This window comes from Eumetopias jubatus, unplaced genomic scaffold, assembly GCF_037043125.1.
Source record: "Eumetopias jubatus isolate StellerSeaLion01/CBP00866 unplaced genomic scaffold, mEumJub1_p1.0 scaffold_9, whole genome shotgun sequence".
Lineage (NCBI taxonomy): Eukaryota > Metazoa > Chordata > Mammalia > Carnivora > Otariidae > Eumetopias > Eumetopias jubatus.
This window is the reverse complement of record NW_028274815.1, coordinates 31,324,196-31,468,374: the sequence shown is the minus strand read 5'-3', so window position 1 is coordinate 31,468,374 and position 144,179 is coordinate 31,324,196. Positions and strand designations below refer to the sequence as shown.

Below are 144,179 nucleotides of genomic sequence, written 5' to 3'. Positions count from 1 at the left end.
AAGAGGCCCTTTTTTTTTTTTAAAGATTTTATTTCTTTATTTGACAGAGAGAGACACAGCGAGAGAGGGAACACAAGCAGGGGGAGTGGGAGAGGGAGAAGCAGGCTCCTGGCTGAGCAGGGAGCCCGACGCGGGGCTCGATCCCAGGACCCCGGGATCATGACCTGAGCCAAAGGCAGACACTCAACCAGCTGAGCCACCCAGGAATCCACTTTGGAAAAAAAACTTGGGTACTTTCTGTCTTTGTGAGGTAAACTACCTCCCCTGCCCCCTTCCTTCTCTAGAACCTAAGAGCCATTCTTTGAAATGCAAACTTCAGGGAGGAGTTTTTCACGGGGTGAGGGAAATATTTGGAAACTGGGCCTATAATGTCCTCTCCACAAATATTAGTAAAAAAGCAAAAGCTGTAAAAGATTTTGTTTGCATCTTGTCCTTGTATTTTTGTGTGTTGTATATTGTAAATGTGAAATATTTTCTCTATCTCCGGATGGTACTGCTAAAATTAATTTGTAAAAGAGGTCTATTTTAGTTGGTTTGAAGGCAAACACTTGTAAGGATTGGGCATTCTAAAACTCAGAAAGCTAGAAACTAACCCAAGTGTTTTCCAAGTTCATGTGATTTTGGGAAAATGTCTGAAATGAAAGTTAATTTAAGGTTGCTGGTTTAATTAAAATAGACATATCTTTAGAGTTATTAGCATTAAATATAAAACTTTCATTCTGCTTGTGTTTACTAAAAGTCAGAGAAGTACATGTTAACTCTCTTGCTATATTTGTCAGGAAAAAAAAAACCCTTAGAATAATGGCTGACTTTGTCTAATGCCTCATGAAGTTTTGTGGGTAGTCTAAGCATAATTGTTAGGAGCCAGTGAATTAAGTAGGTGTCAGTAAGATAAAAAAGTTTGTAGGCAAACTCTTAAATAGTTCTGAAATCTTTGGTAACCTAGAACTTTAAAGTGTTGCTAAGTTAAATGGAGAGTAAATTTAAATTCATTGATTATCCTGATCATTTCAAATGAGATCAAATAATGAACATTAAATACTGAAAATAACTTATCTACTTTTGTCTTATTACAGAGAAACTCGAGATAAATTTGGGTCTGTTTGTAAACATGTTTTATGCTTTATCAACAGATTATATTATGAAAAAGTGCATGTTCTTGAAAATTATGAAATATATTCATAAATTTGCCAATCTGAAAAATTCTGGTAGAGGAGACAATGCACAATTTCTTACTATTTAGTTTTCACTAAAAATTAAGGTTTCTAAGCATGAAGAATTCTGATAAATGTAATTAAGACTACTGGAGTTAAGGGAGATAATTCTGTATGCAAAGAAGGTAAGATATGTGTTTTTGGTAAGAAAAGAAAAATCTTTGTTGAAGGAAAAGAAAATAATTTTGTCCTAAAGTGAGACTAGTTATTTAAAGAGGGAAAACATAGGACAAAATCTGACTGTAAAAAAGAAAGTTGCAGAAAGTTTATGGAAAAAGAATCTTTGGAAAAAAATTTTGTGCATGGTCAGTACTGGCTAAGATTAAGATAAATTGAAGTAAATAAACACTGAGGCAAAATTAAAATTTTGTTTTCTCTCTGTGAAAAGGACAGAATTTCCTTAAACTATGGGTCTGCACTTAAAGAGAAACTGTAAACAAAAGTTTTCTTTATCTTTTAAGTTATCTGCCTAAAAAAACAATGATCTGTATTGTCAAACTAATCTCCTAAATTTATCAGGTCTTTGATTACTTTAGAAAACCGAGTCTTAGTATTTATTAAAAGAGCTAAATTTTGTTCACAGCTATGTTACCTGTTTGAAATCTCTTACTGTCATTTTGTTTACATGGATCATTTGATATCGTTTCATAGGGATTTGTGATCGTATTTAATCAATTTTGATTGATATTTTTTGCCATATTTCCAAAAATCAAATTCTAAAAGGAAGTTTTTGACCACAATCTAACTGAACCTTTCCAGGGGGCCCCTGGAACTCTTCAAAAACAAGTTTTTGAGAAATTAAAATAATTAGGTTTATTTGGTGTATTAAATTACATGGGAAGCATTGTCTAATAAGTGATAGTAAAGCCACTTAGGTGACATTTATGTAGATATATTATTAAAATCAGTCTGTGTGTGTGTTTTAAATCAGTGTTCTAAAAAGTATGTGAAATGCCTAGAAATCTGATGTCCTGGTATGTTATTATCTTGACCTGTTGTAGGTCATAGAACTAACCAAATTTCCTTGTCAATTGCATTGTGAACTCTAATCAGATCTTTAACTGTGGCCATTTTTAAGACTTTTATTATTTCCCGACAGTTATACTTTTACTCAGATGCTTTTTATAAAAGCTTCCTGCAAATGTGCTTTATCTTCAGGGAGGTGCATGGAAAGAACTCTGAGTACAGGTTTCTGATAACCTCAAGACCATAAAACTGAACTAGGTTAAAAAAAAAAAAATCCAGAACTAGTGAAAAAATTGGATTCAAGCAGAACAAGAATTAATAATCACATGGGACCTGAATAAACTGAGGAGGATAATTATAATTTTTATGACTTTTTGTTGGAAACATTGCTGACTTTAAAAAAAATACTGTTTTTTTTCCCAGATTGAAGAAAACTTTTTCTCTTAGGCTAACTGACAGCAGTTTGATAAAATATACCTTCGTGAATAAATTGAAACGTTTATCTTTTCTCCCTACCCGCCAGAATTCAGAAATTCTCAGTGAGTAGTCTTATATTTTTATGTCAATATATTTATTTGCCTAAGTTCAATAAGAATTTGTTCTCTTTATGACAGGACACAATTGGAAATCTTAGTTATGTCACCAAGGGTTTGGCAGCAATGTCATGTTTGAGAGAGACACGCATAGTCTCAGATATAAACAGACAGCTTTAAGGAACTAAGGTTGACTTTATGGAGCCAATAAGGCCCCTTGGAAATATCAGCATGGTGCCTTGCTTACAGAGTTCCCAGCAGGCTTACCAGGTGAGTAAAGAAGGTCACTTCCTGATAGGTGCAGGGAGTTCAGGATATTTTGGAACCTTGAGAAGAGAGGAATTCACCCAAATCTGTAAGTATTGCAGATGAAATCAGATGGCAGGTATTTGGCTTGGCTTCTGACCTCAAGAGGTTATTAAAAGTTCATTCTAGGGATTCCTTATGAAAAGTTCCAGCAAAGCAGAGTTTAAAAAGCCTATATGGGGCGCCTGGGTGGCTCAGTTGGTTAAGCGACTGCCTTCGGCTCAGGTCATGATCCTGGAGTCCCGGGATCGAGTCCCACATCGGGCTCCCTGCTCAGCAGGGAGTCTGCTTCTCCCTCTGACCCTCTTCCCTCTCGTGCTCTCTATCTCTCATTCTCTCTCTCAAATAAATAAATAAAATCTTTAAAAAAAAAAAAAGCCTATATGGTCAACCACTATTGCTGCATTTATGTAAATAATCAGGCCAAGTTTGGGGGGGGTTGTTTTTGTTTTGTTTTGAAATGAGACTTATTTTGCAAATAAATTAGTGTTAATTTGGCTATCTTTGGTAAAAATGAGGGTGATTATAGAGAGAATGTGTTTCCATAACACACCTTTGTAAATACTAGATTTTAACAACTATTCATCATACGCTGGACTAGATCCTCATTTCTTCCAGTGTCCTCCAAAGCCTGGCTCCAACTCTCCAAATTAACATTTTTGATTGTTCTCCGATCTTTCGGAGTTGGAATCATTTGAGAACTAAAACTTCCCTTTTTCCTAAGGCTTGCAAACTTAATATAAACGATGTGATGTAAATTTCAGAGAAATCGCCACAGTAGCTCATGTGTAGATGATCTTTGTGCCTCTTGCTCTGGGGCCACTCAAAGGATCACCAGAGACATTTAGCGACAAACCAAGAAAATCCGATTGCCACAGCCTGCCCTCACTCTATGTGACGATGCTTCCAGCCTGACATCTAGAAGTCTTCTCAACTGGCTACCTTCAGAACTCGGAGACTGGTGTATAATTTGATCTAATCATTAGCCACTGCTTTTCTTTTGTTTCCGTAGATATGCCTCTTATTTAATACCTGATTACTCGGACCACAGGCAAACTTGGAGAGCATACCTGCATCACCACCTCCTGAAATGAGTTTAACTAAACTGACCTATTGTCAAGACCAAGGAGAGTGGTTCAGTGAGACAAAACAGTCTACCAGCTCAAGTTTTAACGTGTGAAACTTCAGGAAGTTTCAGAGGATGGAGCTGTAGGGGCCAAAGACAGGCCTCCCCAAGATGGGCCACTTTGGCCTGAAGATTATCTTGAGCTGAAAGCAATTGAGACCCTGCGGGTTGAGAGAAACTCTTTGCCCTTCCTTTAACTACACAGAAGAATCTAAATTGGAAATCTTTCTCAGAAGAATGGTTATTACCAGAGATAAATTTTATCTGAGTGACCCATCTGTAGAGCAGGGCAAACATCTAATCACCAAACATCTGCTCTTTTTCTTACTGCCCTGTGAATTGCATTTCTTCCCTTCAAAGTCCCAGACTCTTACCCCTTCTTCTTAGTTCAGGAGGACATAGATATCTCATTATGCCTGCCTGTCTTTGAAATTTCCACGTCTGTGTGGATTCCCCATCAGTACACTATGAAATTTAATTTTCTCCTATAAATCTGTCTCATGTAAACCTGATTCTTGGTCCAGCTAGAAGAACCTTGGAGGGGACAGGAATTCTTGCTCCTTGACATTACTCTAAGGTAAACACTCTCTCCCATTTCACTATTCTCAAAATCTCCAAGAAAAGGTTTGAAACCCAAAGAATTGCCTCCAGGGCCCTGGGGCCTCAGAAAAAGGCCTGCTTCTCCTTGGGTCACATATGCAAGTTATCTAGCAGAATTCCACAAATAAAGCCAATTTCACATAGTGTTAATAAAACAGACATTCAGCTAATGGCACTTTTAGGGCAGAGGTGAAGGGACACAGGCTTGTGGTGTCACCATCTTTGCAGAAATTGTTGCTGGAGGTCAGGTCTGATACCACACGCCTTCCTGGCATTGCTGGTGGCTTTCCCAGCCCTCCTGTACGGCTCTCCTCAGCGTGAAGTCCCCTCCTCAGATTCAGAAAGGAGAACCCCCTCCCCACCCTGCTGCCTCCCCCCCCCCCCCCCCCGGCCACAAAGTCGTTCCTGTTGCCCTTCCATTTCTCCACTCGGTCTATGGACCTCAAGGCTGCCAGTCCTTCCACCCAAGCTGCCAGATGCTGTTCAGGAGCCCTCTTTCCTCCCCCAGGACCCCCTGCCCATCCGCCACAGGCCGCAGCTACCTGTCTCACCCCTCTCCTCATCTTGAAAGCCACCTGCGCCACGTTCACTCTCACTGCTGAGACATCTTAAAAAATAAAACCCCCGACCCTTCCTTTTCTTCTGAGCCGGCATTCCAGGCCTTGCTTCTCCCCTCTGGGACCTGAGATTTCATTCATTTCCCCTCCATTTCTGGAATGTTGCTCCCCCATCTGCCCTTTGCTAGCAAACAGGTTTTAGCTGCTTTGCTTCCCAAGCATTCATGTAAATTGTCTCAGCCTTCCCTGGCTCTCTCACTCTCTGGGAATGTTTTGTAAAGTTGCATCTGTCATGTTTACCCCAATTATTAAAGCAAAAGACGCTAACCTACCATCCATTGAATTCCCAACCCAGTGCTCTCCCCATCACCAGAAATGACCTCTATTCCTCTGGCTTTTCTTCAGCCTGGGTGAAATGAAATCCCCAGTTTCCTTTGCCCTTAGTGACCTGCATGCAACAACCACACAGATTCTTCTTCAGATGTCTTCGGTGGGATAATTCACATATTTTAAGGAAAAGGTACCTCCAAGGACACAATTATTTTAGCTCTTAATTCTTTCAATACTTATTTTTACCGAGATACTCAGCTTTTCAATTAAACGGATCCTTTTCTGAAGAAATTGTTCGAAGTTTGCAGCACCCATGATTCCTTCTCCACGAGAAGGCATCAGGGCGGATTTCAGAACTTTCTGGGGGGTTCCCACTCTTCATTACAAAATTTTTCTGTTTGTTCATTTTCATTGTAAAAAACTTTACTGAATGTAAACTCACCTTTCCAATAGCACAGCTCTTCCTATCTCTCTACCATGGTGTTTAAAAGCACTTCGTCTAAGCTTTTCTTAATTAGATTAACTTCAAATCCTTGTTCATTTAGAAAAAAAAATTTTTAAGTCCCTCCTTATTTTAAAACAAGAAGCCCCCACAGGGCTTGAAGCCTCCAAACATGACTTTACACTAAAGGCAAGGAAGGTATCCATGCATGCAAGGGTCCACCTTGGACCCTTGGGGCAAATGGAAACATTCCTGAGAGTTACCATATGCTGGAAAAAAAGAAGAGCCTGGGGCAAGTAAAACTGAATAGCAGTTATTCTTTAAATTTCAGAAAAGCTCCCATGTAATCCAAGTTGGGTGCTATTTACAAAACATTCTGACAGGAGGGTCGACCAGCTGGTTCTAAAGCTGGCTAAAGAGAAGGGAATATGCAGCCCCTCTTATCAAGTGAGGCCAGACCAACTTTTGCCCACCACTAAAAAGCCAGCTTTCCCCTGGGCCCCACAACACATGCTCCTGGGATCCCAACCAGCCCCCCAAGCCCACAGCCTCCTTCAGTTCACCAGCTAATCAGTGATCCTTCCGGGGCGGGGGTGGGGGTGGGGGGGTGAGGGTGTGGGGAATCAGTGCTGCTCAGCCCAGGCTTGTGAACTTCTAACCCTTGGAGCATTCTTACCCCATTGTGATAAAATCCACAGGGCTCAACAGTTTAATTCTTCTACCATCACGGAATATATACCAGGTGCTGGGGGAGGGAGGGGGAAGGAGGGGAGCAGCGAGGCTGAGCTGTACAGACGACCTGGTCCCTGCTCCCCAGGTCCTGAGGGTCTAGTTAAGCAGAGATAGATTGGATATGAAACCAAAAATAACATGATAGAATGAAGTCAATGGAATAATAGTGCAAAGTGCTCAAGGGATTCAGAGGAGAAAACAATTCCTTCCATAATGGGGAGGAGAGCAAAAGGGGAATGAGGCTTTTCACAGCAGAGAAAGGGAGGGGGCATTTTTAGCTGAGGGAACAGCCTTGAAATGTAGGCTGTGTTTAGAGACCATTTTTAGCAGTCTGGCAAGCTCACAGGGGAAATTCAATAATTTGACAGGAAGGAGTCAGACTAGAACTTTCACATCAGATCTCGCCATGGAGGGGTCTGGGGCTAGTATCCTTGTTTCGTGGAAGGAAGGCATATAAAAGTAGTTTTTGAAAACTTTAAAAGAAGATTTGCCTGGCTAGTGAATTCTTTGGAATTATAGAAGGGACTTGCAGATAATAATAATGTTATAGTAATAATAGCTACTATTATTATTTTGTAAAACTGGAAGCGACTTAGGGCATACGTAATCTTTTAGAGCTGAAAGAAATTTTATTTTTTTATTTTTATTTTTTAAGATTTTTATTTATTTATTTATGAGAGACAGAGAGAGAGAGAGAGAGGCAGAAGGAGAAGCAGGCTCCCAAGGAGCAGGGAGCCCAACGCGGGACTCGATCCCAGGACTCCAGGATCATGACCCAAGCCCAAGGCAGATGCTTAACCATCTGAGCCACCCAGGAGCCCTAGAGCTGAAAGAACTTTAAAGACCACCTCATCCAAGTCGCTTACCTTACAGATAAGGAAATTGATGCCCAGAGAAAATTTCTTGTCTCAAAGCCCTGGCAGGTTAGGGGAAAAGCCAGGTTTGGGGCACAGATTTCTTCCCCCCTAAACAAGTAAACCAGGTTACTTGCCACTAGAATGTCTCATCTGCACCGCTCCCGGCTATGTTCCAGGGAAGAAAAATGGTGGCTGGAGTTTAAGAGGTTTGCCTGGAGTCCCACAGCCACTGGTGGCTCACGTGGAACTCTAACCCAGACACAGGGCACAATGAGCCCGCGCTCTCCTAGAAACATTCTTACTAAAATTAAACCCATTCACGAGGGATGAAGCATGAGAAGGCCGAGCGAGTGTGGTGATGAGAGCCCAAGAATGCCTGTTTCACCAGTCACGACCTGGGTGAGAAATCCAGGGGCTGTAGGGAGCCTGCTTCGCCTCAGCTGCCATGCAGCCTAACCACACGCTCCAAGCTGCAGGGAGCTCTCTTTACCAAGGCTTAGCTGCAATATGGTTTAAATTAGACATTTCTTGCCTGAGTAGAACAAATCACTTAGGTTATAGGCTGACAAAAAAGGAACAGTCTGCATGCTTGGAAAGCTTAGGGGGAATTAAATTATGTGCTGTCACTTCAGTGCCGCTCCTCTGTCCTCTCCACCGCCACCTCTTAGTTGCCTGCAGGAGTCCTGGAGCCTTGCGTGCAAGCTGAGCTGTAACCCAAGGCTTAACATAAACTTCGGACTCTCAGGTCATTGGGAAATAACAGGTATATCCGGTTGGGCCTTTTGTGCTTGTCTGCACGCAAATTAAAGTTCGTGCAAAGCTGAACTCCCTGGAGCCTCTGGTTAGGGAGAGGGGAGGATGCCTTGGAAAAGAATTCTCACACCATCTCCCTGTTTATTTTTTCAGGGAATGGCAGCTAGCGCTTGTTTATGAGAAGTTTGCACCTCTGGGAGCCTGAGCTCAGAAGGGGCGGGCTGTGGAGGTGGCTTTGTGCCAGGCGGTCTGCTGGGGAATGGGGCTCTGAAGGACCCCAAGGCAAGGCTTTGAAGGGGTGTAGTTCTTATAGACCTTCAGGGAGGAGGCTTGGGGGGGTGTGCCAATTCCCACACTTACCCTGCTGGGGGGCACACAATGGTAAGGGGGGGAGAGTCGGGTGGGGAGGGTCATCGGGGGGCTCCTGAAAGCCAGGGGCCATACACCCAGAGCTGTCACCTTGGCTCCTCACTGTCCTTAATCTCTGATGACCCCCATACAATTCAGCTCTGAAGCCCCCAAGAGGGTGGTTGGAGCTGCCAAGGGGGTCGACTCTGTCCCCATGCTTCAAGCCATGGGAAGCAGTAACATGCAGGCTTCCTGCCCTCAAACTTGGGTTTTTCTCCATCAGGAGTTTGCCCACTTGGTATGGCTGGGAGCTGGCAGAGAGTTTTTGGTCTGGTAGACCTGAATTCAAATTTTGGCTCAGTGACCACAGGGAACCTTTCTTGATAACTCTAACTGCTCCCGCCTTGCTTTGCTTGTCCATAGAAAAGGGATTATGGTTAATAGTTACCTCAAAGGGTTGGTTGTGAGAGATTAATGAAAGGATTTCTGTCAAGTGCTTGGCACACTGCCTGGCCCCAAGTGCTCAGTAAATGGTAGTTCTATGTTATTGGCTGTATATTCTTTTTGTTGTCATTGTCAGGATTGGCAGAGCTGCTATCTGAAGATTTCAGGCTGTGGTTCAGATTTCAGGCTGTGGCTCAGATGCTGTCCTGGCCCCACACCTAAGCAGGACCCCCCACCCCCCACCTCTTCCCCTGTACTCTCCCAGCCACCTGATTCAGACATCGCCTGGGCTCTGGCAGCAGAGCTCGGGCTACCAGTCTGCCTCTTCTTCCTGGCCCTACTTGGGACTTGTGATGCATCGTCCCAGCCACCCCTGTGGATGGTCCTTCTGGGTAGCCCAGCTGGGCTGCCACACGGTTCGAATGTGTCCACACGTGTCTCCAAGGTTCTCCTCCTCAAACCAATAGCTATTGGTTTGGGAGCTATCACTCCCCTGAAATTGACCCCCATTCCCACCAACTTCCTGTATCAAGACTACAGCCCCTTAGATATTGCTTGGATGGAGAGACAGTCCAAAGAAAAAAAAAAATCACACTTTTAAGCTTAGACAGCGGTTCCCAAAGTGTGGTCCAGGGACTCCTTGGGAGGGTGGGTGGACCCCAAGACCCTGCCAGGGGATCCCCAAGTTTCAAACTGGTCATAGGCTCTTATTCGCCTTTCTCCCTCTCCTTCTCTCACCTTCCCAGGGGCCTTTCGGGAGCCGCATGACGTTTGCGATCAGGACAGACTGAATGCAGAATCAGATAGGAGTATTCATCTGTCTTCTGTTAAGTCAGAAATTAAGGTGATTTGTAAGAATGTAAAACGATGCCACTCTTGCTAATATTTTTGATTTTGGAAAATATAGTTATTTTCCCTAAAAACATGTTATTTAGGTTAACATAAATGTATTAGGTTTATTCTTTTCCAATGAATAAATATTTTGAATTTTGTTGCATTTTCCTTTCTAAAACTGTAAATATTGGTAGATGTAACTTAGATTGAACAATAGCTCTTTGGCTTCAACAGTAATCTTTTGGAGTATAAAGAGGTCCTGAAAACAAAACATTTGAGAAGCACTGAGCTAATATTTTGGCATTGGGGTCTATGAAATCATCCCTTTGCTCACTTATTCTAAATAAAACCATCATTTCTGGAGATTTGGAATTGTGTGAATTTTATAGTAATTTCAATGTAATGGATTTGAGTGTAGCAGATCTAGTCATGAAGCCCATGTGGAATTCTCATTCCAGCTCTTGGCATGTTCCAGCCACTGTTTTAAAGGAAAAATTTCTAAGCTCTCCCAAGACCAGACTGTAAATTACAGAGATTAAATTGTGCAAGGTAGATACCAGGGAGAGGCTCTGCTGGGAGGGGAGGGACAGGGTTTGAATCGCACCCCTCACTGGAACCAAGATGGTTTTGTCTGCTGGGGTCCTGGCCCACTGGAGGGAGTCAGCTCTCCCTGGCAGGATGGGGTTGGGTGGAGAGGCTTGGGGTTGCCCAGGTCCTTAGCAGCCATAATCGTGCCAGAGAAGTCTAAACTCAGCATAGAGTTGGGAGGGAGGAGCTGCTGTAAGATTCAAGATCCTAGGCAAATTTAATGTATCTTTCCTGCTGGGGTATGGATCAGTTTTGCAGCCTGCAGACCTGAGTTCAAATCTTGGCCCCCCTGTCTTGCAATCTGTGTGACTTAGGGCAAATAGTTCACTGTCTCTGAACCTTAATCACCTTATATGTAAAGTAGGCTAAAATTAGCAATACTTTTAGGATGATTAGGAGAGGTCAATGAAATAGTAGTAGATGTGAAGTCCAGAAAACAGCTCCTGGCACTGGGGAGGAATATTAGCTCCTTGTCTTTCTCTGTCTCAACTTGCTTTGTGATGTTAGGCACCCTAAGATCACAGAGGGCCATAAAGCACAGGCCCTGACCTTATGACTGTTACATCAGAGTGGAGGATCGTCCTCCCAAGCTGGGCACAGTGCTCTCGCACGTGGCCCTCACAGTTGGTGTGTTTACCCCTTGTTGAATTCAATGATATGTATAATTGGGTTTTTACCTCTCTGGTCTGCCTCAGGTGTGGTGCTGAGAGCCCAGCAGTAAAAGAGAACAGAAATGAGGGCTTCTGGGAGTCAGATCCCTCCCGAGTCTTTGCTGGGGAGGTAGATTTCTATTTTACCCCGTAGCCCCAGGTACGCCTCTGGGGCGTGGCGCTAGAACCTGGGAGCTCAGGGCTCAGTCACATTCTTAGGGCATCAAGAAGTCCCTGAAATAGTGAACAGAGAGCAAGGGGCCTGAGAGCACAGCTGGTGGTGAGGGGCCTCACCCACACCTGAACAAACTAGGGTGCCATGCTTTCAAGGCCCAGAAACTGCCAGAGCCCTCCTTCCTTCTGCATACAAACCTTAAAATGAATGGGCCACCAGGGACTGACTCAGCGCAATGGGGAAAGGAAAAACAGAGATTAGTCACCGCTGAAGTCCAGACTATTAAATTTAACTTTCCATTTTGGATGGGGGAGCACTCTGGCCAATTTCCTCCCTGGCATTTAAGAAGGGGGAGCTGAGAGCCGCCCCGCCCTGCCTTCTGGTTCTGGCTCCTGGGCATGGCCTCAGCCCCTCCAGCGTGATTGTTAGATGTGCTTTCAGCCCCACCTGTAATTTCGGAAAAGAAGGCCGGAGCTTCTGGGAAGCTGGATAGCACCCTCTCATTTGTACAAATCACCGGGAGGTCCCTTGAGTTCTCTCCCATTTGCACCACGTGGAGTGGTGCTTTCTCAACTGTCCTTGGCAGGGAATCGCATGAGTGTTGTCCCGGAGCCTCATTACTTAGGGCTGCAAAGCATTCACGAAAGCCACGGTGCGACTGGCCCCAAGCCTAGCTGAGGGGAAGGAACCTGGCACGGCCTTGGCCAGAATCCTTCGGGAACATGGCATCCTCCCACCTAAAAAACCGCCTCTGTACTAGGGCCCTGAGGTGAAGCACGTCCAAGGTGAGCTGACACGAGGTGCGGAAGGGTACGGCATGGCTGCCATCTGCGAGGTGGCGGAAAATGCAGCTTGGCTATTGTTGCTGAGCCCTTCTGCCAAGAGCAGCCTCCTACAGGCGTCAGCAAACGGCTCTGATAAGGAAAATCTGTGTCCTAAGACGGCACACAAAGCCAACAAGAGAGTCCCAGTCCTTGCCCCGGGGCTCTTCCGGGTTCTTCTCCCTGTTCTGCTTCCCGGGCAAACCAATCCGGGTTCTTCTCCCTGCCCCGCTTCGCGCACGCGCCAAAGGTGCCAAGTATGCGGAAGTAGAAGTGTATAAACTGCCCCCTTTGTGCGCGGGTCTCAGAACTTTGGAGACCACTCTCCTCTGAGCCCACTGGCGTTAAATAAACCTCCCATCCTCCAAGATTTCCGGGTGCCGCTTGGTTCTTCTGTCAGGCCATCCAGTCCAGGTTCCGTAACAGCTCCCACAGAAAAAGGACCGTAGCTGACACCGTCGGGAGCCCCTGCCGGGTGCCAGGCACCTCTAAAGCTTACACGTGTTGGCTCAGTGAGTCCCCTGGTATGAACTCTGTGAACTAGGTCCTGGTATCACCTCCGTGTTACCGAAGCGGAACCCGGGCCCCGGAACTGATTGGATTTGCAGCAACTGGAGCCACGCAGCTGCGGGCGGTCGAGCCAGATTCGGACCCTGGCTGGCTCTGCAGGGGTGCCGTTAGCCGCTCACCACGCTGCCTCAGGAATACGAGGAGCGGGTGACTGGTGTCACCTTAGGCTTTCAGAAGCTTGCAGGTGCGTAAGGGCGTGTGTCCTTATCCCTGTGAGCACCGCGTACAGCGCTCGGACTCTGACTTTATTGGAAAAGAGCAAGAATTTATATCTGAGTTCAGAGCAGAGTTCAATAACCTGGTTGAGGTCACTGCTGATAAATAAGCATGCTGGGCCTCACACCCAAGAGTGCCTGGTCCCCGGAGACAAACTCCTGATAAGGGGATGTGCTGGCTTTACTGTTTTTAATCTCTTTGGGAGGATGAAACAAGCCTGGAAGGCACTTGGGCCTGAGCCCAGGAGCCTGTAAAGAATTGCCATTATCCCAGAGGGGATATCAAGGCACAGCGAGGTCACTCTCCCACCCTGGCATCTGTGATGTCTTCCACAGGGATGTGGAGATCCTGAATGTTCCCCCTCTGACGCTTCACAGGCTTTAATCTGGGGATTTCCCTCATCTGTGAAGAAGAGGAGACATCCAAACACAAGCACACATATTCTTTAAAATAAGAGGTCTGAAAGACAAGTAAGCTTTTTGTTTTGTTTGTTCTCTTTCTACATTTGCAAAGCTAAATGAAAGCAATCGTTCTTTATAAAGGAAGAGGAGTTTGACATACAGTCCTCAGTATAAAACCCCAGGTTCCTGAGGATGCAAACCTGGTGCACCTTTCCAGAAGACAAATGGGGGGTAACAAGACCCTTTAAAATGCATATGCCCATGGTTTGAACATCTCTGCTGGAGACACACTTGCAAGTGTATATAGAATTGCACAGAAAAGTGAAGCATCTCCGGTGAAGTCTATAACGAGACACAGCACGAATGGCCATCTAAGAGTTGGTGGAATAAATTATGCTATAGTCATACCATACAATAGTTCAAAAGCGTGAGGTAGGTCTATACCTTCTATTGTGGTCACCAAGTGGAAAAAAAAAAAAAGTTACCGAACAGTAATTTACAACCTCATTTGTATTAAAAATACATACATACGTACAAACATATGCATGTACGTAAACAGAAGGTACATGGTTCCCGGGGTTACATCTGAGAAGGGGTGGGAGTATGGGCTTTCCCATTTTCCTGCATATTCTTATATTCTGATTAAGTCATTGCAGCGAGAATCTATGTGCTACTTGTGTGTTTTAAAAATTTCTATCTGACCAAAACAGAAAATATACTTTATATATATACATACATACATATATAAAAAATAAATACATGTTGTAAATATAAAATAAATATTTATATAAAATAAATATTTATCCCCATGTTGTTTTCCCACTCCTGGTGTCTGGCCCTGAGGGTCAGCAAGAGTAACAGCTTCCATGGACCGGAACGCCGTCTTAAAGCCCCAAGATGCATTTAATAGGAATTAATGCAAACCTCATTTTTAGTTTTTTTAAAAATTGATTGCCTAAGAGCACTTAAAGGCTCAGAATGGTATCAAGTCTTACGATGAAAGCTGAAGCCTTTGGTTGATCACCAGCTTAGTATGGGCACAATAGTGGAATGCAGATTTTTAAAACAGTACAAAAACCTTAGTTTGCATTAAAAGGAACACTGAGTCTTCTGGGAAGTAACTGCGTCCCTCTGGGCTGGACAGGATGTCACCCACACCTTTGGGGGTATGGTGTTCGGTTTCAGGTATGCACTTAGGCATACTGAAAGACTACATTGTCTAGAAGGCACAGACAAGCTGGATAAAGCTCTAGAAACCCAGAATGACTTGAGGAGCTGGAGCCTTTCTTGGCTGATGGAAGGATGGCTCCGTGGCAGTGCAACAGCCATCTTCAAACATGTGAAGGACTGTTACGTGAAAGGACATTAGTCTTGCTTCACGTCTCTCCGAAGGTAGCTCTAAGTTCAGCAGAAGACAAGAACGTTCACTCCAGATTCTTTCGTAACGTTGGAAAGAACCTCCTAACATCTAGAGCTTTCTAACCCGAGCAGTCCACCAACAGGCCAGGCGACGGTTGAGAAATGAACACTCCCCTTGGAGAACAGAAAAATCCGCTGGGGGTTGATGGTCAAAAAGCCAATGTATAATTATCCAGCCCTCGCGTTCCCTTTTGGGAATGGGCAGGGGAGGGATAACCATGTAAGTTATTTAACTGCCCAGTATTTTCTTAAGCCCTGCATATGACTACAGCTTTCGACCTGAAGTTTTGTCCCTTTGAGGAAAGAGAAGAAAACCTGTTAAGGAAAACAGATCTAACCCTAAAAGCTAAGAGGTTCATGGAGTAAAAGAAGACTGGAATCTGGATCCTCAACCAAGAATCCATCCCAGATATGGAAGCTGTACCAGTCAGGAGCCCACAGCTAGACACTGTAATTTCGCTGAGCCCAAATGTAGATTTTTGTTTGGTGGTTGCACTTATTTTTGCTTTATGCATTTTCTTGGTAACCCGGTAAATATTCATTTTTAGGAAACAAAATGAAAAACAATGTCCTTCATCTGCCTAAAGGTTTTCTCTGCTTGACCGAAGTTAGGACATTTAAGCTGCATAAAAGCCACCAATGGCTCAGTTCTCAGATGGCATCTTCCTGCTTCTGTCAGTTTCCTTCCTCCTCTGCCTTCTTCCTTCCCTTTGCTCTGCATTTTTCCTTCTTTCCTGCCTCCGCTTCTCTCCCCTTCCCCGTTTCCCCAGCGCCCACGGCCTTGCCTCACGTCACCTGCATTCTGTTGACCAAAGTAGTGGACAGCAGGCTTAGTTCCACTGTGAGAATGGTGAATTTCAGGAACTGGGTGGCTGGTAGTAAAAACTCAGGGAACAAAGGTACAGAAGCAACCTCAGACCTTGGCATCCCTTCCCTTCCTTTGGATCATCACCGTCCTGAGTTAGTGATTGCTTCCCCGCACAAACACGGAACAGGAGAGTTCCCTTGAATGGGAGACTACCCTAACGATCATTGGGTTCTCTGCTAGCCCCAGCCTTTGATATTTTGCCCCTTTTTCTTTTCTTAGTTGTTCTATCTCCCTGATCCCTTTTCTTACTGTCTTCACTCCTCTTCTCTGTTCTCCTCTACCCCTAACTCTTTACTGTCCCGGGAGAGAGAAAAGGTGGGCAGGAGGATAGAGAGAGAGAGAGGAGACAAAGGAGAGCAGAGACGGTGGTCACTCCAGAAAGAACAGAGGTCTCAGAGGGAATGCAAGTGACGTGAGGCAAGGAAGGACCCAAGGAAAGGGGGAAGGGGAGGTAAGGGGAGGCAGGAAAGAAGGAAAAATGCAGAGCAGGGGGAAGAAAGAAGGCAGAGGAGGAAGGAAACTGACAGAAGCAGGAAGATGCCATCTGAGAACTGAGCCATTGGCGGCTTTTATGCAGCTTAAGATGCCGTCTGAGAATCGAGCCATTGACGGCTTTTATGCAGTGCAGGGAAATGGTTAAGTGGCTTATCTCCTGGAAACGAGACACAGTGGGACCAGGAGCAGAGGCTGTTTACATACTATATTCCTTTCACTTTCAAAAGGAATTGAAGGAGATCAAAAACCCAGATACACTTAGAGCATTCAAAGAGCAAGGACAGCAAAGAAGGGAAGGGGCAAATCAGAGAGGAAACTGGGGAAAACCATCCCCGTGAGCACGTCCATACGTTCTCCTAGCCCAAAACTCCAGGAGCCAGATCAGATGAAGGAGCCCCATGGACACGCCAATCCCCAGTTCTTGTCACTGTCCTTTCTCATCAGAGATTCTCAATCAAAACTGAGGAGACAATGTAAGATCATAATGTCAGGAAGGTAATTCTTTCTCATGCTCCTAGTTTCTAATCTTAGTAACTTTTAATTTTTTTTTTGAGTAACTTTTAATTTTGCTACAATTTCAAACTTACAGACATGTCGCAAGAACATCACAAGGAACTCTCCTTTACCCAAATTCTCCAATTATGGACATTTTACCATGTTTGTTTTATCATTTTCATCTCTCTCTCTCTCTGTCTTCTCTCCCCCTCCTTCCCTCCCTCCCTCTCTATTTTCTTAAACTATTTGAGAATATGTTGCAAACACAGATGCCCATTCACTTCTAAATACACATGAAAGTATTCTGGTGGGAAACTGGAATAATCCAGTGTAGCTTTGTGGCTTTTACGGATACCAGACTAGATGGAAAGAGCTTAGTGGGGCACTCAGGTCGGAAGGGGAGGATGGCTAAGAAAATGGTCTTAAGCTGCACTGATTTAGAAGTGACCATTTTCTTGGGTTTATTAAGGTCAATAAAATTAGCAAAATCTTCCAAAGCAAAACTGTTCCCTACGCTTTACATGGAATTGAAAAAACATCAATTGTTCACATCAAGTAAAAAAAAAAAAAAAAAAATGGAAGGGGTTATGGCTTTGGTAGGTAACACTCCTGGCTCCACCGTCCTCATCTAAGGGCTCTCAGGACCACTACTACTGAATATAAAGGCAGAGAACCCAGAGGATCACCGCCAGCGCCCACAGTGCTTTGTCGATTCTAAAACACACTGAAAATGTTTTTAACCTCTGGGAAATTAGACTATGTCTTATTAATCGGTGGCATAATTAGAAATGGCAGCCCCCTGTGTTTACATTAATGCATAAAACAACAGTGCATCTGCAAATGATAACTTCTTATATTAGATGAAATAAGAAAGATTTGTTAGCTCTGTGCTTCTTAGCCCGTATGGTACCAGGAGGAAGGAAGCAGAAGCAAGTCAGGTGGGGCACAGGGTTTTGGTGTTACCTGCTAAGAATCCTCTCAATTCCCAGCACATGATCTGTAGCTTCCTACTACTCCTCTCTCTGCCATACTCTCAGTCGCCTGGGACACTTGCTATATCCCCTGATTGCTATTTCTCTGCCTGCTAGCATGGATCTGATGACGGATGCTTGCGCATCCCATATGTCGAAGACTTGCGAGAGACTGTTGCTTCTATTCCTCTCTCCGCTCAGTGCACGTGCATATGTGTGTTTGGAGAGGGTGGAAGAGCATGGTGTGCAACCGCAAGATTGACATTATGCTGGAGGATTATGCTAGAGGGAAAGCCCATCAAGAAAACCGACTTCTAGCCTGATGACATAAGGGCTGACTTTCCTGGCTATTAGCTCCAGGTGTAACGCGTCTATCTGATTTGCTGATTTAAAATGACGATGAAGGGGGAGGCTGGGTGGCTCAGTCCATTAAGCATCTGACTCTTGATTTCGGCTCAGGTCATGATCTCAGGATTGTGAGATGGAGCCCTGTGTTGGGCTCCACGCTAAGTGCAGAGTCTGCTTGTCCCTCTCCCTTGGGTCTGTCATAATTGATAAGGACTTGCCTTTTTGACAGCATGGACCCAATTGGTTACTCTGCTTTTTAGAGCATGTCCTAGAACAAGAGCTGAGCCCAAGGCACCATAGCTTGGAGGATATGCTTAACTTATTATCTTATTGCAAGAGGGCATGCATCTAGTTTATCTAAAAATTATACAGCATTATTCAGGAATTATTAACAAGAGGGCTTAGGAACAGCCTTGGGTTATACTTTTGAAAACAGTAATGTACTTGATTTAAAGGCAACCCCTATTTGCTCTGTTTCTGGTAGGGATGCTGGGATAGAGCTTTCAGGAATGTTTGATGGCTCAGAATTGGCATAAGCCCACAGACAATTCCTGTCTATTAAATTAATGCCTACTGAGAGACTGATGCATGCAGCCATCTTGAACTGAATTATTAGGCAAGGGTCTTGTTAAAGCTGGACATTGTAAGGTTATGAAACTCATTTCAAAGGATGTGTAGGCCAACACAGCTCTGGGAAACCAATGCTTATTTACCCAGTTGCTCAAAAATAATTTCATCATGGATCCGAGTGCTCCATTACAGTGTATGAAATCATTTTCAGAGAACCTCTCAAAAACTGCTGAATGGAAACTTTTACAAAAAGCATTTTCTTATCGGGTCAGATGTTTTATTGTTGGTTTCAGTCTCTCACTGAAGGTGTCTCTTTTCAGACACCTCTTTAGGCTTCTTTAAAATTTAACCACTTATTTCCAGGTCAGTTATGAGGCATAGTCCACAGGCCTCCCTCATCCAATTTTATTGCAAAAGGTGACCACACTATTTCTTCTTTGTGATCCTCAGAGTCCTCACTTCTGTAAACAAAAACAACTATTTTAAAAAAATTCTTCCAGCTGAATTTTTTTTTAAGATTTTATTTATTTATTTGAGAGAGAGAGAATGAGGGATGGAGAGCACAGGGGGGAGGAGGGTCAGAGGGAGAAGCAGGCTCCCTGCTGAGCAGGGAGCCCAATGTGGGACTCGATCCCGGGGCTCCAGGATCATGACCTGAGCCAAAGGCAGTCGCTTAACCAACTGAGCCACCCAGGCACCTCCCCCCCCCCTTTTAAAAGGCAGGCAGGAGAGATAGCGTTTGTGCTTTTTACATCTGAGGATTTCCTTCCACACAAACGGGTACGATGGATCTGGAATGGGACTCAAGGGGTTCAAATTCTGGCTTCACCTCTTGATAGCTGGTAAGAAGTGGGAAGGGGAAGAAAACCATCAAGCATTTCAATCACTTCCTTGAAAAGAGAAATCATTTAAGATTATATTGTATTTTTTTTCTAATTTTTACTTTTTAGAGAGGGAGAAAGAGGGGTGGAGAGGCAGAGGGAGAGAGAGAGAATTTTAAGCAGGCTCCACGCCCAGCGGGAGTGGACATGGGGCTCAATCTCACAAGCCGCAGATCATGACCTCAGCCGAAATCAAGAATATGAGGCTCAACAGACTGAGCCACCCAGGCGCCCCAAGATTATACTGTATGACTGTAATTGTATTATTGCAGTGTGTGTGATCTTGGTTAAGTCACATAACCTCTCCGAACACCAGTTTCCACATCTGTAAACTGAGAAGCAATAGAATAGAGATCTCCAGCATGGGTAATACTCAAAGCGCAGAGTTGTCACGTGGTAAATGCCCCACTTTTATATTGACGCTTGAGGATCCCAGAGGCCCGGAGATAAAATTCCAGCCTGGGCAACTACCATACATCCCACCCTTCCCCGGGCTCACCCTTTCTCCAGCCTTGCGGAGAAGGCCTTTGCTCCCCAGGGGCTTGCAAATGCTTTGTACCAGCCTGTAAGGAAGGGCGCAGCCGGCCGGGGAAGCTACCGGGCCGCGAGCACCTCCGGCTTCCCCCCTTCGAAGAAAGCGTCCCCATCTCGAGTTCACAGCGCCCAGATCCGCCCCCGATAGGGTGGTTAGGGCGTCCGCCTCGCTGGCCAGCCGGGGTGCGGCCGTGCGTGCGCCGCGGTGGGTGGTGGCGGCCGGCACGCTGCCCTGGGCCGCCGCCCCCGCCCCCGCCGCCTCGGCGTGGCAGGTGCCGTGAGAAGCGCCCAAGGATATGACCAGAGCCCAAGACTTTCCAGAAGCCGCGCACGCAAAGCCCTGCTCGGCACGCAAGGGGGAGGGACACCAGAGGAAACTTCAACCCGATAAAATTGGTAGGCGCGAGGAGAACGGCCTCCTGCTCCTCCTCCCCCTCGTCCCTCCCTCCGGGATCATCAGAGCATGGTCCCTCCGCTCCTCGCCGCGAGTTCGCCCCAGCTTGGCTCCCGGCCCTGTGCCGCCGAGGGTCCCGGACGCGGCCGGCGCGACCCCGCGCGGGGCAGTGGGCGGCGCCACCTGGGTGGCTGCGAAGCGGGAAACCTCGCGACCAGCTGCGCCCGGTCAGCGCCGGCCTTTGTGTGCCAAGCGCGGCCCGGGCCCTGGGTCTGGGAGCGGCGTCTTACGGGGATTCTTGATCTCGCTGCGCGAGGGGGAAGCAGAACTTTGCGCGGCAAAGAGCCTCATTTGTTTGCAAGAAAGTTCCAATAAAATAAAACAACTAGGGATGCTGTAAAAGGCAAGCGCCGCCACCACCCGGCATTCCGCGTTCCCAAACCGACAGGTTCCCTCTCTCGGCCCGCGCGCCCAACGAGCCCGAGCGGGTTTGTCTCGGGGAACGGAGCTCAGACACCGAGGGGGAAGGGGGGTCGTGAGCTCCGGGCGGGGGGCTTGCTCCCACGGAGAACGCCGCGGGACCCGCAGGTTCTGTTCCCAGCGCGCTTCCGGGAAGCTGCGGCTTCGATGGGGAGCGACTGATTAAGAGTGGTTTTCCGGCAAACGGGAAGTTCACACCGCAGCTTCTAGCAAAGCCGCCAGCCACTGAGCCCAGGCCGTCGGGAGAATCGCGGCCATTTGGCGTGACCGCTGGAGCCCAGCGACCGGGGTCGGGGTCTGAGCGGCTGGAAGGGAGCCGGCGCCCCGCCCCCCGCAAGCCCCGCCCCGCCAGGTTCCGCCGTCTCCTCCCCCCTCTCCCCTCCACAGACCTTAAAAGCCAGGCGGGATGGCGCGTTTTGACTCCAGCGTGACTGTGTGCAAACGGGCCACGCCTCGGCGACACCAGCTGTTAGAGACGCGCGGGGGTCCTGAGGGCTGGGAATTGGCTGCACTCGTTGACCCCCAGTCTCAGTCCGCACTCTGCGAGAAAACCCCGGCTTTGCCGAGGCCCCAGGTATAGCGGGGTTTGGCAAAGGAGGCACCTTTCTCGGCCCCCAGCCCAATCCCAGCGCCCCTAGCTCGGACGACGTCTAGAGGCCCCAGAGTGGGTGCTCAAGCTCCCAGAGCAGCAGGTGTCCAGGCGAGGTCTCCGATTTCCTGGAGACGTCTTGCCCTCCATAGAGGCCCCGGCCCGATTTCGGAGCCGTCCATCCCGCGCCGCTGGAAACCGCGCCACCTCGCAGGTCAGTCTATCCGCGGAGCCGCCTTCCCGCGGCCTTGCCGGGCCGGGGTGGTAGGCACTGAGAGGGAACTGAGCGCCTCCGTCTTGATGCCCTCCGGGTTGTCCCCGAATTGCTGGAACCGTTACGCAGGTGGGGGTTGAGGTGGGGACGGAGAGTCCGGGGCACAGAGAGGTGGAAACGCGCTCTTTCCCTTCTCCTTAGAGGAATGGGTTTGGGACGGGAAGAAGCGTCCTCTGCTGCTTCCCCGGTGAGCCCGCCCTGACCTACGCGCGACCTCCTCCCTTCCCAACAGCGCACCGTAGCCGGACGCCCGGGGTGGGGGCGTGGGGCGCCGGCTCCTTCCTCTGCACACCTGAGCGTCACGCCTTCGCGGTTCTCTCTCCAGCATGGCCACCACCCTCGGTGCCGACGCTCCCCTGCAGCCGAGTGCGCTGCCGTCCCAGCAGACCACGCTCCTGCTGCTCCTTTCGGTGCTGGCCGCCGTGCACGTGGGCCAGTGGCTGTTGCGGCAGCGGCGGCGGCAGCCGGGGTCCGCGCCGCCGGGCCCGTTTGCGTGGCCGCTGATCGGAAACGCGGCGGCGATGGGTCCGGCGCCGCACCTCTCGTTCGCGCGCCTGGCGCGGCGCTACGGCGACGTCTTCCAGATCCGCCTGGGCAACTGCCCGGTGGTGGTGCTGAACGGCGAGCGCGCCATCCGCCAGGCGCTGGTGCAGCAGGGCGCCGCCTTCGCCGATCGGCCGCGCTTCGCTTCCTTCCGCGTGGTGTCCGGCGGCCGCAGCCTGGCTTTCGGCCCGTACTCCCAGAGCTGGAAGGTGCAGCGGCGCGCGGCGCACAGCACCATGCGGGCCTTCTCCACGCGCCAGCCGCGCAGCCGGCGCGTCCTCGAGGGCCACGTGCTGGGCGAGGCGCGGGAGCTGGTGGCGCTGCTGGTGCGCGGCAGCGCGGGCGGCGCCTTCGTGGACCCGCGGCCCCTGACCGTGGTGGCCGTGGCGAACGTCATGAGCGCCGTGTGCTTCGGTTGCCGCTACAGCCACGACGACGCCGAGTTCCGCGAGCTGCTCAGCCACAACCAGAAGTTCGGGCGCACGGTGGGCGCGGGCAGCTTGGTGGACGTGCTGCCCTGGCTGCAGCGCTTCCCCAACCCCGTGCGCACCGCCTTCCGCGAGTTCGAGCAGCTCAACCGCAACTTCAGCAACTTCGTCCTCGACAAGTTCCTGAGGCACCGCGAAAGCCTGCAGCCCGGGGCCGGCCCGCGCGACATGATGGACGCCTTCATCATCTCCGCGGGAACCGAGGCGGCGGAGGGCTCGGAGGACGGCGGCGCGCGGCTGGACCTGGAGTACGTGCCGGCCACTGTCACCGACATCTTCGGCGCCAGCCAGGACACGCTCTCCACCGCGCTGCAGTGGCTGCTCATCCTTTTCACCAGGTAAAGCCTCCAGCAGGCGTGGGCCGGGCCTTCCTTTCCTCCCCTGTAAAAGGTGGAGTGGGGTGGGGGACTAGAATATGCTGAGGTCGCGACGAACGCCCAGGGTGTGGGGTTCTGCGCCGAAACCTCTCGAAGGTTCTGCACCTCTCGAAGCTGAGATCGCGGCGCGGAAGCGCAGCTCGGGAAGGAAGGCAGAGTGCCGGCCGAGCCCGCGCGCGCACCTTACCCAGCAGGGCCCCGACCGCCCGCATCTTTGATCTTGTGGCTCTCTACCTCTCCAACTGGGGACAAATTTGTGGGAGCCCCCTGAAAGGCAAGATCTTCTAAGTGTCCGCAGATCAGCCCCGATCTCTGCCTCCTTGGCACAGCAGAAGCAAAATTGGCACGGTTTCGAAAGAAAGGGTAACGGGCAATATGTTCAACGAACACAGCTGCGAATCGGCTCGGCCAGTCCCGGGCGCCGGTCAGAGGCCGCCTAGCCCCGGCGTTGCCAGCCAGCCGCGCGTCCGGGCTCTGTTCCCGGGCAGAGGGAGCGCTCGGAGGCCGGCCCCGCCCGCGCTTACCCGGCACGGAAGCTTTAGGAAGGCGGCCAGAAATTAGCAGGTTGTGCTGGGTTTACGAAACCGCCGCGCTAGTTGTCTTAGAAGCGTCCGGGTAAAAAACAAAAACAAAAACAAAAAAAACCCCAGAACCTGCAGAAGCAGTCACTTTTACCGAGCGCACAGCGGCGCCTCGAAAGGCAAACAGGGTATCCAGGGGGCGCCTGCGGACGGACTTTTCTGGTTCCCGGGCCCGGCTCGGTTGGCAAGCTGGTCGGCAGTGCCCACCTGGATCGTGGTCGCAGACCTCTGGGAAGCTCTACACGCAGGACGCAAACGGGTTGCTGGTATAGGGTGTTGCCAGACTTAGAAAATAGAAAAGAAAATTCACACAGGACATGCTTTTGCTGAACGATTAACCATCGTTTATCTGAAATTTAGATATAACAGAGCAGCCTGTTTTTGTCTGGGAACCCTGCTCCAGGGGCAGATGGCTCCTTCAAGGCACATCTTGGTTGCCTTGAGAGACCTGAAGCCCTGGTTGTACCATTTCTTGGCGCAGAAGGAAGCGGCGGGGGATGCTGAATTTGCTGGCAATCCAGACATTGGAAGGCAAAGACTGCTTCTTTTCTTATTAGAATCCTGCAACCTCTATGTCCTTAGATCCTGTGCAAATACTTTTATCAATGGAATTTTTTGTATATTTAACATTGTTTTCAGTATTAAGAGCACAGAAACACATATGGGCAATGAGCAGAAATCAAATACAAAGAAGTCAATAATCGGGAAAAGACATCCCAAAATGATATCAATGGGTCCTTTGCATCCCACCAGATGCATATCATCTTTTGAAACGCCCCTCCCTTTTTTATATCAGAAACTGAATTGGGCAGCAAAGGTAAACAATTTTGGAGTCACTTTCGATTCAATATAGCCGATGAATATGTTTTTCTTCTTTTTAGTGAAAAGACAGTATGACGGAAGTTGGCAAATTACACTACCCATTTTTGTATGTAAGTTTCTTAGCAAAATACTACCATGCCCATTCATTTATGTATTGTCAGTGGCTGCCTTCCTAGCACAAGGCAGAACTGAATAGTTGTGACAGGGGGTTTGGTCAGCAAAGCCTAAAATATTTACTATCTGGCCTTTCATGAAAAAGTTTGCAGACCCCTGAAGTATGATGTTCATGAAGCAGTTTTTTAAATCACCCATAATTTCATACCATACATGCTTAAGTTTTTTTCAGAGATGCAATAATTTTTTACCTTTTTTTTTAACTTCCGACATTTTCACTTATTGTAATGGACATTTCCCTGTCTTTTAAACTTGATTTTAGTGATTTTTTTGATGGCTCCCTATTATTTTTGTCATAATATCCCCATTATTTTTGATCACTTCTTTTAATAGTGTTGATTGCATTTTTAAAATTTCAGCTATTGTTGTAGTTACATATTTTTGTACCTGTTGTTTCCTGCACATACATTTCTAGGCATGGATGACTGGGTTTAAAAAGAGTGGGGAGGAGTTACCCTTCTGCATCTTGCTTTGTACTCAGATTTTGTTTTCCAAAAGGACAGTACTTTTGTATTGCCAAGAATCAATAACCATTACAGCTTGTACCATTGTCTCTCGAATATTGGGAATTTCCTTTTAAGTTTAGAAGATGTGTAGCTTTATCTATCAGAACACCAATTTGTGTGAAGTGAGAGCAGTGTATGTGCTAGAATTATCCTGGGAGATGAGAGGAAAAAAGGATCCACTTTTGGGGCTGCTTTTTTACCTTTGTGGGCCCTGGGTGCTCTTGCCTCTGTAGACAGGTTACCCCATAAGAGATTTTTAATGACATTTATTACTAATTGGAATAAAGATAAAGATATTAAAATTAGATATTAAAACATTTTCTTTGACCTAATAGTTCTTTTTCTTCTTCTTCTTCTTCTTCTTCTTCTCCTTCTTCTTCTTCTTCTCCTTCTTCTCCTTCTTCTTCTTCTTCTTCTTCTCCTTCTTCTTCTTCTTCTTCTTCTTCTTCTTCTTCTTCTTCTTCTTCTTCTTCTTCTTCTTTCTTCTTCTTCTTTCTTCTTCTTCTTTCTTCTTCTTCTTTCTTCTTCTTCTTCTTCTTCGTTTTGATTTTGAATGAAATGAAAACATTTCCATGGGCCCTTGGAAAGTTTTGTGGGTCCTTGTGCCTCACGGAGAAGTTGGCTTTGTCCGTTAGGAGCTTTTTCAGGCTAGAAAACTTAAGACTATTTTCGACTTAGGATAGGAAAGAGAACATTAGCCAGGTAAGGCTTATTACAGGAAATAGAACTATTAGTTTATCCATCCTGTAATTTAGTGAGAAATTAGGAAGCTGTTTGGGATTCTTTTCTTTTTTGGGGGGCTGGCAGTGTTAATTCAGCCACTGATTCAGATAAAGAAGGTGGAATTAAAATAAATGGTCATGTGCTTTCTAGACGAAAGAAGGATTCGTTTTCCTCACTTATTTTCTCCTTCTGTGTTAACAACCCAACAGGTATCCTGAAGTGCAGGCTCGGGTCCAGGCCGAACTGGATCAAGTCGTGGGGAGAGACCGGCTACCCTGCCTGGATGACCAGCCCAACCTGCCCTACGTCATGGCCTTTCTTTATGAAGCCATGCGCTTCTCCAGCTTCGTGCCCGTCACCATTCCTCACGCCACCACCACCAGCGCCTCTGTCTTGGGCTACCACATTCCCAAGGACACGGTGGTTTTTGTTAACCAGTGGTCTGTGAATCATGACCCAGTGAAGTGGTCTAATCCAGAGGACTTTGATCCGGGCCGGTTCTTGGACAAAGACGGCTTCATCGACAAGGACCTGGCCAGCAGTGTGATGATTTTTTCCGTGGGCAAACGGCGGTGCATTGGGGAAGAGCTTTCCAAGATGCAGCTGTTTCTCTTCATTTCCATCCTGGCTCATGAGTGCAATTTCAAGGCCAATCCAGATGAACCCTCGAAGATAGATTTTAATTACGGTCTGACCATTAAACCCAAGTCATTTCGAATCAACGTCACTCTCAGAGAGTCCATGGAGCTCCTCGATAGTGCTGTCCAAAAGTTTCAAGCCGAGGAGGACTGCCAGTGAGAAGCCACAAGGAAGCGAGCTCGAATTTTAGAAGTACTCAAGTGGGGGGGGATGGGGAGTAGACTTTGCTAACTCCTTGCGCCACTTTCTCAGTTAGCCTCTAGAGTGAGCATAAATCAACCGACCGGCAGATGATGTGCTTCACACATGTGCTCAGAGGAGCACTGGGCTATGAAGGAGCTCCTGGAAGGGTTTTGGAGCCAAAGAATTAAAGGGTCCAAAGAATTTTTACACAATGATGAGTGCTGGAAATAGTATCTTGGAGGGAGCATCCTTGGGAGTTGAAACCCACATGTGTGCACATGCAAATGAGTGAATGAAGAAGAGTTTCAGTGACCATGCCTCCGTGGGTGGGGTCCGAGATGGATGTTCCGCTGCTGAAATCTGCTCCGTAGGAAAATCGTAGTAAGCAAAGTTTCAGAATATATTGTTGAATATGCAAAGGCAAATAATTTCAGTGTAAGACATGGGATTGAGGGTGATAGGGGAAAAGGGTAAAGACCAGAAATTCCTTTCTCACCTCTTCAATAAAAAATAGTTTAGGGAGGCTGTAGTATCTACATGGATGGATTTGTCTTTTTGCCTAGTGATATGCTTTCTCTTTTTTTTGCATAAATCATAAAGTCATTTGCTTATAAAGAAATTAATAGTATGGTTGATTCAGTGATTATAGTAGGCTTCAATGATTTATCAGGAATTTTAAAGTGTAAGTTGTTAAATTGTAAAAAAATTCTAAGCCGAAGTCATACCTTTGTTGTTGCCAAAGTACAGAATTTCAATGATGAGAAAAAAAAAGATTTACTGGCCCAGCTAAGCTTTATAGTATATGATAATAATGCATTAATTTCAGGAAGTTTCATAGGTTAAAAAAGTCACCAAATACTAGTCAATATATTTATATTATAATTATCATAAGCAATATGTATTAGTTAGTAGATTATTAAATAGTATTAGCTGTTTTGGTTAAGAAAAGTTTGAATAATGTACATCTTTCCAAAAGAAAGACAAATGAAAAAGTATAATTCAACCAATTTGGGCTCAAATACGTGAAATGAGCCTATTTTAACATGATGGAAACCAAGGTAAAGCAAAGTCCATTCTCTCATCTGTAACTTGAATGAGAACTTAAAAGTCTCAAAATTGGATCTCTAAGATGTGTTCCTTATTACTTTATAAGATATTTTCTAAAATTATATTCATAATCTAGAATCTTCTTGTGAAATGAAGTTAATATGTTATAATTCCAAACTCTTGGCATGCTTAAATTTTAATTAGATTTTAGAGCCATTCTGATTGTTGAGTTCCAGTTGAAGTTACTGGAAATCTAACCATTAGCCTGGGCAAGGCAGAGAAATTTAACCTGTGTCTGCCTGATGAGTAGGGAAAAATGCAATGAATTATTTAGATGTTCTCTTTATTAGAGAACCAGGGGGGAGATTCCCATCATAATAGGCCTAGTTTCTTAAATGATTTTTTAAAAATAGTGTTCATGTCTGTGTTTTGGAAAGTCAGAATCAGAAGGTAGTGTTAGAAGGCTGTTTTGAAGATTGCATCATATTCCATTGGAGCCCATCAGATCGGGCATGCTGTTCAGGATGGCCGGCCTGGTGAGCAGTCACTTTGGTAACTGTGAAAACATGAAGCCTGAATGAAATACGTATGTTCCATTTATGTAAAGAGCCTGAAAACCTTAAAAAAACACACACACACACACACACAAAATGCATTATAGAAGATGGCGAAAGTTCAAAGTAAAGGTTGGAGCTTTAACTTCATTGCATGTGAACTTGCAGAGGAAGATATACCATGTCCTGAAAGCTTACTGCTTCTTACATTCTGTTAAGCTTTTTGGAATCTTTTAATCAAAATTACAAAGGGAAGAGTGACGGCTGTGCGTAGGGGTGGTGAGAAAAAAAGAGAGGAAAAGGAAGAAATATGGTTAAACTTTTCCCCACTCATTCCAAATTAATTCATCTGAAGCACAAAATTTGAAATATGAACATTTAGAAAAATGTTTCGTGGGCCAACGTTAAATCCTAAGTAGACTTAAAAAAAATCTACAACACAGACAATCTATTTTGTAATTTGGAATTCTTTTATTAATAAACATTTCGTATAATTTTAATCAATAGGATCTCATAGCTCTACCTCTTGAGTATGTAGAACTGTGCCAGTATTTTTAAAGGCACTAAAGCCAACTGTAGAAATCGGGCTTAGTCAGTACATTTAAATTTTTTTGTCACCAGCTATTCGAAAACGTGATTACCCTCCACCCCTAAGCAGGGCCGAGACAGGAATTAGGCTGCCCTAGCCCACTTACTCTGAGACATGTGTGGTACCAAGAGTAATCATGTACCAATCTGGATGCATCATTAAGTCATCCAAGTCCGGATGTGCTAGAATCTGTACGGATGTAGGCTCAGTTCGTCTGGGACTTCTGGCAATGGAAAAGCTGTGCTTATATAGGAAGTGAGGTGGGCTCTTGGAGGCTACCTGGCTTATTTAAATACAACTAGGTTATTCTATATTTTATAATCTAGTTAAAGAAAGAAAATCAAAACCCAAAACAGACAAATACAAATAACCAAACTTGGAGGCTACAATAATCCAGCTACTGGTTTAATCAGAAAACCTTATTTTATTTCTTCCAGAGAAAGAATGTATTTGCTGGTCACTATTGTAGTCAGAATATCTACTCCAGGTTATGATGATAGTTAAAGTATATTGTTTCTTAAATGCTTCCTTTATATACTGAAGCTTTGACTTTGCAAGAAGATTACTTTTTTCCAAACAAAAAGATGTCTCAGGTTTGTTTTGTGGGTTTATCTGAAAGCTTTTTTTTATTTTTCTCTGAAAGCTTTCATGTCTCAGAACTTAGCCTTCACCTGTGAAATGCTATTATGTCCTTAATATTTCCTTATTAGATCTATATTAGATCAAGTAGTTGCATAGCATTTATATTAATTTGTATGTTCTTAGCTATGACACACTGTGTGGTACTTTAGTAGATGTTTATAGCTCAACGATAACTTTTTATTTAACCTTTTCTTATTGTATTTTATGATGTTTGCTTTTAACATGTACAGAGCAACTATCATACATAGTTGTAACTGAAATACATTTTGGTGACACAGTGTTAACATGTATCTTTTTACTGTTCAATATACCAGATTAAAAACATTCTGTATCTGTAATTACCTATAACTGGACACCATTACCAAAATAATAAAAATCACTTTCATAATCTTGTTACAAAGTTTTACTTTATGTTGTAGCAAATATGCTACATTTTTTTCAACATGCCTCCATTCATTAGTGCATCCATTCATTTCAACTACTACTTATAAGTGCTTGAATTAAAATGTTGCATTTAAACATTTTACTTGGTCATTTGACATTTTAGGCTGCTTGCTTTTTTTTTTAAATATGCTTTCAGGATTCAGTTTCCTATCAAATTCCTGATCTCTATATTTTTGAGTTTATGAGAACCAACACAGAAGTTAAATTTCAGTGGCAAACACCTAGCAAAGTGGGAGTTGATTTTTAATTTTGAAAGATTGACTAGACTGAGACTTTTAAGACTCTGACCTTTTATTTTTGCTTCATCTAAAAAATGCAGGATGCACTCTCACCCCTCAGCAGCACGCCAGTCCTTTCCTTTAGTATTTCATTCATTCATTTTGTTTCCTTTTGTCACGAAAGCTTTTATATGTGCGCGTGTGCACACGCGTGTGTGTGTGTGTGTGTTTTGAAAGCTTTTGTTTTCAATTTGGTTGATACACATTCGTTCATTCATTTTTAAGGTACATGTGCCTTAACTAATAAATGTAATTCATGTCCAATAAAAATAGAATGGAGGAGAGCATTCTGTCACATACTCTGTGGAAATATTTCCTGCTGACCTTTCTACTGGGTGAAAGATGTGACTTCCCAGGGCCTCTGCTGGGACTCTCCAGGCTCTCTCCTCCCCACCCGCACAGATGACAGGGTGTGCAGTGCCAAGGGCTCTCATTTCTTCCAGACCGAAGCTCCCATTACCGTGAAAACAGAAAAAGAAATTGGGAAGTGAAAGTGCACACAGTGTTATTGATGCCTTGGCTTGACAACGTCATTGCAGCAACTAAAAGGTATGGCTATAAATTGGTTTAAGAGAAAACCCACTTGTTCTCCAAATGGGCTAACACAGGATCTTCGGAATGGTCATAAAGTTTTAGGACGAGTGAAATACATTTTTCCACAGGAGAAATTCTAACAAAATTCTAAGTGGCGTCAGGCGTTTGCAAAAATGTCAAGCAGAGTTGAATTCTCCCCAATCAATCCACTAAAATATAAGGCTGGAGTGCAGGGTGGGAAATGGATGGAGCTTTAGACAGAAGACAGGCACGATTGCTGCAAACGCATAGAGGTTATTTCTCTGACCTTGAAGCCAGTCCATTTTTCTGCAAAAGTTGGACTGTTGACACTCCCTCCCTTCGCCTCAGTGACTCACACGCTCCCTGCTCTCCAGTTCTGACCTACTAGCTATAATTCTCAGAGAAGGGAAGAAAAAGAAAAGAATACATTCAGAAGCAATTATTTTTAATGGGAAAGATTGGAGAAAATCTGGTTTTCAATAGGTTTGGGCAAGCTACAGGCAAACGACCACTGATGCCTGGAGCTGCTGATGCTCACACACAAGCTGTGTGGTCTACACTGACACTTCCCAACGCGAGGCAGGTATGAGTGGAAGACGCGCAACCAGAATACATGGAGCACGTATTCTTTGAATCACCACGCTAAGCATAACCGCGCAAGAAGTCTGTGTGCGGGGCAGTAATGAAGCGTGTCCTACGCTGAGTATTTGGCAGTGTCTGGATGGTCCCCAGACATAAGTCCAAAACCTGTTGTCCTCATGCTGTAGTGTCACCTTCCAACCCGGCTGTGTCTGGGGGACAGTCTAGTCTGTCTGTTTCAATCCCTCTGATCCTTGGGTTTCACAGCCATGCATCTCCTCTGTATAGGGCACATTCCACACGGAAGTCAGGGTGTGACTGACATTGTGAAGTGCCAGGTAGACTCACAACACTCCTCTCTTCTGAGAAAAGCATCCTTAAACTTCCTTATTAAAAAGAAAGAGAAGAAGGGAGGGAGGCAGGGAGGGAAGGAGAGGAAGAGAAAGAAGAAAGAAAGAAGAAGAAAAGAAAGAAAAGAAAGAAAAGAAAGGAAAAGGGAAGGAAGGAAGGAAGAAAAGGAAAGAAAAAAGAAAGAAAGAGAGAAAGGTCATGCTTTGTTTTATAATGCTAAAATTTCTACAATCTGTTTGGGCTAAGGATCCTTGCCTGAGCCAAAGGCCATTCATAGGTAGGACCAGTTGCCTGTGAAGTGGCCTAATTCAAGAATTCTCTCTGATAGGGGGACACCACCCTGGATATTGGCTCATGTGACCAGTCAGAACATTTCCTGCTCTCAGCGAACTTGAGTAGGGTAAACACACAACATCCACCAGAGAGAGTACAAAACCAAGGCATGAAGGAGACTGGCATGTTGACGGGAAGCCTGCCTTTGAAAACAGCTTCCTGGAGCTACTGGAACTAGTATCAGATGACTTGAGATCCCTCTAGGTGATAGGCTAAATCAACTAACTAGCTAAGTAAGTATTATACTAAATAAACAACACAATATTGTACAAATTGCACAATATAACAGCACAAACCCAGCAGCCACTAAGATCCCTTCAGGTCAGAGCTAAGAGTCACTCCACCAGCCTGGAAAATCTAGGCTCTCTTAAAAATGTTTAATTCTGTTTTTTATTCCTACCTGCCTATTTTTGTTTTTCTCGGTGCTTCATGGGTACTTTTTGTTTGCATGTGTTCCAGCAAAATTTGCATTATTGTTTTTTATACATGTGGTTTTAATTTATGCAAGTGCTTTCTATATCTCGTCCCGCCGCTTAGTCTTCTCCTCGTACGATACCTTCAGTACTGTCCGACCCCGTGGCTTCTGCCCACTGCCTCGTGCTTCCGGGCATTCATCCGCATTTTCTCTATCCAGGTCTTGGGAATGGGCACCCAAATGGCCTCCGATTTCATGTGTCCCCAAATAATGCTTCAAGGAACATTTTTGTACATGTTCCCTTGTGGACCTGTGAGAAGTTTGTAATAGACACCATACCCGCCATCAGAACTGTCAGGTCAGCAGGTTTGTGTCTACGTGATTTGGGGACTGTAAGCATGTTCTCCAGGATGCAACCAGACACACTCCTGTCAGCCGTGAGACGGTCCGTCTACACCTATGTCCCCAACAACACATGGAAATGACCTCATTATTTTATACATGCAGTATACCGTTTAGGGAGGTATAATGCATTAAATAGACTTTTTTTTTTTTTTAAGAGCTGTCTACCCTCATTTTTCAATACGTCCTGTAGATAAATCTGTAGATCTAGCACATCTCTCTTCGATGGTACAATCATTAAAACAGGCCCCAGGTGCCAACAACTTGTTACTGAATGATGGTTTGCATATACAGTTAAGAATGAACAAAGGAGTGAGTTCTGTTAAACCTGCTTCTCAGCGCTGATGACACCATCTTTCCCGACTGCATTCTCAATCCGTGCCCTTCAAGTCTGACCTCGGTTTCTTCTCCCTGCCATCATGTTGAGCTTAGTTAAGGTTTTGAGGTTCTAACTCACTCTGAAGCAAGCAGAAATGCCAATCCTGGGTCTTCCTTCTGTGGTATAACAGTGGCTTTCAAACATTTTTTACCATAATCTGCAGTATAAAATATATTTTGCATTATGACTTAGTATTACCTATGTGTGTGACTGTGTACTTACATACTTATATAAAAATAACATTTACCAGGGCACCTGGGTGGCTCTGTTGGTTAAGCGTCTGCTTTTGGCTCAGGTCAGGATCCCCGTGTCCTGGGATCCAGCCCCGCATCGGGCTCCCTGCTCGGCGGGGAGCCTGCTTCTCCCTCTGCCTCTGCCTGCCGCTCCCCCTGCTTGTGCGCTCTCTCTCTGTCTCCATGTCAAATAAATAAGTAAAATCTTTAAAAGCATTGTATTCACCATTGTTTTCTGTGATGTGATCTGTTTTCAAATCTACTTTATTTTTTTCATTAAAAATATACCGTAATGAGATACCACCACAAACCTTTGATAGAGGCTAAATTAAAAAACAAACACCTCATCATAATAAGTGCTAGAGATAAGGTGAAGATGCTAGAGCTTTCAAACATTGCTGGTGGGGAGTGCAAAATGGTCCAGTGTGATGCAGCAATCCCACTCCTAGATATTTATCCTAGGGAAATGAAAATTCACTCACATAAAAGCTTTATATTAATATTTATAGCAGCTTTATTCATAATCACCCCAAACTGGAAACAACCTAAGTGTGCTTCACAGGTGATTGGCTACACAAACCTTAGTACATCCATGCAGAGGGGTGACACCCAGCAATAAAAAAGCAATGAACTCAGCCGATTTATGCACCAGCGTAGAGGAATCTCGAGGAAACACCAGTGAGTCAAGAAGCCATCCTCCAAGGGTTATATACTGTATGAATCCAGTTTTGTGATTTTCTCAAAAAGACTAAAGTGATGGAGAGTGGATCCCTGGTTGCCAAGGGTTAGGGGTGGACGGAGGCTGTGACTACAGAACATGGTGGAGTTTTGGGGGGTTTCTGACTGTGGCAATATAGTTAAACAGATCTATACGTGTGTTAAAATTTATAAAACTATACATTAAAATAGGCTGAAAAATAGTTTTGAAGGAGAGTTGGTGCAAATGAGCTTCAGTGAAGCTGAATGGAGGTTGGTAGATAGGACAGAAGCTGCTGGAAGACAGAGAAGCACTGAACAAAGAAGGTCAAGTCCAGCTGTGTGAACCAGCGTCACCTGTGTTGAGTCCTTGTAGGCTGAGGGGAAAGGGTGGTAGCAGGCCCTCAGAGCAGAACCGGAAAGTAGGACACCAGCATTTGCAATGAACAACAGCAGCTAAAAGTCGTGAGTTGGAACCTGCCACTTGGTGCAATTTAAATGCAATGCTGTGAGTGTGAACTGAGCACCTACTGTGTGGCAGGCACTGTTCTGGGCACTGGTGATAGAACAGTGAGGAAGATACCTAGCTCTGAGCTCTTGGAGCTGATATTCTAGTGGAGTGGACATGGAGAGAGAAAAGAAAGAAGACTTCAGTTAGTAGTAAGTGCCCTGGTGCTGTAAAGACAATGAAACAGCGTGGAGTGTGTGTGTGTGCGTGTGTGCGCGTGTTGGGGGAGTCTAGAAGGAGTAGCCTTTTGGAAGGAGGTGGCAAGGAGTAGAATTAAGCACAAGCGCCCTCCCCCTCCCACCCTATGGGAAGGAAATAACCTGCACTGAGTTTTCAGACAATAAATTAGTTACAAAAAAAAAAAAAAGCTGGTTACAACTCTTAAATTGATTCTATGGTCACTAATGAGTCACAGGCCACAGTCTGAAATAAAATCACTTCAGCATGACCAATGACAGATGTTGTAGGCAAGCCCTTAATCAGCTTTGGCTTTTGGTTTTGCCGCATGGCATCGGAACGGTCCAGACCGTTTCCTGCCTCTGACTCCCAAACTCCTTCCCGATCCTGTTCCCCGGGGAGCACTGAAGCAACTCCTGGAGAATCACCAGCGAGTCGGCCCTCTGTGTACATAAGGATGTTGGCGCTAACGTACTTGACAACGGTGCTTTGAAAAGTACAAGTTAAAATGGCCTGCAGATTCTGCAACTTTACGAGCAGCAGAGGATTTCAAATCTTTGGAGCACTTAAGGGATCTTTTTCTGGAATATTTCACAGACTCTATCTCCGGCCGTTGAATGAAACTTTTATTGTGTCTGATTGAAAAGGATTTCCACCCTGATTTCCGTGGGCTTGCGGAGAAGAGCAAGCAGCCTGGGGTTACTGTGTCCCCGGTCTCACATCCCCGGTATCGTAGCGCGGGTCTGGCGAGGCTGTCTTTGTGGGCCTTGCTTTGCTGTTGTTATCACTCAGCTCTGGCTGTTGTTCAGGCGCTGGGACACCAGAGCGAGGGTCACACCCAGCTCTGAGAGTGTTACACAGTTCCCTTGGGGCTGGCAGGCTCTGTGCTGGGCCTTCTGACGCCTCCTCGGGTGCTCACCACCCCCGACCCCCACATTTCACTGCTGCCCCACTTCAGGGGGCCATGGGGCACTTCAGCTCTCCTACTCCCTTTCTCAGCAATCATCATTTTAGCTTCAGACTCTGCTTCTGCAGTTTCCATAGCCTCCGAGCAAATCCAGTTGGCACACTGCTTTCCCAGCACTTGGCATTGATATTGAGGGAAAAAGTGGGGAAACACAGGCTGGACAAAGAGGTGGAAGAATAAGGTTGGTTTTTTACTGTTGTGTTTTCCAGCGTGGTTTCCAGAAACTCATTGCGGTAAAAAGTGGAGCAAGCCTGCTTGCCACTTGGTTTTCTTTTTTAACTTCATGAGATGGTTCTGGAAATACCTATCAAGGCTTTGTTAACGAAACCCACCAAAAACCATCCTCCCTCCTCAGGGCCTCACCAAGCTCATTTTCTCTGTGACCATGTGGCAGGGGGTTCAGTCCATGATCCAGAGCTGCCACTGGGCTCTGTGGAGTTCAGCTCCTTTATCACTTTCTTTGCCCAACCTGCTCCTCCGGCCCCCCCGCTCTAGTCCAAGCTCAGACCTCACACTTTTTTTTTTTTTAAAGATTTTATTTATTTATCTGTCAGAGAGAGAGAGAGTGTGTGAGTGAGAACACAAGCAGGGGGAGCGGTGGGCAGAGGGAGAAGCAGGCTCCCCACCGAGCAGGGAGCGTGATGTGGGGCTCGATCGCAGGACCCCGGGATCATGACCTGAGCCGAAGGCAGACCCTTAACCGACTGAGCCACCAGGTGCCCCAGACCTCACCTTCTTGATGAAGCCTACCTCCTTTGACCACCGGCCAGACACTCTCAGTTCACCTTATCTTACTCTATGTCTTCTGTGTTTCTTTTTTTCTATTTCATAGCACATATTTCCTGCTAATATAACAAACCTAACCTTTCCATCTTGTTTACGGTTTATTGTCTGTCTCTAATGGACCTCACTCCACAAAATGTAAGAATGGACATCTTTATGTTGCTTGGGAAGTAGAATATCCAATCATCCTGCTAGGTTTTCTACACAACATCTGTGTGATCTGATCACTGCCTGAAATAATCCATTCACACACACACACACACACACAGTTAGTTAATTGTTGTCGTATAGACCTGTGCTGTCCAATAAGATAGCCATTAGTCACATGTGCCTATTTAAATCTAAAGTAACTAAGATTGAAAAAGTTACAGTTCAGCTCCTCAGATATATCAGCCATATTTCAGGTGCTCCGTGGCCACATGTGGCTAGTGGCTACCACTGCGGACAGCACAGATATAACACACTTCCAACATAGCAGAAAGTTCTATTGGACAGCACTGTCATAGATGAATCAGTTTGTCAATGTATTTGATTTTTTTTCTTTTATCCAAGTGGTAGCTATCTATTTAGTGTCTACTTGGAGTAAGGCACCATGATAAGAAATGCACACTGCATGGGTTGAATTCAGAGAACTTGCTTCTTTCAGCAAGTGGGTCTGAAGATAAATATAATATGAAAAGATATGTATCAAAAGCCTTGAGGTAGATACAGATAAAGGACTGCAGGAATTCAAAGGAAGGAGAGATTTATATTTTTCAATTCGGGTAAGAAATCAAGGACGACTTCTTGGAGGAGGTGGATCTGAAACAGAAAACTGCCCATTACTTCAGTGTGAAAGCACAGGACACTCAACACCTTGAGATAACTAGAGGAGAGGACCTGTATACAGTCATAACCTGATAGGAAAGTTAGCTCCGCACCAGGAGATTAACAGTGACAGTTCCCATGGCTTTGGGGTTCTGCTTTTACCTCTCCCTCACCTTTGCCCTGGGACAATGAGTCCCCCGGAAACAAAGACTTCCGGTGCTGACGTCCTTTGCTTGCACAGGGCTGGGACTGACAACGCTTGAATGGTTCCTTCTCTGATGCTTCCCCTCTGCCTGGGAGTGCCAATGCAGGGAGACTCTTCTCCTAATGCCGCTTCCCTTTGCGGGACGAAGCTTGAAGTCTTGACCTAAAGAGCTCTACTGCAGGTTGATGAGTGATTGAATGTGATTTTTCGGATATCTGAGATTCTCTGCCTGGGCTCATTTACCCTCTCCCCTGAGCCCGTAGGTGCTGACTCGTATTAGCCCGGACCTCACTCACAGGTGGAGGACCCCATACTCCCAGCGGGAAAATAAACTCAGGACAAAGGAAGAGGGCATGTGAGGAGCACAGTTATTTCCACAGAAATCAATTAAATTTGGAAGAGCTGCTCTAGCTCTCCGAGGCCGCTACTACGGTTTGAATACTTGCGGAGTGCTTCTTCTGACACTGCTGGGACCACCTCAGGGGCTCCGTGGACCACCAGCCATCTAGATAGATGCCACCTTCTGTGGTTTGCACCAGAGGTCAGCAAACCGCAGCCCACGGACCAAATCCGGCCCATGGCTTATTTTTTCCCAGCTTGTGAGCTATGACTGGTTTCTACATTTTTTAATGGCTGGCAAATATCAAAAGAAGAATAGTATTTCGGGACACATGAACATTTCATGAAACTCAAAATTCTGTATGCGTAAATTAAGTTATGCCGGGACCCAACGACATCCATTTATTTGCTTTTTGTCTATGATTGCTTTCCTTCCCCAGAGGCAGAGTTGGGAAGTTGTGACACGGGCCACAAGGCCCGAAAAGCTGACAATATTTACTCTCTGGCCCTAACAGAAGAAGGGTGCCTGCCAGTCCTGGTCTGTACCATCCCCTTCTGGAGGCACCAGCAAATATTGATAATAACGTCCTCATGGTCCTCAGGCACGTTATGGTTGACAGAACACTTTCCCGCACACCATTTTCCCCTCTGTCTTGAATTGTCCTGGGCTCCGGCTCGGCTCTGGGAGGCTGAGGTTGCTTCACAGGTAGACATGAGCCCACAAAGTCAACACCCCACATGAGGTCATTCGGGAGCAGAAATGGGTGACAGGTATTTTTTTACCAAGGCAATATTCCAGATTGTTTGAAAATGTAGGCATTGAATGACAGACTAGAGAACACAGCAGTTACGTTCAGGCATATTCAGACCCACGCAGTGTGGTAACATTACTGAAACAAAATAAAAAACAAAACAAAACAAAAAAAACGATCATGGCTTCAGGACTTGAAGTTCTTGCTTAATTATTTTCCTCTTCCCCGAACGATTTGGTTTCTGTAGGTTTATATCATCTGAAAGAGTGCCCTTCACAATTATTACGCATAGCCTGAGATAATTGAACCAATCAAATAAACGAAATTCTTCCTCATATATGGTCACAGGCGACACTCTGAAGCGTGTTTTTGAGCAACTCTCATAGGATCTTCCGTGCAGAGCGGAGTAAATCAAGTATAATTTTATGTCCATTCAGATCATTTATTCACATCCAACCTAAGCTTTTTCTTTAAGATCTTTTTTAAATTAAATTAAATTTATTTATTTGACAGAGAGACACAGCCGGAGAGGGAACACAAGCAGGGGGAGTGGGAGAGGGAGAAGCAGGCTTCCTGCGGAGCAGGGAGCTCAATGGGGGGCTCGATCCCAGGACCCTGGGATCACAACCTGAGCCGAAGGCAGATGCTCAACGACTGATCCACCCAGGCACCCCACAACTTATGCTTCTAAGAATTGTTAAGCACTGTTAGATTTTGTTATAAGAGAAAACTACTATAAAAACAAACACATTTCCTGATTCAGTGGTGTTTATTCTCTGTTCAAGGAGACACACTCGAGCACCCCGAACACAGTGGGATGGATGCAGCAACAGTTCTGGATGAAGTGCCGGGGGCGGGGGGGGGAGTAAAGATCAGAAAAGACCCAATTCCCCTAAGGAACGTGGGGAGATGAGGGTTGGGACTGGCTCTGCCGAGGAGGTTCCATGTGAGCTGGGCCTCGAAAGATGCTTAGGGTTGACCAGAGAGACAAGATCCTGGGAAAGGGGGCTGAAAAGATCCTGGATAGGCGCTGAAGTATGGAAGGGCCTGGTGGTCTGCCTGGTTCCCTGCTGGGTCTCCAGTGCTTGCAACTGTGTTGGCCCCTTGTACGCGCTCAGTAAATACCTGCTGGATGAATGAATCTGACGTACTTGGGGGTAGTGATAATCCAGAAAGAGTGGGGGCTCATTTGTATCCTTAGTAACATGCTATTTGGGAACCATTGCAGGGATGAGATGAGACTGACTTTTAATTTGATTTTTCATGCGTCTGTGGATAAATAAATAGCTCGTCTTGGGGCCCCTGGAAACAGCTTCTACTCTCTTCAACAGAGTTGCTGAAGCATTCTCCTGCTCTGGCACATGGGGTCAACATTGTGTATGCACTTGGCATTCCCATGAAACCTCCCACACGGCCCAGGACATTTTAGCTAATAGTGCTGAGATATCCAGCTGTTAACAATATGCCAGTAACAGCCACCTGTGGGCTGTTTGGTCTTAGGTAAGATGGACTGTTCATCTCTGGCAATTGTATTTGGAAAGCACTATTCATTCTCTCACTCAAAAAAGCATATCATGATTCAAGTGAGAAAGTTATATTATTATAGGAATAATTTTAAATCAACTGCTTTATTTATTTATTTGTTTGTTTGTTTATTTATTTAGAGCATGCCAGGGAGGAGCAGAGGGAGAGAGAGAATCCCAAGCAGGATCCACGCTCAGCTTGGAGCCCAATATGGGACTCGATCTCACGGCCTTGAGATCATGACTTGAGCCAAAAATCAAGAGTCAATTGCTTAACCGAGCCATTTATTTTTAAGAGACATTATTATTTGTACTTGTTGGACTTTATTTTTACGAACAAATGACTTTCAATCTCACAGTAATTAAAATACACAACTGGGATTGAGAACCAGTGCTTTGTACTACAAAGAGCCTTGACATTTATGGATTTGGCAGTCGTGGAGTTAGTGACTGAGGGTCCGTTCCATACAGTGATTTTTCGGAGGCACAGATTTGAATGCCATGGCCAGCAAGGCCAGAGGATGGGAGTGAATCCATTAGCTGGTGAACCTAGTCCACTGCCCACCTGCTCATGTCAAAATAGCATTAACATTTTCTACTTGACCTCAGGGTCCTGTAATTCTTGGGAACTGATTAAGAAAAAAAGTTTGTAGAACATGTCCCCAGGACAAACAACGACTGCTGGTGATGAAAATAAAAAGACAGAGAAGTCATCAAAGAAGAGTCCTTAGGCGGGTTCATCAATGCCTATGGAGAATCATTAAGAATATGAAGGTCACTCAGAATTTCCATTTCCACTTGACTGCATTGTACAGAGGGCATGTAAAACTCTGTTGCCATTCACAAACACCTCCAGACACATCCCACCTGACTGCCGGGGGTCGACTATATCTTCAACACTCCCCTGGCAATTTGGTTTTGCTATGACTCTGCATGACCTTGAAGAAAGGGGTTGGCAACTCAAAGATAAACATCAAACCAGACTTGGTCTAATTACATAAATTCCAGATTGGTGAAGCCTGAGCTAATGAGGTTTCATGCCCTGAAGGACATCTTAATCCTTGTCACCAGGCTTGGGGATGTCTTTCCTGAAGAGGCTCACTCCCCGGGGCACAACCAGCCCCACGAGGCCACGTTCTACCTTGCTCTCCCTCTCTCCATCTCCGATTCTGGCCCCTAAAAATAATGAGCCCTTTACGATATTTTCCAGGTAATTCTTCCAGGTGGAAGATTCACAAAAGCACAGGATTACCCATGAGCCTTGTTTGGGTGCTGCTCCCCCCCCTCATATGCCTCTGATACTTAGGCATCAGCCACAGTGGTGGGTGGGGTGGGGTGTCCAACTTGAGTTTTGAAGTTGGGCGAATCTCTCTCACAGCCAGGAAGCTAGACTCAGATTAAGAATTGCTATTTGACTTCATATTAAGATGCTTCTATTAAGCATGTTGGGGGAAACCATAAATAACAATCCTAGGCATAATCTTCCAAAATTAAATAAGAACTGATTTCAGTTTTTTAAACTCATGTCTTTCGAGGAGCAGCTTGCTCTCAGAGTGGTCCTTTTTTTTTTTTTTTAAGATTTTATTTATTTATTTGACAGAGAGAGACACAGCGAGAGAGGGAACACAAGCAGGGGGAGCAGGAGAGGGAGAAGCAGGCTTCCCGCGGAGCAGGGAGCCTGCCATGGGGCTTGATCCCAGGACCCTGGGATCACGACCTGAGTCGAAGGCAGACGCTTAACGACTGAGCCACCCAGGCGCCCCAGAGTGGTCCTAACTTTTTAAGGTCTTTTTATATTGACAGCCTGGTTTTTTTGGTCTACATAGATCTTACAGATAACAACACAAATCACAATAATTCAATAGAACAACATGTTATTATACCAATACAGTAGATGAGGAGGTTATGGTCATCACTCAGAGCCATGGAGTGAATGGTCCTCTGATCTTACTTTAAGAAATACACGTGGCCTTCATGCAGGGTCATGTTTTCTCTTGGTTCCAAGTTCATAATGAGGTGACCAGGAGCTCTCTTAGAAACTGAACCATGGTGGGATATCCAGGGCATCTGTTCTGCCCAGTTAAAGACTAGATTACATCCCAGTCAGCCAGGGCAGAGGCCTATGGGCTTTTAAAGACTCCACGAGAACCTCTGAGATCTGAAAACAATGTAATGGACTGGTCCTGTTGCTTGCCTTTTCACAAACATGAGAGGGGAATCAGAGAAATTGGGGCTTGTAAGTAGGGACGTGTGGAAGGAGATGTACGGTCAAGGGACATAGTTTGTTGAAGTAGGTAATGCTTAGGCAGGTGTGTATGCTGACCACAGCGGTCCTACAGGCAGAGGAGAGGATGAAGCAGGACAGAAAGGAGCCTGTTGTAGGGGTAAAGTCCCTGAGAAGACAGCAGAACATGGGATGCACATGGAGATGCTGGGCCAGGGACATGGAATCCACGTAAGGTGGGGCTAAGCGCTTTCATCAAACTTTGGGTTCAAATCTAGTCTCTGTCAGTTTGTAGAAATGCGTGAATTTGTGCAAGTTAACCTCTTTAAGTAGCTACCCCCTCCTGTGTAAAATGGAGGGATAAGATCTCAAATTTAAATTCCTCCCTCGGAGGCACACACAGACGCACACACGCTCACTCGAGTACAAACCACTCACATGTGAAGAAAAATTACGTCCTCAGTCTTTCCACAACCTGCCTTCTGGAATTTCTCTGTCCTCGAAGCCCACAGTGGCCCTCCCCCAACTTGAACATGCTGATTGCTGCTGGTCCGCTGGGTGCCAGAGGGCAAGGGTCTACACCTGCCTGGGACACACCTGTGGATTGTGCTGGAAGTGCAGGGAGCCCCCTGGCAGCATGGTGGGGCGGGGGACAGCCTGAGGAGAGGAGGGGCTCCCGGGAAGTGGGCAAGGGGTGAGAAGGGCTTGCTGTGGGTTTGTCGGACGTGGTGCTGGGCATGTTCCCATTCCTTGTCTCACTGAATCCTCACAGTAAGGCCTGATCCTTGGCATCCAGGGCCAGGGGGTGAAACAGGAGCCATTAGGGCCTGGGGAGGGCAGGGCCAGCCCGGCATCCTTCCCTGCTGTCCTTCCTGACCCCTCAGGAAACACACGGTCCAGCCTCAGACAATGGGTGCGTTTGTGGCAAGGGAGGAAGAGGGGTCTTCCCTCATCTGTCTGCAAACCTAATTCCTCTGTGAGTGGAGGCAGGGCCTTCTGGTAACAAGAGGAGTGAAAGGGAGGGGGAATGTTTCCATCAACACAGAAATGACCTAGCAGAGGGGCAGGGGGGTGACATAGGAGGGGCCGTGCCCCTCAAGTAAAGGAAGTCACGGCTTCCAAGGAAGAAGTGAAAAAACAGGAGTGCCTGGGGATGCTCAGGAAAAACTTTACAGACTGAATGTCACCTGCCATCGACGCCATGGCCGATCTATGGATTTAGGAACCAGACAGTTCTGAATTAGAATCACATTTTGTGACTCACTAGTTTTATGACCTTAGACAAGTTCGTTAGCCTCTCTGGACAATAGTGTTTGCACTTGTAAAATGAGAACAAGCCCAAATGACTAAAATCCTAAAGGACAATCCTAAAATGAAGACTGAGTTTTCTAGGATGATCATATGCTTTAAAAATAAAATATATATATATATATGAATTATGTATATATATGGAATGTTGAATAGCATCTGGCTTTTAACCATTGCTTAAAAAAAAATCACAACTGTATTTTCATCATCATTTAAACATTTCAAATCAAGGTTGGGTGCAAAAAAACCCTGCTTGGCTTCTAGGGGACATACCCGAACCCGAAACACCGGCCTTGACTCTCCTGGTGCTGAGAGGGGCAGAACTTCTCAGGGCAGGGCTGGCATGGGTGATGCTGAGACATGATGCACGGTCCTCAGATACAGATTTCAGAATCGGGTCTGGTGAGACCAAAGTCCCTGCCTCTACTTGTCCGGGATCTACCTATTAGTCTCAACCCTGTGGGGTTCCAAGAAGCCCCCAGTGTCATCAACCCACGCTCCCTTTTGATTTCAAAAGACTTTTACCAGGTGCCTGCTGTGTGGCAGGTTTCATTCTAGAAGCTGTGGGTACAAAGACTGAAGGTGTGTGCTTGCACCACAGCTCAGGAAGATGGAAGGAAGCCACCGACCACGCCGCCGAATGCGCAGGTCCAGACACGGACGGCCCCGCTGCGGGGGCTGCAGACAAGGGGCTGTAGCCCTGAGCCACGCAGGAGACAGTGCTGAATTTCCCAGAAAACAGCTTACACAACACGGAGTATCAGTTTTCTCCTTGGCTCCTTCCCGCCTGTACCAAGATAACTTGAACCGGTTACACAGAACACTCGGCTTATGTGATTGTTGGGAAAAACCAAAAACACCCCAAGGGAAGGAAGGCCAAAGTGCCTGGTGCCGAGAGACTGGCAGCTAGCGGCGGCCTTGCCCACAGTCTCCCTGCCCACCCCGGGGACCAGGCCGCCTCCGCGCAGGGCTCCCCGCGAGGCCAGGCTGAGGCCCTCCGTGGAAAGTCCCTGAAGGCCTCCCTCGGGGATCGGGAGATTTCCGCTCGCTCAGCGTCACCAGTAAGTGCCTTCCGTGGTCTAACTGCGGGGGGGTGGGGGGTGGTGGGGCGGGGGGTGGGGAATGGAAACAAAGAAGGGAATGAGGGAGAAGACAGATGAGACAAGGGACTGAAGGCATTTAATCTTTTCTTGAAACTCTCATTCCCTCACCTCTCTTTCTGGCTGCATTGGATGTGACTCCTAGCTCAGGCCCGCGGGAGGTCTGTTATTTAGCCTTGGGGAGCCTGTGTTTTATCACAAAATAAATAAAATGGGCATAATGACCTTGTGGGGGAGAAGGACAAGAGCCAGAGTGGGTAAAGCATTTCAGGCAGTGTCTTCCGTGAGCCATTTGTGAGTTTCCTGCCTTGAGTTACTTTCAAGCTCTCAGCAGCCAATGGGAACCTGAACAGGCGATCGAGCAAAATATGTGGGTCCAGGAAAGACTCACCAGGATTCTGAACTCATTTTGAGACCCAGTTAAGTCAAGGACACCGACATGGATTCCCCAGGGAGGAGTGTGTGCGCAGCACGGTCTTGGCAGCAACGGGCTGTCTTCCCCCAGGACTTGCATGGAGTCCGTGGATGCCGCCGGGCCCTTCCTCTGGGCTTCTGGGCTGTGAGCTCCTTGCCGGGCCTGTCTCTGCAGATACTCACTAAACAACAAGCACTTACCGCATTCTTACGTATGGGCAACGTCAGGGACACGACAGGGTTATGGGGATAAAAAGCAACGTGGAAACATCTTGGGAAGCTGTGAATAGCTCGCAGAGGCTCTGTCCCCGCAGGAGGGAAGCTGAGAAATCCTCTCCATGTCCCTATGCCAATTATTTTATTTGCGTTTACTCAATCTTTCTCCCAAAATCTTGCATCTTAGGAATTTTTAGCACCGTTTTAGGGATGAGGAAATGAAGGCTCATGGAGCTTAAGTCACTGGTGCAACTTTACGCATGGAGCAAGAGCGGGTTTGGACCTGAATCTGATTCTGAAATGCAGTACTTGTTTCTCTTTTATATCGTGCCACCTTTCTGTGGAAGCCTCAATTTATGGAAAATAAATGAACTCCAGGGATAAAACGGCACATTTCCCCATATTCTTTGCTCTGCACCCCCTTTCCTACCCTCTCTCTGGAAAGAGATCATGAAGCCACCAGGACCCCCGAGCTGGCTGTGGCCATCAGTACCGTGGATTTTGGCATATCTGCCAGCTCAGTCCAGAACATCCTGGCTCTAATATTTCCCTGCAGGAAGCTGAGAGTCTGTCTCTGTATGTGTTATCAGACTGGCTAAAGAGTTACACATGTCAGCACAGAAGAAGAGAGCTCTGATGTTGGCTCCGCGTCCAGGAAAGTCTCGCTGCTCCCCTGCTCAGGCCGGAGCTCTGTGTCTTTCATCAAGTTCCTCAAGATGCCTCGCTACCTGCCAAGATGAAGGCAAATGAAGCAGGACGCTCCTGGGGGGCAGGGGGGGGAACGCTCCTCCCAGGGCCCTGCCTTTGGACAAGGTGCTGATTATTCTATGGCTCCCAACCTTCCTTTGGAGGGAGGCTATCTGGATTCTTGCTGAGTCTACAAAGGCCATGGCTCCTTGGGACATGAAAGGTGACAACGGTGAGGGGCGTGCTTGTTACAAGGAAGGCTCGGCACAAAGGGAACACTTCCCTCTGACCAGAGTTTGCAAAGTGTACTCACATTTGTCATTTCGTGCCCTTCTTGGGGGAAGCCTATGAGCTGGGCACAGCTGGAAGAAGTATCCCCAACAACACATACTTGGCTTGCTGAGCACACTGAGCCGTGCTCCTAGTAAGCCTTCTGGTAAGACCGTCCTGCAGGTGATGGATGCTCCTGGCTGACACCTCAATCTCTCTGTGATGAGATCTCCACAATTCTCCATCACAGGCACCTCTTTCTTTAATCCTCAAGCTGGGCCCGTCAACAAGGGTCCCCTGGGTGTGCACCCAGCGAGGCTCTTTCTCCACTTGTCCACGATACCTCGCTGTGGTATTCAGGGCTAACGAGCGTCCGGACCTCAGGGAGCAGTTACTGAGTCCTTTGCGCTTGGCATGAGAGGATCCCTATGACATGGGCAATGCCCAGAGTGAACAACCGTGCTGCCGGGGGACGGGTCTCAGGATGCCGCTGCCTCCTGCTGGGAAACAAGTTTACAGTCTTGTCCATCTTTCCCACCCTCTTTTTCTTCCAAGGGCTCCTTTACTGCATAAACTATTTTACGTGTCCCCTTGATCCTCTGTTAAACTGGCATGTGTATCTGGGTGTTCTTACAGCCTCTCTATTCTGCTTCACCGATCAGTTCAGCTATTCACTCACAATACTGCTTTAATTCTTAGAGCTTCATACTACATTTTTTCTTATCAGGTTGGCATGCTTGCCCTTCCTTCCTTGACTTTTTCAGAGTCTCCACAACTATTCTTGCTGTTGTTTTTCTATTTGAATCTTAGGACACGAAAAAAATCTTGTTGGCATTTTAATGGGAATTACGCTAAATATGTAGATTAACTGAGGAAGCTTTGGGAACTTCAGGATGCTGTCTTCTTAGTCAAAATATAGTAGGTCTTTCTACTTGTTCACACCCTGAGGCCCTTAGGTTTCTGCTGTGTATCAGGCACGGTTCTTATGTTTACTCCTAGAGATTTGACTCAGTCTTGTGGTTGTGGTAGATAAAATCTCACCTTCCATTACATCTTCGACCTGGCTATTTGTATTTGGGATGGCTGTTGATCTCTACACACTGCACTGTCTTAGTAAACTCTCTTATGTTTGACAATAGTTTTGCAGCTATTTGTCTCAGGTTTTTGTGTATACAGGTTGATTTACCTACATAAATAAGATATTTATTATACTCTGTTAATATATTACTTCCGAATGGACTCTGTAATTTACTTATCTTTTTAAATTAGAGCTAGTACCAGGGTGCCTGGGTGGCTCAGTTGGCTAAGTGTCCAACTCTTGATTTCTGCTTAGGTCATGATCTTGGGGTGGTGAGATCAAGCCCCGCATGGGGCTCTGTACTCAGCCTGGAGTCTGCTTGAGATTCTCTGTCTCTCTGCCTCTGCCCATCCCCTGCTCATGTTCTCTAAATAAATTAATTTAAAAAAATCTTAAAAAAAAGATTTTATTTATTTATTTGAGAGAGAGTGGGGGGGGAGAGAGAGAGAGAGAGAGAGAGAGAGAGAGAGAGACAGAGAGACCAAGCTGGGGGAGGGAGGGACAGAGGGAGAAGCAGGCCCCCCACTGAGCAGGGAGCCCAATATGGGGCTCCATCCCAGGACCCTGGGATCATGACCCAAGCCAAAGGCAGCTGCTTAACCGACTGAGCCACTCAGGAGCCCCAATAAATAAAATCTTCAAAAATTAGAGCTAGTGCCTCCAGAATAATATTAAATAATAGTAATGATAATATCATCCTTGTGTTGTCCCTGACTTCTGTACAAATGTTTCTAAATTCTGTGTTAGTAGCATGATAGACTCAGATAAATATTTTATCATTTTAAGAAAGTATCTTTTTATTTCTTTTTTTAAAGAATTTCTTTTTTAATCAAGAAAGGAGGCAATCCTATACTTTGAAAAGTTCTATATGTGTGTATGTTTTATCCTGAACATTTTAATAGAGTTTTAATATTTGTAATTTATAAATAAATGAATGTAAATATGTTGGGGGATGCCAACTTTTAAAAACTGATTGAATCAAGCATGCAATCAAAAAAACTTGGACACCAATGGGCTTACAAGATTGTAATAAAATTACTTATATTAAAATATTAACATTTACCACATATAATTTAGCTTTTTTTTTTAAATGCAGAAGGCACTTGAGGATCTTGAATGCTTTAGGTTCATCATTATGGATACTGGTTATCTTATTAGTTGATGGAAGATTGGCTAACTAAGCATCAATCATTGGAAGGCCTTAGCTCACCTCTGAAACAGTCTGATTTCTATGGCCCTCTGAATGTCTTCCTCTACATCAGACAGTTTCAGGGAAGCAGCAATATGCTGGGTTTCCCCAGCCACAACCCCCATCGTGGAGGCACCGTAATATGACAGAGGAGGGATGGAGGGTGGGCCTGTGTAGCCTGGGTCCTGCTACTCTGAAGCATGCCTTGGACAAACAGAGTGTCCTGGTTGAAAGACGCTCTTTCTGGCAGAGGCAAGGTGGTGACATACCTATGGGCAGACCACTCAAAGGATGGGAAGGAACCAGACCTCATAAAGACTCATTGCTTCAGCACAGTGAGATTTCCTGTCAGGGCCACTGCCAGAAGTCTTCTTGAGTAGATGATTCTGACAAGTAAAGAAACACAAGTGTTCTTTGTAGTCATAAAAAAGAAAAAAGATGGCTGGAGGGATAAACATCTGAAACAACAAATTCTTTTTATAAGATGTCTGGCTTTCTGCAAATTTTTACTGAACCAAGACGTGTTCTTTTTAAATTAATACATGCAGTGCAAAAACTCAAAACAATATGCTGATTTATTCCATAAAGATAATTCCCAGGCTAACTGTGGTTTGTTTTACATTGTCAACAAGAGTAGGGAGTTGGGGGAGGAATCTTGTAAACTCCTGGAGATGACAAGTTTGGGTCCAGATAGAATGAGTACTCTATAATCTAGAGTAAGTTCAAGCTCAGTCTTATTCCTTCCCTCCATGTCTCTCCCTCCCTCCATCTCTCCCTTTTCTCTCTCTCTTTCCCTTTTCCTCTGTTTCTCTAAATATATACATATACATACATGTTTATATATGTGTATATATTTAAAATAAACATATATGTTGAAAATTGCAAATTTAATTCAAAGTACTCATTGAGCACCATGGGAACACAAAAGCAAGATAAAATGGAGTGCTTTGTAATCTGTTTAAGGAGTGAATACATGTGCATATGGAGTCAATAACAATTCAAAGAAATACAGAATTGTGGGGCACCTGGGTGGCTCAGTCAGTTAAGCATCTGACTTCAGCTCATGACCTGAGCTGGGTCCTGGGATCGAGCCCCACATCAGGTGCTCTGCTCAGCAGTGAGTCTGCTTCTCCTTCTCCCTCTGTGCTCTCTCTCGCTTTCGCTCTCTCTCAAATAAATAAATAAAATCTTAAAAAAAATACAGAATTGAATAACAAAATAAGAAGTATGGACTGTGTTGCAAGAGGTCAGAAAACTCATGACTGGTTGTTGGGATTGTATCAGTGGGGGTTCCTGTAAGTATAGTGGAGCAAAGCGGGGAAGAGGGACATATGATTCATCTTCCTTCTCCCAACATTATTCCAATGTCATAGGCTCAATCTAGCTGCTCACCTTTATTTCCGTGGGGTTTCTGAAGGTCTGTTTTGATGACCTCATCCTGGGACGGGAGGCAAATCAGAGCTCCTGTCAGCTTCCTTATGTGCTGCCAGTGTTAAGGCAAGAAGGAAAAAGTGAAACCTACCAGCAGGTGAGAAGGGTGTTTTTGGCTATAGGATTATTGAGTTTAGTGCCATCCTTTAGTCAGAGAGAGTCAAGGAAGAAAGATACCCAAGGAGCCCATGAAAAGATGCTCAGTCATTAGCGAAGTGCAAATTAAAACCACAATGCAATGCCACCACACTTCTGTTAGAATGGCTAAAATTAAAGACAGGCTGACTGTGCCAAGTGTTGGTGAGGATGTGCAACAACTGGAACTCTCATTCATTTCTGAGGAGAATGCCAAATGGCGCTGCCGTTGGAAAAGCAGTGTGGCAGTTTTTCATAAATCGAACATGTGACAACTTCATGCCTAGGCTTTTGCCTCCTCCTTCCAAATAAAAACATGTCCTTGAAAGACTAGTGTATGAATGTTCACATCAGCTTCATTCATAATAGCCCCAAACTGCAAACAACCCCAAACAGGTGAACTGATAAACAATTTATGACATTCGGGTTATGCAGTATTACACAGCCACACAATGGGATGAACAATTTGATACACCCGATAACATGGATGGATCTCAAAAAGGTGCTCAGAGAAGGAATGATTCCATTTATGTGATATTCTCAAAAACAATTAATCGATGGCGCCAGAAAGTGGTTGCGGTTGCCTGAGACTGGGGTGCGGGCTGGAGATGGAGTGGGAAGACCCGAGGGAACTTTCTGGAGAGATGCACCTGTTTTATATCTCGAATGTGGTAGGGCTTAAACTGGTGTATAAATTTGTCCCGATGCATCACACTTGACACTTAAAATGAACGCATTTGGTTGTATGTAATGTAGACCTCAACAAAGCTGACGTAAGAAGAGAAGGCGGCCCCTCCTCTGATGAATGGGCTTTCAGGACAGGGGCACCAGTGAGAGATCACACTCACTTGTGAGAAATGCCTGGGGGTGATGGACAGTGAGCAGCTCGGCCCCACATCTGCTACAGTGCTGTTCAAGGGTGGAGGCTGAGTCAGAGCCTGGCAGGCACGGTGCACAGTCTGCTTGGTTGGATGCTGCTTTTGAGACCCAACTCAGTTCACTGGCTCCTCCCTTGGACAAGAAACTTAAGTTGGGAGTCTAGCTAACTGTGGTTCGGAAGAGCATGCTTTGTGGGCCTTGTGCATCTTGAAGAGGGTCCCTGCTCGGAGAGCATTTCCGGTCTGAGACACAGTAGGAGGTCAGAAGGAGATGGGTGGCTTTTGCTTCTGCGCCCCCAGCAAGTTATCCTCTTTGTAAAGATACCGGGCGTTCATAATACATGGCTGAGTTTGGGAAAATCCAAATAAACTTCCTCTCACTCCCAAGCTTCTCAGCCAACTCAGTGAGCCACATTGGAACAGTCTAGATTTGGGGAGGGGAGATTTGCAACTGTGAGATAGATCATAATCTCCACTAAGTCTGTTCTGAAATGTAAATTATAGTTATGGAACAGTGATGATTCACATAATTACACTGAAATTAAACCGGAAACAAAGTATGACTGTGAGCAGCATCTTGTAGAGAAATTACCACAACCAGATGTATGTAAATTGTTCCCTAAATAGAGTAAGGCACCTTTCCAGGACATTCCCATGAATTTATATTCTATGGACACTGGACTCCCTATCCAAAGTCCATCTTAATTACTGTTTTCCTTTCCAATGAACCATTTCCCCAATGTGGGAGATACTTGTGTGTCGTTGGCTAAGTTAACAATTACACGAACTTCAAGAAGTCTTTGTTTTTACAAATAAAAGAGACTGCTATAGGCACTTTTTAGGTAAATAAAAACAAAGGAAAAAGAAAGAGTTCCTAAGTACATTAAATCTAAAATGGTTTAAGGCTGATTGTATGGATCTGAATATGATTTCCTCCCTCACTGCACATGCCAGGGCTGGGACTCAGGGCACCTGGGTCCAGGCTCCACTCTCTCATGAGCTAGGTATGTGACCTCCAGCAAATCTAACTGCATTCCAGTTTCTTCACAGTCAAGTTAAGATGGCACCATGTCCTTTCCAATCTCAGCAAGTAAAAAGTTTGCACTGAAGCGTTACATCTGGTGCTAACACTTTGAAAAAGTGAAAGTTTGATATGAATATAAAGCAGAGATTTTTTTTTTGCATTTAAAAGACAACTTTTACAATGTTATAAACATAGTATATGTGCTATCACTAGATGTAACATGCAGTAGGACTGGTCCCTAAAGCAATAAAAATCATCTCACTTTAAAATTTTCCAATCTGTTAGCAGCAAGCCCAAGGGCTAGGTGTCCTTCCAAGAGCAGTGCTCACTGTCACTAGGTTGTCAGGAACGGTCCTCTGTCACCTCTCTAGATCGTTTTAAGTTCCACACTGGGGGACGGCAGGAGTTACTTTATTACTAAACCAAGAGACTACAAACTAAAGCCTGGAAATGGAATATGAATTAAAATTTCAAAAAGAAAAAAACAACAACTGGGTCCTAGAAATGCCACAATGATTAAGTCTAGTATATGGTCCATATTCCATTCAATGCAGGTGGTAGTAAAAAATAAAATGGAACGTCCACGTGTCTGTATTGTTTTTAGGGGAGAAAGAGAGTACTAGGAATTTGAAGTCAAGGGCTGGTCTTGGCATTGCCTCGAGCTTACTGCCTCTGGCCTAGCCCCTGAGCTGCAAAGTGGCTCCATTTCCTGCCCTGCTCTGCCCTCCTTCCCTCTGCTCGCTCCCACATCATCTCCGAGGGTAGAAATGACCCTTAATTTTCTCTTTTAGGAACTGTAGGAGCTGTGAAGTGCTTTTGTGTTTCTTGAGTTGTCTGATTTAGTTGAACACATGTTAAGCGAGTGCATACCGCTAGACAGGCAATACAAAAGTGACTAATACCTGGTCCTTGTCCTAGCATTGCTGAAGATCTGAGGGCTGGTCAGGCTCACAAAGGACACAAAAAGTGCCTTGCTATTTTGAGGAAGGAGAGAGCACATCTAGTTATGTGGATCAGGAAGGTTTTATGGTGGACCTTCTGTCACTTGAGCCAGGCCTGGAGTGGGGAGAGAGATGTCCGCAACGCGGGGCTCAATTGCAGGACCCTGAGATCATGACCCGAGCCGAAATCAAGAGTTGAACACTTAACCGACTGAGCCACCCAGGTGCCCCTGACTGGGACCTTTTAAAAATTAGGACAGCCAACTTTGGGCTCCAGATGAATTTCATACACACCACGGTGTGACTAGTCTACCTGACAGGAAGTGGCTGCCCACTTAGGGCTCTGTGAACAGCACAGCTAAGTGACATTAATAATTCCTAATGCTGTTTCTACTTATAATTTTTAGCAGAGTCTTTTCCCCAGTCAAATTTCCCAAATTTAAATTTGCTGGGTTGTGTAAATGTAAAGTATTGAAGAAGGAAGAAAGGAATAATTTAATTCTTCATATGCAAACTTTATTTGCCAAAGCTTAAGAATACTGTTTAAAAAGAATTTATCTGAGTTGTAACCAAAGTCTAAATAAATAATTAATTTCATAGTACAATTGTTCAACTTATTTTATATTATAGAATGGATACATTTGAACATTATAGAAACTTGTTTTAAAAAGCAATTTAATATGTTTGAGCTTGTTGTATACAAAATAATGGTTTAGAGGATTAGAAAGTGCTCCAGAATGACAACTCCCTGAAGTTACAATTTCTATTCTTCAAAATCCAAAACATGGACGAAATGTATGAATCAATGGTTTTCAAGATACTGGACAGTGGGAAAGAAAGGACAGTAATTCCTGAGAGACTGTAACAAACAAGGTGACCCCTACAATTCCCTGGGGTTACTGCCTTGAGAGAGTTTCCAGGCAACAATGCACAGAAGGGGAGCCTGAGAGGAGTCCGACAATCTCCTTGAGTTGAGGAGACAAATTGGTCAACAAAATGCCAATCAAAATTCTAGCTAGATTTTTTTTTAGAAATTAAAAAATTGATTCTAAAATTCAGATGGAAATGCAAAGAAGCTAGAATAGCCAAATCAAGTTTGAGAAGAAACAAAGCTGAAGGAATAACAATATCTGATTTCAAGATAATATAAAAGTACAGTAATCAACAGTGTGGTGTTGGCAGTAATACTGATGAATAGATCAATGGAACAAAATAGAAACTACATACATATATGGAAAACTGATTTTTTACAAAGGTGCAAAGGCAACTCAGTGGGGGAACAAGTCTTTTCAACAGATGGTGCTAGAAACAATTGTGTATCCACATACACAATGAAAGAAATTCAATCCCTACCTCATGCCATATACAAAAATTAACCCAGAATGGACCACAGGCTTAAATGTAAAACCCCAAGTATAAAATTTTTAGAAGAAAATATAGGAGAAAATTTTTATGACCTCAGATTAAGCAAGGATCTTTAGATACACCACCAAAAACAATATACATGAAAGTATAAATTGATTCATCAAAATGAAAAGCTTGTCCTGTCAAAGACACTGTTAGGGAAATTAAAAGCCACAGACAGAAAACACTGGCAAATTACCTATCTAATAAAGGACTTCTATCATACAGAATATATAAAGAACTCTCAAAATTCAATAAAAAAGAAAACAAGTATCTCAATTAAGATAATGGACAAAAATTTTGAATAGATACTTCACCAAAGATATACGAGTGGCAAATAAGCACATGAAAAAATGCTCAATGTAATTTGCCATTAGGGAAATGCAAACTAAAACCCCAATTAGATATCTCTACACATAGAGCAGTAGCTAAAATTTTGGAGAATGACAATACCAAGTGCTGTTAAGAAGGTGCAGGAAGTGGAACTCTCACTCATAGCTGGTAGGAATATAAAATGGGCTAACCACTTTGGAAAACAGTTTGACTGTTTTTTAGAATGCTAAACATCATTTAGCCATCAGGGAAATTAAAATCAAAGCCACACGGAGATACCACCTTACACTGGTTAGAACGGCAAAAATTGACAAGGCAAGAAACAACAAATTGACAAGGTCGAAGAGGATGTGGAGAAAGGGGAACCCCCTTACACTGTTGGTGGGAATGCAAGTTGGTGCAGCCACTCTGAAAAACTATATGGAGGTTCCTCAAGACGTTAAAAATAGAGCTACCCTATGACCCGGTAATTGCACTACTGGGTATTTACCCCAAAGATACAGATGCAGAAAAGAAGGGTCACCTGCACCCCAATGTTCATAGCAGCAATGTCCGCAATAGTCAAATTGTGGAAGGAGTCGAGATGCCTTTCAACAGATGAATGGATAAAGAAGATGTGGTCCATATATGCAACGGAATATTACTCAGCCATCAGAAAGGATGAATACCCACCCTTTGCATTGACATGGATGGAACTGGAGGAGATTACGCTAAGTGAAATAAGTCCAGCAGAGAAAGTCAATTATCATATGGTTTCACTTATTTGTGGAACATAAGGAATAGTATGGAGGACATTAGGGGAAGGAAGGGAAAAAAGAAGGGGGGGCAATCAGAGGGAGAGATGAACCATGAGAGACCATGGACTCCAGGAATCAAACTGAGGGTTTTAGAGGGGAGGGCGGTGGGGCGACGTGTGAGCCCGGTGATGGGTTATTAAGGAGGGCACGTACTGCATGGAGCACGAGGTGCTAAAAGAAAACAATGAATCGTGGAACACTACATCAAAAACTAATGATGTACAGTATGGTGACTAACATAACACAATAAAAAAAATTATAAAAAAGTAAAAAATAAAATGAGAGCTAAAAAATAAAAAAATAAAATGCTAAACATAGATCACATGGTTCAGCCATTCTACTCCTATGTATTTATCCAAGAGAAATGAAAGCATATGTCCATTTAAAGAATTTATATGAATATTCATAGATTTTTTTGTAATAATCAAGTACTGGAAACTCCCCAAATGTTCATCAACAGGTGAAGGGACAGAAAAAACTCTGGTATATCCGTGTAATAAAATAACCCCAGCAATAAAAAGGAATAAACTCTTAGGATACACGATGAGATGAACGAATCTCAAAATAATTTTGTTGAGTGAAAAAAATCAGACAAAAAAAGAGAAAACATAATGTACAATCCCAATTATATAAAAGTCCAGAAAACGCAATCTATGGTGACAAGAAGGCAGGTCAGGGGTTGTTTGGGGACAGGAGATACAGGGAGTCAGAAGGGAGGGGTTGCAAAAGGGTGTGAAGAAACTTTTGGGGTGATGGAAATGTCCATTATCTTGTGGTGATGGTTTCAGGGATATATATATGGTATATAATATATATCTCAAAACACATCAAGTTATCCACCTTAAATATATGCATTTTGGTATGCCAATTACACCCCAGTAAAGCTATTTTTAGAACTTATGATGTGACTTCGGGCACCTAGAGCAAAATCCTGGATTGGGAGCTGCAAAAAGTCATGGAGCATCAAGATATTAATGATACTTGGTTCTAAAAGGTGACCTTGTCTTTAACTGTGAAATGAAATATTCTTGTTAACTGCCCAACAATAGGTCATAAAGTCTCTACTGAGGCTTTCCCACCCCACAGATCGAGGGGAGCGAGTCGTTGAAAGGTTTCACCACCTCCTTTTTTCTTCCTTCCTTATCTTGGGAAAGATGGGGGGAATATGAAAACAGACTTAATATAAGTTGAGATACACAACGGGTTGTTGGAAATATATGTGAAACCAGAAAACGGCTATCAATATCCAAAAAATACAAGGAAAGATTTTTCTTTGCCTTTGCTCTCTTCTTTTTTCCTTACCATCTTTCTCTACCATTCCTTTCTTAATAAACCCTTTCTTCCTTTCATGTCCCTTGACCCCTTCTCTCCCTCCACCTTCTTTTACCCCCACATCCCCTTGACCGCCCCTTTGCTGGCAGGGTTGCACGGCGGTTCAGACTCCAGCACGGACCGGAGCAGACTGCTCAAGTTCAAATCTCACGCTGTGCTCCGTATGGCATTTAGTGTCTCCTGCTTTAGCTGCCCTGTCTGGAAATAGAGTGATACCAAAAGTTCCTTCTTCTCGGGCCACGGTGAGATTTAAATGAGTTGATGTAGGTAAAGCACTTAAAACAGGCAGAACCACAGGTTAATGCCATGCAGTATTACCGTTCCCGGAGCCCCTAATCTACGACAGACATGCTGGGCTTCAATCAGTTAAACGTAAAAAGCCCTGGGCTCAGAGAAGAGGGCAGAAGGCACGAGATTCTGAGTTGGAACCCGGTCCTGGCTCGGCCAGTCCCCAGCTCCCTGACCCCTTCCATGTGGTTTACGCATCAGAGCTTAGACTGTGTCCTGGGGAAAATGAGAAGGCTGGTCTAGAAGACTGTCTCCACGGTCCCATCCAGCTGTTAACACTGCTTTTTATAATTCAAAATTATACCCATATTATCAAATGAAAAGCTTTTGGACCACTGTTAGGCACAATGGAGTTTTTCATGTTCCGGCGAAGGTCATTCGTTATTTAGTAAGAAAGATAACTAAGCTTGCAAATTACATGGATAGGATGATTGCTAAAATTTTAGCAGAACGCTGATTTCTTTAACGTTTTATGAGAAATTTTAACATGCAGTTTATTATCTTCTGAAATTGAATATATTTGAAGTTCTGGATCAGAACCTCCCCTTTTCAAAGCTGTGCGTCAAGTCTCTTAGGTTAGGAGTTTGTGTATTTTGCTTGCGGTGGATGGCGCACCACTAGCTTGGCCTTAGGGACCCCTCAGGATCATTTCGGAAGTGCTCTGGAGACATATGGTCTTCTCCCAGGTCAACAGCACAAATGGTGAGTGAAGTAACCATAGAAAGCAAGCTACAGTCAGTTCACATGACTCACTTCATGGGAAATTCACTGGAGTAAGTATACCAATCTACAAATAGTGCTGCCATCTGAGAAAAATACTCAGCTTTTAAAAGGGGGCAGATTTAATGTGGAGACTGTGTTCCCTTGTGACCTAGACAGCCGGGCTTCAATGATCATTTGAAGGGGACCCGATATAACCATGACAGGGAGGGAGATTTCCTCTGCTAACATCCTACTGGAGAAATTGTCAAATGTGTCAGCAATTCCGAATGCTTTAAAGGTTCAAGTAACTTTTAGGAGTGTTACACTCCCATTGTAACATATTGACTCCAGGGACCAAAGAGGAATTTTGTTAAAACAAACGGAGATCGGTTAGATGTCCCTCATAATTCCTAGCAGAAGTCTTTGCACTGCTCTCTGCCGGAATGAGCTGCTCCCACAACGGGGTTGATTCTCTCATTTGCTGTTAGTGACAATCACCTGTCTCAACTGGCACATTCTTGGAGCAGTTCAGAGAGAGCCAGAGGCATCCTATATAGCCTGTGGACACCGCGTATCTGTGCAGGAACCTGCCAGACTCCTGTCCCTTCCAGCCAGCGCTGTCAACATTAGACCAGGTGTCAGAGTTTGGGCAAGAATCAGTCGAACCGATTCAGGTATCTCCATGGGTCGGTGTAAAAGAGAGAGGAACTCGCTCAGCTTGATTAAATGGCATCTCTAGGTCAGGGCTTGAAATCTTGAGTGTATAAATGTATGCATATATTTGGGATAGCAAGCAGGAATTTCAAGTTTTGATCTGATTTCCAGGATGAGGCTGGTTAAAGTGTAGTGAGGAATCTTTACAGATCACTGCTAGCTAAGTGCAATGAAAAAAATCCTTTGTTTATTAAAAACTGGGAAATAGAAGAAATAAAATGCAACTCCACAGAATATGAACTGCTACCAGATTAGTGTCTTTCCAATTGATGTTTTTCTGCACACATTTTCATATACCTGAGATGATATGTATACACTATTTTGCTTTGTACTTGCACTTAAGATGCCTTGTGCATTGCACAATTTCGGTAATTTTTTCAGTGTCAAAATAATATCCTGTTGTAGTTATATTCTAATATGGTTAGATTCTAATATGGTTAACTGCTTTTTTATTGTTGGACATAGTGTTCTGCTATAATAAACAATGCTGTTATAAACATTTGTGCATAAATAATTGTCCTTTTCTCCTTGGGACTATTCCCCTGAAATGACATTACAAGATTCAAGAATTAATACATTTTTGAGGCTTAGGATACATTTTACCAGATGTTTGTGTCAAAATACCCTTTCACCAGCTGTGGTTGAGAATGTTCCAACTTGTGGTATCATTACCAGCACTGAACATCTCTTGGAAGAAAACAATCCTTGCTAATTTGATGACAAAACAGTATCTTACTGTAATTTTATTCACATTTCCGATGACTAGTTACCATGTGTTTACTCTTTCGTTTTTCCTCTTCTGTCAACAACTTGTTCATGACCTTTGCCCATTTTTCCCATTTTTTATCCACATTAATGAAATTTTGTTTTGTAAAGTCTCCATTGAAGCAGCAATAAAACACTAGAGTTCACTTTATTGAATTGATTTAAATATTTTCTTTAAAGAAATACTCTGAAGACTATAGTTTATTGATAGAAAAAATATAAATCATACATGTTTAAAGATAATTTTGTACTGACATTATGGGAACTTGATTTCTCCCAACAACATGATCAGTTTTGTTGTGCTACTATTGGAATGCATTCTGCAGAAACGTGGTTTTACCTTCAAATCTGAGCATACTACCCTTACATCAAAAAAGAAAAAAAGATAATTAAAAAAACACAACTTGGATTAGTTTAAAGTTTAGTAGACCACATCTGATTTGTTGAAGAGTAAGTTCTTTTATTTACCTCTTCAAGGAAGTGCTTATTTTTTTCACTTCTTTCTGTGCATCTTTATCCTATAAAGAAAAAACAAGTACACAATGAAATTTCACACATTGATCCTGCGACTCTGGGTACTTTGAAGCAATCTTCGGTGGAGTGAGGCGATACTTTCTGAAGGACCATTACAAAGAAATTACAGATTTCTTAGATTCAGGCATGATTCAGATCTCTGAAAATACGTGCCATGTGGAGAGCTATTTCCAAGGTTTCCCTCACCAGGTCTAGAGTGGTGGGAAGACAGGGAGAAGAGAGCCTTTCGTGTAAGCAGACACGCTTGATCTCACTAGCGTGTTAATGGTGAACACTATTTTCTTCTTCAACTGTACCATGTGGAAGAAGTCCCAGCCCTAGCAGCAGGATTTGAAGAAATCTGAGATTCCACTGCATGATCCAGACTAGCAAATGTACCTTTCATTATTGACTTTATCAAGTAGTTTAAGATGAAAAACCATGTAATTTTTTTCTCTAGTACTGCACGTGTATCGTAATTTCTTTAAAACAAGTGTGGTGGTTAGAAACTGTGGCGATAAATTCAGATGGCAGGGTACTCCTCTACACTTTTGCATTTAACAAACATTTATTGAGAGGTGCCTGGGTGGCTCAGCTGGTTAAGCTCAGGTCATGATCTCGGGTCCTGGGATGGAGTCTTCCATCGGACTCCACGCTCAGCAGGGAATCTTTCTCCCTCTGCCTTTCCCACCTGCTCGTGCTCTTTCTCTCTCTCTCAAATAAATAAAATCTTAAAAAAAACCCCAAATATGTATTAAGCACCTAATCAGAAAGAATTTAAGGGATGCAACAAATGAAAATAAACAGATGAGGAAAAATGAACAAAGTAATATTTGGAAGTAGCTATTAGATTTTTTTTTTTTAAACCTGGAAGTTCTTCAATAGTTTTAATCATAATGTAGTGTCTGGTCAGTAGGATGTCTACTTCTATCAAATCAATATTTTTTGAAGGTTGTGAGAAAATGTGATTAATGAATTTAGGGTACTAATGTGTTATTTAAAAGAACTTATAAAAAATAAGCTGTAATCCATGTTTGTCTTTGTAACCCCATGGCCAGCTGAGTGCCTGGCACCTAGAAGTCCCGAGATGGATGATGCCTACTATTAGTGGCTTGATGCTAGAATGTACAGTTACATTTCCCATCAATCAATTTCTAGGAATCAATTTCTTACAGAATAATGACATCAATGAGAGAGTTATTTCAATTAGATGCCTAAAGTAATGAAAATGCATAAGCCATAATGAAAGATTCAAAATTAAGATCACAGTATAGCAATATTTATACTCACGCACCACAAAGAAGAGTTCATCTAACCTCCACCCCAATTCAACTGGCAGCAAATGTGCACACCCACACACTCACACTCACATACTCACACCACATGCCTCCCATTTCACCTCTTTCCCAGGGCTTCCATCCAAGCATTCTATTTATTTATGTTTTTATGCACAGAGGGCACTAGCAGAGCTTTTTAGCCCAAAAAGCCAGCTAAAACCACCACCTCCAATTATGCTTTCCTCTGTTATCATCCAAAATATACACCCTTTACACGATCAATCCTCGTTGGTATTCCCCCCAATACTGCCCTCCTTTGAATTCTCCTCGACTCAACCTCCCACTTTCCCCCTTTTTCTCAGACGTTTCTACAGAGCTCCCTAGCACTCCTGCTAGTAGACTTCTTTTGAAGTCACTTTTGCATAACTGGTAATGCATCTGCTGAGAGAATATATTTTGGGGGGAAGAGGAGAGGATGGGGGCTATTACTGGTGGAGGGGTCGGAGCCAATGGTAGAAGATAATGGCCCTCTACCGTTTCTTCTAGCTGTTAAACTCCTGATCACTCTCCTTTTACGTTTATTTTTTTATGATTTCGGCACCTGGGTCTCTCTCCACACCGTCTGCCGTCACTGCTGGAGACACCCTTGTCCCCACGGCCTGTGGGTCCCAACGTCCCAGGGGCTGGTCTCCTCGGCTCCGATGTCCTTCCGCACCCCCCCCCCCCCCCCCGCCCCGCCCCGTGAACACACCCTGGGCTGTGTCATGACCTGGAACTGCTCCACCTCTGACACAGGCAGCCTGCTCCCTGAACACAACTGCCTACCTTTTCGGGTCAGTTATCCAATCACACCAATTCTTCAACTTCTACAGGTCTATTAAGTGATTTTTTCCTTATTCTCTATCAGCTTTCTCCTGCTTTGACTTACTTTCTACCCACATTAGGTTCTACATCCAACTACCCTCTTAGCAAAAGATCAAAACCCTTTCTCCCTCTGTGGCACCTGCCCTGGTTCTCTACGAACCCACAAGTCTACAAACCCATCGAGTTTTCTATCGAGCCCACGACAAAAAAAAAAGAGGACTATGGCGTGCTCTAGATCCCTTTCTGACTTCCTCAGGACCTTATTCTATCAATTATCTCCTCTCTCCCCAGTCTTTCCCGAACCCTGCCTTCTTTGCTGGCCCCTTCTCATCATTTAAATATGCTCCCCTATTTCCCAGCTAAAAAAAACATGATTTTTCAACTCCAGCACCACTTTAACTGCCACCTGATCTCTCTCCTCTCTTCCCCACCAAATTCCTGGAAGGGCGCCGACGTGGCGCTGACTGCATTTTCTCACCTCTGCTGCTCTGCACGGTCTCTGCTTCTCTCGCTCCACTACAACAGTCTGGGTGAAGATCACCAAGAACACAGACATCATTCAGTTCAGCTCACTCCGTCCTGACTCCTGCAGAGTATCTGACCAAGGTGACCGCTCCCACCATCCTTTGGCTTCTGAGGCCCCGTCTCCTGTGGCCACTTCTTTCCATATCACTGGAGCTTCCTTTTCCTCCTCCCCTTCCCTTCTGTTGGGGTTTCTCAGAGTTGATTCTTGCCCCGCTGGCTTTCGAATACTCTCACTTTACTGGGTGGTCTCTGCCATCTTGTGGCTTCAGACATCAGTTATTTGACAAATATACAGTCACTTTATGGATTGGAAAACCTCACAGACACAAACCCAAAAGGTCCATAACTGAACTCACCTTCTCTACCAAATCTGGTTCTCCAACGTTCCCTGGATCCTTAAAGGGTACCTTCCTCTATCCTGGTCAGTTTCTAAAGCCGGAAACCGAGATCTCATTCTTGAGTCCTTTATCTCCTGGAAATTCAATGTCTAAGTCTTGTAGAGACTACCACCCACAAATCTGTTAAATCTGTGCTCTCCTCACTGCCATCATCTTAGTCCGGGTCACTGGCTCATGTCTGTGTTATTGCAGGAGTTACCTAAATGGTACTCCTTCTTCCAATTCTCCCCTCCAAGCCACGTCAGTCTCCACACGGTAGCTAGTGTGCCCTCCCCCAAATCTCATTGTGTTACTTGTTGCTTAAGACCCTGTAAGAGTTTCCCCTTGCCTTTAAGAAAAAGGTATACAAGGCTTTCAACCTCTTTTCTCCCTCTAGGACTCAACATTTCAGCCATATTATACATTTGATTCAATGCTTTTAGGCATATTTTTCAATTTCAAGCCCTTGTTTGTTTTTAGTGTCTTATAAAGTAGGGCATGTATACCACTCACATCAGTATCACCTGAGATATCTGAATCACATAGTGTGTATTTGTCCATGTTTCCATTCACCTTTGCCATGTAGATACATATTTCAACACTAATATAATCATTAGAACACATTATTTTGTGTTCTACATTTTTCAGTTACATTAAAAGTTGTTTTCTGATTGAACAGTCTTTGCAAATACTTTTGGAGCTGCATAAAGAACAGAAACTGATCAACTTTCAGCAGTGACGTAACAAAGGGAAAATGGCCTGATTACTCAGCATAACGTTTCATGATTTTTTGAAGACAAAGACCAATGTATCAGATTTTTAATCAACAACTTTTATTAATCCACTCAGGAGGGATGATCTTACTGCCTATTACATTTTACCAAATTCTGCATTCTACATTTCCAAGAATGCATTACAGTTCTGCATTTTTACACTACATTATTTTCAGTGCCATGTCATTTGCCAAAAGTCTAAATTCTATGTTGAATTGTATTCTAAGGGTTCTTGATAGTTTTGTTCTCCAGTCTGAGTTTTCTTAAATAAGCTGCAGATAAAGGCATTTCTACTTGGACTTGAAGCCTGAGGGACTCCCCAGTGTGAGAACTTGAAGGCTGACTAAGGTATGCCTGGTCACTGAAGACTCTCCTTCATTCATGACACTGAGAGTGTTTAATACAGTGAGAAACCTCACATGTCCTGGAATGTTACTCTGTGACGAAAGGGTTTCTCCTATTTATTTCATTGGATTGCTTCTCTAACTAGAATTATCTGGTATTTCTCAAATGGCTTCCTCCTCCTAGTAAAGACTTGCTGTTCTCCTTCTTGTTTTGCTCAGTGTTCTGTGCCTTCCAAGGCTTGAGCTTTGGCTGAAGGCTGTAGGGTGCCTCCCCTGTGGGAACTCTTGTGTAAAGGTTAAAGCTGAGGCTGAAGGTTCTTCTACATTCATTAATGTATAGGGTTTCTCTCCAGTGTGTGTTCTCATGATGGCTAAGGTTAGAGCATCAGCTAAGGGCTTTACCACATAGATGACATTCATATAGTTTCTCTGCAGTGTGAATTCACTCATGCTGTTTAAAGGATAAGTTGTTACTGGAGGCATTTCCACACTGATTACAGGCAAAGGGTTCTTCTGTGTGAATTCTCTCAAATAAACAAAAGTTAGCTTTCTGGCTGAAGAGTTTGCCACATTCGTTACATTTGTAGGGATTCTCTCCACTACCACAGACTGAGTCAGTTGAGCTGTGGCTATTTCCCCATTCTCATTATATTCAAAAGAGCTCCTCTCCAGTGTGAAATCTCTGCTACTAAGGAGGAGAGAAGAGGCTGCTAAATGTCTGCCTACATCCATCCATCAATTCATTTTTCTACATATGAATTCTATGCTGACCCTTCAGTGATAATCTCCAGTTGAAGACTTTGCCACATGAGTTATACTCACATGGTGTGATACTCGCCTGCATATAAGTTTCTTCCTTCACAGCATGTCAACTGCACAGCTATCTGATTAATTCTGAAGTCTTCATTATGTTTCAAGCACTCAATATATTGGCCATATTTGTGTAAATGTCATCTTCTGAGGACTTGGGTTATGGTTCTGAGTTCAGGTTATTCCTTTCTTCCCCAGATTCAAACTATCCAAACCTTTCTGCTGAGACAGCACACTTTCTCTCCGTAAAACACTGTAGTTTCAAATTCCGGGAATGTAAAGTTGTTCACATGCATGAATCTAGGCCCCAGAGCCCAAGGGCTGATACTCTCAATAACAAGTGCAGTGTGATGAGCTTAGAGCTCCCTGAAAGGGACAGAAGACATGTCGCAAATAACTATCATGCCAGGAAGAGATTACAAGTGCCACAAGAAAGAAGCACATATGGGAAAATATATCAATACTCTGCTGAAGACTTTGGATAAGTAAGAGAGAGATTTACTTATATTACATTGTTATACTCCTGGCATTTGGCTAATGATTATCAAACATCAACTTGACTAGACTGGGTACTGCTTAAGAATGACTGATTCCAAACCGATGCTGTGTCATCAGTTATTTTAAGAAAATTATTAAAAGGAGGTCTAAGAAATTTCTTTAAGGTGTTTTTAAAGATCAACTTAAAAAATACAACCAAGGCCATTACATATCAAGAAAGCTTAACGAATAATATGTTTTGGAATGCCAATCAATATAAGAGAAGACCCAAAAGAGTAGAAATAGGGGGTTGTAAACAGAGTAGCACCCCTGGCCAGCAGCTCATGAAAATGTCTGTTCACAGAGAGTGAGAAAAGTCTGTCCATCCTTTAGTGGCCTTATTACTTTTTAAATGTACCAGGAAGAATGAATTCTCCAGGCATGGATGGCACAGATGAGTTAATCTATAAGAAATAAATCCAAACCAGAAATAAATAGGTAAATCAGAATTGCTAAAAAATGGGATGCTGAACAACATTGCTGGGTTTCAGTAAGTAACCCACTCATCACTCTGAGCTGTTGTGTTCCCATAACAGGAAAGCAGGGTGAACATCTGTAGACTAATTCTATTTTATCTAAACTTATCTGAAAAACCAATCTCTTAATGAAGAAAATCAAATACGAGGTCTTAATTAAGACAGAAAATTAAAAGCAGGCTTAGGATTTTATTGCTAAGAGTGGTGACTAATAAGAGGGATGATTCTTAATCTATGTAACAGCATGGAGATACAGCCCAGGATTTTAAACAACAGGTAACTTCCAAGAACTTGTGAGCCAGGACACAGTCGTCTTTATTTTGAGCGCTTCCGGTGTCCTCTTCTTCCTGGAGTTGTTTCTCATATATTTTATTTACTGTCCTATAAGACTTTGTCTTACAAGAGCAATTAATGTCACTTCAAAATATTACAGCTGTTTAAAAACAGTCTGTTCCTTTACCAGACTAGCGCACCCCTCGTTGTAACACACAATACTATATGCTGCTTCGCGCACGGCGCATTTGCAGCATAGTCCAGGTCAGTCACTTGGACCCTTCCTCCAGGCAAAGAACTCCTAGGCTGCTGTGTGGTCATGACTTCATTCATCAAGCATTCTCACACTGCCTTAGACATAGAAATCCCGTTTTTTTTTTAAATGGAATGTTTCTCAGGACCTATTACCTCCCTGGGGTCAAGAAAAGTCCACATGAATAATAAAATACTGTAGTTTCAAGTTCCGGGAATGTAAAGCTGCTCACATGCATGAATCTGGGCCCCAGAGCCCAAGGGCTGACATTCCCAATACTGAGTGCAGTGTGATGAGTTAGCGCTCCCTGAAAGGGACGGAAGACAGGTCACAAGTGACTACATGGCCAGGAAGCGGTTACAAGCACCACGAGAAAGCAGCACACAGGTCAGGCAAGTTCACGTGAGGGAGAGCACGCCGATGGCCCGGTGGCCGTCACTGTAATGAGTGGCTATGCTGGACATTTTGGAAATTAATAGACGGGTCAGCAGAATCACTAATGGGGTATATTTCCATCAGGAAAACCTTACAGAGATAAGGGGTACTACAGATAACTCTCCTCAGCTTATTTGCTAATTGAAAAAGAAATGGAGATATTCCTGACAGTACATTTAACTCCTTGAAAAAAACAAAACAAAACCAAACCTAGAAAATACAAATGGAAACATCACTGGGAAAAAAAAAAAAGTAACATGGGAAATATTTATTAATGCTATTTTGCTTATTATATAAGTATTTCCATAGGGCCCAGCTCTCTTAGTTACATTCATGTCCAGTCCTACTTATTAGCACTATTAGCACTAGCAGTTTTATTTGCGTGCTATTAGTCTTCTGATTCTTCCTACCAGGACTCACGAGTGCTTATTATATGCCAGGCATGGCACCTGGCACTAGGAATAGAGGCGTGGACGAGACCCACCTAGCCGAGACTCTTGTGGAACAATCACACACATAACAAGGCAACCACAGCCCTGCTCAATGACTTGAAGGAAAAGCACAAAGTACTTTCTTGCCTGGGAGCGTCAAGGAAGTCTTTCCTAAGGAAATGACATTTGTGGTGAGGCTTAAAGGGTGAGTGGGAATAAAGGTGGTGAAGGGGGTGGAGGGTTTGGGTGGGAGTGTTTCTGGAAGAGGCAACAACAGGGCCCGATGGTGTGAGGCAGGGAAGAGCATGGTGCAGAGGTGAGGAGAGTGGAGAACATGCATCAGAGCCGTGAAGGACATGCTACACATTTAGGACTTCCAAGTACGGAAGGAACAGATTGAGGTTTGTTTAATCTGTTGCCTCAGCTGCTATGGAGAGCCAAGAATGACCCGGAGGGAGGAAGAAAGTGGTGGGACCAGCGGGAGGCTCCCACAGCGCAGTTTGGGTGAACTCGGGTGGTTTCCTGTTTGGAGTGGCGGCAGTGGAACGAGAGGGCTGTTGGGTGGCTCATGGCATGTTTTAGAAGAGGAATCCTGAGAACTTGGGGGCTGGGTGGGTGTCTGGGGTGGGGGCTGAGGTAGAAGGAGGGGTCAAGGATGATTCCCAGCGTTCCTAACTGATGAATGAACGTGCTGTTTAGTAGATGAGAAGATGGAGAGGAACAGATCCAAAGGCCTGTGACAAGTTAAGTTTGAGATGTCTGCAAAACATCCAGGTAGAGATGGCACATGGGAAGGTGGACAATCAGGTCTAGAGCTCAGAAGGGAGGTCTAGAGATACAAATTTGAGGACTCCTGGCAGGGAGATAGCATTTGACGTCACGGACAACAGGCTTGTGGGGTAGGGAGGAGGGAAGGTGAGAGGAGAGGGGAGACTGCGGGACCAAGGGCCAAACCTTGGGGGTCATTGATATTTAGCCCTTGTACGAGAGCTCTAAATTTCATGCACGAATATTTGCATGTCACACCAGGTATTAGACTTCATTATCATACTGCAGTCTAATCGTAAATTCTAATAAGAAGGCATAGACACTCAGTTTAAGATGACAGCATGTAACCTAAGTGACATCATTCAGGAGAGATGGGAAAGATGGTAGGGTCCCCATCACCGATATGGAGCAGGCAGCCAGAGGGACAATATCTGTTTTTCTGCCCCCAAAATTACATCAAGTGTCTTCTGTGGGGAAGTGCCGCTACTGAGCCCGTGCTATTGTGCTCAGAACTGACCAACAGAACCCACCAAGGAACCTGAGGGAGAAGGACAACCGACCTCATAGGAAAGCCCGAACCTAGAAGCCATCCGAGACCTACTGCCGGCGGTTGCTAGGAAGGCCCGGGGGAGGCTGGCCAGCCCTGTCTGCAGACGCGGGCCTCCCCGAACCCTGAAGCTCCAGGAAGGTCTTGTTCCCCTTCTCCATCATCCATATTTCCCATGACTGTCCTGAACACCCCCTTCCCTCCAAGCACACAAATCTTCGCTTTTCCACCCCCGTGCCTTTGTTCATGATCTGTGGTGTGCTTCACTCACACCTCCACGTCATCAAAACCCACCTCTGATGCTACTTGATCTCTTCTAGGTGAAAATAATTTCCATCTTCACTATTTCCATAACCAATTATTTGTACCTCTCTTAGCACTTCAGGCTCTCCACCCTGAGCTATAGTTATTTGGATATATAACTTATATTCTAGGCTATAGAGGGCTGTGGGCATGCCTTACATGCTTATATTTGAGATCACAAACATCAGAGCCAGTGTGGCTCCAACAGAGAAGAAGAGGGATGCTTATTTCTGAGGCAGCATTTGTTTTCTTTTTCTTTTGTTTAAATGTAGACTCCATACCCAGTGCAGAGCCCAATGTGGGGCTTGAACTCACGACCCTGAGATCAAGACCTGAGCTGAGATCAAGAGTCGGAGGCTTAACCGACTGAGCCACCTAGGTGCCCCTTGAGGCATTTCTTTTAGCTGTGATTCAGAGGATGATAATGTTTGGTGGTATGAGAAGGGAGAAGGAAAACATTTATTAATTTTCTTTTGTTCCCACAGTACCAATATATGGCTCACAGGAACACAGGCTGGACTGTTAACTCTGAAATTCCTAAAACAGAGTACATCCAGAACCCTGAATTAGTGAACAAAAGGGCAAGAAGCAATACGATAGTTTCTTCTTCATTAGTGGTAGGTGTTCAAAGACTGAGAAAATGCTAATACGTTATTTTTAATCTTCTTCCTGCTAGAGGAGAGCCCTCCCCTGCTGTGAGCTAGGCCTGAAGATGGCAGCCATGTGGACGGTCCTCTCGCTCCAAGGTGGACAGCTTGCCTACTTGTCTGCTGCCTATCACAGCTTCATCGTCATCGGCTCCCCAGAATTAGGCTGTCCTCCTTCCTTCCCTCTGGGGCTTAGCCTGATCCCTTAACAGGCATTAGGATGTTTTAACCACTAGCCCATGATTTGTGTGTCCCTGAAAGATACAGGGAGTCTGCTGGTGAAGGGTTACCTGCAGCAATTTTAAAAACTTCATACTACATGTTAAATCCAAAGTTTTAGTATGGAAGAAAAATCCAGATGTTTCTAAGCTATCTTTGAAGCCAGAAAAGGACTAATAAAATAACAGCCCTCATTGTCACTGTTGGGACTTACCTCTTTGGTAACACAAGGAAGCAACACGGCCAAATTACAAAACTTCATAGCGTCATCTGTTTGTTCAAGATCGATGTAACACTAGAAATGAAAAATAGTCAATATGAAAGGCAAGCACATTTTTATGTAATGGACTCAAAGTGATCTTAAAAGAGTGGTCTTCCTGGGGCGCCTGGGTGGCTCAGTTGGTTAACCATCTGACTCTTGGTTTTGGCTCAAATCATGATCTCAGGGTCATGGGATTGGGCCCCAAGTCGGGCTCCCCGCTCAGTGCAGAGTCGGCTTGAGATTCTTTCTCTCCCTCTGCCCCTCACTCCGCTTGCACTCTCTCTCTCTTTCTCTCAATAAACAAATAAATAAAATATATATATTTTTAAAGATTTTATTTATTCATTTGAGAGAGAGACAGAGACAGAGGGAGCATACAAGCAGGGGGAGAGGCAGAAGGAGAGGGAGAAGCAGGCTCCCCGCTAAGCTGGGAGCCTGACTTGGGGCTCAATCCCAAGACCTGGATATCACGACCTGAACCGAAGGTAGGTGCTCCACCATCTGAGCCACCCAGGCGCCTCAATAAATATTAAAAAAAAAACCCCAAAACAGTGGTCTTCCTCACCTTGGCCAAGAACAAGTAATTGGACTTAGAAAAACCAGGGTGTAGTTCTTCAACCTGATTTTAAGAGAAAACAGAAAAGAGAATAATGGGACAATATTAAAACAACCACCACCATCACCAATAAAGAGGACATATTTCAATAAATCAAATACTAACCAAATTGTCCTAAAAATTTAGGTTGTGTTACATCAGAATCATTTTATCACTTCAAGTATCCTCTGAGTGGAAATAGAGCTTTTGAGATTATCCATTAAAATCAAGTTGTTATTATGTTCATAAAGCTTATGAAACAATGCGATGCTTTGAGATTTTGTGATTCCTTTATACAACCTATCCTTTCTCTTTTTTTTCCTTTCAAGAACAAAAACAATTGGTGATACAGTCTCCCAGGACAAGTCCTATCCAATTCACAATCTATTTAGGAAATGAGGAGAAGTTGACTGGTATCCCATGACAAGCAGCCTCCACTGCATTAATATTTGATTTCTTAGGATTTCAACACATCCTGTGAATTGAATCATATCCGAAGTCCATTGCATCAAGTGTTTTTAAAGCAAATACTGACCCGTGAAACAACCAGTCCAAGTAGCAGACCTATTTGCAGATTTTAATAAGTGGGTATTATGCAGGCACTTTACTCCTCATCTACTAAACTCTTACGCATCAGTTCCCTTTCATATCTCTGGTGAATAAGAATTTTTTTCAGGCTTCTGGCATTGCTACTAGAAAGCACTTCTTAGAACCTAAGTCAGTCTTCAGTCAGAGACATCTTCTGCAGTTGTAAGGGCCTATGCAAATATAAGCTCCCAGTCTGACCCTGGAATCCAACCCAGAGAGATGCAGAACCCAAGAGAAGAAGGTTACTTTAAAAAATTTACAAAGATATGCCTATTTTACAAGATACAAATAATACGGACATTTCCAAAAATAAAAAGTGTAAGTTTCTTTGTTCTAATATCATTCTCAGGGGTAAGCACTATCAACAGTTTGACATGCATCCCACCAGACCTATAACAAGTACACACAAATAAAAAAAATTCGTTTTTGAAAAAAAATTAATATGGGACCATTTCTACATTATTGGTCCAACACTTTTTTCCCACAACATATCACAGATACATTTTTGTGTTAGCATACACAGATCTACCTCATTGTTCTTAAGAGCGATATTTCATACTGCACATATGCCATAATTAAATTAAGAATTCTCTATTAGACATTTTTTTACTCTAATAATGGCTAATGAATATATTTGCTCCTATATGCTTCTGCACATGTGTGATTATGTCTATAGAAGAGATTCCTAGAAATTGAATTGCTGAGTAAAAGGATACATACATTTTAAAGACGGATACTAATGGAGGGAAATCTAAGACCTAGGCACTCCTGTGCTGAGCAGTGCACATCGTTGGTAAAGGACATTTACTCTCTATAAAATCCAAAGGCAAGGGTCCTAGGAGGAGGAGAAGAAAGTCTCTTGGGCTGGGGAGCCAGACTGGGTGTAACTCTTTAGGACCAAATAGATGAACGGTGTGTGGATCTGGCCAAGAACCTGTTACTGAGACTGTAAGGCTGTCAACAAATGGAAGGACATTGTCAAGTCCAGTCCTAGCCAGACCTTGAAAAGCCTAGAGAGCCATCCACAGTGCTGATGGATTCTGGTTCTGTTGCTTCTCTCTTGTCCAGTTATTTCCATCTTAACTCTTTGAGTCTACTAAGTGCATTTCTCAAATCACTCTAATAAGGAAGACCTCAATTAAACTTTGTTCAATTGTACCTTCTTCTATGTCCAACAGTTGCCCAGCTCTTTTCAGATCCTGTCTGGAAAACTTGCTCCAACATATGAGCACAAGCAGCCTCTTATTTTTTTAAAGTTGGCATTTTAATTCTGCATACACACCTTAGCACTTATGTTTAATTAACTATAATAACTATAAATTAGAACATCTCCTTTTGTTTTCATGGTTAAAAAAAAGAAGGCCAAAGGAACATAGGCTACTAATAATACCAACTTCCTAAAATGAAGCAGATTCTGACTTTTTACCAAAGGCCTTACTTGAATTACAAGGAAGGTAGTGTTGCTCAGTAGGATGTTCTAGTTAGGCAGCAGTTTCTAGCTAGGCTCTTAGAACACTCTATAATAATACAAGGTGGAGAATATTGTAGTTGTTAACTTGGTCCTGGCTGTACAAGTTCCCTGGAGGCAGGAGCTGTGTTGATCATTTCTCTATTCCCTACATTTGACACTGTGTTACCAGGTATGTGCTTAATAAACATTACTGAATAAACTAGGATTATTTTAAGAACATCTCATAACCTCAAGCAGCAGCCCTCCATCATATCAGGACACAGATGAAGGCTCTGCAGGTGGTAAAACCACTAAGGGGGATCCTGGGATCATATGTTGCAAACAGCAGGGGGACACCAGGGCCACCGATCCCCCAACATTGCTACAACTCTTATCCTACTACACACACTCAAGGCACTGGGCTCTCAACCATGCCATGGGCTGCACAGGAAGAGCTTTGAGAGCTTTAAAAATGCTGATCAAGCTTTTAAAATACTTCCCTTATGACCCAAGTCCATTCCCAGGTAACTTACCAAAGAAAATTTACAACATGTCTACATGAAAGCTTGCATGTGAATGTTCATAGAAGCTTTATTCATAATAGCCCCAAGAGCCCACTGGACACAACTCTAATGTCTACCAATAGGCAAATGCATAAGCAGACTGTGGTAGAGCCACGAAATGGAATATTACTAGGCAATAAAAAGGAACTGCTGATACACCAATAAAATGAGTGAATCTCAAAACACTGCATTGAGCAAAGGAAGCCAGATAGACATAAAATACAAGCTCTATGATTCCATTTATACAAAATTATAGAATACGCTAAACTAATCTATAGTGACAGAAAGCAGATCAGCGGTTGCCGGGGGCAGAGGGAAGGAAATTGACAGCAAAGGGGCAAAGATAACTCTTGAGGGTGCTGGAATGTTCTATATCTTAAAAACTCTTACATGAGTATATAAATTTGTCCAACTTCAGTGAACTGTATACTTAAAATGGGTGCATTTTATTGTATATAAACTATACCTTAATATATTCAAAGATTCTGAAATAATTAGTCTGGGTGGTGGCCAGGGCTGGCATTTTTTTAAAGCTCTCCAGATGATGCTAATGAATACCCAAAGTTGAGAACCACTGCTGGAGGGAATCATGCCAGAATTTTGGATGAGGTGGGAAGCATGCAATAGTTTGAAAGAATTCCCACAGGGGATTCACAGATGACTCCTGGTCTAAAACCACCTCCCTAGATGCTGTGATGCTGTGGAGGATCAGATTTCACCAGTTCTAAGAGCAAAATAATAGCAGCTAACATTTACTTTTAGTTAGAGTACTTAATGTGCTAGGCTCTGGGCTAAGAAAATTACATGTATTATTTTATGTATTTTCACAAAAACCATATAAAGTAGGTATTATTATGCCTGCTTTACAGATGAAGAATTTAGGATTAGGAGAAATAAAGAAACATGGCTAGGTCATATAGACAGGAAAAGGCTCAGGTCTCAAACTGATTCTAAAGCCAGTGCTCCGGATCACTACAGAACTGAGCTGGATGGCCTGGGGACACATTCCTGGCCCCTGTGAGCCCTCTTTGGAGGGAAAGAGTTGGGGACAGGAGTCTGAGGTCCAAAACCACAACCTCCAGCTGGGACCAAGGGTTGCAGACTCCCCTTGGGTGTGGGAGCCAAGTTCCTTCCCCTCCACCTCCCAGTTTTCTTACATACTCCCCAGCCTTCACCTTTAGCACCCTGGGCTCCTCAGGACTCTTAGCTGTGGCAGCCAGTACAGGGGGAGGCTTTCTTGATGCCTTCACACTCCCTCAACAAACACCACAAAATGCATTTTCAGACAGAATCTAAGTTATGACTGAATGATGAGGTCCCCAAGATGGTTTGCCAGCGTGTTTACAATTTAATGGAGTTAAAATTCTGTGAGCTTTTACTGAGCTTACCAGGTGCTGGGCACTCACTAAGCAATTTCCTTGTATTAACTTATTGAATCTTGACAACACTATGAGTCAGGTACTATTATCTCCATGTCATTGATTAAATTGAGAGAGAGAGGTTAAGAAACTTGTCCAATGCTTTAACACCCCCCCCTCACTGAAATGGACAGATCATCTAAGCAAAAGATCAACAAGGAAATAAAGGCTTTAAATGACACACTGGACCAAATGGACTTCACAGATGTATTCAGAACATTCCATCCCAAAGCAAGAGAATACACATTCTTCTCTAGTGCCCATGGAACATTCTTCAGAATAGATCACACCCTAGGTCACAAATCAGGTCTCGACCGGTACCAAAAGATTGGAATCATTCCCTGCATATTTTCAGACCACAATGCTTTGAAACTAGAACTCAGTCACAAGAGGAAAGTCGGAAAGAACTCAGATACAGGGAGGCTAAAGAGCATCCTACTAAAGAATGAATGGGTCAACCAGGAAATTCAAGAAAAATTAAAAAAATTCACGGAAACAAATGAAAATGAAAACACAACTGTTCAAAATCTTTGGGATGCAGCAAAGGCGGTCCTAAGAGGAAAGTATATAGCAATACAAGCGTTTCTCAAGAAACAAGAAAGCTCTCAAATACACAATCTAACCCTACACCTAAAGGAGCTGGAGAGAGAACAGCAAATAAAGCCTAAACCCAGCAGGAGAAGAGAAATAATAAAGATCAGAGCAGAAATCAATGAAATAGAAACCAAAAGAACAGTAGAACAGATCAACACAAGTAGGAGCTGGTTCTTTGAAAGAATTAACAAGATTGATAAAACCCTGGCCAGGCTTATCAAAAAGAAAAGAGAAACGACCCAAATAAATAAAATCATGAATGAAAGAGGAGAGATCACAAACAACACCAAAGAAATACAAACAATTATAAGAACATATTATGAGCAACTATATGCCAGCCAATTAGATAATCTGGAAGAAACGGATGCATTCCTAGAGATGTATAAACTGCCAAAACTGAACCAGGAAGAAACAGAAAACCTGAACAGACCCTAACCACTAAGGAAATTGAAGCAGTCATCAAAAATCTCCCAATAAACAAGAGCCCAGGGCCAGATGGCTTCCCAGGGGAATTCTACCAACATTTAAAGAAGAATTAATACCTATTCTTCTGAAACTGTTCCAAAAAATAGAAATGGAAGGAAAACTTCCAAACTCATTTTATGAGGCCAGAATTACCTTGATCCCCAAACCAGACAAAGACCCCATCAAAAAGGAGAATTACAGACCAATATCCCTGATGAACATGGATGTGAAAATTCTCACCAAAATACTAGCCAATAGGATACAACAGTACATTAAAAGGATTATTCACCATGACCAAGTGAGATTTATTCCTGGGCTGCAAGGTTGGTTCAACATCCACAAATCAATGTGATACATTAATAAAAGAAAGAAGAAGGACCATATGATCCTCTCAATAGATGCAGAAAAAGCATTTGACAAAGTACAGCATCCTTTCTTGATTAAAACTCTTCACAGTGTAGGGATAGAGGGTATATACCTCAATTATCATAAAAGCCATCTATGAAAAATCCACAGCGAATATCACTCTCAGTGGGGAAAAACTGAGAGCTTTCCCTCTAAGGTCAGGAACACGGCAGGGATGTCCACTATCACCACTGCTATTCAACATAGTATTAGAAGTCCTAGCCTCAGCAATCAGACAACAAAAAGAAACAAAAGGCATCTGAATCAGCAAAGGAGAAGTCAAACTCTCACTCTTTGCAGATGATATGATACTTTATGCGGAAAACCCAAAAGACTCCACCCCAAAACTGCTAGAATTCATACAGAAATTCAGTAAAGTGGCAGGATATCAAATCAATGCACAGAAATCAGTTGCATTTCTATACACCAACAACAAGACAGAAGAAAGGGAAATTAGAGTCAATCCCATTTACAATTGCACCCCAAACCATAAGATACCTAGGAATAAAGCTAACCAAAGAGGCAAAGAATCTGTACTCAGAAACTATAGAATACTCATGAAAGAAATTGAGGAAGACACAAAGAAATGGAAAAACATTCCATGCTCATGGATTGGAAGAACAAATATCATGAAGATGTCAATGCTACCTAGAGCAATCTACACATTTAATGCAATCCCCATCAAAATACCATCCACTTTTTTCAAAGAAATGGAACAAATAATCCTAAAGTTTGTATGGAACCAGAAAAGACCCCAAATAGCCAGAGGAATGTTGAAAAAGAAAAGCAAAGCAAAGCTTGTGGCATCACAATTCCGGACTTCAAGCTCTATTACCAAGCTGTAATCATCAAAACAGTATGGTACTGGCACAAAAACAGACACATAGATCAATGGAACAGAATAGAGAGCCCAGAAATGGATCCTCAACTCTATGGTCAACTAATCTTCGACAAAGCAGGAAAGAATGTCCAATGGAAAAAAGACAGTCTCTTCAACAAATGGTGTTGGGAAAATTGGACAGTCACATGCAGAAGAATGAAAATGGACCATTTCCTTACACCACACACAAGAATAGACTCAAAATGGATGAAACACCTAAACGTGAGACAGGAATCCATCTAAATCCTTGAGGAGAACACAGGCAGCAACCTCTTCGACCTCAGCCGCAGCAACTTCTTCCTAGACATATCACCAAAGGCAAGGGAAGCAAGGGCAAAAATGAACTACTGGGACTTCATCAAGATAAAAAGCTTTTGCACAGCAAAGGAAACAGTCCACAAAACCAAAAGACAACCAACAGAATGGGAGAAGATATTTGCAAATGACATATCAGATAAAGGGCTACTATCCAAAATCTATAAAGAACTTATCGAACTCAACACCCAAAGAACAAATAATCCAATCAAGAAATGGGCAGAAGATAGGAACACACATTTCTGCAAAGAAGACATCCAAATGGCCAACAGACACATGAAAAAGTGATTAACATTGCTCGGCATCAGAAAAATCTAAATCAAAACCTCAATGAGATACCACCTCACACCAGTCAGAATGGCTAAAATTAACAAGTCAGGAAATGACAGATGTTGGCGAGGATGCAGAGAAAGGGGAACCCTCCTACACTGTTGGTGGGAATGCAAGCTGGTGCAGCCACTCTGGAAAACAATATGGAGGTTCCTCAAAAAGTTGAAAATAGAGCTACCCTATGACCTGGCAATTGCTCTACTGGGTATTTACCCCAAAGATACAAATGTAGTGATCTGAAGGGGTACGTGCACCCCAATGTTTATAGCAGCAATGTCCACAATATCCAACCTATGGAAAGGGTCAAGATGTCCATCAACAGATGAATGGATAAAGAAGATGTGGTATATATATACAATGGAATATTATGCAGCCATCAAAAAGCCCCGAAATCTTGCCATTTGCAATGACGTGGACGGAACTAGAGGGTGTTATGCTAAGCAAAACAAGTCAATCAGAGAAAGACAAGTATCGTATGATCTCACTAATATGAGGAATTCTTAATCTCAGGAAACAAACTGGGTTACTAGATTGGTGGGGGGATGGGAGGGATGGGGTGGCTGGGTGATGGACATTGGGGAGGGTATGTGCTATGGTGAGCGCTGTGAATTGTGTAAAGACTGATGAATCACAGACCTGTACCTCTGAAACAAATGATACATTATATGTTTAAAAAAAAAAAAAGAAGATAGTAGGAAGGGAAAAATGAAGGGGGGGAAACCAGAGGGGGAGACGAACTATGAGAGACTATGGATTCTGAGAAATAAACGAGGGTTTTAGAGGGGTGGGGGTGGGGGGATGGGTTAGCCTGGTGATGGGTATTAAGGAGGGCATGTACTGAATGGAGCACCGGGTGTTATTAACATAACATAATAAAATAAAATTAAAAAAAAAAAGAAACTTGTCCAACATTAATCAGTTGGTAAGCAGTAGAACTGAGATTTAACCAGGTGGTCTGGTCCTAGCGGTTGCGATCCTTACCTCTACAATATTGGGCCTCTGATAATTTTTTATTTTATCTGGCTAATATTTCAGGTACATTAGCACCTTCTGTGCTTCTGAACTTCTGTGTAACATCCTGAAAACCTGAGCTCCCATTTATAACTGATACTATGAAGAAATGAGTTTCAAGTCCAAATGACATTTTTCGTAATTAGCTTAGCACCATCTATGAACTATCTTAAATATACCATGATCTATATTCTTATAAAATGTAAAATAAAAGAACTAATTCTCAGTGGTAGATAAAAGGTGAAGAAATGGTGATGATACAGTCTTAGACTACTTGCATATCTTCGGTCAGCTGTTGTGTGACACTAGAAAAAATTAAGTTCCTGAGGTCTTGATTTCCTTTTTATAAAATAAAAAAGATCACGTTAAATAAAAAATAAGACACGTCTGGCCCCTGTGCTTTTATACCGTGCAATCTTTTCCATTGGGCTCATGCTTGATCTCAGAACAATTATTTTTTCCACAGGGCATTGTAGGTAGCCACTAACCATTCAATCGTTCAGAAATGGAAAGTGCAATGAAACCTATTTCCACTCTTAGAATATATGTTCTTTAAATTCCCTCTCAGTTCTACAAAATCAAACCCTAAGATACAACAAAAAAGTATGAGCATGTATAATATGTTGGACAATACAGTTTAGAGCCTGATTTTGTCTATAGCATTACAAAAAAGACATCTTAGTGTCTATAAGATTCTATAATTGCTTGCAGAGAAAGATAAAGGGATTAGCCCACCAGGAAGTTGATTATATGCACATACACATTATTACTGTTTAGAGTTTTATTAGCCTAGCGATTATACATTTTAAGACAGGAATGAAAATACTGGTTTGGTCTGATGCCCCATGTTCCATAGAACCATCTGCAACTTATGGAATGGCTTTTAAAATATAACTTTCCCGGGGTGCCTGGGTGGCTCAGTCGTTAAGCGGCTGCCTTGGGCTCAGGTCATGATCCCAGGGTCCTGGGATTGAGCCCCGCATCGGGCTCCCTGCTCCGTGGGAAGCCTGCTTCTCCCTCTCCCACTCCCCCTGCTTGTGTTTCCTTTCTTGCTGTCTCTTCTCTGTCAAATAGATAAAAATCTTAAAAAAAAAAAAATATAACTCTCCCTTTTGCTATCTTTTAGTTCTTCAAGATCAAACTGCTTCTATATTAGGCTAATTGGGAGTATTGGGGAACAAGTCTAATAATCAGGGCATGAATGCTTTTGCACATACTCACACGACCTGGAGGGCTGCTCTTGGATTTGGTAGCAAGGGCTGTGCACCTAGGAGCTAGGGCATAACCAGTTGCTCTGGGAAGCAGTCTGGACACGCCAAAACTAGGATTCAACCCAGGGCTTCCATTCGAGATCTACACACGGAGAAGGGTAGGAGGGATTGGTGCAGGTAGTAGCCAGTTAGATACTAAAATAACAGAGAGACAAAATATACCTTAAGGAAATTTTGCAAAGCTTCTTCTACAGTTGAGGATGGTATTTTTCCAAACAGAGTAGCAGCCATTTTTTTCTCAATCCAGCTCAGTTTCGAGACCTGCAAACATGGAGGCGACATCACCTTTTGAAAGAATCATCTCTCCTCAATTAGACGTGTGTGTGTGTGTAGGTGTATATGTATGTATATGCATAGAATATATAAATATAAACATATCCATATATAACATACATGACAGAGATCATCTTTATGGTATTATTTTACCTTCCCTTTTTTATAGTTCTAACAAACTATGAGCTCTAAAAGCACTGATTACCAAATCAATTTGAAATACTCATGATAAGATTTGTGTTCAATCACAGAAAGGGATGGGGAATAATACTGATCCTGTTTGTTTATGTGATTCAAGATTCTGAGATGACCACACAGTATTTCTTTGCACAGAGTTTCTTTGCACAGAGTGGAGGAGACCCCAACTTTGCTTCCTTCCTGCCAACCTTACCCAGAACACAGCATCTCAGAAGTGTAAATAGAAGAAGGATCCTTAACCCAGAGGGAGTATAGAGTGAGGGCCCAGTATACATATTTACAATCCAGGAGAAAATTTTTTTAACCAGCAACCACCAAAATTAAATTTCATATTATCATTTATTTTTTTGCTTCCTTTTCCCCCCATTTTAATACCAGTATAGTTAACATACAGTGTTTTATTCTTTTCAGGTGTACGATATAGTGACTCAACAATTCCATATATTACTCAGTGCCCTACAAGAGAAGTGTACTCTTCATCCCCTCCATCTAATTCACCCACCTCACCTCTGAAAACTATCTATTTATTCTCTGTAGTTAAGAGTCTGCTTTTTGGTTTGTCTCTTTTTAGTTCCCTTGTTCATTTGTTTTGTTTTGTTTCTTAAATTCCACCTATGAGTGAAATCATATGGTATTTGTCTTTCTCTGATTTATTTCACTTAGCATTATAGTCTAGGTCCATCCACGTTGCTGCAAATAGCAAAATTTCATTCTTTTTTATGGTTGAAAAATATTCCATTATGTGGTATAATATACCACTTCTTTATTCATCTATTGATGGACACTTAGGTAGCTTCCATAATTTGGCTATTGAAAATACACTACAATAAACATTGAGGTGCATGTATCCCTTTGAATTAAAGTTTTTGTATTCTTTGGGTACTTAGTAGTGCAATTACTGGATCATAGGGTAGTTCTATTTTTAATTTTTTGAGGGACCTCTGTACTATCTTCACAGTGTCTGCACCAGTTTGCATTCCCACCAATAGTGCATGAGGGCACCTACTTCTCTACATCCTCGCCAACACTTGTTATTTCTTGTGTTTTTGATTTTAGCCATTCTAATAGATGTGAGATATCTCACAATGAGAGATGAGATATCTCATTGTGATTTTGATTTGTATTTCCCTGATGATGAGTGATGTTGAGCATCTTTCCAAATGTGTCTGTTGTCCATCTGTATTTCTTCTTCTTTTTTTTAAGATTTTATTTACTTATTTGACAGAGAGATAGTGAGAACAGGAGCACAAGCAGGGGGAGTGGGAGAGGGAGAAGCAGGCTCCTCACCGCACAGGGAGCCCAATGTGGGGCTTGATCCCAGGGCTCCGGGACCATTACCTGAGCCGAAGGCAGATGCTTAATGACTGAGCCACCCAGGCGCCCCGGGCCATCTGTATTTCTTCTTTGGAGACATGTCTTTTCATGTCTTCTGCTCATTTTAAATTGGATTATTTGGTTTTGAGTGTTGGGTTGTATCAGTTCTTTATGTATTTTAGACATGAACCCTTTATTGGATATGTTATTTGCAAATACCTTCCCCATTCAGTAGATTGTCTTTTAGTTTTGTTGGTTGTTTCCTTCCCTATGCAGAAACTTTTTATTTTGATGTAGACCCAATAGTTTATTTTTGCTTCTGTTTTCTTTGCCTCAGGAGACACATCTAGAAAGATATTGTTATGACCAATGTCAGAGAAATTACTATCTGTGCTCCCCGCTAGGATTTTTATGGTTTCAGGCCTCACATTTAGGTCTTTAGTCCATTTTGAGTTTTTGTGGTATATGATGTAAGAAAGTGGTCCAGTTTCATTCTTTTGCATATAGCTGTTCAGTTTTCCCAATATCATTTGTTGAAGAGACTATCTTTTTCCCATTGTATATTCTTGTCTCCTTTGTCGAAGATTAATTGACCAAGTAATTGTGGGTTTGCTTCTGGGCTTTCTATTCTGTTCTATTGATCTACGCATCTATTTTTTGTGTGAGTAACATACTGTTTTGATTAATACAGCTTTGTAATATAACTTGAAACCTGGAATTGTGATACTGCCAATTTTGTTTTCCTTTTTCAAGATTGCTTTGGCTATTTGGGTGGTTCCATACAAATTTTAGGATTGTTTGTTCTAGTTTTGTGAAAAATACTGTTGGTGCTTTGCTAGGGATTGCATTAAGTCTATAGATTGCTTTGGGTAGTATAGACAGTTTGACAGTATTTGTTCTTTCAATCTATAAGCATGGAATGTCTTCCTATTTCTTTGGGTCATCTTTAATTTCTTTCATCAATTTTTTATAGTTTCCAGAGTACAGGTCTTTTTACCTCTTTGGTTAAGTTTATTCTTAGGTATTTTATTATTTTTATGATTATAAATGGGATTGTTTTCTTAATTTCTCTTTCTGCTTTTTAGAAATGCAACAGATTTCTGTACATGGGGATTTTGTATCCTGTGATACAATTTTGTATCCTATGATACAACTCATTTATGAGTTTTAGTAGTTTTTTGGTGGAGTCCTTAGGGTTTTCTATATATAGTATCATCTCATCTGTGAATAGTGAAATTTTTTACTTCTTCCTTACCAATTTGGAAGTCTTTTATTTCTTCCCCTTATCTGATTGCTGTGACTAGGACTTACAGTACTATGTTGAATAAAGGTAGTGAGAATGGGCATCCCTGTCTTGTTCCTGATCTTAGGGGAAAAGCTCTGTTTTTCACCATTGAGTATAAAACATTAGCTGTGGATTTTTCATATAAGGCCTTTATTATGTTGAGGTATGCTCCCTCTAAACCAACTTTGTTGAGGGTTTTTATCATGAATGGATGTTGTACTCTGTCAAATGCTTTTACTGCATCTATTGAAATGATCATATGGTTTTTATCCTTTCTCTTTATAATGTGATGTATCACACTGATTGATTTGCAAATACTGAACCACCTTGCATTCCAGGAATAAATTCCATTGATCATGGTGAATGATTTTTTGAATGTATTGTTGGATTAGCCTTGCTAATATTTTGTTGAGGATTTTTGCATCTATGTTCATCAGAGATATTGGCCTGTAGTTCTTTTTTGTTGTTGTGTCTTTAACTGGTTTTGGAATCAGGATAATGCTGACCTATTAGAACGAACTGGGAAGTTTTCCTTCCTATGCTATTTTTTAGAAAAGTTTGAGAAGAACAGGTATTAGCTCTTCTTTAAATATATGATAGAATTCACCTGTGAAGACATCTGGACTTTTTTGTTGGGAGTTTTTTGATTACTGATTCAATTTCATTGCTGGTAATTGGTCTGTTCAAATTTTCTATTTCTTCCTGTTTCAGTTTCGGTAAGTTTTATGTTTCTAGGAATTTATCCATCTCTTCTAGGTTGTCCAGTTTGTTGGCATATAATTTTTCACAATATTCTCTTATAATTCTTTGTCTTTCTGTGGGGTCAGCTGTTATTTCTCCTCTTTTTGTTTCTGATTTTGTTTATTTGAGTCCTTTTTTTTTTTTTTTGGATGAGTCTGGCTAGAGATTTATCAATTTTGTTTATCTGTTCAAAGAAACAATCCATGATTTCATTGATCCATTCTATTTTTTTTTTTTTAGTCTCAATATCCTTTATTTCTGCTCTAATCATTATTTCCTTCCTTCTGCTGTATTTGGGTTTTGTTCTTCTTTTTTCTAGCTCTTTTAGGTGTAAGCTTCAGTTGTTTGAGAGTTTTCTTGCTTCTGGAGGTAGGCCTGTGTTGCTATACACTTCCTCTTAGAATCAGTTTTGCTGCGTCTCAAAGATTTTGGATCATTGTGTTTTCATTTTCATTTGTCTCCATGTATTTTTTTATTTCTTCTTTGATTTCTTGGTTGATCCATTCACTGTTTAGTAGCATGTTATTTAACCTCCATATAGATGTGGTCTTTTCAGATTTTTTCTTTTAAGCCTAAACAATGTATATTTAAGCCCCAGACTCATGTGAGGTTGGGTCAATGGTTTTGAAGCCTGAGGGGTCTTCTACCTTAATGAAGACTCAGATTCTTAATATTTAAAACTGGCATAATAAAAACTGCTTACAGGGATGTTTTAAGGATTTGACACACATTTGATACATAGCAGGTGTTCAATAAAAGAGCTTCCTTCTCCATTCCTAATCCTCAAACCTCCATTAAAAAGCTTCTTCTTTTGCTTATGCTAATTTTCTCATTCAGAAATAGCATTTCTCTTCAGCATAATTTTTCATGCATCTCTTAAGGTAGATTTTCACATTCTGTTAATTCTCTATAAACTAATGTCATTTAAGACACTGGATCTTAGACTCGCTAGCTGCCTTGATTTATTTCTGTATGTTTCATGTGCCTTTCTAAATTCAGTTCTTTGAAGACAAGAACAGTGGGCACATAATTTATGCTCAACACACTGATAATTGAAAAAGTCCTCTCACAAGACAAAGAGTAGTACACATGTGGGTAGGTGGCTGATCACCAACTAAGAGCACAAAGGGGACATGTGATTGCTGCCAGGGGAAACAGAGCGGTCAGGGGAAAAATACAGATGTGTGTGTGTGTGTGTGTGTGTGTGTGTGTGTGTGTGTGTAATCATATACTGTATGTAACACAGTATATAAACAAATCAATCATAAACTCATAAAATATGTACTGATTTTATCATTTTCCTTACAGTAGGCACTAGGTAAAACACTTAAAGAATAAGTCACTGGAAATATATCCCATAATCATAGTATATTTAAATAAGATTTATAGATCAAAACATTCAACTTACAGTATAACAGTATCTTCCTTTGAGGTAATACAAAAAGGGTTCTTCAGGTAAAAATTGGATTGCTTTATCTAGATGTTCCTGAAAAAAAAATCCAAAACAAATACCATCACTCAGATTTCAGGTGGTGTTGCATGGAAGTGTGCCTAGTAAGTTCAAAGGGGCTTTACAGTGTTGTTTGGTTCTCCTCCTCAATCCCTATCACTAATACAAGTAAGTCTTACAAATAATTCAATTATCAGGAATGACTGCTCACAACTAGAACCAGACTGTGACTATGATTTAATTAAACTATGGATAATTTAAAGCCAAATGTCACTATAAAAATAGAAAACATCCAAGTGACGTTTTTGTCTTCCCATTCCTTGCCTAGCTAATACTTACTATTAGGAAGCATGTTTGCAAATATCAAATGATGGGGATATAATGGGGGAAAGAATAACAGAGCTAGGTGGTGGAGGAATGTACTCCCCTGACATTATTATGATGGTTATAGGGAGCTGGAAGACAAACTCTGACCATTTATATTGAGCTATCAAAGCTAGAGGCACATTATAAATGACGTACATGTACATTATTTATTTTATTCACTTATCATGTTAAGTTTAAGCCTTAGATTGGATTCTATTCCTCCCACTAAATCAATATGCAAGAAATGTTAACTAATTAGTCCCAGTCATGTTGATGATATTGGTGAGTTCGACCAAAAGACTAATCCTCAGTCTTTGAAAAAGTAATACTCATCTACTATGTGACTTCTTTTAAGATCCAGAATAATAATAATCCTCGATCTCCCAAATAGTTTCATTCTTTTTTGCGCAGTACGATGAAAAAACTGTCACTTCATTTAAATAAAAAAGATAAATTCCTTAAGATTAATTCATTGAATAATTTGATTTATATCTTTTAAGGGAACATATAGCTACATTAAAATATTTTTAATATCAAGAAATACCTTGAAGCGATGTCCATAGTTGATTTTGTTTTGTAAGCCCTCAAACTCAGATACATAGCCACATAAAACCGCATACCTGAAAAGGGTAAAAACAGTGGATAGCGTGTGAACTTTTAATCAAATACCACCAAATGTAATATTTTATTTTATTTTTTTAAAAGATTTTATTTATTTATTTGTCTGAGACAGAGACAGTGAGAGAGGGAACACAAGCAAGGGGAGTGGGAGAGGGAGAAGCAGGCTTCCCGCCGAGCAGGGAGCCCGATGCTGGGCTCGATCCCAGGACCCTGGGATCATGACCTGAGCCGAAGGCAGACGCTTAATGACTGAGCCACCCAGGTGCCCCCAAATGTAACATTTTAAAAATATCTCTAAAGCATTCATTAATATTTGAGAGAAGTAGTCATATAGATGCAAGTGCCCTAAAAATAAAAAATACCTCACATGAACATGAAGCCAGTTTCCTCACCTATAACTGGGGAGACTAACACCAACTATCTCATATGTATGTCGTGAGGGCAAAACACCCAAAACACATAATTGTTTAGACTACTACCCGGCACATAGTGAGTTCCAAGAAATATGAGCTTCTGCTATCACCATCATCAACAGCAAAGTCACAAAGAGGCTCTCTGAAAAAGTCTAGTCACACAAGTAATAAATTGAAAAATACATTGTATCATCATATCCCTGTTCCTCCTTAATAAAAAGAAAAAGAAAAATTTCACAGCCTCCCTTAATGTCATTAGAAAACAAAAATAAATATCATGACTAAAACAATGTCAAAGGTAATTTCAGAATACACTTTTCCAAAAAATTCCTCATGACCTTCAATCCTTCCTTGGAAACACTGCATACTAGAATAGCGCATCCCATTGTTTACTTTTTTTCCCCCACTGGGAATACAAAAGTTACATCAATAATTATCTAACATAAATTGGGTGCAATATTTGTTCAGCAATTTGCTCTCTCCAAAATCTGGGGATATATTACTTTTTATATCCAGAATGTTTCTATCTGTGCAAAATCTCCAGAGTATTTCAGAGTGTTTCTGTCTGAGGCAAAATATTCATTTACCTAAATATTTCAAGAGTATTAATTTTTACTTGCATTATCATGACTGAAATGAAAGATGTAATTTTGGATATTTATCTCAATCATTTCTGTGGATAAGCATCTTTCAAGCACAAAAATGAAGTCAACGATTTTCTTAATTTGGAACAGTAAGACCCTTCCTGAACACAAAAGATCACATAATTCACACAACTTACGGCAACCAATAAAATAGTCACTTTTCAGTTATGACTTGTTTGACCTCTGAATTTTCAGTTTCTATATAATTAACCAAATCTGCTACAGTAGAAACATGAATGGTGACTAAATCAGCCTATCAAAATTGATCTGAGAACTTAACTAGATTAAGAGATACTACTACTCACAAATTCCATAATCAGACTACATTACACATACATCTCTGCACCCACCAGAGATCGAGCATGTAGGAAAAGATTACTGGAAAAAGACTCATGAGTTTCCTTGTAAAGCTGCTATTGTCACCTCCAGCCTCACCATGTTCTTTTGAAATGCTCTCTGTCATCTTGTTCTATCATTCCTCCTGGGGAGTTCCAGAAAGTAGAGCAAAATTCCATGCAACTACTTCCCCAACTTCTCCCATTTTTGTTTATGGGCATTATCATTTTCCGACGCATTTGGACTTACATCCTTAGGTCGCTTTTTAAAAAAATAAGCTTTTATTTTAAAATAGTCTGAGATTGCAAAGATGGTACAGAGAGTTCCCATATACCCATATTGGGTTTTCTCTACTCTTTACATCTTACATTACTAGAGTACATTTATCACAAGGGTACCGACACTGTCAAACAATACTGATACATAATTTTTACAATGTACCAATATTGATATATTATTATTAACTAAACTCCATGCTTTATTCAAATTCTTGTCTGTTTTTCCCTAAGTTAAATGTTGACACTTTTCTCTCCATCCCTCCTTCCACATTTACCCCTATTAATTCACACATGTGAAAATCTTTTGAATTACTATTGTCATTCGTCATACATCCTCTTCCTCTTAGTTCTCTGTTACTTGCAACTTTTATAAACGTATCTATTATATATTTACCCACTGACAAAATCACGGAACACTCTAGTGTCTAAGATACAGATCTGAAACCCCAGAATCACCTCCAGCTTGACAATGATGTTGCCAACAGTTATTCTGTTGAATAGCTGAGGCTTGAACCCTTCTCTCTATGTGGCTAACCCAGAGGCTTGCCCACATTTTTACATCTTGTCCACAAGAATGTTATTGGTAAACGTACATGAATGCCTTGCTTAAGTCCAGATATACTCGCTCAATTTCCCTACTCTACATGCTGGCAAAGAAATAAAAAAACAAATCTAAATGTCACATTTTTAGAAAAATCTGTCAGATCTATTTGAACTTTCTAATCCAGAGATTTATAGAACAACCCAAATATCTGTGCTGGAATCAAAATAAAAGAACGTTTGTTCGCTGCTCTAGAGCGGTGGGATCCATCATCTACTGATGCTAAACGTCAGCATCAGAATGACTTCGTGCGCAGCGTTAGACATGGACACTGCTCTGTCAGCAAACTCTCTTCAAGCTACTCTGAGTGAGGACAAAAGGGGAAAAAAAACCCTAGGACTTATGAATACCATCATATGAAATATGAGTATTTCCCTTATAAATAATCAGTCTTAATGCTTTTCATAATCTTTTTTGAAGTCTGTTTCTTTCTTTTTTTTTTCTCTGAGCTGAGATCAAGAATCGGATGCTTAACCAACTGAGCCACCCAGGCACTCCTTTAAGTCTGTTTCTTTAAAGTCTAAAATATTGTCTATCTTCCTACATACCCTAAGTTCAAAATTCATCTGACCACTTTTTCTCAAAGGATCATCACTTCTTTTCTGGCAATCAGTTCCACTTATGTCTGTGTGTCTGTGGGTTTTTGTTCTTTTATGCTGTTCATCTTTAAACACGTAATTTAAAATTTTATTTTGTGAACCATCTCAAGTTGACGGGAACTCTGAAGAACGTTAATTCACAATACGGTCTATTACCTCCACCTAGAGGTCATTCTCACCATACAGGCTTTGACAAAAATTGCAATGTTCTTTGCATTGATATTGAATATATCTTTTTTTTTTTAAGATTTTATTTATTTGACAGAGAGAGACAACGAGAGCAGGAACACAAGCAGGGGGAGTGGGAGAGGGAGAAGCAGGCTTCCTGCCGAGCAGGGAGCCCGATGTGGGACTCGATTCCAGGACCCTGGGATCATGACCTGAGCTGAAGGCAGAGGCTTAACGACTGAGCCACCCAGGCGTCCCGATATTGAATATATCTTTAATAAATGACCAACATTCTTGTTTTAACAACTACTAAAATAAACCCATCAGTTTCCCTGCATACTTCTGATTCAGCACAAATGCTATTTATACTGTGAGAAAGCAGTAGAAAAATAATGTAATAGAAAAATACTGAGTAAGAATAAAAGGTCTGGTTTTTGTTTTTCTATTTATTGTGTGACTCTTGCATACTAGTCAGCATATTCCCCCCACACACTCCCTAGACACACTACCTTATCTATAAAATGGAAACAGGTTGTTCTGTGACTCATGTGCTGTAAGTCATGTGGATATAATTTGTGAACAGTAGAGCACAACAAATATGTAAGACATTATTTGTAATTAAGGTCAGGCCTATTGTGCTAACAAACTGTAAATCCACAGTGACTTTACTCTCTTGGTTCTAGAAGTATTTTAGGCTGGGTACAACAAAAACAACAGAATTTGTAGCAAACATTTTAGGCTTTGGGGTCAGATAGTCAAGGTTGCAACTATTCAACCTCATTGTTATGCACAAATGCACAGGTGTGGCTGGGCACCAATCAAACTATTTACAAAAATAGGCAGTTGGCCCTGGGCTGTAGTTTGTCATTTATGCTGAATGAATGAGAAAATGTCTTAACATCCTGAAAAAGACTTTTTAATGATATTTTACTACAATTAATCATGGAATCAGTTAAGCTAAATTTTAACCACTGCCTCTCAAAGTCAAAGTTTTAATTTCTCTTTTATCATTACCCTAAACCTCCACTATGTAACTGAATGAAAACTCTTGTAATCACTACATACATTATAATACATTCTAAGAACTAAGATAAAATTGACATTTGAATTTATTAAATTTTATCAACTGAATAGATTTTAACATTCTTTTTTAATTTAAAACTGATACTGAATAAGAAATCATGTGCAACACAATTGGATCATTACTCTGTGTGTGTGTGTGTGTGTGTATAAGATTTAAAGTTGGAGTCAAATACCATAGTTAAAAACAGGGCAATCCGTTCACCACAAAAAGTGAAAGAAGATGAACAAAAGAAGCCAGACTAGCGTACGACAGACTGGGTAGCCTACTAAGGCAGAGTTATGTATAATTTCTTCTTACAAGATAGATTTCAAGGTACTTATGAAGCCCCCAGAGAAGACACAACATTGTTCCTCTATGAAAACTTGAAGCTTACACAGATAAATGCCCTCAGACTAAGGATTGAAATCCACTGTACATTTTATTTTTTTAAAGATTTTATTTATTTTTTTGACAGAGAGAGACACAGTGAGAGAGGGAACACAAGCAGGGGGAGTGGGAGAGGGAGAAGCAGGCTTCCAGCGGAGCAGGGAGCCCGATGCGGGGCTCGATCCCAGGACCCTGCGATCATGACCGGAGGGGAAGGCAGAAGCTTAACGACTGAGCCACCCAGACGCCCCTCCACTGTACATTTTAAACGTGATTCTTCAGGGATGCAGATCTATGTGTGGGAGAAGAAAGAGGACAACAGAGGAGGAGCAGTGCAGCGGGAGGGGGAGGATGCACAGGAGCTCAGGTTAAGAGTAGGGCTTGGGGGTTCTTTCTGCATCTAAACCTGGCCAACCAGCTCCCAAACACCTCCAGTATCAAAGGAGATGAAGAGCGAGTGGCTTATCAGTACAAATTCATTAGTTACGACTAAAAGTGGAAGAACAGAAGTATCTTAATGCATACATATGTTAATTTATTAATACTAATGTGCAAATTAGATTAGAAGGTATATTTGGCTATAGAAATAATAGCCAAGACCCTTGCATACTGGGAAAAGGATCTTAAAGATATGTACCAGGATGTTAACTGCAAAACTGTCTTTCTCCTAGAGTTGTGGCAGAGGTACCAAGGGCATAGAACAATACTTTATTAGGTGCTCCAGTTTCTAAAGCAAGATGCTCTATTGACAGTGCATGACATGCTAAGGAAATGATTCACAGGTTCTGCCAGGCTCAGCCCTTCACCCTTCTCCAGGCTACAGAAGGGAAAGTAAAGGATTCCTGTGGATAGCATTGTTAGGGGACTGTGGGTTCTACCTCCCACCTCCTCATGGGAGGGTGCAGGAGGGAGGCTTGCGCCTCATCTTAAGCCAAGTGAGGGCAGATCAAAAGACTTGATTTGTTTTGGCCCGTGTCCCTTAGGGGACATAAAAAATGTTCCTTGACTGAACCAGAGAAGCTTTAAGATGAGCGTGTGAGTGGAGCTCCCCCTGCTGGTGACAGAGTAAAGAAACAGGTCTGCTTTGGGAAAATGGTTTGCATTTCAGAGTTAGCTGGTGGAATGAAAATGAATTTCCTGTGGGGCAAACGCGGACTTGCAGAAAGGGAGCCATTTTGAGAGAGACTTTTGCCTAAAAGTGCTCCAGAAGAATAAAAATAATCCCGAATAGAGGTAGATTTCTGGAAGCCTAGGTCTGAGAGAAGGGTCACAAATTAACTTATTATTATCTTCCTAGCACCTAAAGTACCAGTATTGCTGTAAGGAACTAAAAGATGTTGTAAAAATGCAACCACAGGGGCGCCTGGGTGGCTCGGTTGGTTAAGTGTCTGCTTTTGGCTCAGGTTGTGATGATCCCTGCACTGGGCTTCCTGCTCAGCGGGCAGTCTGCTTCTCCCCCTGCCCCTCACCCTGCTCATGCTCTCTTTCTCTTAAATAAATAAATAAAATCTTTTAAAAAAACGCAACCACAGAGTGTTAATTTAAAACAATATATTTCTTCTTATTTGTGTTTTTATAATTTTAAACATACAAAGGATCCAAAACAAAACATATTCAAGAATAATTTTGTTTCCCCAAGGGTATTCACCTACCCCACGAATTAAATTCCCTTTGTTTGAGCTTTCTTATATTTCTTATATTAAAAATGGCTTCTCTTTGACCTGTAGAATTTGTACACAATGACTCATTAAGGTATAAGAAATGAGTGACATGCTTTTATTCTTTGAAGCATTCTTCCAACATTTCATTTAGGAACATGATATCACTTCAGTATTTGTTTCCAAACATTAAATTATATTTAATTAGTATTTATCATGTTCAAAGGTGCTGCACTTGGTAGATTCACTTACGAAATTTTCAGTGAAAGTTTACTTTGAATATATTTAAAATGTACATACCACAAAATACATAAGAATAAGAACAGTTACTGTGCTATCTACTAAATATATTTTTCAGTGAATGTGACAGGTAAAATGAGTCAGTAATATCTTAAAAATCAATTGTAACTTATACAGAGGTATATGAGAATTTAAAAAGACTGCATAAGTTCTATGTACTTACCACAGATGACAATGTCCATTTGTGGGTGCTGTAGTGATCGCTCTTTCCCCTAATGTCTTCCCTGAAAGACAAATGTTCTTACATTTAGTACCTTCATGCGAGTTGGTGGGAGCTGAATTATTGAATTAAGTCAGTGGTTCCCAAAATATGGTCCCAAAACCAGAAGCATCACCTGGGAACTTGTTAGAAAAGCAAATATGGAGCTACAAGGGAGACCCATTCCCTAACAAAGTCTGGGCTAAACAATCTGTTTTAACTAGCCTCTAGAGATTCTGCTGTATGCTCAAGTTTTAAGCTCACTGGATTAAGTCATGTAACCAAGTGCAGGAAAAGTCATTCAATCGTTATTTCAAAGCTTTAATAAAGACTGTTCTGTAATTAACCAACATTTACTGCGTGCCGTCTAAGTGCCACATCATAACCTCTGGGAATAAAAAGTCAAATTAAGATACAGTTTTTGACTTCCAAGGGTTCACATTTCAGTAGAAAGCAGGTATAGAAGCAAACAAAATGCATGCAAAAACTAAAAGCAAGATGAAGAAAGAGAGAGCAAGGCAGAGAACAGAGTAACTAAGTCCATCTAAAGGGAAGGCTTCCCAGAGAAGTGCCTACCTAATCATGCACAACAATGAACAGGCTCTGTACATAAATAATCATCCCAAATCATTTCCTTTAGTTTTAGGATAACTTTTCATAAGGTCATAATTACTTTGGATAGAGCTTTGTCTATTGGCCTGAAAAGTCAAAATGCTTGCAACAAAACTGAACAACATTCTGAACATCCTTTTCAAAAAGGGGCTGCTTTGTCTTATACCATCTCCTTTTACCCTGCTCCATGTTTTTGTTGTTGTTGCCTTGAAGAGAATATCCAGTGATCTGCAAAATGCTCTTCTAAATAAGTGGTTGAGATAATCTTTATAAATAAGGATCTTTTATTCTAAAACCATTCTATTTGTGAATTTGTTACGGTGGAACACTCTGTATTTTATAGCTCTATCCATTAAGAGAACCATCCTGTGTAGAAATCTACCTAAACTGGAAAAAATTAAAAAATGAAATGTTTTATGGCACTAAATTCATACTGCCCTCCAAAAAGACACAGGGTATCAGATTGGATAAAAAAAGAAGACCCATTGATATGCTGTCTGCAAGAGACTCATTTTAGACCCAAAGACACCTCCAGATTGAAAGTGAGGGTGTGGAAAACAATTTACCATGCTAATGGACATCAAAAGAAAGATGGGGTGGGAATCTTTATATCAGACAAATTAGATTTTAAAACAAAGACTGTAATAAGAGATGAGGAAGGACACTACATCATACTTAAAGGGTCTATCCAACAAGAAGATCTAACCATTGTAAATATCTATGCCCTTAACATGGGAGCAGCCAATTATATAAGCCAATTAATAACAAAATCAAAGAAACACACGAACAACAATACAATAATAGTAGGGGACCTTAACACCCCCCTCATTGAAATGGACAGATCATCTAAGCAAAAGATCAACAAGGAAATAAAGGCTTTAAATGACACACTGGACCAAATGGACTTCACAGATATATTCAGAACATTCCGTCCCAAAGCAAGAGAATACACATTCTTCTCTAGTGCCCATGGAACATTCTTCAGAATAGATCACACCTTAGGTCACAAATCAGGTCTCGACCGGTAACAAAAGATTGGAATCATTCCCTGCATATTTTCAGACCACAATGCTTTGAAACTAGAACTCAATCACAAGAGGAAAGTCGGAAAGAACTCAGATACAGGGAGGCTAAAGAGCATCCTACTAAAGAATGAATGGGTCAACCAGGAAATTCAAGAAAAATTAAAAAAATTCACGGAAACAAATGAAAATGAAAACACAACTGTTCAAAATCTTTGGGATGCAGCAAAGGCGGTCCTAAGAGGAAAGTATATAGCAATACAAGCGTTTCTCAAGAAACAAGAAAGCTCTCAAATACACAATCTAACCCTACACCTAAAGGAGCTGGAGAGAGAACAGCAAATAAAGCCTAAACCCAGCAGGAGAAGAGAAATAATAAAGATCAGAGCAGAAATCAATGAAATAGAAACCAAAAGAACAGTAGAACAGATCAACACAAGTAGGAGCTGGTTCTTTGAAAGAATTAACAAGATTGATAAAACCCTGGCCAGGCTTATCAAAAAGAAAAGAGAAACGACCCAAATAAATAAAATCATGAATGAAAGAGGAGAGATCACAACCAACACCAAAGAAATACAAACAATTATAAGAACATATTATGAGCAACTATATGCCAGCCAATTAGATAATCTGGAAGAAACGGATGCATTCCTAGAGATGTATAAACTGCCAAAACTGAACCAGGAAGAAACAGAAAACCTGAACAGACCCTAACCACTAAGGAAATTGAAGCAGTCATCAAAAATCTCCCAATAAACAAGAGCCCAGGGCCAGATGGCTTCCCAGGGGAATTCTACCAACATTTAAAGAAGAATTAATACCTATTCTTCTGAAACTGTTCCAAAAAATAGAAATGGAAGGAAAACTTCCAAACTCATTTTATGAGGCCAGAATTACCTTGATCCCCAAACCAGACAAAGACCCCATCAAAAAGGAGAATTACAGACCAATATCCCTGATGAACATGGATGTGAAAATTCTCACCAAAATACTAGCCAATAGGATACAACAGTACATTAAAAGGATTATTCACCATGACCAAGTGAGATTTATTCCTGGGCTGCAAGGTTGGTTCAACATCCACAAATCAATCAATGTGATACATTAATAAAAGAAAGAAGAAGGACCATATCATCCTCTCAATAGATGCAGAAAAAGCATTTGACAAAGTACAGCATCCTTTCTTGATTAAAACTCTTCACAGTGTAGGGATAGAGGGTACATACCTCAATATCATAAAAGCCATCTATGAAAAATCCACAGCGAATATCACTCTCAATGGGGAAAAACTGAGAGCTTTCCCCCTAAGGTCAGGAACACGGCAGGGATGTCCACTATCACCACTGCTATTCAACATAGTACTAGAAGTCCTAGCCTCAGCAACAGGACAACAAAAGGAAATAAAAGGCATCTGAATCTGCAAAGGAGAAGTCAAAATCTCACTCTTTGCAGACGATATGATACTTTATGTGGAAAACCCAAAAGACTCCCCCCCAAAACTGCTAGAACTCATACAGAAATTCAGTAAAGTGGTAGGATATCAAATCAATGCACAGAAATCACTTGCACTTCTATACACCAACAACAAGACAGAAGAAAGAGAAATTAAAGAGTCAATTCCATTTACAATTGCACCCAAAACCATAAGATACCTAGGAATAAATCTAATCAAAGAGGCAAAGATTCTGCACTCAGAAAACTATAAAATACTCATGAAAGAAATTGAGGAAGACACAAAGAAATGGAAAAACATTCTATGCTCATGGACTGGAAGAACAAATATCATGAAGATGTCAATGCTACCTAGAGCAATCTACACATTTAATGCAATCCCCATCAAAATACCATCCACTTTTTTTCAAAGAAATGGAACAAATAATCCTAAAATTTGTATGGAACCAGAAAAGACCCCAAATAGCCAAAGGAATGTTGAAAAAGAAAAGCAAAGCAAAGCTGGTGGCATCACAATTCCAGACTTCAAGCTCTATTACCAAGCTGTAATCATCAAAACAGTATGGTACTGGCACAAAAACAGACACATAGATCAATGGAACAGAATAGAGAGCCCAGAAATGGACCCTCAACTCTATGGTCAACTAATCTTCGACAAAGCAGGAAAGAATGTCCAATGGAAAAAAGACAGTCTCTTCAACAAATGGTGTTGGGAAAATTGGACAGTCACATGCAGAAGAATGAAAATGGACCATTTCCTTACACCACACACAAGAATAGACTCAAAATGGATGAAACACCTAAACGTGAGACAGGAATCCATCTAAATCCTTGAGGAGAACACAGGCAGCAACCTCTTCGACCTCAGCCGCAGCAACTTCTTCCTAGACATATCACCAAAGGCAAGGGAAGCAAGGGCAAAAATGAACTACTGGGACTTCATCAAGATAAAAAGCTTTTGCACAGCAAAGGAAACAGTCCACAAAACCAAAAGACAACCAACAGAATGGGAGAAGATATTTGCAAATGACATATCAGATAAAGGGCTACTATCCAAAATCTATAAAGAACTTATCGAACTCAACACCCAAAGAACAAATAATCCAATCAAGAAATGGGCAGAAGATAGGAACACACATTTCTGCAAAGAAGACATCCAAATGGCCAACAGACACATGAAAAAGTGCTTAACATCGCTTGGCATCAGGGAAATCTAAATCAAAACCTCAATGAGATACCACCTCACACCAGTCAGAATGGCTAAAATTAACAAGTCAGGAAATGACAGATGTTGGCGAGGATGCAGAGAAAGGGGAACCCTCCTACACTGTTGGTGGGAATGCAAGCTGGTGCAGCCACTCTGGAAAACAATATGGAGGTTCCTCAAAAAGTTGAAAATAGAGCTACCCTACGACCTGGCAATTGCTCTACTGGGTATTTACCCCAAAGATACAAATGTAGTGATCTGAAGGGGTGCGTGCACCCCAATGTTTATAGCAGCAATGTCCACAATATCCAACCTATGGAAAGGGTCAAGATGTCCATCAACAGATGAATGGATAAAGAAGATGTGATATACACACACACACACACACAATGGAATATTATGCAGCCATCAAAAAACCCTGAAATCTTGCCGTTTGCAATGATGTGGATGGAATGAGAAGGTATTATGCTAAGAGCAAAGAAGTCAATCAGAGAAAGACATGTATCATATGATTTCACTGATATGAGGAATTCTTAATCTCAGGAAACAAACTGAAGGTTGCTGGAGTGGTGGGAGGTGGGAGGGATGGGGTGGCTGGGTGATAGACATTGGGGAGGGTATGTGCTATGGTGAGCCCTGTGAATTGTGTAAGACTGATGAATCACAGACCTGTACCTCTGAAACAAATAATACATTACATGTTAAAAAAAAAAGATATTAGGAAGGGAAAAATGAAGCAGGGGAATCAGAGGGGGAGATGAACCATGAGAGACTATGGACTCTGAGAAACAAACATGGGTTCTAGAGGGGAGGGGGGTGGGGGGATGGGTTAGTCTGGTGATGGGTATTAAAGAGGGCACATATTGAATGGAGTACTGGGTGTTATATGCAAACAATGAATCATGGAACACTACCATCAAAAACTAATGATTTGGGTGCCTGGGTGGCTCAGTTGGTTAAGCGACTGCCTTCAGCTCAGGTCATGATCCTGGAGTCCTGGGATCGAGTCCCGCATCGGGCTCCCCACTCAGCGGGGAGTCTGCTTCTCCCTCTGACCCTCTTCCTTCTCGTGCTCTGTATCTCTCATTCTCTCTCTCTCTCAAATAAATAAATAAAATCTTTAAAAAAAAAAACTAATGATGTAATGTATGGTGATTAACATACTAAAATAAGATATAAAAATAAATTAATAAATTAGCTCATAGAGCCTATTAGTAAGATAACAAAAAAAAGTGAAGTGTTTTAATACTAACTGACATTATATCATAGACATATATTAAAAGAGTAATCTTTAAATAAATGATTGAAAAACATAATTTTAAATATACATTTAAATATTAGAAACAAAATCAATATTTTAGCTACTTGGCCAAATGAACAAAAATAGCTTTGGGTGCACGCTCTTGAGCCTAAAATAGAGAGTCTATAAAAGACCCTGAGACTATAAAAGGGAGCTGGGTAGCATACAGCCTCACTGATGCACCAGAAGTCTGAAAGGAAAGCTATTTCCTTTACAACATTGTACTTTGTGGTCTATTTGAGGCACTTGTATTGATCATTTAATTCTGGAAAGTATAATAATGTTCCTTTAGATATAGGATTCATATTTTATTTGGAATACAAATTAAGATCAGAGTACTTTGAAAGATTTGCTGCATAATGCTCCACCCTAGCGTGAGTACCCTGAAAGAATTCTGCACTCCTCAGCGATCACATCTTCCCCTGGCATAACAATTTTATTTTTTATTTTTATTTTTTTTAAGATTTTATTTATTTATTTGACAGAGAGAAAGCACAAGTAGGCAGAGCGGCGGGCAGAGGGAGAGGGAGAAGCAGGCTCCCTGCTGAGCAGGGAGCCCCATGTGGGGCTCAATTCCAGGACCCTGGGATCATGACCTGAGCCGAAGGCAGAAGCTTAACTGACTGAGCCACCCAGGCGCCACCCCCACCCCTACCCAGGCGCCACCCCCACCTCCGCTCTTTTTTTTTTTTTTTTTTAAGAATTTTAAATATGCTATTATGGGGAATAATATTCTGCACTTCCTCCTCCCTCACGCCGAGTTCCAGTGTCCTCCAACGCTGGTCTCAGCTTGAACCTATTTTTGTCATCACCTTTCCCAAGCACTTACTACCGGAACCCTGAGGTATGATGGGAGGTCTCTATGTTGATCTTTCTAGCAAGTTCCTTGGTGTAGAATCATCTTAATCACATTCACCTCCCTCCTCTCTCCCTTCTCTCCTTCCCTCCACCCCTCATTTTAACATTGTTCCTGGACACGGTAATTTCAAATAAATATTTCTTAAATGGAGAGGAAAAGAATTTTTTTTAATATATTTCAATATATGAATGAATGCCTCTGAGGCTTTCACTCCTTTTTCTTGACGTCATAAACGTTTCTCTCTTTTTTAAATAGATCCTATTCCAATCTACGCTCCATTTTTGTCCCCCAATTTCCTCCAGCCTATTTCTTTTTCCATTTTTACCACCTCATATGTTAACTCAATTACACTTCTACTCCATTTAAAAATAGAGATCCCCAGTAATTTCACCTCTGTGAGACTCTTAATTCCCCCAGGAAAGCCTTCTCTGCATCAGCCCCCAGCCCCTGCCATCAAATCCTTGCTGTCATCACCCTTAACGTCCCGCATTCTCCTTTCCTCACAATGGATTTCCGTCTGTTTCTTTATATGTATGGTTATTTCAATAATACTGCTTCCCCACAAAGCCATCGGCTCATGTAGAGGCTGAGAATATGTGATTTTGCTATCATTTCTACCTCCTATCACACACAGGAAGAGCTCTAATGCCCAGGGCAGGGCAGGTGCCTATGGGAAATAAAAAGTAATATGGATGAATGTTGAAACAGTTTACATAGATATCCTGTGATTTTTCTCAGTAGATATGAACATAAATCAGTTTTTTCTCTTTGTGCAAAAGTCACTGGGCGAGGAAATCTACAAGTGGAAGGAATGTAATTACAAGGAGTTTGGAGATACTACCTTCTTGGAAATAAAAATGACAGTGAACGAGACTGGAATGAGATCTGTGGTATCATTATGTTTTGCTGTTTCTTCCTTATGCTATCTTAAAGAAAGAAAGCTTGGAAAAGAGGAGGTTTGGAACAAAAGAAGAATTAAAGAAGTTTTGATGTCAGGTTACTATGCTGAAGCTCAGAGAAATGGCAGCTACGGGGATTTTTGCAAGAAAGGGTTTTGGTATTCAGTGAGAGTCAAGGTGAGATATATATAAAAGATTTGACATTCCGGCTGTTATTCTTTTGTTGTTACTATGGAAAATTTCAAAAATATGCAAAAAAGTATAGAGGACAGTATAATAAACCTAAACGAGGATTGACCCAAGGCTAATCTTCTTTTATCAAGATGAATATATTAAAATAGATTAAACATATTGGTTTTAGCTAAGACACTTTAACTTTAATTAAAATTCATTAATGGGTTATTATAGATAATGATTGTCACTTGAGGATAGATTGTCACTTGAGGATAATGAATCTTTACAAAATACTTACCGATATTAGCATAATGTTTCTTTTCTTGTACGTTAGTAGATAGCTCATACATGTCTCCATAAGCACGAGCTAACCGCCAAATAAACTCTATTTCATCTCTAAACTGAAAAGAAAAGATAGAACTATATATTAGATTGACTCAGCAACTTGACCAGACTATAAATGTTTTCCACTGCAACTTTTAAAAAATTAGGCAGGTGAACTGATATTTATGGATGACTGAATCTATCCATGTGCATACATTTTAAATTCAAATATTTGTGGCTACAAAATGTGATTTAATATAGTGTTACATTTAGATCTTAAAACTAAGGAGTGTTACCCAGACATTAGCTCTACACCAACATAGAAGAGAGAACTGATAGGTGCCAGAATCTGTGAGTTTTCCCTGGATTATAGTATCCTCTTTTTATTTTCCTTTCTAAGTTACCTACCTTCATTATAATGCCTCAGCGAGCATTACAGATCACATATACTCAAAAGAGCAGTCACATTTTTTACCTACAAATATAATCATAATCCTTATGTTTGGAGTTGCTAAATCCTCAGACAAAGGATTTAAGACTTAAATTGCTCATAGGAAAGAAAGATTTATTGCTCATTGGGATACAGAGAAATTTCTCCCTCCCTCCCTCCCTCCCTCCCTTCCCTCCCCCCTCCCTTCCTTCCTTCCCTCCCTCCCTTCTTCCCTCCCTCCCTTCCTCCCCTCCCTCCTTTCCTTCCTCCCTCCCTTCCCTCCTTCCCTTCCTTCCCTCCCTCCCTCCCTCCTTCCTTCCCTCCTTCCTTCCCCATCTCCCCTTCCTCTCTTTCCTTCTTTCTTTCTTTCTCTTTGGTGGTAGTAGTGGGAGGGATGGGCTTTCTCAATTCAGCCCAACGTTAAATGTTGAAAAATGACCATTAGTAGAAACACACTGAAACTGATGGCTGTTATTTTAATAACTCTAAAACAGAAAACTTAAAATGTAGCTTTTCCTGCCCCAACAGGAGTAGGTCTTATTCTTTGTTATAAAGTACATACCAAATATGGCAAATTAATAATCAAATAAAAATAGATGTGTATAATCATACCTCTGGTTCTCATTTTCATGATCTTAGAGCCTAATAAACTCTTATAATTTACTTTTTAAAAGTTTCGGTTAGATTATAGAAAAATTTGCATCAACCATTTAGCTTATATAAACTGTATGTAACGCAATGTTACAGTCATAACATGAATAGGAGAGCAGATTAAATTAAAAATTAAAACTATACAAACATTATTGTCTCATATCTCTTACCTTTTCTTTGTGATCACAAAGTAGTTCAAAACTCTCCATCTTGCTACATTCATTCATACGTAAATTATCAGCCTTCTGAAGAAGGACATCTAAATTTAATTCCTCTATGTGTGTGTTAAATGCCTTAGGGACTGGAAAACTCTGTTCTTCTGTGTCAGTATTAGCTGTAATATACCTAAAATTCAGAAATAATAAATAATGATCAAATCTCTTGAAAGTTATATGATAATAGGCAGAGTGATTCTTTTAAAATACAAGCCAGTATGCTATGAATACAAGAACAGATAAGCGACTGATGAAATAAAAGGCCAGAAGCAGATCCATATATTTATGGAGCTGTGGTGCATGATGGAGTTGGCCTGTCGGATCACTGGGAAAGTAACGGAATGGCCAGGAAAAAAAAATGGTTATTCCTATGGAAAACAATGAAATTGAATCTCTACCATATAATATTATAAAAATAACTCTGGATGATAAAAGGAATTAAGTGTTAAAAATAATTTTCTAAACTCTAAGTAGAAACTATAGGTGAATATCTTTCAGTCTTTGGAGCAAAAATTTTTTTTCTTTTTTTTTTTAAGATTCTATTTTTTTTTTTTTTTGTCAGAAAGAGATAGAGCACAAACAGGGGGAATGGCAGGCAGAGGGAGAAGCAGGCTCCCTGCGGACCAAGAAGCCCAATGTGGGACTCAATCCCAGGACCCTGGGATCATGACCTGAGCCAGAGGCAGACGCTTAACAGGCTGAGCCACCCAGGCATTCAGGAGCAAAAAATTTTCTTAACCAAGATAGGAAAGCATTAACTATAAATGATTAATTATGAATGACTAATCAGTTTAGCTATATTAAAATGAAAAACTGCTGCTAATCAAAAGACAATTTCAAAAATATAAGAACACAAATTAAAAACCAGGAATGGATGTTTTGCAACACACCCACATGGAGAACATTGACATCAAGAACACATAAAAGCTTTCCTAAAATTAGATAACAAAAGACGCAGTGAACTCAATAGAAATATGCTTGAGAGATATAAATAGACTTTCTCAAATGAGAAAATACATATAGTCAATAAACATAAGAAAAGATGTTCAATGTTCACTAGCAATTAGAGAAATACAAATAAAGACCACAGAGAGATATTACATGAAAAGTCTGACAATACCAAATGCTGGGGATGAAGTTAATTGACAGGATCTGATGTGAATCCAAACTGGTGAACCCAGTTGGGAAAGCACTTTGGAGTTATCTTTTAATAGTGAACTTTCACATGCCCTAGGACCCAGTAACCTGGTCTCTTGCATATGTGCAAAAAAAGATATGTATAATAGAGACAGTAGTACTTTCAAATAGCAAAAACCAGGAAACAACCCAAATGCCCACCAAAGAGTGATTGAATATTATACAACAGTCAAAATGAAAGAAATACAGTGATGTGCAAAATATGAAGGAATCTTAACAAACTTATTATTAAGCAGAAAAATAAGCTCTTAAAACTATATACAACACAATCCCCTTTCCATAAAAACAATCAAAATTAAATGTGCATCTTAAGGAATATACACACACCTGTAATAAAATGATATTATTAAAAAAGGAAGGAATGAACAATATAGATTATACATTTAAGGTAACCATTCCCTTCAGATGAGGGAAGGCATGGGAGCCAAATGGTTTGATGAGGAATATTGTCTAGGTCCTTTCTCTGTTTTAGGAGGTAGTTTCATGGATGCTTTTACATTATTCATAATAACTAGCTAAATGAATAAAAGTGGCACATGCATGGACCAGTCCTTAGAGTTTGTAAGAGCTAAAAGTAGTTTTTAATCCAATTCTACGTACCTGAGATAGAATAAGAAAATGATAACCAAAAGGAAGTAACTAGTTTAATATCAGACATAATATTCTTTAGAGCAAAAAGCATTAAATTTAAAGAGGGACACCAACACTAAATGGTTTAATTTATGATAAAGAAAGAGCAGTTTTAGACTTCTATGCGTCTAAAAACACAAGTCTCAGATACACAGAAAACATAAATTAACATATACAAAGAGAAATTGAATCTACTATCAGAACGGGAGATTTTTAATACAACATTCTAAGTAATTGATAAAGTATAAGAAAAAGGATACAATTTAAATGCCAAAATTAACAAGCTCAAATCCAACTAACATATACAGAACTAGACATTGAGCCCCTGGAAAACAACGTCATATCTATGACATATCTATGAAAACAGCCACATATACAAGGCCACAAAGCAAGCCACAAATGGTAGCAATCTGTTGTGTAGAACATATTCTCTGTTCACAATGCAACTAAGTTAGAAATCACCACTAAAAAGTAGGTGAGAAAACCTCCAAATTTAAAAATAATTGAAACATTTCCATCTACGTGCCCACTAGAATGGCTAAAATGAAAAGACAAAAAATACCAAAAGTTTTTGAGGATTTGGAGCCAACGGAGCTCTTATATATAGCCAATGGGAGCATAAATTAGAACAACCACTTTGGAAATATGTTTGGCAATATATCCTAAGCTGGCATACACATACTCTACAGATCTAGTCATTTCGCTCCCAGGTATATACCCAAAACAAATGTCTACATATGTTTATCCAATCATAATAGTCCATAACGGGAAAGTACCAAATGCCTATTAGGAATAGGAAGCTTCCACACCAAAAACTAATGATGTGTTGTATGGTGACTAACATAACATAATAAAATTAAAAAAAAAAAAAGGAATAGGAAGCTTACATATTGTGGTATATTAACACAGTGGAAGAGTAGTTAGTAGTGAGGATAAATGGCCTTCAACCACACACAACAAAATGGATGAGTATCACAAGCTAATATCAACTGAGAGAAGCTAGACACAAAGGAGTATGTAGTGTATTATTTCACTTAGATAAAGTAGAAACATAATTTTAACTAATGTATGCATTTGGAAATCAAGATGGGTTATCCTCTTGGTGCCAGGGAGTGACTGGATGACGGCATGTTGGGAATATCTGAGGTACTAATAATATTCTGTCTCTAAATCTGGGTGCTGACTTTACCACTGTATTCAGTTTGAAAATCCATCTGTGTACTTGTTATTTGTATGCTTTTCCACATGTATTCTGTATTTCATAAAGTTTAAAAAGAATTTTAAAAAGATATATCTCATACATAAAAGAATGTAAGAAAGAAAAGCAGAAGTCATTATAAACAGCATCAGGAATGAAACAAAGAACCATTGTTACTAAAGATAGAACATAGATTTAAATAACAGACTACGATGAACAATTTTATAATAAATTTAAACTTTGAAATGAAAGACAACCACCTAGAAAAATAATAATTGGCTAAAACTGCTCAAGGAGAAACCAATCAATTCGTCCAGAAAATGAAATAAAAAGTGCCCAGATTGGAAAGAAGTAAAGTTATCTCTAATCACATTTGACATCATCTTGTTCATATAAAATCCTAATAAATCCATAAAAAGCTATTAGAACTAATAAACAAGTTCAACAAGATTGCAAAATACAAGATCAACTTATAAAAGTAAATTGTATTTCTATACATCTAGCAATGAACAATACAAAAATGAAAAGAAGAAAACAATTTCACTTATAATATTATTAAAAAAAATAAAATTCTGGGGCACGTGGTTGGCTCAGTCAGTTGGGTGTCAGACTCATGATTTTGGCTCAGGTCATGACCTCATGGGTGGTGAGATCAAGCCCCAGGTCAGGTTCTGCGCTCAACAGGGAGTCTACTTGAGATACTCTCCCTCTGCCCCTCTCCCCACTCATGTGCATGCCTTCTCTATCTCTCTCCCTTTTTCCCTTTCTCTAATAAATAAATACTCTTTTTAAAAAAGAATAAAATTCGGGACGCCTGGGTGGCTCAGTCGTTAAGCATCTGCCTTCGGCTCAGGTCATGATCCGAGGGTCCTGGGATCGAGCCCCACATCAGGCTCCCTGCTCCGCAGGAAGCCTGCTTCTCCTACTTCCCCTACTTGTGTTCCCTCTCTCGCTGTGTCTCTGTCAAATAAATAAATAAAATCTTAAAAAAAAAAGAATAAAATTCTTAGGATTGAATTTAACAAAATATGTGCAAGACTTATATACTGTAAACTATCAAACATTGCTGAAATTAAAGAATAGGATCTAAGTACATGAAGTCTCATGCTCATGAATCAGAAGATTTAGTTGTTATGATGGCAGGATTCCCCCAATTTATCTACAGATTCAAAGTAATTTCTATTAAATCTCTGCTGACAACATTTTCCCCCAAAAATTGACAAGCTGATCCTAAATCTCATGTAGAAATGCAAGGGATGCAATACAGCCAAAATAATGTTGTAAAAGAGGAATAAAGTTAGAGAATTCACACTTCCAGATTTCAAAATTTACTATAAAGCCACAGTAGTCAAGACAATACTGGCATAAGGATGATAGACATGGAGTAGGGATTAAGGACCTATTAAGAATTTAGAGTCCAGAAATAAACCTTTATGTTTATGGTCAATTTGTTTTGACAAGAATACCAAGACAACTTAGTGGAGGATACAATTTTATTTTCAACAAATGGTACTGGGCCAAATAGATATCCACATGCAGAAGAATGAAGTTGGACCTTTACCTCACACCATATATAAACATTAACTCAAAATGGATCAAAAACCTAAATGTAAGAGCTAAAATTATAAAACTCTTAGAAGAAAACACAGGAGTAAATATATTTGTGATCATGGACTAGGCAATGGTCTAGCACAGGTGACAAAAGAAAAAATAGATAAAATAGATTTTACAAAATTTTAAACTTTTGTGCTTAAAGGAAATTTTCTTCAAGAAAATGAAAAGATAATTCAAAAATGGAAGAAAATACTTACAAATCAAATATACTGACATATATCTAACAAGTATACTGACAAATATACTGATGTATATCTAACAAGTATACAGATGAATTTACAATTCAATAATAAAAAGACAAATAATTCAATTTAAAAATGGAAAAAGGAGTAAATAGATATCTCATCAAAAGATGATAACAAATGGCCAAAGAACACATGAAGAGATGCTCAATATTAGTCATTAGTGAAATGCAAATCAAAACCACAATGAATTATCACTTCACACCTTCTAGGATGGCTAAAATAAAAGAGACAATAACAACTGTTGACAAAGATGTGGAAAAACTGGAACCCTCCTGCATTGCTAATGGGATAAAATGGTGCATTAAGTTTGGAAAACAATTCAGTAGTTCCTCAAAATGCTTGACATAGAGTTATCATATGACTCAGCAATTACACTTCTAAGTACACATCCAAGAGAACTGAAAAACCTATGTCCACACAAAAACCTGTATAGGAATGTACATAGAAACTTTATTCATAATAGCCAAAGAATGAAAATAACCCAAATGCTCTTCATCTGATGAATGGGTAACCAAAATGAGTCGACAATGGGATGTTATTTGGTAACACAAAGGAATGAAGTACTGTTGGATGATACAACATGAATGGACCTTGAACATATTATGCTTAGTGAGAGGCCACATATTTTAAGATTCCACTTCGTGAAATGTACAGGATAAGCAAAGCCATGGAAACAGAAAGTAAGAATAATGGTTGACAGGGCCTGGGGATGAGGAGAGATAGAGAATGAGTGGATACAGGGTACACGGCTTTTTTTTGAGTGATGAAAGTGTTTGGAAATTAGATAGCGGTGATGGCTATACAACTAATTCTGTGAATACACTAAACCCCACCAAATTGTACACTTTAAAGGGGTGAATTATACAGCATATGAAGAATATATCAATAAAGATTTTATTTTTATAAGAAAAAAGAACAAAAATGTGAATATTCCTATAGACATTAAATAAATTAAACCAGAATGTGTATATCTATTTCAACACACACACACACACACACACACACACACACACACACACACAGAGAGAGAGACAGAGATCGAGAGACAGATCATTTCTCTCAGGCTCTACCAAATATCCAAAGAATCAGATTTACCCAAATTCTTCCAAGAAATTCAAATACAGGGAACACCCCTCAGCTCATGTTTTGAAGCTGGTAAAACTGACACCAAAATCAAATAAGGATAGTATAAGAAATATAGACCAATTTTACACATAAATATAGATGTAAAAATATCAACCAAAGATATCAAAGACATCAAAAATTTCAAAAAATTATAACAAACATGAAAGAATGCATCATAACCAAACTGGATTTCTCCCAGGAATTACAAGCACAGTTTAACATGAGAACATTTCTTTAGCACAACAGATAGAATGAGAACAATACATGATCATTTCAGTGATTACAGATTTTTTTCTCAATAAATTCAGCTCCATTTTAGGACAAAGAAATAGCAAACCCATGAACAAGGAGTAGAAGGGGATTTCTGAACACAAGGTTATATGCCAAAACTATTATACATTTCACACTTAATGATGAAAAATTAGAAGCATTCTCCTTAAAATAAGAAATAGAAAGGGATGTTCAATATTGTTGCTTCTATTCAACAATGTACTACAGGTTAGCACAATATTAAAAGAAAACAAAAATTATAAGAATTGGGAAAGAAGAAATAGAACTATTTTTATTTGAAGTTTATGCAATAGAATAAAAATCCTATCAAAATTTACAGATAAGTAAATAAAGCTAATCAATACTTAGGATCAGTTTTTGAAAATCAATCATGTCCTTATATCTATAAAACAAGTTAGAGAATGTAATTTCTTTTTTTTTCTTTTTTTAAAGGTTTTATTTATTTATTTGTCAGAGAGAGAGAGCGATCACAAAAGGATCAGCAGTAGAGGGAGAAGCAGGCTCACTGCCAAGCAGGGAGCCTGACGTGAGACTCGATCCAAGGACCCTGCAATCATGACCTGAGCCGAAGGCAGATGCTTAACTGACTGAGCCACCCAGGCAACCCTAGAGAATGTAATTTCATAAAATGTAACATTTACAGGAAAAATACACAGTACCTAGGGAAAAAATTCCACATAGTTTTGTGTTTTTTATTTTATCTTTTTATAGAAAATTTAAAAATATTCTTTGAGGACATTAAAGAATACCTAAATAAATGGACAAAGATACTATATCCATGGATAGAAAAACTTAACATTAAACCAATTTCACATGGCCCCAAATTTAACTACACTTTAATGCAATTCCAGCCAAAACCACAATGGTTTTTCCTATGGAACTTACCTGACTCTAAAATTAATATGGAAGGGCAAGTACAAGAAGAGCAAAGACACTTATAAATAATAGCTATCAGGACTATAGCATAAAGGATAAAGCTATAAGAAGTCAGAGTGGTACTGACATTAACAGTAGACAAACTGGCCAATAAAACAAAAGAGAACATTAAGTTAGTCTCTTCCCCACATTTAGAAACACTCAAGTGTGGGGAAACTGTTTTCCTACTTTGGACAGGAATCTTCTACTTATAACTGGACATTTATCAAAAATTATAAGAAAGTTTTAAAAGCAAATTTTATAAATAGGGCATATCTAAATAGGCATGGGAAAATCAAACATATGTATTAATTTTGGGTTGAAGCTGAGATTTGTACAGGGGCCAAAAAAAAAAAAAAGGCAATTCATAGATTATCTGATGTCAAATAGAATTTTCCAACACTCTTTTAGCAGGTCTGGAGAGATTCACCCTAAAATGTCAAATTTACTTACAAACATTTGCAACTTCATGTACTTTTCTGGCCCTATTTTCTGCCCCCAATTTGAATAAGAACTATGCCATTTCCCCTATCCCTTCATTTCTTCTGCATAATCAATTACTTGCTTCAATAGCAACAATAGCATCTCTGAAGGTATCATTGCACTATTTAAAGAGAAAATGACATTATTTTCTACGAAAATAAAGTAGTGTATTTACAAAAGTCAATCCATGGTGAGTTCCATCAGACTAGGCAAAAACATGTCTGGTTACAGTACTGCGCCATCTCGCCGTATCAGGCACCCTGATTCAGTTCCTTTTGCTCGGCCTTATCCAATACCTCACTTCCCCCAACTTTTTTTTTCTTCTTTTCAAAACATACATGCCAAGAGAGACTGATGTCAGCAAGATGGTGGAGAGGAAGCTATAGGCCCTCATTCCTACATGGAAACACTAGATGGACAATAGAGAGAATGAAACAGCTTCATGGGAGATTTAGAAGCTAGTCAAGGATTTGCAGCAACCAAGTGAATGCCAAATCAAGAAAAAACCATACTCAAAATGGTAGGAAACTTCATGCTGTTTTTGTTCACCCTTGCCTCACCCCTCCCTGGCATTATAGTATTGATGAGAAGTTTGCAATTCCCAGCTCCTCCCTTGGGACAGAAGAGAAAGAGTGGATCTTATTTGCAATGTTCTGGCATGTCTAATAGCTTCCTGAGAGACTGTTTTCTGCTTTACTTGCCTCAGAGCTCAGACAGAAATGAAGGTATCGTTTGGATATCAGGTTGAAGGTCACTGAAAGCAGTGGCAGGCACTGTGGCATGTGAGAATTAGAGGGGGACTGCAAACTCCTGGGTGCCTTAGTGCAAGAGATTATGGGGAGAGGAATACAATGAGACATCTAAGAACAGCAGTAAGACTCACTGAAATTAAGATATTTAAAAACAGTCAGCTATATGGGATAATTAGGGGAAAACACACACACACGGGCCCAGGGAAAACTAATGCCTAGAAAAGACCTGAGAAGTCCTTAAGCCCTCACACTGGGCTAATTAGTGAGGGTCTTCCGCTGCATGGAGCCAATCTACAAAGGGAGGATATATGGCTGTTTTTTCAAGTATGTAATTTTCTTTTCTTTTTTTTAGGTAGACTCCATGCGCAGCATGGAGCTCAATGTGGGGCTTGACCTCATGACCCCAAAATCAAGAGCTGAGCTGAGATCAAGAGTCAGACACTTAACCGACTGAGCCACCCAGCCACCCCAAAATGTGCAACAAAAGATCACAAACCATACAAAGAAACAGGGTAAAATGGACTATTTAAATAAACAAAATACATTTCCAGAACCTGACTCTAAAGAAATACAGGCTGTAGACTTACAACAATTTTAAAACAAAAATTGTTGTAAGTGTACTCAAAGAGCTATAGGAAAACATGGTAGAGAGAACAAAAGGAAATCAGGAAAAGAATATATGAACAAAATGAGAATACCAACAAAGAGCTAGAAACTATTTTTTAAAATCAAACAAATTTTGGAGCTGAAAAAATAAGTAACTTGGAAAATTCACTAGAGGGAATCAACAACATACTCAAACAAGCAGAATAAAGGATCAGCGAATTTGAAGACAGATTATTTTAAATTCTTGAATCTAAAAAGTTAAAAAAAAAAAAGAAATGAAGAAAAGTGAACAGAGCCTAAGAAACTTTGTGGAATAACATAAACCAGACCAATATACATATTATTAGAATACCAGAAGAAGAGAGAAAGGGATAGAGAGCTTATTTTGGGGAATAATGACCAAAAACTCCCCAAATTTGAGGAAAGATGTGGATATACAAATGTAAGAAGCTCAGTGAATTCCAACTAGGATAAATTCAAAGAAATCCACACTAAGACACATCCTCAAACTGTAGAAACTTAAAAGCAAATCTTAAAAATCTTGAAGGCAGCAAGAGAATAACTATTCATTACATATAAGGGATCTCCCGTAGGATTATCAATGGATTTCTCAGCAGAAATCTTCTGGCCTGAAGGCAGTGGGATAATATATTTGAAGTGCTGAAAGAAAAAAAAAACTGTCAACCAAGAATTCTATATCCAGCAAAAACTGTCCTTCAAAAATAAGGGAGAAATTAAGACATTCCCAGATAAACAAAAGCTGAGGAGGTTCTTTACTTCTAGATCAGTTCCACAAGAAATGATAGAGTCCTTCAAGTTGAAATGAAAGGACATTAGCAGCAACTTGAAGCCATATGAAAATATAAAGTTTTCTGACATAGCAAAATACATGGATAAATATAAATACCAGCATTATTGTAATTCTGGTTCATAACTCCACTTTTTATTCTTTTACAGTATTAAAAGAGAAAAGCAAAAAATAATGATAAATCTGTTTATGGCTGCATAATATATAAAGATATAATTTGTGACATCAATAACTAAATGATGGGTGGAGCTGTTAAAGGAGAAGTTTTTGCATGCAATTGAAGTTATGCTGGTATCAGTTTAAAATACATTGCTATAGCTTTAGGATGTTATATGCAATGCCCATGGTAAACACAAAGAAAATATCTACAGAATACACACCAAAGGAACTGAGAAGTAAACCAAAATATGTCATTACAAAAAATCAAGTAAATACAAAGGAAGGCAGTAACAGAGGAAATGAAGGCCAAAAATCCATAAGACATACAGAAAACAAATAGTAAAATGGCAATAGTGAGTTATTCTCTATTAATAAATTTAAATTAGTAATTATTTGGGGGTGCCTGCATGGCTCAGTCAGTTAAGCATCTGACTCTTGATTTCAGCTCAGGTCATGATCTCAGGGTTGTAAGATCCAGCCCCATGTGGGGCTCCACGCTCCGTGGCAGGGGGTGGGGATGTTCTGCTAGAGATTCTTTTCCTCTGTCCCTTTCCCCAGTCATACTTTCTCTCTCTCAAATAAACAAATAAATCTTTAACAAAACAAATTAGTAATTATTTGGTAACTCATTTAAATTACTAATTATTTAAATGTAAACGGATTAAATTCTCCAATCAAAAAAGCACAGGTTGGTAGAATAAATTTAAAAAATCAGGATGACCTCTATGTTATCTATAAGAGATTCACTTTAGAACTGAAGACACATCTGAATTGAAAGTAAAAAGATGAAACAGATGCTTCATCTAAATAATAACGTTGGCTATACCAGCCTCAAACAAAATGATTTTAAGTCAAAAACTTACAAGAGACAAAGAAGGACATTATATAATTATAAAAGATTCAATTCACCATGAGTATGTTAACTATAATAAACATATATGCACTAAACATTAAAGGTTCTAAATATTTGAAGCCAACATTGACAGAATTGAAGGGAGAAACAAACAGTAACATAATAATAGTAGGAGACTTCAATATCTCACTTTAGCAATGGATAGAACAACCAGATAGAAGATCAATAAACAAACAGAGGACTTGAATATCATTATAGACCAATTTGACTTAACATATACAGAATACTCCACTCAACAATAGAAGAATACACATTCTTCTCAAGTGAACATGGAACATTCCCCAGCATACATTATATATTACATCACAAAACAAGTCTTATGAATTTTAAAGGATTAAAATCACACAAAGCATCTTTTCTGACTTCAATGAAATGAAAGTATAAATCAATGGCAGAAGGAAAACTAGAAAATCATAAATATGTGGAAATTAAATAACACACTTAAACAACAAATGAGTCAAAGAATAAATCACAAGGGAAATTAGAAAATATTTTGAATCAAAAGAAAGCAAAACAGAGTATACCAAAATGTACAGGATGCAGTGAAAGCAGTGGTAAAGGAGAATTTATAGTTATAAATGCTATCTTTAAAAAGATATCAAATCAACAACTTAAATTTATAGTTTAAGAAACTAGAAAAAGAATAGCAAACTAAACCCAAAGCTAGCAAAAGAAAGGAAATAAAAAGATTAAAGCAGAAGTGAAAATATAGAATTAAAAAAAAAAGAAAGAAAATCAATGAAACCAAGAGTTGGTTCTTCAAAAAGATCAACAAAATTGACAAACCTTTAGCTAGACTAAGAAAAAAGGACAGAAAATCAAATAATTAAAAACAGAAATGAAAGAGGAATATCACTATCCATTTTACAGGAATAAAAAGGGTTATGAGAGTACAATGAAGGATAATATGCCAACAAATTGGATAACCAAGATGAAATGAACAAATTCCTAGAAACATACAACCTACCAAGACTGAATTAGGAAGAAACAGAAAAACTGAACAGATCTAACTAGTAAGGAGACTAAATCAGTAATCAAAAACCTCCTAACAAAAGAAAGCCGAGGACCACATGGCTTCACTGGTGAATTCCACCAAACATTTAAGGAATTAACCAGTATTCCTCAAACTCCCCAAAAAACTGAAGAGAAAGGAACATTTCCCAACTCATTCTATTAGGTCATTATTACCCTGATCCCAAAGCTGTACAAATACACTATAAGAAGAGAAAAGTAGACCAACATCTTTAATGAATATTGATACAAAAACCCTGAAAGAAATACTAGCAAACAGGATTTGAAAGCAATTATACACCATGGCCAAGCGGGAATGCAAGGATGGTCCAACATATGAAAATCAATGTGATACACCATTAACAGAATTAAGGGTGGAAAAAAACCAAATGACCATCTCAGTTGGTGCAGAAAAAAGCACTTGACAATATTCAACACCCTTTCATGATGAAAATGTGTAAAAAAACTGGGGTCCCTGCATGGCTCAGTAGATTGAGCATCTGACTCTTGGTCTCAGTTTGGGTCTTGATCTCAGGGTTGTGCGTTCAAGCTCCATGTTGGGCTCCATGCTGGGTGTGGAGCCTACTTAAAAAAAAATATGTAAAAAACTAGCAATAGAAGGAAACTACCTCAACATAATATAGGCCATATATGAGAAGCCCATAGCTAACATCATACTCAATGATGAAAGACTGAAAGCTTTTCCTCTCACATCAGGGACGAGACAAGAGTGCCTGCTTTTGCCACTACTATTCAGTACAGTACTAGGAGTCCTAGCCAGAGCAATTAGGCAAGAAAAAGAAATAAAAGACACCTAAATCAGAAAGGAAGAAATAAAATTATCTCTTAGCAGATGACATGATCTTAAATGTAGAAAATCCTAAAGATTTTACACACACACACACACACACACACACACACACACACACTGTAAGAATAAACAAATTCAGCAAAGTTTCAGAATATAAATCAGTTTGCAAAAATCAGATGTGTTTCTATACATTAACAAGAAGCAATTTAAAAAGCAAATAAAAAAATGACTATAATAACATCAAAAAGAATAAAATACTTAGAAGTAAACTTAACAGAGGAGATGAAAGATTTGTATACTGAAAACTATAAAACATTGCTGAAAAAAATTAAAGAAGACACAATCGGAAACTCCATGCCATAGATTTGGAGACTAATATTGTTAAGGTGTCAATACTGCCCAAAACAATTGATAGAGTCAGTACAATCCCTCTTAAAGAGGGATTTTTTTTTGTAAAGATAGAAAAATCCATCTTAAAATTCATGTGGAATCTCAAGGGACCCTGAATAGACAAAACAACCTTGAAAAAAGAATAAAGTTGGAGGTCTCACACTTCCTGATTTTAAAACTTATTACAAAGCTACAGTAATCAAAATAATGTGGACTGACATAAAGTCAGACATACACATCAATGGAATAGAATAGAAAGCCCACAAATAAACTTTCATATATATGGTCAAATGATTTCTGACAGGGGTGCCAAGACCAATCAATGGAGAAAGGGTAGTCTCTTCAACAAATGGCACTGGAAAACTGAATATTCATAAGCAAAAGAATGACATTGGACTCTCTCTATGCAAAAATTAAAAATGAACTCAAAATGCATTATTTACTAAATGTAAAACCTAAGACTATAACTCTTAGAATAAAGCATAGGGGAAAAGCTTCATGACATTGTGTTTGGTAATGATTTCTTGGGTATGACAACAAAAGCACAGGCAACAGAAGAAAAATAGATAAACTAGACACCAAAATTAAAATAGATAAATTAGACAGCAAAATTAAAATGAAATTTTGTGCATCAAAGGACATAATAGAGTGAAAGGCAGCCCACATGATGGGAGAAAAGATTTGTAAATCATATATCTGGTAAAGGGTTAATACCTGAGATATATAAAGAACTCCTACAACTCAACAACAAAAAGCAAACAACCCAGTTAAAAAATGGGCAAAGAATAGACATTTTTCCAAGGAAGATATACAAAAGGCCAATAAGCACATGAAAAAATGCTCAGTGTCACTAAACATTAGGGAAATGCAAACCACAATGGGAAACCACCTTGTACCAATTGGAATGGTTACTGTCAAAAAACAGAAAAGAACAAATGTTGGCATTGATGTGGAGAAACTAGAAACCTTATGAACTCTTGGAGGAACATAAAATAGTGCAGCTGCTATGGAAAAAAATAAGGCAGTACCTCAAAAAAAATTAAAAAATAGAATTGCCATATGATTCAGTAATTCCATTTCTGGATATACAATCAAAAGAATAAAAAACAGGGTCTTGAAGAGATATTTGTACACCCATGTTCATGCATTATTCACAATAGCTAAAAGGTAGAAGCAACAAAAGTGTCCATGAACAGATGAATAAATAAGTAAAATGTGGTCTATACATACACTGTTCAACCTTAAAAAAGAAACTCTGACACATGCTATGACACATAGATGAACCTTGAGAACGTTATGTTGAGTGAAACAGCCATTACAAAAAGACATAATTCCACTTCTTTAAGGTGCCTAGAGGAATCAAATTCACACAGACCGAAAGTAGAAAAGTGGCTGCCAGAGGCTGGGGGTAATGGGGGGAGTGTGGAGTGATTTTAATGGGTCCAGAATTCAGTTTGGAAGAGGAAAAAAGTTCTGGAGAAAAATGGTGATAATGGTTGCAAAACAATATGAATGTACTTAATGTCACTAAACTTAAAAATGGTTAAGACAGTAAATTTTATGTGATGTATATTTTACCACAAGTTAAAAAAATGAAGTAGAAAAAAAATTTTTTTAAGATACATGCTAAAACTTGGAGAAAAACACAAAAGTGAAGGTAATATCTTAGCCCAATGATACAGGTTTAGGAGGCATTTTATCATGATAAATAATTGAACATAATGCCAATTTCTTTCCTCTACAAAGACTGACTATATTCTAACTTAAGTATTTTTAGTTGTCTATATGCATTTTTTCATTCATTAGTTACTCTGATAAATATATCTATAGAGTTTAATATAGTGGGAAAAAATTGAAAGATACTCAAAAATAAAGTTTTGGGAGATACTTTTTAAAATAAAAAATTTTTAAAAGATTTATTTATTTGAGAGAGAGAGAGAGAGAGAGAAATAGCATAGCTCATGCTATGCACTGAGCCAGGAGCCCAATGTGGGACTTGATCCCAGGACTCTGGGATCATGACCTGAGCCAAAGGCAGTCGCTTAACCAACTAGCCGCCCAGGCGCTCTAAAATAAAATTTTTATTTAAAATTTTTTAAGTGAAAATTTTGGAAAAAATCTAAAAAATATTCACTTTGAAAAATAAAGACTAATATATGCATTTATTACCTCTGATCTCAGAGTTCTCTGAAGTCTCAGACATGCACACAAAAATGTGTATTAAAATTATTTAGTTAAAATACCTGTTTTCAATATATTCTATATATTTCTATTACAATATTTTTTACTTATAATTTGATCCTTGTATTAGTAAAAATATCATCTGTCCCCAGGCTATCTGGCGTGAGAAATGAAGCTAACAAGGCTGATACAAATGAAAATTTGTAAATTGCTGAGTATACCTCTATAGGTGACATAGGTAGGAATACTGTTTGTAATGACTAGAGTAGGATAAAAGAAGATGTTAAAACTCTCAGAGAATGTCATACATCTAGAAGACTTATATATCAATGCTTGATGGTATTTTTCAGACCACAGAAATATTACAATAATCATCCAGAAATCTGAGACTGGTCAACATGTCAGTAGTCAATCTGTTAAAAGCCTGAAAAAGATTAATAACCTTTGACTTCCAATTCCAATAATGTCAATAAGCCATCTTTCCAAAAAAACATAGCAATTAAAGTTAAATTTAGACTGCAATGTGGAGGTCTTTTTTTCTGAAAAGACAGTGAAGCTTAGTGAGATGGGAGACTTCTAGGAGAGCTGAGCCGTGATTTCTACAGTGTGCCTGGTGGAAAAATTTTCTGCTTTGAGCTACCCTTCTAAGAGAGTGGAAAGTCTGAGGTGACCTTATTTTATGAATTGCATTGGATGAAGATGTGTCTTCATCATAAGATGGAATAACAATGTTTTCATCTTCAAAGGAATCTAAAGCAATGTCCTTCTGAGGTGGGATAAAGTGACAAGCATTTTTTTATAAAGTGAAAATCCAACATTACAGAAAACAGGGGAAGTTACTCTTTGAGAGGGATGCTGCTGAACCACAGGTGGAGAATGATCTGTATGGTGACTTTGAGAACAGGATGAAGGGAAACTTCCCTTGATTGGCCTCTTTCTTCAATATCAGTTGCAGTTTCGTTTTGTTGACAGGTATAGGAAAGAACAGCTGCAAGAGAAACCAAGGTTGCTGTGCTGTGTTGACAGGTGTTTCCACCAATGGTGTGTGGATAGGTTGAAGGATTAGCTTTTGTTCCAAAACTCATAAAATGTGTAATGTTATATTCAGGAGAACAAGAGCTTAGATATTTTTCAGCACCAGTAATACTTGAGTTTTCACAAACCATTTCAATTTCATCTGTATTATGATGAATACAGATGCTACGACCACTTGATTGAAGATCAAAAAAACTAGCTTTCTCATAACAGGAAATTACACTTAGTTTAGGGGCAGAGAAAAAACTTTGGAATCTAAGGCCAAGATGGTCTGATTTTAAATCACTGAAGATTCTTTGTTCTTGAGAATCAAAGTTAGCTCTACTGTGTTGATGGTTGGGGAAAATACAGCTTTTCTGAAGTTTAGCAAGTAAATAATGTCTTCTTCCTGAGAAATATGAGTGAGTAGATAAATTTGATGAAGAAGGTAAATTTTTACTTTCACTACGTGAACTGACATTACATATTTCAGACAGATGAGCTCTTTTAGGATCAAGAGATAGAGTTCGATGAGTGAAAGAAGAGGCTCCATGCTGCAGGGGGTCCGAAGTAACTGGAACTGCAGGATAATCTGGTTGCACGCTCTGGTCCTGTTTGCTGCGGCTAGAGTGAGAAAAGTGTCAAATGAGGAAAAAAAATAAGGAGCAGAGGTGGAGACCTGCCAAGCCTCCTGGAGAGTAATACCCACTTTATCAATATGGAAACAATAGGGAATGAGAAAATTATGGCACCGGAATTAATGGTCACATAGATGTATCCTCCCAAAATGCCCGAGTCTGAAAGATTATCTCTACCTACACAGTACCTGCCCAATCTATTAAACCTTGGGAAGATCAGATGAAAGACTCAGGGAAACAGGCAGAAAGACAGACCAGGGGAAACATATGACAAGGCACAAGAACGAAAATATCCCCTGAAGGAAAGGAGGAGGCTTCCTCTTTTAAAAATAGTAAATCAGAGTATCTGTTTGAGACTCTTGAACTACTATATTTAAAGGAGACAAGTAGAATAAATGTATGCCCTGTTGACTAATATATTTTAAAATATTAACCATGGATGAAGTAAGACCGCTCTGGAGAGAATACTTCAGATAAACATCCAGCTAGTCCTCATACTTAGTTATTATGGGAAACTAAAGGAAGTGTTAAAGCTGGGTTCATGAACATGTCAATGTTCTTTAGCACATGAAATATATGGACCAGTGGGGGTTTTTCTTTTCTTTTTAAAGGCTTACCTTAAGCATTTTCCCATATTGAATTTAATCCAAAGTAAATCTCTCCCTTCCTTCCTAAGCCATCATCCTTAAGCCATAAAATGCCCTGTGTAGGTGGAACAGGTCAGAAGACTGAACACTTAAGCTGCGTGTGGAATTAACATGGCAATAACACAGAATGTGATGACAGCAGACTCTAGAATCTTATGACATCAGGTTCGGATGAAATTGTTCTGTGGCTTGCCTTTCTGAAAAGCTGCAATTCTTGTGAAGGGGTAATGTGTATTGTAACTTCACCGTGTTCAAGGTGTCAGCCAATAAATCAAGGGACAAGAAAACAGCATGAAGGCAGTAACATATATAATACCTGCACGATCTTTTGCTTGGGACTGTCTCTCTCACTGGCCGCCCTACACACCCCTGGCTTACTAATTCATTCTACTTTCACATGAACACTCTTCACCCTGGGTTTTTATACCCTCCAGTGATATGGAAAAGTCACCATTACAGACTTTGGTCCAAAGATATATGGAGAAGGAAAAAAACCAAACCAACAAACCTAAATAGCCAACATCATTGCCCCCCAGAATGAGATAAGCTTTGTCTATGTTGGCAGTAAAGCATGCCATCTGATCATGTGGGCCAGATGCACAGATTACAGAGATCTGCTCTGTTACTGTTTCTAACTCTTTGAAACAACTTATATCCATTTAAAGACAAGGGTAATAGAGGTATCAGAAAAGAAATATTGTCCTCTCCTTTTCCAAACCAACTTGAAGCCCTATCCATATAATAGGTATGTTTGTCAAGCCAGTAATGACATAAAACACTGCCTCAAATATAAACTTTTTTACTTCTCGATATCCTGAATACCCTGCTACCACCTTCTGATTTTGTTCCATTCCTAACAATCTTCTTTGGGAAACCTCTGAACAAATTAGTTTTCGAAGGCCTAATGCTCTCTCATTTTCATCATATAATTGTCAGTTTGGTGATCTAATTTTACCCTACATATAAGCTAATACCTTAATCAGTTAATGTCTCACAAATGGTTCTTGGGTCAGAAGAAGAGGACTTTATTACGCACAGCAAATCCAACAGTATGATCACTGGCATATTTGTGCTGGTTCTCCCAGACTCCAGGTCCCACAAGGGCAACACAGAGGGCCTGGAGACTCCTGCATTTGCACTGATTTGTGTTACAAAGAAAGGAACGCTGAGCTTAGGGAACCCACTACACTTACCCCAAGCAGTAAGCAAATCTGCTAAATGTGCTGTTGGTCCTGGAGGGGAACATCACCTCATTCCTCAGGGTTTCTCCCCACAATCCTGACATATGGCTGAGACAAAGAGTGGTCAGTCATGCAGACCTTCTACGCTTCACAGACATTAACTCAAAATGGAACACAGACCTAAATATAAAATGCAAAACTATAAAACTCGGAGACGACACCACAGGAGAAAACCTAGATAAATTTGGGTCTGGCAATGACTTTTTAGATGGAACACCAAAGGCATGGTACCCCACTTCTGCCCACTCCCTCGGTACTGGTGCCAAGAGGCTCTGCACTCTACCTTGTCGCTCTTCCCATGCGACACATTCTGCCTGAGCAATGCCATCCGTTCCTACAGCATTCAGCATCATACACATACTGGTGGGATGCCCAGCACAGGAACGACTTTCCCTGAAGAAATGCTTCTCTCAGCCCTTCAGCTGCTTCCTTTCACAGGCTACTGGTGGGTGAATGCTCACTCTGGCAATGGCTTCCATCTTTTGGCAAGTCCTGCCCAGGAGGGTCTAGAATGCAAGGGGACCTGGACCTTGTCACTCTGTTCTTGGCCTTTGGGACTCTGGTTAAAATTAGAACACAGTATCTCTCTTTAACATTCTGTTACATTGTTTAAAAAAATCTGTATTTGACTTGGAAGACTTTGTTTTGTTTCCTAATGTACCTGGAGAGCTTACACAGTGCCTGGCATAGAGTGGACCCTCTCAGAGAATCAATAAAGAGGACACCAACTCTTAGTGTTACCTTCCTTTATTATTTCATTTTTAAAAGAAATTCATAGATGAGAAGACCAAAATACAAATAAACTATGATGAGATGCCCAATCTTACTAGTGTTCGGGGGAAATACAAACTGAAATAATGATTAGTTACTACTTCATCTCCATCAGTTTGCCTAAAATTAAAAAGTCTAACTATATAAATTTGTATGGGAAAATAAGAATTCTCATATACTGGCACACTCTGAGGAATAGTTTAGTAATATATCATAACACTATATTTGGTCTATAACTCAGCATCCACTTCTAAGTATAAACTTTGAAATTATTCCACATGTGCCTAAAAAAATATAAAGGTGTTCAATAAAGCATTGTTTAGAAGAACCAAAAGATGGTGACCTAAATAAACATCCATCCATAGGGAAATAAATTAAGGCATTTCATACAATGGAATGCAAAATAGCAACAGAAAAGAATGAAATAAATTTATATACGTCAATCTGGAAAAATCTTAAAGAAACATTTGATGCAAAAGCAAGTTACAAAATGTTGTATACCATATAATGCCTTTTATGTAAATTTTAAGAACCAAGCACCATTTATTCATTGTTGATATAATCATACACATATAGGAGAAACATTCAAACTTTCAAAGGAAGAATCTGTGCCAACTTTAAGATAATGGTTACCTCCAAGAGAAAGGACTACAAAAAGAATTTCATTTATGTGGTAAGGTTTTATTTTTAAAAATCATAAACAGAAAACAATTTTTTGTGTGGCAAATGTGCTCTTCTACAACATGAAAGAATACAGAAGTACCACATCATGAATATCTGAATTTGTCTTTCAAAGCCTTGAGAAATTGAAGTCCAACAGTAAAACTGACTTGGCAGAAGTAAATAATAGTAAGAATAAAAAATGCAAATGAACAAAAGGCAAAGACTATATTTTGGCTCATGAAATGAAAATTTAAGGATTTTTTAAAGGATTTATTTATTTATTTGAGAGAGCAAAAGTGAGCGAGCAGGGGAGGGGCAGAAGGAGAGGGAGAGAGAGAATCCCAAGCAGACTCCCTGCTGAGCGTAGAGCCCAAGGCAAGGCTCGATCTCACAACCCCAAGATCATAAGCTGAGCTGAAATCAAAGGTTGGATGCTTAACTGACTGTGCCATCAGGTGCCCTGAAAATTTAAAATTTAAGTAGTTTTAAATAAAATCTCAAAAAGCCTGTTTCTGTCTGTGGCCTTGCTGGCATCACCATCCTCTATTTGTAGAGTAATATCTAAGGTACTAGGTATTGTGGCATGTATTATGGCTTGGTATTCTTTTGGGGGTAGATTTGTGGGGTTTTTCTTTTCAAATAATTGTGTGTCTGTTGATACTATCTGAAGCTATCATATGAACTTAACACTAAAAGGAAAATACCTACATCAAGAAAAAAAGAAAGAAGGCCTGTAGGATTTCTATACAACCCTGATTTATCTAATAATGAAACACATCTAGTCCTTTTTTTTTTTTTAAAGATTTTATTTATTTGAGAGAAAGAGAGAGTGAGCACGAGCCAGGGAGAGGGGCAAAGGGAGAGGGAGAAGCAGGGTCCCCGCAGAGCAGGGAGCCCGATGCGGGGCTCGATCCCAGGACCCCAAGATCATGACCTGAGCCGAAGGCAGCCGCTTAACGGACTGAACCACCCAGCCTTCCTGAAACACATCTATTCTTCATAAAGCTCACTTAAAATGAAGAACTATGAATTTATTATGGGATATTACTTTAATCTAAAGTGGAAAAAGATGACCTTTTGAAAGAGAGCTTTCTAAAGCTTTACATAACATTGTGATTTTTAAAAATTTTTTTTCAAATTTTATTTTATTATGTTATGTTAGTCACCATACAATACATCATTAGTTTTTGATGTGGTGGTGACCCACACTTCATTGTTTTCATGTAACACCCAGTGCTCCATGCAGTACGTGCCCTCCTTAATACCCATCACCGGGCTAACCCATCCCCCCACCCCCCTCCCCTCTAGAACCCTCAGTTTGTTTCTCAGAGTCCATAGTCTCTCCTGGTTCATCTCTCCCTCCGATTGCCCCCCCCTTCATTTTTCCCTTCCTTCTCCTAATGTCCTCCATACTATTCCTTATGTTCCACGAATAAGTGAAACCATATGATAATTGACTTTCTCTGCTGGACTTATTTCACTTAGCATAATCTCCTCCAGTCCCATCCATGTTGATGTAAAAGTTGGGTATTCATCCTTTCTGATGGCTGAGTGACATTCCATTGTATATATGGACCACATCTTCTTTGTCCATTCATCGTTGAAGGGCATCTCGGCTCTTTCCACAGTTTGGCTATTGCGGACATTGCTGCTATGAACATTGGGGTGCATATGGCCCTTCTTTTCACTACATCTGTGTCTTTGGGGTAAATACCCAGGAGTGCAATTGCTGGGTCATAGGGTAGCTCTATTTTTAATTTTTTGAGGCACCTCCACATAACATTGTGATTTAAATAACTTTTTAAACCCACGGTTCGATAGAGCAATACAGATAAAGGTTGGCAGAAAAAAGAGCAGTGAGCAGCTTGAAAAGGAAAATGAGCTAAAAAGTTTTCAGAAATAAGGAAGGACTTCTGTTTAAGCTGAAAACACCAATGTGAACTCATGATGTGGAAAATATTTAAAACTATTTTTCTTTACCCTGACCCTAAATGGGCCCAAACAAGCTCTGGTATCATCCTGCCTACAAACAGTACGTGTCTGCACACCCAGCTGCTACTGTCTAGTACTATTTTTCCCTGAAAGGAACCAATGCTGCCAAGGCAGTGGCTGACTCCAAGTCTTGGAGCAGGGACAAAAACAAAATCCGTCGAAACATAATATTACCAAGAAGCACAGATGCCTTCCAAGATGTTCACACTAGTGCTAAGAAGGAAAAGGAAAAAATTTGACAGGCCCTCTGATGGCCACATTATGAGAATTTGAGCCTCTGGCACCATCACCTCCACAATGAAGTAGATGAAATTAGCTAAGTCCAAAAAAGGCATAAATCCCTATATCCACAAGGATGCTGTGTACTAAGACAGGCATGCAGAAGGTACTGTTGGCAGAAAATGCGTTCTACTGATCTACCCACTCAAGGTTTTGATACCACTTAAGGATATAATTCGTTTCTTCCCTCTTCTTGCGTAGAAAGAACAGTGTCAGCAAATTGTGACTGGCACCTTTTTTACTAAAAGAAGTCAAAAGCTCCAGGAACCTTTGGTAAAAGATAAACTTTACATATGGAACATGCAATTATCATTTGATGTTTTAATTTTGCTGTCAAGGACACTAAGATGTATACATCTCAACTTAAATATGTTAATGGGGCTAGGACTGTATCTTACCATGACCAGTCATTTCTGTTGCCTGGGAGGTTTATCAGGAGAGGCAATCTAAAATTTACACAAATATACTTTATAGAGACCTTGTTTTTAAAAAGTACATTATTTATTTAAAAAGTTTGTCTCTAGGTTTTTTATTTAGAAAGAGGTATTAAATCTTTCTGTATCTTCTTCCTCTCTCAAAAAAAATCCACATTAAGTATCTGTTTGCTTGTTTTGTTTATTTTATTGAAGTATAGCTAAATAGGAAAAAGTTTCCCTCTGCTGTATTAAGGGCCATTCACCGTAATCTAGTCCAAGTCATTAGGGCTCCCTTGCCTCTATCCTAGTATTCTATTGCTAACAAAGGCACCCAGGATAGAGCAAGAAGGGGAAATATCTTACCTGACATCAATCTTAAAAGTTTTTATTAGCCATCTGTGACTGTTATTTATAAATTTCACAAATCCTTCTTGAACTCACATAAACAATGTATGCCTATAACCATTACTTGAAGTTAATTAAGTCCCACAGTTACCTTGTTTTCATTTGTCCAAACTTATCTTTTTTTTAATTTTAATTTCAATTAGCCAACATATAGTACATCATTAGTTTCAGATGTAGTATTCAATAATTCATCAGTTGTGTATAACACCCAGTGCTCATCACATCACGTGGTCTCCTTAATGCCCGTCACCCAGTTACCCCTTCCCTCTACCCGCCTCCCCTCCAGCAACCCTCAGTTTGTTTCCTGTAATTAAGAGTCTCTCATCATTTGTCTCCCCCTCTGATTTCTTCCCGTTCAGTTTTCCCTCCCTTCCCCGATTGTCCTCTGAGCTATTTCCTATATTCCACATATGAGTGAAACCATATGATAATTGTCTTTCTCTGACTGTCCCAAACTTATCGTAAACTTATGAAAGGTGCCTCTCTTCCTAGAATTTTAGAAGTTCTTGAACAAGCCTGTGCTCAATCTAACCTGGGTCTTTTTAGATGAAGGGCATATTCAGCCTTTTGGCCTCCACTCCTTTACCAGGACTGCCATCTCTCCTCCCAGTCAGGGGATCTTCTCTGGCTAGTCCTTAGCTCCATTATGTCCTTTTGAAGATGTGCTTGCCAAAGTTGCACACAGGATTCCTCATGAGGAAATGCCCTAGATTTACATAAAGGTATGAAAACCATTGCTGGTCTTCAATAACTCATCGATGTATAATGTTGTGTTGGGATCTTTGTCCTCATTGGAGTACAAAGCTGTTGTTCTCTATACCCTTAATAATTTACAGGGCCTTTTCAGAGTTACAGTTCTGGAATATTTAGAACTCTTTTCAATTCCTTTTAAACACTCTACTGCCAATTTTAAAATCAGTCTACAACTTGTCGTTGTTCAGGAACACAAATGTTTAAAACCTTCCTGTTATCTAGATCTACCACTTGTGGCTCTTCCCTATCTGAAAGATTTTTCATAGAGTTATGTCTCCAGTTCACATATAAAAATGCTAAGTAATTCCAGTCCTAGCATGATATCAAAGACTTGATCCACCATTTACATTTCTTTATCTATGAAATCACACTTTTATCCCTACCCTTTGTTTCCTCTCTTCTCCCTTCCCCTCTCTTCTCCCAATTCCATGGTGATTTAGCAGAGCACTCACTCATTCGTGAAATATTTATTGGCATCTACTCTGTGCTAGGTACAAGAGCAAGGTGTTAAGAATATAACAAGATAAACACAGTGTCCCTGCCCTAAAGAACCTCTAGTGATTCTTTATTTACTTGCCTATTTTACACCTCAGAAACACTAGCTGGGCACAGGTTTTTTTTAAACTCATAAATCATTTGTTTTTCTTCTAAAAGAATATTTTTTATGTTCTTGGTTTTAGAATTCAAAGGTTTACCACTGAGGATGGTGAGGATGAAACTGAATCACTTGTACCTTCTCAAATCTTTTTAGGTCTTCACTACCCAATTCCATAAGCCACCAGTCCCATGGCTATTTAAATTAATTACAATTAAATAAGATTAAGAATTCAGTTTCTCATTTGCACTAGCTACATTTCAGGTGCTTAATGGCTAAGGTGGCTAATGGCTACCGTATTGGCCGCATAGATTTAGACCTTTTCCGTCATCACAGAAAGTTCTAGCTGAGAGCACTTCTTGTACAGTTCTTATATAAGGGGTGACACCATTGCCACATATAAAAATAGGTTACACATTTTGGCAAACAATGAATGACTTTTTTATTACTCACATGATGGTACCTGGTGCTAGTAAGTCACTTAAATTCTTTTTGTCATTGCAGTCTAAACTATCTTAAATACAGACCACTATTGAATATAGTTTTAATTATGATGTAAGCCAAAAAATCATTTCTTTTTTTAATCTTATTTGTAGCAAAATACATAACTGGAAATGCATAATGAAAGTACCTAAATAATAGCAAAAATGAAATAAATAATCAATTCAGCATGGGAAACATCATCAAGAAACTTACCCTCCTTCACTTTCTGCTTCCTCTGAACTATTGCTTGTTCCAGAACTTTGAACTGTGGCAAGCCTTCTTTTTCTACCTCTGTGCTGAGGACTTATCTTATGTACAGTTATCCTCCCTCCAAGTTCACCTTGTATATATCCCTCCAGCTTTGGAATGGTTTCTTTAAGAACTCTGATTTCCTCTTTGAGTTCTTCCATATTTGTCAGTAATTCGTTTAACTTCTCCAATATCTGAAGCTGCCTTCCTTGAAAGATCGCGGCTGTTCCTTGGCCATTACACATTTCATCTTGAAAAGTCACGGAATCAAACTTACTACCCACGGAAAGAAAGTTAGGTAAATTCAATGTTGTCCTTGATTTACGAACCTTGTGGTACCACAAAAGAAGCAAGCTGATTCCAGTAGTTCCCACCATGATGCCAAGTATCAGTTCTTTGTTTGCGGAATGAGGCATTTCTTGGGTTTTGTTTCTAAAATTGAAAGCATAAATGTAAATGAATGTAGTTTCTGTCTTCGCCCAAGACAAAAATATTAAAGCTTTCTCAATCAAGAGAAGTCAAGTCTACATCACAGACACACACACACACACGATAAATCATAAACTAAAATTTATAAATAATAATAAGTATAATATATTTACCCCTAAATTGTATGTGGCCCCATCGAAAGATTTACTTTAAGGATATCACTGAAGTCCAGTGTAAAGTTTCAATTTTAATTCAGAATTTGTATTCTACATGACTGATCTGAATTTTTAAAGAGTATGATGTATAGTGGTAAAAGCATCATTATAGATTTCTGAAAAAAAAAGCTATTTGAGAATTCAAGTTGTGCTTAACTGTGTTTGCACCCTTTATCTGTATAAAATTAGTATGCTGATTTCTGAGTCTTACCCAATCTTTAAGGAAGTCCAAGGAGCTTTTTCTTAGTACCCAGTTCACACATATACTTAGAGTAATAAACATTTTAAAAGCCCAAGGATTTAGAATATAAAATATATCAGGAGCTCTGGCAAGTTTATAACCCACCTCATCTCTTTTTTTTTCAGCATGCAGAGCAAAAATGCTAACACATGCAGGCTTCATCTCCTTTCTTCTTTTGACCCAGAAGGCCTCTGCTCTTTACATTTCTATTTCTGCCTGAGGACTTAATATTTTTATTTTCTTTCAAGTTTTCCTCTTTTTTAAAGTAGCAAAAATGTCCTTTCTTTGACTCTTCTTTCCATCTGAACTTTCACTGTTTTACGTTCAAGGCTCAAGCCTTAGCCTCCCTAATTCCACATAAACTCAGCTACTCTGACTAAATGCACCATAATTTTTCTTTGGTATATCCCATCTTCACAAGTTTTATTGTTTATCTCTGTTCTTAAAATCAGAAGACCATTAATGGAAAACAATAGTATAATATAATATAATTCATAATATATTATTAAATAAACATATATTATATACAAATATATATTATATAAATAAGTATATAAAATATAATAATATAATGTAAATATATTTATAATAATATAAAGTTCTTTTCCTTCCAAGACTTTAAAATGGCAGTAAGTATGTTAGTACTGTAATAAACTTCTGTGTTTAGAATAAAATATAGTGCGGCTTCTTTACACACTTTGAAGTTCCCCAAATTATCTTCCCATCAATATCCAGTACTTTGCAAACACCAGTCTGAACATGCATAGTCAAACCCCATCAGGACAGGCAAATGAACAATTTCCAGGAATCTATCAACCTAACTATTCCTAAAGATTATACAAATTCCCCCCAGCCAGAGTAGAGAGTGTTTACCAAATATCTGAGGCTTTCAGTAGAGATCTCAGAGAGGTAATGCCTTGGAAATGAGGCCTAATTAACCCTAGAGTTAAGATCTATTTAGACTTACTCTAAAACAGATTAAAAACGAGCCTCCAAAGGATCAAACTAATTCACAAATAATTTAACTGCATCCAAGAGAAAGTCCAAAACTCTTTAAAGGAATTGAAAAAGTTCAGAACGCAATGACATAAAATTGCAGTGTTGATCATCCAATCAAAAATTACTCAATACATAAAGAAGCAGGAAAATGACAGAGATGATGTAATTAGCAGACAGATGTTAAAACAACTATTACAAATATGTTCACTATTTAATATAAATATTAAAAATATGTTAAAGAAACACATAAACATGATGAGAGAAATAGAAGGTATTAAGCAGAACCAAATAGAACTTCTGGAGATGAAAAATAAAATATCTGAAATAAAATTTTATTGAATGAGATTAATAGAAGAAAAAGCATTGTGGAGAAAAAAGTCAGCAAACCTAAAGACAAAGCAACAGAAACCATCTACTAAAGACTAAATGTTTGTGTCCTCTCTAGATCCATATGTTGAGATCTTAATTCCCACGGTAATACTGTTAGGAGGTGGGGACTTCAGGAGGCAGTCTTCATAAATGAGATTAGGGCACTCATAAAACAGAACCCCCAGATACCCCTCCACCCTTCCACCTTGTAAAGTTATAAGGAGAGGGTGCCATCTATGAACCAATTGGCCTTCATAAGACAATGAATCTGCCAGTGCCTTGATCCTGGATTTCCTGGGTTTAGAAATGTGAGATATAAATTTCTGTTGTTCTGTAATAAATCTTCTGTTGCCACTCAGTCTATGGTATTTTGTTACAACAGCTCCAATGGACTAAGACACCATATAAAATGAAACACAGAAATGAAAAAATTTAAAAATTTTTAAATTTAAAAAATTTTTAAAAATTAAAAACTATGTGTATATACATACACCACACACACATATTAAGACTAAGAAACAAAAAAATGAAAAGCCAAGCACAGCCTATGGCAATATCGAGCAGTCTAAAACATATATAGTTCAAGTTATAGGGACGAAAAAGGGGTATACAAAGTATTTGAAAGAAAAATGGCCAAAAAATTTCCAAATTAGACAAAAACACTGAAAACCAGTGATAAAGAAGGAATCTTAAAAGTAGTCAGTGGGGAAAAATGACATCATGTTTACAGATAAAAAAGGATAAGATTACAACACATGTTGTCTCAGTGAATCACCTTAGAAACTATTCAGGCAAAAAAAAAAAAACCAATGGAGTGTCATCTTTAAAAGTACTGGAAGAAACTGTCAACTTACATTTCTATACCCAGTGAAATATTTTCCAAAAATGAGGGTAAAACAAAAACTTTTTAAAGTGGTTATTTTTTTTTAAAGATTTTATTTATTTATTTGTCAGGGAGAGAGAGAGAGAGTGCACAAGCAGGCGGAGGGAGAAGCAGACTCCCGGCTGAGCAAGGGGCCAATGCCGGACTCGATCCCAGGACCCCGGGATCATGACCTGAATCCAAGGCAGACGCTTAACGACTGAGCCACCCAGGCATCCCAAACAAATACTTTTTTGACAAAGAAAAGTTGAGAGAATTCATTGCCATCAGACACACACTACAAGAAATGCTAACAGAGGTTCTTCAGGTAGAAGGAAAATGATAACAGATAGAAACCTAAATCTACACAGAAGATGAATTACATCAGTAATGGCAAATATGAGGGTGAATATGAAAGTCAATTTTCTCACTTTAAGATTCCTTTATAAAACATTCACTTATTATAGCAAAAATGGTATTAACCAATTATGGCGTTTATAACATATGTAGAAGTAAAAACTGAGGACAACAATAGCCCAAAGTATGGGAGGGGATAAAATAGGACCTCCTGTTTTAAGGGTCTTGGATTATAATGCAGTGTCATAATAGTAAGTTAAAGATGTACAGTTGTAAATCCAAGGGCAAACACTAAACAAACAAGAACAGTTTAAAAAACTCCATAAAGGTATAAATAATAAGTCAAGAGTGGAGATAAAAATGTAATAGTAAAGATATTCAATTAGTCCAAAAGAAGTCAGAAGAGGGAGAAAAAAGAACAAACGGGCAAACAGCAAGGAAGGAGAGAAGAAATGATGTCATGACTATATTGGAAAATGGTGCCAAAAAGATGGAGAAATAATAGCATTTCTATTTGGGCATGGACAAGATCCAATTTTTTTTAAAAAGGAAGATAAAATGATGAAGTAAAAGATCAGAAAATCACTGCAGCAGTAAACTTGAGAAGGCAGAGGGACGGATGGTCTGCAGTACACAGGCACAGACGTTGACCTTTGATGGAAACACAAACCGTTCATTCATAGGAATGAAAGAAAAGGCAGATTATGTGAGCAGATTCAGGAAGGTGGGTAGATGTGACAGTGGGAGCTTATGAAAGTTCTCTGTGGTTGCTTCATTGTTCCAAGTGAACTAGGAAACAAAATAAACAGCTGAGCGTGAGAACAGGGGAAGGAGCACTGGAAAGATGGGAATTCTGAATTCAGTTGTATACCTGAAACGTACCTTCCTATGGTCTATATCCCATGATCCCACATACTTGAGCAAGCCATTGTTTCTTATACTCTAAATGAGCAACTAAAAGTGGTGCTTCAAATGGTGCCACATGGGAGAGTGAATAAGATTATTTCCAAGAAGTTTGCCTAAGAGAATGTCTTCTCAGATTCCTTAAGTAATATATTTAGAGGATATGCATTGAATGCAGGGAGGATCCTATTTGGATGCTCCATTTCATTACAGGTCTCAGTGTAAAAGAGAAGGATGAATGATTTTAAAATAGTAACTTTCCAGAAATTACCTCAGATGTTGGTGAGTATTATATCCAAGAGAATAAGAATCCCTTCTTCTAAAGCCAAAGATTCTAGGAGAAAGGCTGTGTGCTTAATCTGGCCTGCCTGACCTCAGGGAAGTTTGCCTGGAATTAATTTTTTTTAAGCAAAAAGCATTTTTACCTAATTGGTAGAACGGAACTGTAAGTCTAACCATTCGTCCTCTCCTATCCCAAACAGGAGACAGGCCAGCAGTAGATTGGGATCAATTCAGCTGAAGTTGTGGGTAATTATTATTAGCTGTATACTTATTTCCACACACAAAAAATTTATCACCAAACTAAATTATTTTGAAAGATTATTGCAAAAAGGCAACAGATATTAAGAAAAGTCATTATGTGCCCATGACTTCCATTTGCATTACATCTAATAACCATGCATCAAACTTGATCTTCTTGGCTTTTTGTCAATAAAACGATGAATGCAGAATGTTCATATGCTGATCCAGAGGTCTATTAAAAGAAATCTTCCTATTCTGATTGCTTTCTTGGCTCATTCCTGCTGGGCCTTCCTTGAACTTTACATGAAAAAACATAGCCTAGTTTGAAATTATTTTCATTTAATCAAGTAAATAAATGGAAGTCAAAGTCTACCTAGGAAGGCGATCTTATCCCTGAGACTGCCCCAGGTTTAAATAGGTGGCCGGGAGCATGAATTTTTGTTTGACCTTTTCTTTAGGAATTATACCAATTCCAAATGATCTCTTGGAGGCAGGTCCTAGTATTATCTCTATGGCGGATAAGCAAACAGGCATCCAGCTGTCAAGTCATTTACCCAGGGGCCATCTGACTAGGACAGGAAAACTGTTACCCTGACAACTCCTGGATGTACTGCTGCATGAGGAAGATTCAGAAAGCATCCCTAAGGCTATGAAGGAGGATGCTGAACTGCGCAGAGATGTTCAGGATTTCAGAACTATAAAAATCAACTGGGGGAAAAACTAGAATCAATCAGTGGCAGGTATTGCTTTTAAATAGCCACTATCAGAGACTAATAGAGCAAGCTATGCTTCAATTTTGTATCAGTATAAAATACACCTGCTTCTAAACCGCCAATCTGAAAAATGCCACTCATTAAAAATAGTAACTAGCAGGGGCACCTGGGTGGCACAGTTGGTTAGGTGCCAGACTCTTGGTTTCCGCTCAGGTCATGAGCTCAGGGTGGTGAGATCGAGCCCCTCCTCAGACTGACCTTGGAGTCTTAATTAATTAAGACTCTCCCTCTCCCCTCTGCCCCTGTCCCCTGCACTCACTCTCTCTCTCTAAAAATACATAAATCTTAAAAAAAAAAGTAGCTAGCAAAGTAATAAATCAGAATACTTGCTTACCTGCAGTATAATTTCAAAGGTTATATTACATTTTTATGTAACTTCTCTATGTTTAATTATCAAACTAGTGTACACTATACTTTAGTATAAAAACACAGTAATTTAAAAATGTATTGACTATTCAAATGTTAAGTATTATTCCCCTTACAAGTTTCGTTTGTAAGGTGCTAGTAATGATAGAAAATGAGACATTATTTTAATAAAAAATATTGGCATCTGAAATTAATGGGTAATACATAATTATTTGCAGATGAGAACCAAGAATCCTACTGAAGTAATGTCACCAAAATGTTAACGCTAAAGAAATTTCTACATTAAAATTAATTTTTAGAAATGGAAATTGTGCTTTATCAAATTACAATGTTTTCAGCAGTATCTAGCAATATATATTCATTTAACTCATCAGCAGAATCTTAGGGGGAAGCACATAAAAATATAACTCTGGTACTTGGAAGATGTATGAAAAATTTTGCAAGAAGGGGAAAGGAACATCATGGGTTACACTCAAGGCCTGAGGTTTGTTTCCCAAAGGATTACCTCTGAGACCATGAATTGGCAATCAGATTCCTCACAGCGACCTGGATAACCTAATACTTTCTAAGTGAATTCAAATACTATTTCATCAGGTTCTCACTATTTTCCCTGTTTAATAATTTCTTTTAAACCCAGGGCTCGCTGATGTTTGGCTTATTTGCAAATGTTTGTGGCACTGAAAATCTGGCCTTCCTTTTGTAGTAAAATAGGTAGAGGATCGGAGTCAGAGCAAAACACAACACAACACAAATGTTTGCCGGAGGCTGAAAGGTAAGACCCAGGAGCGGAGGCTATGAGGCGACCCAGTGTCTCCGGCTGCAACTCCTCCGGTCTGCAGGGGCCCGCCGGGCCGCGGCAGCACACCGTCAGCTCCCCACGCACCCACGACGGGCGGCCTAAGTGGAAACACCTGCGAGCTCCAGGACCGAAGCTTCCAGACGCCAGCTCGACAGGGCTGCCCCGGCAGGGGAAAGCCACCGCCAGCCGATTCTGCCAGCCGGAGGGCGCAACGCGGCGCCCGCCGGCGGAAGGATGCCCCGCAGAGTCGGCGGCGGCCACCCCGCGAGACCCGGAAGTGCCGCGGCGGTCGCCGGAAGTGCCCCCTCAGCCTTCCGCACCCTGGGCGCGTCGGGCCTCCGCCCGCCGAGCCGCCCACTGCCCACCTCCGCACGCACCTGAGCTCGCCGCGCGGGCCTCTCCGCGGTCGGAGAGCGGGGACCCGGGACCTGCTGCCGGGCGGACGGGAGCGGAGCGGCGGACGGCGAACAGCAGCCCGGAGCCCGCGGGTCCCCACGTCCGGCCCCGCGGCCCGCCGTGTCCTGACCCAGAGAGCGGAGGCGCCGGGGGAGGAGCCCGCGGCCGCTCGCCCTACGGCTCCCGCCTCTTCCCGCGGGGGGTTCGACTTACCCGGGCCGGCGCCCAGCGCACCTTTTCCAGAAGGAGAATGCGCTCCGCCGGCGCCTCGGCCCGCACCGCATATTGTTGCCGGGATGCCGCCGTCCCTTCAAGCCCGTCTCCCCCGGGGCCCCGGTCCTGGCTCTTTCCCGCGCCCAGACTCACCCCTCGCCCTGTATACCCTTCTTTGTTCCCCCTCCTAGGCACAGCCTTGAAGTTTGATCTGCACTACAGGGTGGCGCAGGCTTCTTACACTAATAACTAATCGTGTCCGAAACCACGTTTCTTAACCTTAACTCACGTTCCATTTTAATGACAAATCCCTAACCTCTTCATACCCCCACCATTCTGAGTTGCCTTTAGCTGAAAACCACAGGCTTCTCAGATCCCTAACATAAGAGATTTTACCCAACTTCACTTTCTGTGGGTTGTACGATGAAAACAAACTCTGCCAAACAAAAACAACACACTCCTCTCTGTATTGCCCCCACTTGGAGCTTTAAATTTAGGCTTGCAGAGAACTTAGTCTTGATTACTAAATCACCCACCAACGTACTGAATGGAATTAAAAACGGATCACTCCTATTTATATATTAAAAAAAAATTTGCTCTATGAGAAATTAAAAAGCTTATTTTATCATCTATACAATGCTATTTACTGATGGGGATTCTCTAGGATCCTTGAGACTATAAGGTGGTTTTTGAGTTTTAAGCAAGCTGCATTAAAGAATTAAGCCTAGCCATAGCGACAGTCATTTTATTAAAACAAAGTTATATTTTGGAAGACAGCAGGCTAACACTTCTAAGATTTCAAACTAGCTAGAAGAGCACTCCATTCCAAAAACCACTTCGACTCTCATTTTATGGTTTGCAAGGATATTACCATATAATACTAATATTTGTTTTGTTTAACCAGAATACAATATACTATAAACCTGTTATGCAGGGTGATCGTAGGGGTTTTTGTTTTTGTTTTTTTAAATAAGATTTGGATACAAATACGATTTGGATACTGTCTCTTCTATAATACTTAAAAGAAGCTTAAAGCACCTTGCGATTTAAGCTTTTCCAGAAGCAGCCCACTGAGTTGTTCACTGCTATGTCCTCAGTGCACAGCACAGAAGAGACCCTCAATAAAAATAGGGAGTGTGAGCTGAGAACAAGGCCTTACCAACTCTTTGCTCCAGAAGGAAGATGGCAGCTGGTACTGACTTGTTCTTCAAGTCCAGGAAGTAGGGTAAAATAGCCGGACTCCTGTAGCCTACATAACACTGGTCCCTCTCCCTGCCTCCAGTATCGTTGATTCTTTTCCTTGCTCAGTAAAAATTATCTGAGAGGTAGAAACTGAGATAGTGGTAGCCATTGACGTTTGGTAAAGTTAAAACTAAACAGCCCAGAGAGGAGCAATCCTTGCCAGGTACTGTTGTAGGGATAACCTAAAAAAGAAGAAATGACTCCCCCACCCTTACTCGAGTGTAGCGTCAAAGGAACTACTAAAGGGGGGTGTGGGAAGCAACCGTTAGGAGTTTCAAAGTCTCTGTTTGCCATAGACAAATGTTTGTGTTCCTCCAAAGTTCATATATTTAAACCCTAATCCCCAAAGTGATTCGATTTGGAGGCGGGGCCTTTGGCAGATAATTTGGTTACAAGGTTGGAGCCCTGTGAATAGGATTCTTGCTCTTAAAAGAAGACTAAGAGGCCAGAGCTGTCTTTTTCTACCCCATGTGAGGATACATTGAGAAGCCAGCTGTCTGCAACCTGGAAAGGGACACTTACCAGAACCCAACCACCCTGGCACCATGATCTTGGATTTCCAGCCTCCAGGGCTGTGAGAAATAGGTGTCATTTAAGCCGCCCAGCCTATGGTAATTTGTTATAGCAGCTGGAACTGATTAAGACACTTTTCTCCGTCACAACTAGCACAGTGCTACAATGATCTGGCCCTTCACAGTTTGCCCTCACCTGCTTCTCCAGCTTTTCCCTACCAGGCTTCATCCTATACTTCAGCTATAGCCAAACTGCCTTATCATCTTTCCATAAGCCACAGATTTTCCATCTCTGTGTGCTCTTCAGGATGCTGTCTGTGCCTGGAATGCCCTACTGTTTACCGCTTGTCAAAACCAATTCATCCAGTTTAACCTGCTTCCCTTGAGAAGCTGCTCTGTACATTTTTCTCCTCCCCAAAATATGTATCCATCCATGCCCCCATCAAAACTTTTGTGGAAAGATAAGGATTGAACAAACACAAAACCCCTCCCTGCTGCCTTGCAGACACCTCTCTCTTGTACACTGTGTTATTACTACTTGGTCAGTGACTATCGGGTCCTTGAGATTGGGACCCTCTTCAAGGCAAGGAGGTATCTATCTTGGTATCCCCAGTGCCTGGCGCAGTGCACACATTCAGTGTTAAATAAATATTTTGAAAAAAAAAATTTTGAAAGTGATATGTATAGTCAAGAGAAAAGCATTAAGAACTTCGTAGTCCTTCCTGTGGTAAAGCGTGTGTTATGGGTTTATCAGGGGTTTTTTTGTTTTGTTTTATTTTTTTATTTCTTGGGTTTTATCTAAGTGGTTTTGTTTCCAGGAAGCAATTGAATGACCAATTGGTTTTAGTCCTGTAACAGTTATCAATCTACTCTATAGTTAACTATTCTTATATTTCCTTGTATAATTATTTCCAGATCTTTTTATCACCTATCAACTTACTCAGGGAACAGACCATTAAGGGTGAAGAAACTGTTTAGTTAGAAGGCAATCAAGGGTTTTGCCTCCATTTCGCTTGAGAAGCTATACTCTTCTTTTGTTTTAGAAATTTGATCTGGATTTTACTTTAAGGCTCAGGAATTGGTGATGGTCAGACAGTGCCATTTACATTCTAATCTATTATATTTTTGCTCTTGGAGTCTTCTAATTTACAACCTGAATTTCTGTGAACTGTAGGTTGAGCTGTAAATATAATAAGTGCCACCATGTCACCACCAACTCCTACCTCAAAACAGCAACACCTACCTTCTTCTCCAGGCCGGGGTCAAGGAAGTATTTTGTTGCTAAATAACTGAAGACATTATTTTAAAATTAAGAACACACCCACCATGAAGAGGGAGAGAGGTCCATGGCTGGCTGCACAAAGAGCAACATGGAGGAGCCAGTCAGCATGACTGAAGCTCCAAGTTTCCCAGATCAGACCTGGAGACCAGAGGAGAGCCAACAGGAACAATGGCCATGGCAAAAGTACTGATTGCGTCTTACACTCACTCCATTCCTGCTTCCTTCTTCAGATGTGAATCATCTTATTCCATTGTCCCAGCAGTCCAGTGAGACAAGTAATGTTTCGGGTAAGGAAGCGGAGGCTTGCCGAGGTGAAGAAACTTGGCCCCAGTCACATAGTCAGTTTTAGAAGCAATAATCAAACCTAGCCTTGACTACAAGCCTTTCCTCTCAACCACACCCTGTGAGGCCGGCCATCCTGATGCCTGATAGAACATTCGAAGGAGGCTCATCAGAACACCTCTCATAAGCACATCCCAGAAGTCTGCAGGTGATATTGTCCTGTCTGCATCTCCCAAGTCAGTTAATAATGGGGTTCAGCCTTCACTGCTCCTCTTACAAGAGGGCCTGAATATCCAGGTCAGAGCACTCTACCCCATGGGGAGCATCTCTTGAGGGGTTAACCATTATCTGTAAGCCACAGGGTACATACAGAATTATGGTGGATCTAGCATGTTCAGGTTAGGCTAGGAATAGACGTGGGGAAAAGAGGAAAAATAACACTGTGTCTAATGCAAGTGGGGTGTTTGGGGGGCATTTTTACTTTTAGGGGACCCCCAGAACACAAGAAAATTACCCCCCAAATTATGAAATTACTCTGAAATTACTATGACTAAATTGGACCCTCTGAGGGAAAAATGCTTTCTTTGGAAAAGGCATAGAAGTAAGTTTATTAACTGTTTCCACAAGACTAAGTAATTAGTGAATAAACTATTAATCACTTAAATACAATAAAATAGTTGATCCAGTATTCCTGTGCCGAATAAAACTTAAATGGTATTTTAGAAAACTACATAGGAAAGAAAAATTAGCAACAATATTTATGTAATACTACTTAGCAATCCAATGTTGAAACCATTTATTAAAAATATGATGACATCATTGAAATATGGAATTCTTATTAGAAACTTCCTGTTTGGCTAGAAAAATTAAGTTTTTGTTCAGTGAAGAAACAGTCATTTTCAGAAAGGCATATACTTTGCCTGATTGATACCAACCTTGCTTGATGATCAGCAGTTTTTCTGGGACACTTGAAGATAGGAATGAAATTTCTTCAGTAATTGCAGAAGGCTTTCTAAGTCACATTCTTACTCTGGTTTCCTGTAGGCAGCCTGTTCAAAGCACAGCCCTTGGATACACTCGAAAATGGAACTCAACAGATTCACAGTAAAGAGGAATCTTGCCCCTCCCTTCTGCATGTTTTCTTCATCTTGAGAGAAAATGTTCAGGGACATTCTTGATGATTTGTATGTCAACTTCACAAGCCAAGGTCAGTTTCCTTGTGGCAGGTTCAAAATAAAGTCAAATGTTCATTAGTTAGGCAAAATATTGTTACAATACATGTATGTACAAATTAGTTAAAATACCAGGATAGTTTCAATTATACATAAGTAGAACAAAAGATTTCATTTTGAACTTGGGTAGTAAGTCAATTTTGTACAAGGTTCTGCTGGAGAAAATTTAGGTTAGCAGTTTCCCAGACCCACTATCCTCAGACTATAGAAAGACAAGTTATTTTCTACTTAGCAGCAGATCTCTTTCAAAAAATTGTTCAGTCGAGACAGCCTCTTGTATGCAAATAAATCTATAGGAAGAATCCACTCTTGCGTCCCAATAGAGACACATTAATTCACCAACCATTGTTAAAACCTTTTCCATTTTATAAAAATTATACTCCCATCATCATACTTAAGACACATAGAAAAGTGAATCTAGAAAAAGAAGGAAATTGAAACTCACCACTGTAATGATTTTAGAAGAAAGCTTGCCTCATAAAGCAAGTGACTAACCCATAGGTATTAGGATCCAAAATAATTATAGTTTGTTTGGAACTTGGAATATATCTTATGAAAATCATGCTATGAATTGTGGTTTGTTTTCTAGGTAATCCCATAAAATGCTTCATAATCTATACGAAAACGTACTATATGGTTTCAGCTGGATTCTCAGAACTGTTGATTTCAGGATATCACCCATCTATAGCTACGGCCTTAGCTGTTTCCGCTTAGGGGAAAAAAAAAAGTGGACTTGTGCCTGCTGGTTGCAGCAGCTAATAGCTGTCCAATGAAAAGAGAGACCCCATCTCCCAGCTATGGCATCTGCTTACCAACTAATTAAAAAAAAAAAAAATTCATCTTACCTCCAACCACAGCCTCTGCTGAGTTTTCTAGCAAGGAAAGAACTATCCGTTTAGCCACAGGGCTCTTTGATTTCTCAACTGAGGCAAAACAACTGTTCCATGCTCCTTAAAAAAATAAAATAAATAAATAAATAAATAATAATAATAAAGACAATTCCAACTGTAATGACATTTACACTCTCTTTCTCTCTCTCTCTCTCTCTCTCTCTGTAATGGAAAACTCACATTTCTCAAACAGAAGGACACTAGGAGGAACTTTCCTTCTAGACGTAATGACTGGCTAGTCACTCATGGTATAAGAAGTGTAACTCAAGCGGTGTCTGTATTTAATAAATGAAAGACTGTTAAACTAATTTTAATCATGTAGATATTCACATAGAAAAATGCAATACAACTTTACAGAGCGACAGTAATTTCAAAAAAATAATTAATTATGAGAATCCAACTTTCAACATAAAGGCACTTCTATTCTTTTCTTTTGCTAAATATTTGCGGTTGTGAAGACATGACCAAAAATAAGTAGCATTATTTTCTACCCTTTTTAACGTGTAAAAACTGTAAGGATCTTTCAACAACATGCTATCATTGCCACTGTGGCTTAGGTTAGGGCTTCAAAGGCATCAAATGTCTAAAGGAAAAATGAAAATTTCAATTGATCCAAATATTTTTAAATACTTCCACCGATTATCCTTCCTAAGAAAGCTTCTTAACCCTGCCTCCCCTCTGGTGTTTCTCCCTTATCTCACACCAGACACTACCAGAAACTCTAAGAGAAAATTTCCCACTGAAAGTCTTCACTTCCTGCTTCCCCAACCATTTATCAGCCCAGGGCAGAAACCACTCAAACTGCTCTCACGAAGGGGACAAAGGTCTCCTGATTTCCCAAATTATTGCCTTTGAGGCTCTTTGGAACAGGGTTTTCCAACTTCAGTCCTGCCGACTTTGACTTTTGGCACTAGAGAATTATTTGTTGTAAGATGTTTAATATATTCACGCCCCCCTCCCGCCCTCACCAGGTGCCGGTAGGTCTGGAAGTTACATGTCACATCATGGAATCTAAGCCCTTAATTAACAGTGAGTAGCCAGTCAAACACGCGTACATTTTTCTAAAGAATTAAATACTCCGCGGGCAGTCTTGTTAAGCAATGCCCAAACATCAAAAGAATGTGATGTGAGTTCTTAATTTCTAAGTTTAGATAATTTTTCTTAAAACCATGGGCCATGTCTTATTCATTTTCTACTCTCAAAACTTGACATTCGCTAATATATATCTTGAATGAATAAATAGATTGATGGGTAAATTAAAATGCCTTGGCATCTGAATTCTTTACTTTTCAACCTGAAGTTTTGACAAGTTTACACATATGTAACCAGCCTACGTGATTGTTTAAAAAAAATTTTTTTTAATTGGTTAATGCCAGGTAAGGTAGGTTACAGAAGAGAAAGGCCCATTTGGTCATGGAATATGGAATTGGAGGGAAGCTGAGAAAGGAGAACTCAAGTTTCCAAAATTAAATGGAATTTTTTGACCTCACCTCAAAGACCTAAATTTTGCCTAAAGCTAACTCTGTTTATCAACCTACTTTTCTCATCAGGATTATACTATCCAGTGTTTATAATTCTTTCTGAATATACGTATACTTCAACAAGGTTTACTGTCACTGGTTTCTGCTTTGCAAAGCCCACTAAATCTTTTAGGTAGCATTTATAATTAAAATGGTAAACTGAAAGATTGGGATATTTATGTGCATATACATCATCTGGGTTGCTTGCTTCTTTAATAGATTCTCCGACCACCAAGACTTCAGATTCTTAGCTCTGAGATGGGGCCCAGGAATTTGCATTTCAAAATATTATTCTGACTTGATGTCGCATGGACCACCCTTTGAGAAACTTTGCTTGTAGAAGTAGGGATGGTGATCTGCTGAATTTCTAAAGTAAAAATGAGGCCAGGCAGCCTTATACTGGAGGAACCACTGTTAAATCTGTTCTTTATTCATTTTTGGTATTTTATGCAAAAGAAACCAAATGAAATTCAGATTTGGGAAATCGAGTGCTTCATTAGAGGTTCTTCTTGCACTTTCTCCTGTGAGTGAGAAAAAGAGAAAGAGAGAGAGAGCACAAAGATAAGAAAGGATAAAAAATGGCCCACATTGGTTACCATTCTCAGGATTCCAACTCAAAGGGACTATGCCTCTTGATACTTTTTGTTTATCCTGTACACTATGGCTTAAGGCACTTATTAGACTACTTTTTGAGATCATCAATTAGATCATTAAAGGGAATACACAGGGAATATCTTTAAGAGTTGTGGAAGGAAGAAGAAAACAAAGAATGAAAATCTAGGTGGTGATGGGGTCACAAAAAATAGTAGAGAAGCTCTCCACTCTGTGCTCATGTGTGTTTACAATATCCAAATATCCAGGATAATAAGGAAGTCATTTATTTGGTCTGTCGTGGTACTATGCAAGAGCCATCTAAAAGCACTGCAAACAGAGCGCCGGAGAAACCCCTAGCAGGAACAGATCCAGAATGGGAGGCAAGGCACTGAGGGGTTTGGTACTGAGAGGACAGGGGAGCTGGGAGTCGGGCTTGTGGACCCCCAGAGAGAATGAAGCATTTACCTCTGGAGAATGGGATGGAGCGGAAGGGGAAGAAGACTCTAACACTAAACCCAGAGAATCACAGCAGGAAAATTAGAGCACAGACTAAAATATTTTTATTCTATTTTCACAGCTTATGGAAATTAGTTCTCTTTCCTATGACTTTAAATGTCTTGCTTGGCTGCAAGTAATAGAAAACCAACTTGACATGTCTTAAACGTTTAAGGTTTTTCTTATCTCACATCTCAAAAAGTCTGTAGGCCTAACTGAGTCAGCGTCTCAACAGTATCATTAGGAGCCAGACACTTCCCATATTTCCAGGCTGCAACCCACAGCATATTGACTTTCATCCTAGGCCTGCATCCTCACGTTGCAAGATGGCTGCCACAGCTCCAGGAATCATACCCTCTCACAAGGGCTTCTAAAGGCCGGAGGGAAGAAGAAGGCTATCCTCCTGCATCTCTTTCTTTTTATGATTAAGGAAAATTTCCCGCAGATATTCCTTATGTCTCCATGGCCACAGCTGCTCATACCCATGCCATCGTGAAAGGGAGTTGTTTTAGAAAAACAAGTAACTGTCATTTGCACCTCTGCTGTAGCAGGTAGACTCTGTCAAACAGCCAGAATAGGAAGGCTATTGTGCAAAGAAACCTGTGGGTGAGCAAACACCCACAAAAGTGCTTCATGAACAGATCTGGCGTCTCTATTTAGATGTTTCAATACAAGTGAGTCAGATTTCTAAACCTGGCTTCGTATTAGAATAGCTCAGGCCCAGATATTTCCTATCTCCTGAGAGTAATGCTGGCCAGTTAACTCACTTTAGGGAACAGGGCGCCTGATCATGAGCCTGCTCTCCTGCTCACGTGCTTTCGCACTTGAAGGAGCAATGACTGTGTGGAAAAGGAGAATGTGTTCCAACATATTATGTTGCCAAAAACATAATTAACAGAGGTCTAAAAATATAGCAGATCAAGAAGGAGCTGTGTTTTGTATAAATCACATCTGTATTCATACAAAACCAGCTTTTACTGTTTTTCCTTTGTATACGTATAAACAAATTTCCGGTTGGACATGAAACATTTGAGGAGGTGCTCCATGT

The 144,179-nt window shown here is 40.9% G+C and overlaps 2 protein-coding genes and 1 pseudogene across 2 annotated transcripts; 1 reads left to right on the top strand and 2 right to left on the bottom strand.

Annotated features, from left to right (window-relative positions):
• The first annotated feature begins 22,107 nt into the window (after positions 1-22,107).
• CYP1B1 (cytochrome P450 family 1 subfamily B member 1) lies at positions 22,108-27,666 on the top strand. Its single transcript, XM_028117180.2, has 2 exons — positions 22,108-23,150; positions 26,205-27,666. Exons 1-2 carry the CDS (start codon positions 22,108-22,110, stop codon positions 26,791-26,793), a joined length of 1,632 nt encoding a protein of 543 aa, XP_027972981.1. The 3' UTR covers positions 26,794-27,666.
• A 32,122-nt stretch (positions 27,667-59,788) lies between these two features.
• On the bottom strand, positions 59,789-134,984 carry LOC114219643 (regulator of microtubule dynamics protein 2). The gene is made up of 11 exons (XM_028117181.2): positions 134,851-134,984; positions 127,603-128,070; positions 102,119-102,293; positions 100,842-100,944; positions 92,983-93,043; positions 86,296-86,371; positions 85,344-85,421; positions 80,287-80,385; positions 70,805-70,858; positions 70,192-70,272; positions 59,789-60,123 (listed from the first exon to the last, which is right to left on the bottom strand). The coding sequence occupies exons 2-11, from the start codon at positions 128,052-128,054 to the stop codon at positions 60,070-60,072; spliced, it is 1,233 nt and encodes a 410-aa protein (XP_027972982.1). The 5' UTR covers positions 128,055-128,070; positions 134,851-134,984; the 3' UTR covers positions 59,789-60,069.
• LOC148163516 (uncharacterized) lies at positions 118,004-119,778 on the bottom strand (annotated as a pseudogene).
• Positions 134,985-144,179: the final 9,195 nt, after the last annotated feature.

What these genes read in the sequence shown, in the direction of transcription:
- CYP1B1 (XM_028117180.2), top strand. Translation starts at nt 22,108, where the DNA reads ATGGCCACCACCCTCGGTGCCGACGCTCCCCTGCAGCCGAGTGCGCTG. An exon ending in CTGCTCATCCTTTTCACCAG is followed by an intron (nt 23,151 to 26,204) that starts GTAAAGCCTCCA and finishes ACAACCCAACAG; the next exon opens with GTATCCTGAAGTGCAGGCTC.
- LOC114219643 (XM_028117181.2), bottom strand. Translation starts at nt 128,054, where the DNA reads ATGCCTCATTCCGCAAACAAAGAACTGATACTTGGCATCATGGTGGGA. An exon ending in AATGGACATTGTCATCTGTG is followed by an intron (nt 86,372 to 92,982) that starts GTAAGTACATAG and finishes TACCCTTTTCAG; the next exon opens with GTATGCGGTTTTATGTGGCT. An exon ending in AAGGAAGATACTGTTATACT is followed by an intron (nt 80,386 to 85,343) that starts GTAAGTTGAATG and finishes CCATGTTTGCAG; the next exon opens with GTCTCGAAACTGAGCTGGAT.